Here is a 144,179-nt window from a genome sequence, read left to right on the forward strand (position 1 = left end):
TAAGAGATGGAAGCTTCTCCTTCTTGTCCCTTGAAATGTTGTCAGTAGACCATGTTGCCGGTCTAACTCCCCTCCCAGTGAATCTGAGTCCAGTGACTGCTCTACCAATGGAATATGGTGAAAATGATAATGTGGTAAATTCTGGGCCCAGGCCTTTAGAGATTAAAAGCATTCTCTTCCTATCTCTTGAAACCTTCTCCCTAGGAGCCCTGAAGCACCATACCAGGAATCTGACTACCCTGACATTGCCTATTTGAGGAGTCAGGGGCAGGCAGACTGGTGCAGAGTCTGAACTAAGCTCGACCCTCATCCTTGCCCACCAAGCTGTCAAGTTATATGATGATTCCTTGGCTCATTCATGCCATCCCTCAGGTGAGTTCCAGCAAATGATCTCTGTCAACGCCACAGAAATAAGAATTGTCTGCTAAGGCCTGCCTGAACTTCCAATCACCCAAATCATAAGATATGATCAAATTGCTGTTTTTGCCACTAAGTTTTGGCAAAATTTGTTATAGAGCAAAAGATAGCCAACTCAAGGGGTAAAATAAAAGGAAAGGACAATCCAGGGGTAAACATGTAAGAGTTCTGTGCTGCATGTTAACTAGCTAGAATTTAAATAAAATAAATGAATAAAATAGAAGTTAAAAAGAAAAAAATACAATAAAAAAGATTTGACTCCCTCTGATGGCAGGGATTAGTATGTGTGTGTTTGGACTTCACCTAAGTGTATAATAAAATAATAAACTGGGGATCCCTGGGTGGCTCAGCAGTTTAGCACCTGCCTTTGGCCCAGGTAATGATTCTGGAGTCTCAGGATCGAATTCTGCATTGGGATCCCAGCATGGAGTTTGCTTCTTCCTCTGCCTGTGTCTCTGCCTCTCTCTCTCTATGTCTCTCATGAATAAATAAATAAAATCTAAATAAGTAAGTAAGTAAATAAATAAATAAATAAATAAATAAATAAAATAATAAAAAATAAAATAAAATAATAAACCATAGGGCACCTGGGTGGCTCTGATAATTGGACATCAGACTCTTGGTTTTGGCTCAGATCCTGGTCTCTGGACCATGGGAATGAGCCCCACCTTGGGATTCCTGCTCAGCCCAAGTCCCCTTGTCCCTTTCCCACCTGTGTGTGTTCAAACATGCTCTCTCTCTCTCAAATAAATAAATGAATAAACTCTTTAAAATTGTTTTTAGGGATCCCTGGGTGGCGCAGCGGTTTGGCGCCTGCCTTTGGCCCAGGGCGCGATCCTGGAGACCCGGGATCGAATCCCACGTCAGGCTCCCGGTGCATGGAGCCTGCTTCTCCCTCTGCCTGTGTCTCTGCCTCTCTCTCTCTCTCTCACACTGTGTGCCTATCATAAATAAATAAAAATTAAAAAAAAATAATAAAAAAATAAAATTGTTTTTAAAATAATAAAAAATAAACCATTTTTTAAAAAATAAGAGTTCCAGAAGGGGACAATAGGAAAACAGATGGAAGGTAATCAGTGAAAAGTTTAATAAAATTTTCCCAGAACTGAAGAATACACATTTCCAGATTGGAAATGCCCACCAAGTGCCCAACATGATGAATAAAATTAGAATTACATTAAGGAACACCAGTGTGAAATTATTTCAGTACACTGAGGAAAAAAGATACCTCAATTTCTTGAAAAGGACAAAAACAAAAAATAAAAACAATAAAAATGTCACACACAAAGCATGAGTATTAACATGGTCCCTGATTTCTCAACAATGAAGAAATGCTTTAAAGATTCTAATGGAAAATTATTTTTAACCCAGATTACATGCCAGCCAAGTTATCAATCAAAAGTGAGAGCAGATTAAAGTCATTTTAACATGCAAGTTCTCAAAAATATGCATTTTGTCAGAAAATCTTTATTGAGGAAATATTCAAAGGTCCTTGGATATTTATGAGAAAGGGATGAGATGATGAGAGTTTGGTTAAAATTACACATTTTTCCTTGAAATAAAAAATGTATATTTTATAATGTTTGTATGCAAATTCCAGTTCTGCTACAAACCATTTGTGTGATATAGAACTTGAATAGAACTTGATTAGCTTCTCTGAGTTTCCATATTTTCATTAATAAAATGGAAATATCTATTTCAATTTTTATAAAGAAAAATGACAATGTATACAATGTACAGTTCAGTAACTATCATTTGATAGTCATTTGATACACCTTTAATAGGCATTTAATAGGAAAATTATTTTTTCTTTCCTTGATTCTTTTATTTATTCATCCTTTCTTATTAAGTGGAAACATTATTTATAACATTTATTGAAGACAATTCAGAAGCTTCTAAATTGGGGAAAATAAATAGAGAAGCAAAGCTGATCGTTGAAAATTAATGGCTAAGTGGACAATATATTTAAGAAGAAAATAAAAAATTCTTGAGAGAATTTCCTGCTTCGATATGAGTAGCAGAGCAATATTAATGATGAACTTAACAACTACAGTATCTGAAAATAAGCTAAAACATTCCTGTCTGTCACAAGTTATAAAGGAAGCCTGAGGCATCTCATGAGTGAGAAGAAGATAATAAGCCAATGTTTTCACACAAAAAAAACTGATAAAAGTTAAAGATGATAATACAGTAGACAGTTGTTTTTTGATTTTTATTTCTTATAAAATTTGCTTTAGCTATTGCCCTTTATGTTTAAAATGTGGCCTGAAAATTCAAGTCATATATAGGATATATATGTATATATATACACATCACATGTATATCTTTAAACAGTTAAATTTATTTCATTTTAAAAGAGAAGAGCGTGTACAGTATTAAGTTGTTTATCCTTATATCTGAGGTAATTCTAACTACAGAGCCTGTAGTACTTTAATGGAAAACACCAATCACTTGAAAGAAACTACCACTCAAAGAAAAGGCAGATGGAGCACAGTTTCTCTATGACTTGACCTGAAACATCCATCCTTTTTAAAATTACAAGAAAAATATCTTTAAGAAGAATTTTTTTAAAGATTTCATTTATTTATTTATTTATTTATTTATTTATTTATTTATTTATTTATGAGAGACACAGAGACAGAGGCAGAGACATAGGCAGAGGGAGAAGCCAGCTCCTCACAGGGAGCGCAATGCAGAACTCGATCCCAGGACCCTGGGATCGTACCCTGAGCCAAATGCAGAGGCTCAACCACTGAGTCACCCAGGCATCCCAAGAAGAAAGAATTATCAAAGGAAACTCATTGTAAAATGTATCTTCTAGAAGGTGGCCTGAGGACATAGCTATTGAGAAATGTATTACTAAGAAATCCCTGAAAGAGATTATAACATTTTGTTTGTTTTGAAGTCTTCCTCATTAAACAGAATCACAAAGGCTGAGAGAAATCTTAGTGGAAAAGGGACATAGTCAATCTTCCTGACTCCTGGAAAGTCAAAAGTAAACAACATAAACCCTAAAGTTCTAATGCAAACTCTTGAGGGAACTCTTCCCTTTGCTAAAACCTTCACTCAGGAAAAGTTACTTGAAAATTTGTAATTCATCTTGGGAATCTCTCTTTCTCCTCAGATACCACCAGCTTTCCTTCCAAAGACGTACTTCCATAATCAAATAGGCACACGAGCCAAAGTTGGAAAGAAGTTTATAGACTATAAAAAAACCTGTATTTTCTCTAGTATCACTAGATAGTAAACACATAAAGCTCACTCCCACCTCCAGAACTTCAAGTATGTCATTTCTTCTATAGAATCTCTTCCTTTCTCACTTGTTCTGGACAAATTTTTCTCAGGATTATGGGTCCTGGACAAGTTTCAAGTTCATTATCAAGCCTTGCATGAGTAATTGTTATATTCTCTTGTAATTTTCCTTAAAACATTTCAGTTGAGGCATTGATTGAAAGACATACACACACCCCACTTTAGGAACATAGAGTTTGTTTTTGTTTTAAAGATTCATTCATTTATTTGACAGAGAGAGAGAGAGAGTACAGAGTGAGGGGGCAGAGGAAGAGGGAGAGACAGTCTTAAGCAGATGCCATGTGGAGCACAGAGCCCAAAACAGGTCTTGACCTCATGACCCTGAGATCACAACCCAAGCCAAAACCGAGAATCAGACGTTTAACCAACTGTGGGATGCAGGGACCCTAGAAACATAGAATTTAAATGTGTAAGCCACTTTTATCTTGGCCCAAACCCAGAAATTTTGTCTTTTTTCATAAAAAAAATTCCAGGACATCATTTTCCATCGGAGATTGTGTGTGGGTTGGATAGAAGTATTGTTTCCAACCCTCCCACCCTTTTGTGAACAATGTGTAAAAATGAAGGAGACTCAGGAGCTATACCTTTGGGAATCATGCCCTATAGTTATAATATGAACAAGTCTCACATCAATCCACTAGTGGAAGGATATTTTCACCTGAAATAGAATAGAATTCTGGTTACCTTGAGTGAGCTTTACATCCCACTGTATTACATGCTAGTGGGATACCCAAAAAGGCAGAAAGCTGACACTCTACCTCGTTTAGAGGAAAATTTAAGAAATATATGTGTGTACTTGCTGATCAATGCCTGCACATATGGTACATTTCATTTTGAGACTTGTTTTTCTTTGTCTTTTTTTCCCTACATGGTAGTCAAGTTGAAGACAAGGAGATGTATAACCTTTTCCTACCTTTAATTATTGGAGGTCACCAAAATTTTACCAAAATCTACTAACCATAATACAGTAATTGTGAATGACCAGGTTTTACGAACATGCAACATGATTCCAGTCTTAATAGTCCCAATCATCATACATCATAGGTGTTGTTAGCCTATGAATTCATAATGTGGAATTTATTACAAGGGGACGTCTGTCCTCTTCCCTTTATCTATCTCCTCTCCAGACCTCCTGTGTGTGACTGTTACTTGCTTTATTTGTTTTATTCATTATTTTACTTGTTTTAGTTTTCTGACCACCCAACTGCAGGCAAATGCTGCCAGTGTACATAAAAATAAACTTTAGAGCCAAATAGTATAAATTTTAGAGCTTCAAATTCTGATGACACAATTTAAAAATATATATATATATATATATATTATTTATTTATTCATAAGAGACACAGAGAAAGAGAGAGAGGCAGAGACACAGGCAGAGGGAGATGCAGGCTCCATGCACGGAGTCCGACGTGGGACTCGATCCCTGGTCTCCAGGATCAGGCCCTGGGCTGAAGGCGGTGCTAAACCACTGAGCCACCTGGGCTGCCACTAACTACACAATTATCTAGCAGTTTGACCTTAGGCAAGTAACTTACAGTAATTGTGGTTATGTTCTATGTAACAGGCATATAATTATACTCAACTGATTTGAGGTTTCTGAGAAATAAATGTGATGAGGTATACAAAGTGGCTAGCATTAATGATTGACAAGTGGTACGCTCTCTAAAATTATTGATTACCTTCCCTTTTACTTAGCATAGCGGTAAGTACGAAGAACTCAGTAAACACTTGTTGACTTACTTGTAGATGCAAATGAGACTCTATTCATTGTGGGTCAAGTACTATTTTTTTTCTGGTTAAACACATTTTATTACTACTTCCAATATCATATCACAATTTTCACATCAAGTGAAGAGCAAATAAGAGCAAATATATATCACTGATTACTTATTATCCAATTAGTATTTTCAGAAGAAAATATTGCCATGAATTCAAAATGAGTAATCAAGCAAAGAACAGATACAAATGACTGGTATCTTTTTAAGCACTTCACATTTTTAAGAAGAATGTGTTCAGGGTCATAATCACTAATAACAGTCCATATGTTCTTTCTTTAAGGGAATATTCTTTCGTTGCTTATTGTCATTATATTTTTCTACTAATGTCAAAAATGCAACAAAACTCCAGATATAAAAATTAAACAATGAGTCTATCTAAATTATACTAAGAGCTACTAAGAGAAAAATAAATAATTCACTTAGAATCAAGTAGTTTAAATTAACTACCATTTATGAGGAGACAAAAGAAACAAAATATGCATAAGTTTTATGTTTACATTAAACTCACCTTCAAGTGCATACCTATAAATCAAATGTCAAAAGAGCAAAAAGCATCTAAACATAGATAAACAAAGTATGGCACATTTCCATTTCCATGACTTTTTTAGTGGAACACAAGTCAATTAGAAACTCTCCCTTTTCTGCGGAAAATGCCTTTGGTAGCATCTGGGCAAAGGTTGATATCTTCAGAACTAAGAAAGTCTTTGGCATTGACTGCTTCATCATTCCCTATCTCAATTTTCTGTTTGTCATTCAGGCCCAAATAATGTAATCAAGCAAGGAAATTGTAGCTGAGCATCACACAAGGTATAATGAGCTTGTGTCACTCTGGTGTGCTATTTCATCGGTTTGTCACTATCTTTGGAACTGACATCTTGGGGTAACAATATCTATGCATGCACGCTGGATTGAAATACTCATACGGCTTTTTTCTTCTTTTTTCATGTATGTGTTCAGCCAGTTTAATAATTTTTAAAATTTTGCATACATTCAATACACATCAGAAATAATTTAAAAGATTAGTGTTTTATCTGTAAAAATGTATTATTTCTTTATTGATATCAATTCAAGAACTGTATTCAAATTATCAAACATAGGACACATTGATCCTGGTCTGAGAATCTTCACTGCAGTTGAAGTTTCTTGCAATGTTTGCATTCTAGGATACAGAATGCTATTACAATCAGTGTACTGGGAAAAAAAAAAAAAAGAATGATAATGCTGCACTCAACACACAAAAAGTTTCAAAACAAGCTGGCCAAGACCTAGTGTACAGTTGTGGAAAATACCAATTTTTATTGTCAGTAGTCTAAGAATAGACTCTGTGTGTGTATGTTGGTTTTTGTGCTATGTATAAAAAAAGATACTTGTATTGGTATCCTAAAATCTAAAGGAATTCCCTAATCTTTGTCTACACATTAGTAAACATGTCAATGAAGAAATAAACATATTTAAAGCACTGGAGATTAGGATTTCTCTATCCCAGTATAAAATGATGCTAAATCTGTTTGCTTAGCTGTTCTTGACAATGGATCAGGGGTCAAAATTCCCTAGGTTCAAATCCCAGCTCCTCCCTTATTAGCTAGGCGATTAACAAAAAACTCTTTCTTACATATGAGATGGGCATAATCGGAGTCCATCTCATGGAGGTTTTGTGAAGATTAAATGAGTCATTACATGTGAAATGTTTATAATAGAAAGTATAACATGGCAAGTGCTCAATAATTCTCAATAATTATTGGCTATTATAACTATGGACTTACTGTTTTTTTTTTTTTTTAACCAATAATAGACATTTCTCTTAATGTTAATTTCTTCCATTTTGGTTTCCAGAAGAGTTGCAAAACACTTCTTTATAGACCCATAGAATGTAATATTGCATATGATCTTCTTCCAATATAATTGGAATATAATTTCTATAATATAAAAAAATGCATTTTATTAAATATCTGATATGTGCCAATCAAGATAGAAGCACTATGTATATAGACATATATTAAATACATACTCATTTAATCCATTAAATTAGAAGCCTGTCATATTTCCACTTTATAGAGAAAACCAAATGAAAACTCATGATATTTACCCAAATTCTTATGATAAGTATATTTAAGAGCTGAGTTGTGAAGCAGATCTAAGACTAGCAGTTGTGCTGTTAAGTATAGCCTACCAATGAAACAGTATTCCAATAAAAAGATATGGTGAATAGTGGACCTGCAAAAATTTATCTTTCTAAATCCTAAAGTTGCTTGCACTGTGCATAACTCATTTTATAAATTCTCTCTTATATGAGATATAATCATGAAGAGTGGAGAGCCACGCTTGATATGTATTTGTGGAATTAAATTATTTACATTAAGCGATATAACACCTTCAACTTTTTATCCAACTTCCTGATTTACAATTCTTTAATTACTTTTGTGACTTTTCTTGACCCTTTCTTATTTCTCTAACTCTCCTTTAAGGTGTGAAAACCAAAAGTAGATATAGTATTCTAGTTAAGGCATGACTAATGCAAATCTTAATAGATGCTTCCATCTTGAGAATTTTTTTTCCTATTATTACATTGCTTCTCAGTTTTCCCTGTCGTCCAGACAAAGCTTAGCTTTCCTTTAACATAGGATAAACTGATTTCCTACTTTCACCATCTTGCCCATATTTATCCCAGTTTGCAGGAAGCCAATTTCTAAGATCTGGGGGAAGATTTAATGTCTAGGCAAGCTTTTCATGAAGTGTGTTTGAGCCCACTAGTCCTTCAAGTTATCTTTCAAAAATGGATTCCATGCACAAAGAAATTAAATTAACTTTAGATTCATCTTGTAGATCCCAACACAGATTTCAAAATATGCACTCCTTATTATTGTTTGATACACTATATCATCCCAGTTTGAAAGTCAGAGAGACTTTTTTTCTTATGGCATTTATAAACATCCACTACCATCTCTAGTAGGAGGCACAGCTATCTAATTGGTCTCCATCTTCCACCCTCTGATTTTTTTTATTCTCTTTGCCCTGCCAACTTTACTTTGCTAAATTTGGTCACTTTCCAGAGAAATGGAAGTCTCAGGGAAAGAGAATGATATCTAATGACATGAGATGAAATACAGTTTAATTTGTGACCATACTTATAAAAACCAACATGGAATTAGGATCTGGAACCACAGAAGAAGATGAACTTAAAGTATGCTCTGGAAAGAAGCTTCTGAGTTGTGATTTGAAGTTCAGTCTTGATTTGGTCATCTAAGACTGGAATCCCAGCTAGAGTTCATTAAGGTTCAGTCTCTTGACATGTGGGATATAGTGTTAAATCTGAGTAAGTATATTTGATTAATTGTGAAACACTGAATTAAGTTCTGGAATGTTAATAAAAAATTAATCACAAAGAAGATATGCTTTTTAAAAAAAATGACTATTGGGAGAGAGAGAGAGAGAGGACATGGACACACAAGCAGGGGAGAGGCAGAGAGAGAGAGAGAGAGAGAGAGAGGCTCAAGCTGACTCCCTGCTGAGTGTGGAGTCCACCTCAGTGCTGGATCCCATGTCCGTAATCATGACCTACGCTGAAATCAAGAGTCAGATGCTTAACTGACTGAACCACCCAGATTCCTCAGAAGATATGTTTTTTATAACCTACTTAGTGATTTACTTATACATAAATAACAGAGGCATTTTTTTTTAACTGACAAGGGCCCTAAGAATAGTGCGAATAAAGTGTTGAGAGAGTTTGAGAGGAAAAGTATACTTTTGCTATTTTGTGGAAGAGATGCTATTTACTGGGTTATAAAGGATGAGTGGAATTAGACACATCAAATTAAAAACTACTTAGATCAGCTAGAGAAGCATTCCAGCAAGTTAGGAAAAAATGAAAGCAAAACAAAAATGGTGTTAATGGGGACTACTGAGTAATAATGCATTAGTTCAGAGCATTGATATGAAGATTAAAGTGGATAATAGTGGCAATTTCTGCTTAGATGGAAAAAACTGGAAACATTTTTTTTAATGTGTGAATTATTACATTGACTTCCTATTTCTAGTCTCACATGTAAAGAGCTTAGACATCATCAACAAGAAGAATAAAGCTAAACAAACTGAAAATCAATAACTACTTTTAGATCTTATAGAGAATTTAGGTCACAGGGCAAACTTATGTCCCTAAAATTGGAGAGATCAGCAAATACAGAAAACCACAGCTCACTTGCAGAAGTCCACGAGCAGAAGCCTGTTGCTGGAACCAGGAGTGGGTAAAACATAAACTGTAACTGAGGAATTGCTGGAGGCTTAATGTGGATAAGTTTGAGAGTTAAAAATCTCTTCAGTTTTATCTCTAGGAACCCCTCCAGGTTCTCAGAGTGAAGCCAGAAGAAAAATCCTCTTGCTTCTGACAGGAGGGGTAGGTGGTTGGGGTGAGCAGTAGAATCCCTTTGAAATACCCTAGAGCTCTCTGTTACCTTAACAAAAGCCTTGACCTCAAGGAAAAGTATTTTTGCACTAGTTTTTGGCACTCTGGGTTTTACCAGAGCCTAAGCATCCTTGGAGAAGGTAAATACTCAACTCCAGTCCCCTTTAGCCTCCCACGTAGAAGAAAGGAAAAGCTTTCTAAAAGACTAAGACATTCTGGAAAAGGCAAAGCTATATATAGAAACAGTAAAAAGATTGTATTTTTGAGATATTCAGGTGAAAGGAGGGGCGATGAATAGGTAACAGCAAAGCAGATTTTTAGGATAGTGAAATTATTTCTGTAATATACTGTAATGGCAGATATATATGTGTGTATATAACACTAAATATATATTTTCTATAAATATAAAATTTTTCTAAAGTTTAAAATTTATTAATTAAAAAAATAACTTACATGGTAAAATCTCATGAAGCTCTATCTTTAAAATAGATGCAATTTGTTATATGTAATTTACACTTATATGTTGATTTTTAAAATTAGTATTATAAAATACTAAAAGCACACTTAACCAAAAAACAACAACAAAAAGCCGGGACGCCTGGGTGGCTCAGCAGTTGTGTGACTGCCTTCAGCCCAGGGCATGATCCTGGAGTTCTGGGATCAAGTCCCACGTCAGGCTCCCTGCATGGAGCCTGCTTCTCCCTCTGCCTGTGTCTCTGCCTCTCTCTTTCTGTGTCTCTCATGAGTAAATAAATAACATCTTTAAAAAAAAAGAGCTGTAACATAACATTGGAAATGTGAAAATGTTGATGAAAATAATTGAAGAAAATGTAGCTCTATGGAGAAATATATTATGTTTATAGATAAGATAACTCAATATTGTTAACATATAAGTTATCCTTGGGTTGATCTCTTGTTTCAGTGCAATTGTATTGTAACCATCCCAGGATATTTTTTTGTTTTAGAAATAGACAAGCTGATTCAAAAATCTGTGTGCAAATGCAAAAGAATTGCAAATGTTTGTGTTATAATATCCAAACAACACTGAGTAATTAAAAAAGCACACACACATACACAGAGAACTTCAAGACTTAGTATAATGTAACTGCAATCAGGACAGAAGGATAATGACCTAAAGATAAACAAATAAGATCAATAGAACAGAAGAGAGAACTAAGAAATAATTTCTCAACTGTATGTTCAATTAATTCTCAATAAAGTTGTTAAAGCAGTCCATTGGAAGAATGAAAACCTTTTGAGTAAATCATGTTGAAATACTTAGAGCTGTAAATAAAAAATAGATAAACTTCAACCCTACAATACACAAAAATTAATTTTAGGTGGATCATAGACCTTAGCACTAAAAATAAATCTCTAAGCTCCTAAAATAGAAGAAGACAATATCATCACAACTTGGAAGTATGCGATGGTTCTGTAAAGAACACAAAAATAAGATAATAAATAAGCACCCATAGATGAGAGAAAATATTGACAAGTGTATGTCTTTTTTTTTTAAGATTTTATTTATTTATTCATGAGAGATACAGAGAGAGAGAGGCAGAGAGACACAGGCAGAGGGAGAAGCAGGCTCCGTGCAGGGAGCTGGACGTGGGACTCGATACCGGGTCTCCAGGATCACGCCCTGGGCCGAAGGCAGGCGCTAAACTGCTGAGCCACCCAGGGATCCCCGACAAGTGTATGTCTTATGTAGGAGTAGAATTCAGAACAGATAGATGATATAGATAGATGATAGATAGATGATGATACAAAGATATATCTCCTAGAACTCAGATAAAAAAAAAGTAACAACCTAAATTTCAAAAATGCATAAAAAATTGAATAGTATTTCGCAAAAGAAGATAAACAAAGTCGTGAAATGGTCTAAATATTATTAGTCATTATAGAAACTACGACATTCATCAGAGTTTCAAACACAAACAAAATTCTGACAACACTAAATGTTGACAAAGATGCATAATAACCAGACCACTTCTTCATTGTTTAGGGGACTATAAAACATTCTGGAAAAACTCTGTCAATTTGTTTTTATAAACCTAAACTTACCTACCCTATGAGATAGCAGTTTCACTTATAGATATTTACCTAAAAGACGGAGAAGCATATGGCCATTAGAAGACTTTTACAAAAATGCTTATAACAGCTTTATGTCTGAAGAGCTGAAAACCGGAAACAGCCCAGGTACTTAGTATAGGAGAAGAGAGAAATGCACTGCTATACATTAATGCACTTGAATATCACTCAGCAAGAAAAAAGAAACAAAGCATGCATTCACAAAACAATATAGACGAATCTCAAAAATATTATACTAGTGAAAAAAGTTTTAGTTAAACAAGTACTGTATGATTTTATTTGTATGAATTTGGAGAATAGGGTGAAGTATCATGAATTCTAGTTAATGATAGGGATGTTGGAGTGCTTACGAATAAAGGGCACAGATAGCGGTAACTTTGAAATGTTTATAAAAGATGAATTTACGGAGGACTGGACAGTTGGATAAGCATCTGAGGAAGCAACCATAACAAAATGTTAACAGTAGAATCTAGGAGGTGGATGCCTGGGTGTTTAATGAATAATACTTTCAACTTTTCAGTATGCTTGAGAATTTTCATAATGAAATAATGGGAAAAATATAGGGAGCCAAGAAGCTAACCCATGCAAATATGGACACTTGACTTATAGCAACGGTTACATTGCAGAGCAATCTTTTTTTCAAAAAATGGTACTGGGTCAATTGGATGTCATAAAGAGGAAATGACCCACAATTCATACCGTATGCAGAAAATCAACTCGATGAGTATTGTGGATCTAAATTTGAAATTTAAAATAATGAACCTAGAAGATAACATAGAAGAATATCAACATGATCTCAGCGGCAGTAAAGGTAAAGATCTCATCGTGGTTACCTTAGTAGCCAGATATCCAACTTGATAACCATCAAAAACAGAAACATGCAACCACTTGGATGAATCTCACAAATAAAATATTGAGTGAAAGCCCAGCACAGAAGAATCCACACAGTATGTTTGAATAGGTATAGATACATATTGATGTATTGATGTAGACATTGGCTTAAGAAGGCTTCAAAACTTTTTACTTTTTTAGAGATTTTATTTATTTACTCATGAGAGAGAGAGAGAGCCAGAGACAGGCTCCATGCAGGGAGCCCAACATGGGACTGATCCCGGGACTCCAGGATCAGGCTCTGGGCTGAAGGCAGATGCTAAATCCCTGAGCCACCCAGGGATCCCCACTTCAAAACTTTCTTATGGTGATTAGGACTCATGTTGAACTGGTAAGATTATAATAAAACCTCAGATATGTTTCCCACAAAATAGGAAACTAAGAAACTACTTACATTTGTGGCCAGAAGGGGTAGCGTTGGGAGGGCAGAGGGTGGCTAGGGGAATTTTAGCAATGTTCTGTATTTGACCTGGATGCTGTTTGGTTATGACTCAATGAACTCTGAATATTTGTTCACTTCTCTGTCTGTTGCTGATTTTTGTGATTTAAAAAAAAAAACGTTTTGAAAGAATAACGTTGAAAAAAAAAAGGCATAGTTGATACGAAGTATTTAGCATACTGCTTAACTGCACAATCTCTGAGAGACATTGTTTGGGTTCAAATCTTAGTTTCTGCACTTTTGCTGTGAGGTTTGGAGCAAGTTACTTTAACCGCTTTCGACTTTAATTTCCTATTTGAACAAAGGGGACTGTAATTCTACCTACATTCTAGTTTGAGGTTTAAATGAGCTAATCCACGTAGAAGTGATTAAAATCATTCTGGCACATGGGGGTTATTCGATGTTAACATTGCCATCTTCCGATCACCATCGCAGCATCGGAAGTGCAGACGAAGGAAAACAGCTGGGAAATAAATTTGACTAAATAGGAAATTTGAAAGCTTGTAAGAGGAGGCTCAGAGCTTTGTGCTTTATTCTGTGACAATGTAGCACTTAAAAAATAATGACACTATTTTGAGATATTATGCTGATAATTTTATAGATAAGCTGAAATTTAAAGGAATTCATTGCCATGCCCCTAATAGTCGCACAAGTAACTAAAGAACAGAAATTGAAATGCCTCAGAAAGCCTAATCTGGCAGGAAGGTATAAAATGGATTCAAAGGGGAAAAATCAGCAGGCAAGAGGGCAAATTAGGGCACTTTCAATAGTCCATCTAAACAAATAAGGATTGTGGTAGTCGGAAGAGAAAATTGAGGATGGATGAAAATCAACAGGATTTGCAAAGAGATTGAGTGTGTCAGCAAGGGATGAATCAGAGGAGTCACTGCTTCTTAGGGCTGGGAGCCTGCAAGAATGGTGGTGCCATAAACAAAAATAGGGATCACAGAAGGAGTGGCAGGTTTGCACTGGGAGATGAAAAATCTAACGCAGGCAAAGTATAATCATGGGGTCTGTTAGTGCACTCACCGTAAGAATAAGGAAAGTTTATTGAAGATTGCACTACACAAGGCTGTGCTTAACAACGTAAGCTCAAAGGATCTGCTACGCAACTCCCAGGGCAGGAGGAGAGGGAGGGAGATGCTGCGGGTTGGAGTGCAGCGGATGACAGAGGAAAGCTGCAACCAAAGGTTTGACCTGAGCATTTGGTGAACTTGCTCAAGGTGAGCCCTTTGGCAACTTAGACTCTCCTTGAAACCCATGCAAAAGAAAAGGAAGAAATGGTTCCTGGCAGGTTGGAAAGAAATCCATGGCAATTGTTGCCTGTGATGTATCCTGTCAGAACTCGCTGAGCCCAGGCCAGGCTTTCTAGAGCCTGGATTCTGTATAGGGTGGTATGGACCTGGCTCCCAACCTGCAAGACGGAAGCTGAAAGATTTGTCCAGGAACAAAGCTGGAGTCAAGCTAAGCTGTGAGGCGAGACCAGGTGCAAGGCAATGAGAACGCTAAATCACCCAGGCAAGAGCAGGCAGGTTGGAAGCAGGGACAGAAGTGAAAGAAGCAGCATGGGGAGACATTCCATGATGGTCTAGGGTTTCAGACAGTGTCTTTTTATAGGGAGCCTCAGGACTTGGCTATGGCTGATAAAGTAGTTTGTTACAGGAATGGAGCCTATTCAGACACAGCAAAAACGGGCAGAGAATTCCAGAGTGGTAGAGCACAGATGAAGGTGAGCAGAAAACCAAAACCAGACAAAACAAAAAAGGAAAAAGGAGGGCGGCTTACATTGTTCTCGAACCAAACAGGAACACAAAAAGCACCTTAGTAAATCTTTTCCCCAACTCTCAACTTGCTATTTTCCTTCTAACCACTTTATAAATCCCAATGCTTTTTTAAATTTTTTTTAAAAGAAGGCCTATCTGAAAATCCTATCTCTTACAAATGACATACTTTCCCACAGAGCTCTTTCTCCAAGATTTGAAAGCTGGCATACGCCTGTGAAGAGGGAAGTTTGGGCTGCCTCTGCCCATATCATGTGTATCTCATAGATAACAGAGGACTTTTGACTCCCTGGCTGCCAATCTTCCATCTTCATCTGCACCAAATTCACAATGATAAGAAGAAAGGAAAGCAATTTAATTCTCGATGGTACTTCATATAGAGGCTGTAAAACATCATTTCTGCTTTATACCAAGTAAGCTGTAATAACATAGGAACACTGCAAATTGTCAGTTGGATGGTAAAAATGGTGGAAGGAAAGCTTTACAGAATAAATCTGGGTAATAAGGGAAAAAATGTATATGCTACAGTGGGTTTTCATCAAGGATTCCAAAAACACCCACTTATCCTCTGCAAAGAACTTGTTACAGCTCATTTTCTATCTGTGTATGTAACTCCGTCCTAAGATGAGCATCTGTCAAGCCTGGAAAGCATAACATTTATAATATTGTTTTCATTCTTGACTGAACACATAAAAAGCACAAAATCTAGTTAGAAGAATGGCATATGTGCTTGTGGTTTTCTCAAAGTCTTTGTCGCAGGCTCCCACACACCCCCCTATTTACAGGCTACTGGTGGCTTTTGCTTACAGGGTTATGACAGAAGTAAAACGAATCATCGGAATATTTTTCCAGGTGGTTCCAAGAGGGCCTGCAAATGAAAGGTGTCATCTAGCTCTGTATAATCTTCATATTTTCACTTTTAAGAGGCTCATCATCATCTTATCAGAAGCTGCTGTTTTAGGGTCGTTTTTTTTTTTTTTTTTTTCCAATCCGGAGCTGGGAATTCCAAAGACTGATGAGATAAATTTCCCAGTATCCTTGCCAAATTTCTACTCTGTGGTGGTTTGACTCCAATTTGGGGAGGGTGCCACCCGCTAAGCTGTTCACCTTCTCTGGCCCTAGCTGAGATCATCCACTCCATGACCCATCACCATTCCTTAACTCCATGCCAAGACCCCATAACCATTATGATCCCCGTATTTGGCTTCGAGAGAAATGTATTCCTCTTCTAAGGCAGGTTATTCATCCTTGTGTTATAATCCTCAAGAAAGATATATTTCTAGACAATCTGTTGATTTAGTTGGAAGCAGATGGAGAGAAGAGAGAAAGAACACTGGTAGCCTTCAGGAACATTTTCTCACTCCCGAAATGTTACTTGAAGTCTTTATCAGTTACAACTTCCCCTCTTTGAGTGTCCTTCCCTAGCACCTGACCAAACATTTGACCCATCAGAGTTAGTACTGTGGAGTATTGCTGTCAAAGTGCACAGATTTGTAGTCCAAAAAACTTGACTCCGGATACCCCATCACTTTTCAGTGGTGTGATTTTGAACACATTGTCTCATTTTTCTCAGCCTATTCCTTCATTTGAAAAATAGTGATTAAAAATACCTATCCGGAAGAATTGTATGAGAATAAAATGTGCTAAAATATGTGAAGTACTTCCTTCAATGTTGCGTGAAATAATGGTCCCTAAAGACATATTTACGGTATGATGATAGTTATTTAACAATACTTTGCTGATGTACTAAATAATTACGGCCTGAGATCAGAAATGTTGGAAGTATAGCAGCAGTCAGGTACAGGAATGATTCTGTAACTCCCACCTATTCAGCATACACTTATAAAATGTGGTATTTTTCTCACATGGATTTCCTGCAGGGGCTCCTCCAGGGTTCCATTTTATTTTCCTTTGCCATAATTCAGGGCCATGAGGAAAAGATACCAGGAGAGAAAAGCATTATTCTCCTGCAGAGAAGCAGCTCAAAATCTGTCTCATCCTATTAGGATATGTAAAGCTGTTTCCTGATAGTGATACTCATATGCTTTCCTATAATATGCCCTGTACATTCTATATGCTATTCTGATTTTATCGAGGTAATTTAAAAAGAGTTGTATGTAATCCTCAAAGCTCTTTTCAGAGCAGTGCTTTGTATAAATAGTCAGTTATCGCTTTTCTTATTTTGTCACTTCATTTTGGGTGGGCTGCTTTTTCCTAGAGCAGTGTTTCTCAGTCTTGGTTATACATTAAAATCACTGGAGATTTTTTAAATACCATGGCCTAGCTGTATCCTAACCAGAGTAAGCCATGACCTCTGGAGGTGAGGTACATGCTTAGATATGCTATAAAATACCTCCCCTCCCTGGAGATTCTACTGTGAAGGCAGGGTAGAAAATCACTATTCTAAAGGGAATCAACATATTTTTCCTGGGCTAACAGCTAACCTAACTAGCCACATTAGCTTAACCAATCACTTTAAGTGACACTTTATTTATTTATTTTTTTAAATAATACCATTTCTTTTTTTTTTAATTTTTATTTATTTATGATAGTCACACAGAGAGAGAGAGAGGCAGAGACACAGGCAGAGGGAGAAGCAGGCTCCATGCACCGGGAGCCTGACGTGGGATTCGATCCCGGGTCTCCAGGATCGCGCCCTGGGCCAAAGGCAGGCGCCAAACCGCTGCGCCACCCAGGGATCCCCTTAAGTGACACTTTAAATGAACAACCTAAAGGTGGTGAGAGAGGCATTTTACCTAATGAAAAAGCAAAAAGAGCCAAAGAAAATACAGTTATGAGATATTGGACAACCTATAATAAATAAGCAATTGACTACTTTGGTTCAGTGGAAAAATCACGGAGTCTGAAAATCTGGGTTCAAGTCCAGTCTTATATTAAAAAAAAAAAGATCAGATTATAGACACTATTTTATGCTCTGGGTACACAGCAGTGAATAAGGCTATTAAGGTATTGCACTCACAGAAATAGCTAGACCAAAAAGAATAACAATAACCTTCCTCTACCCAAAAGCAAAATATTTTAGATTGTGATAAATAAAGCTAAAAATTAATAATGGGACATTGGTAAGTTGGCTAGACAGTGAAAGTAATAGGAGGTACAGAGGTAGTTGGCGTCCCCAGAGAGTGGCTACTTGAGGATGTGTTTGGTTGAAATCCAAATGATGACCTGAACACAGGCAAACTTCAGGTGAGAACTCCAAGCAAAGAGAAAATTGAGTACAAAGATACAAGGGCAGGAATAAGCTAGAAGTGTTAAAGTTACAGAAAAAGGTTACTATATATCTGTAAGATAGGGACAGTGTGTGAGTGATAAAGGATTTCAGTATATCTCACTCCAGACAGTCCCCACCTGATCTCATTTAAGTATTTCCCTAATGTCACCCCATCAGGGACAGACGCAGAAAGGCTTTTCTTGACCATCCTATTTTAAACAAACATCCAACTGTACACACACACACACACACACACACACACACACACACAGTCTTTCCTTTTAGTTGTTCCTTTCCAACCAATACGTCAGTTCCACATGAGCAAATACATGATGGATCTTTTGGAGCATATGAAAGGTGAAAAATATTTTTTGAGTGAATGAGTGGGTAAAAGAGAGAGGCAGAAATCAGATTATACATGGATATTCAGCTCATGGCAAGGGATTTGGATGTCACTGGAGCATCCTAAACAAGGAAGTGCTGTGGTCTAAGGCATAATTTTAAAAGACCCTTCTGGTTTCTGTGGAGAGAAATGGTCAATACGGAGATAGGAGTAGAAGCTGAGCATTAAGACCTCCCTATTGTTGTCCGGATGAGAACAATGATGTCCTGGGAAGTAGCATAGCAGATCTGAGGATGAAGTCAGGTAGACTGTTTAGGTATTGGTGAAGTTCCAAATGTGTAGTAGATATGCAACAGGAAAAGTTGTGTAAATAGATGAAGGTCAGTGGAGAAGTTGGGGCTTGAAATATAAATGTGGGCTGTATTATATTTTAGATGGTATGTAAGTTATGTGACTTGTGAAATCATCCAGGGATGTAAGTTATGTGACTTGTGAAATCATCCAGGGAGAGAATTTAGATAAAGTACAAAGAGAGGGCCTAGTGTCATGACCTGGTGGAAATCCTTCATTTGGAGGCAGGTGAAGAAGGACCAGCCACACTGAGGAGTCATTGTTGGGATAGGAGAAAAATCAGAAGATTCTGGAATTATTAGAATTATTAAAGAAATATTTCAAGAAGACGGGCATGCTCAGCTGTGTTGAGTAATGCTAGACGAAGAAATAAGATGAGGATGGAGACCTGACCCATGGCTTCGCAAGATGTTGATATGAGGCCATCATAATCAAATCCAATTGAGTAGAAACACCTGAATCAAGTATACTGAAGAAGAATGAGGAGGTCGGTAATCTTGGGAAAGATTTTGAGCCTCTGTTTCCTATTTTCTGAACTGGAAGTAGCAACATAGCAGATGCTTTACTGACTTTACACAGTTATGTATGTTAAAGTCTCTCTCCACAGTCTTAACATATATGCAAAATATTTACTATTATTGTTGTTATTATTCTGTGGCAGAAGAATACTGTCATTCAGATGACATAATAAGTTGAGACAAACCAGAGTAAAACAGATGTTATACTTGACATTGTATTAATCTCTAAAAAATAGCTTTTAGTCATTATAAAATAAATATCCAATGGTTTAGATATTTCCTTCTTTCTTTTATATCTATCTTTTTATTTTTATTTAAGTTTATTTTAGTTTATTTTATTTATTTATGATAGACACACAGTGAGAGAGAGAGAGAGAGGCAGAGACATAGGCAGAGGGAGAAGCAGGCTCCATGCACCGGCAGCCCGACGTGGGATTTGATCCTGGGTCTCCAGGATCGCGCCCTGGGCCAAAGGCAGGCGCTAAACTGCTGTACCACCCAGGGATCCCCTATATCTATCTTTTTAAATCATTATTTGCCCATGTCATCCAAAGTGTCTAAGAGCATAGTAGTAGGTTCCAATGAGTTAGTTTCTCCACCTCTAAAATGTCATGTGAGATGAAGTGCTTCTGAGTCACAACAACAACAAAAAGAAAATATCATCCCCCAAAGCTCCCCAACTTCTGGAGTGAGAAGTATGACATGATTACTAATGAACAGGAACTGGTTGTGGGAAATGGCCGCCTAAATGTGTTTTTCCAGGGAATTAGAAGAGATTTTCCAGAGCAACGGTTCCCTACCTTGGCTACACATTGATATTACCTGGGAGTTTTGACAAATACTGATGCCTGGGTCTCACTCCCAGAGATTCTGATTTAATTGGACTGTGGTGCAGCCTGGACACTAGAATTTTTAAAAGGTCTTCACTTGATTCTAATGTACAGTCAAGACCAAGAATCACTGGAGTAGAGGCAAAGAATTACAAGCACAACGCAGCCCAAAGAGGACATTCTCCTATCAAGGCAATGCAATAAATCCTCAGGTACAGCTCAGGCTCTTTTCACCTTGACTTTGTTGCCCTACATTGTGTCATTTCTTTTTTAGAGAGCACTAAATTCTGTTACTCCTTAAAGGGAATAGTAACTGAAAAAGAATGATTAAAGGAATGATCAATGCATAGCATTTATAGGAAAAAAAAGGAAAGAAAAATCCAAAGTTGGCTTTTAATATAACCATTCCCTTTGCTGGGCGAGTAATAACAGCTCAAGGGAGAATGGACAAAACTCTACACTGATAGCTTTAACTTATTAATGTGAAAGTTATTTCCTTAAATTCCCCAGTGGTGATTTTTAAAGCGCCTTTTTCATTCACTTTACCAGAGGCTGCTCGTATTTAATCTGAGGTTACAGTGCTTTCAACATTTAATTCAAAAAGGAAGTACATTTTTAAAATTTTTCTCTAATTATATTCCCTTCACTAAACATGGAAAGGTATGTCTGGCGCACTAATTTCCATGAGTAATGGAACATTTTTTTCAACTCCAATAGGGTTAAGGTTTTACAGCTAAGTTTTCCACTGTGCTTGAATTTTTAATTAATATAATGGATCAAAAAAAATCAATGTGTTTTCAATTTATATTTATATGCATCATTTGAATATTTGGTTTAAAATGTGAAGAAAGAAGACATTGGAAAGTATATAAAAGGCTCAATATTTTGAACCATTGGAGGATGGGATAGCCTAAATTAATAAAGTGTCTAAAGTACAGACTGATTTAAAGGAAATGCAGTCAGACATTCACAATCATTCAGTATCTGGCTAAAATGAATAGATACAGTAGCCCTAGCTAATATTTACATACTGCTAATTATATTCTCTCCACATATAATGACTATACAAGCACTAATACATAAAACCCTTGTATGAATCCTCTGAGATAGGTGCTTGTGTATCCATTTCACAAATGAGAAAACAGAGGGACAGAGAGGTTAATAATATATCCAAATCCCACAGCTATTAAGATTCAGAGCTAAGATTCCTACTCAGGCTGTGGGGCTAGAAAGTCTACATCTTAGCCACTCTTATTTTGTGTTAAAGAGTACACAGTGCATAGAAGCAGTCACATACCAACTCACCAACTAAGGTTCACTCTGTTCAAAATGCAGTCTTCTGTACTATAAAAGATGGAGATTACCTGAGCCACAAACATTTTGATCTCATTGTATATTTGACAAAAGTTCACAATAATAAAGCAGATGTGTCATACAGGGAGACTGGCTGCCAACTCTAAGCGGAGTCCTATATTACGGCAGTATTGTGAAGTTGTCACCACATAGGCTTGGGTTCTTAATTTTACACATTAGAGTAAATCTGTATTAGAGTTGATCAAGCTATTGGGGACTGATTTATTAAACAAAGTTCCAGCAGGACAATGTATTCATTGTGTATTAGGGGCTATATTTACCTTTTGAAAGATTGCAATATTCGTGTCTTCCGCTTAGGGAATCTTCAATACTCCTTGGAAACTAAATCCAGCTTATGGGTTTCTTGTTGAACATGGACTCAGTGCAAAGGAAACTGAATGATACTTTCCAAAATAAGAATCTTTTTAAATATAACACAAGCCATTTTTACTATAGAGAAATGAAATACACTAAAATATACCTCACCAAAAAAACCCTACTATCCAAAATATCTTTGGTAAACATTTGAAGGTAAACATTTTTTTTTCTATACTAAAGAAAAACAGCTGATACCACATATTTTAAGGATGGCTATAAATTGATTTTTACCTGAAAATATAATTAAACATGCTCACTAGTAGTAATTAGAAGTAAATTAGATAATTTATATATATATATAATTATATAGCTATGTATAATTATAGTTACATATTATAATTACATAACTTTGTCTATAAAAGTAATGCAAAAGTAACACATACTCATTATTAAAATATAGGAACTACAGAGAAATATAAAGAAGACAAAAATTCCTTATAACCCTAAAACTGATTCCACAAATATTGACTGTGCACCTACTATGCTTTTAGCACTGGGCCACCAGCAGTGCAGAAGGCACTCACAGAGACGTCAGAAAAAGTGAATGTTCAGTTAGCATATGGTATGATATGCCATCATGATGTAATCATAGAATACATGTGAACACCGAAAAAGAGAGCCTAACTCAGAATGCTTTCTGATTCAGCAACATCCAAGCTCAGACCCAAGGGCAAAACAGAAACTGATAGAGGCAAACCTAACTTACTTAAACACACTTAGGCAGGTACCTTGAAAACAATCTGGCAGTTTCTCAAAAGGTTAAGGATGGAGTTATTATGTGAGTTATCAGTTCCACTCCTAGGTATATTCCCAAGGGGGAAAAAAAATATATATATATATATATACCTGTAAAAAGTTGCACAAGAATGTTCATCAGCAGTATTATTCATAGACGCCAAAGAGTGGAAACACAAAAATGTTGATCAACTGGAGAATGGAAATATAGAATGTGGTCTATCTACACAATAGAATATTATTTGCCTGTAGAAATCAATGAAGTACTGATATGTGCTACAATACAGATGCACATTGAAAGCATTGTAATAAGTGAAAGAAGCTAGTTACAAATGATCACATATCAGATGACACCATTTATATAATAAAATCTCCATAATCTATAGAGACAGAGAGTAGATTGATTAGTCACTGCATGGGCTGGCAGAGGTGGGTGAGGGGAAATAAGAGGATTGGAAAGTGAGCTAAAATGTGTGGGGTTTCTTTCTAGGGTAATGAAAATATCCTAAGGTTGATTGTAGTGACTGTTCAACTCTGTTAATATATCAAAAACACTTGAATGGCAAACTTTTTTTTTTTTGAATGGCAAACTTTAAATGGGTGAATTAAAGGTATGCAAATTATATCTCAAAAAAAAAAAGCTGAAAGAAAACATACTTAGGAGGAGCTATCATTGTTAAATGCACCTCCTCTAATATAGGATCTCCATTTTCTAGATTTTGACCTCCAAGAAATCCTATGAGAAGTGCATAGGTAAAAAGAAAAAGTGTGGAGAGGTAAACTACATTTCTGTGGCCCATAGTTTATAACTAATAGTGAGTAGTTGGGACTGATACTCAGAGCTTTTGATTTCACAGAGTTTTCTCTTGAATTCTTTGTAGCTGACCTAAAGTGCATCATTATTTAGTACAAGGAATATAGTGATGTGATGTTTTACGGACAATTTATGATGTTTATATTACTTTAATATTTGCTTTAGAAAGTGGAGCTGAGACAAGAAAGATCGTGATTGCATTAATACTGGGCACAGGGAGGATAGTGGAATACTATTTGCGCTGTACTGGCATGTGGAGAGGAGGCCAACTGGCCAGGGAAGGGAGTTTGTTTCACCCAGAGGAACTGACTATGCTTGGCTATGCTTGTCATCAAAGGGAAGAGGTCAGGGCGCAAAGGGAAGTTGCTTTATACCAAGAGTTCTACTTGTGGCTCATTTCCTTTTCAGTTGTGTATCCTTAGTCTTTCCTGAGAAGCTACTGTAGGAGAGAAAACAAAATTGTCCTATACTCTTCCAGGTTCTTGGCTGAAATCTTCCTGTAACAAAAAGATCACAGGAGAAAAATAACATGTAATCCTGTAGAAACCTACAAGAACCCAGATTCAAAGAAGTGATCAGAGCAAGAATCTTTTACACCAGTTAGACAAAGAAGCAATAAATTTGTGAGGAATTGACAAGGCAGATGGATGTGGGCTAAGGGTGGTAAAATGATGGAGTAACAAGGTTTGGTAAATTCTTCATCCCCAGTGAAAAGCTTGCCTTCTTCCCTCCAGCTAGCCAGAGGGTGCCTTTCACATGGAACATTTATCTCCTGCTTTCAGGGGAACCAAGAAGGTCAGACTATCTTTCTTGCACCGGCTGTTTTTCAAGTACCTTTAGTTCAAAATAATTAATATGTCAAAGTGGCATATTTTTGGGTGACACAGACTGAATCACCACACTATAAACTCAAATCTTCCCCATTAAAAAAATAAAAGCCATACCTAAACTACTTTCCTTTCCTGTTGCCTTATCATTTATTTTCATAACATCATCCTCAAAATAACTACTCACTCCCTCACCTCCCATGTGTGAAAATAAAGGAAACTTGATTTCAAATGGAGTTAGGAAGTCCTGGAGGAGGTGGGGGGTGGGGGGGGGGAAGGTGGGGGGGAGCTCTCCTGCATAACCAGCAGGAAGAAGGAAGATCAGAATTATTTCCACAAGGAAGGACCCTTTTCACATAGGAACTTATCTTTTGCTTTTAAGAAAAGGAGGGAAGATCCCTCGCTGACCCAGCAACAATACACCAACCATTGTTTGCAGCCAGTGAGAAACTGCCCCGACTTCGAACTCTTGTTCTTTTCCAATAAACTTTTGTTCAAAACAGCCTCCCTAATTTCCTCCTAAAACCTAATAAAAGCTGACCTTCCCTTTATCTCTTCAGATTTGACTATGGTTCACCGTAGTCTGTCCTGAATTGTAATTCCCCTGCTATTCCTGAAGAAACTCATTTTTTTACCTAAGTAAAATTGCCTTTTGCTCTGTTTAAAGTTAACCCATGTATCAATACCGTGAAGCCTCTGGCAGTTAGCACCACTCCACTGAATCGCAGAGAGCACTGCCAACAGCTGCCTAATTGCCAAATCCATTGTTGTTGCCTCAGTCCACCTCTTAATTGAATTCTGGCAATAAACTGCTGACCACTCCATTCATCTCCCACCACTCTCTGCTTGACTCTCAAGAACCGTCTCCTTGTTTCATTCCACAGAGCCAGCAGGCCCTCTCAGTCTTTTTCTCTGTCTTTACTTCTTAAATGCTCACATTTCCTAGGCCACTATCTTCAGCCTTATCTTACAGCTTGAATAGGCTAGTATGTCTCAAACTTAGCTCAATGGAGCATCTGGAATATTAGGGTCACTGCTGGGGTTGTGGGGTGAAGAGTGGGCAAGTAGTATAGCTTCTGGAGCCTCACTCCAAACCTGCTCAGTGGCCATTACCTTGTAAATACCAACTTTTTTTTTAAAGACTTAAATGGTGTCATAATTTGCCTTTTCTATGAAGGCTTTTCAGACCACTCTTCTCTCTCTAGGGCTGCATTACTATTGGAGATAGTAGCCACTAGCCACTTAAATTTTAATTAATTAAAATTGAATTTAAAGTTCAGTTTCTCATTTCAAGTGCACCAACCATATTTCAAATGTTTCATAACCATGAATGGCTCTTAGCCACCATATTACATAGTGTAGACACTGAATATTTCCCCATCACTGCAGAAATTCCTATTGAACAGTGTGGTGCTCTAGTGTTTGAATTGACCATTTCTTTTGGGGCTTTTTTCTGTTTTTTTTTTTTCACCAGTACATACTTCTATTATATTGCATACAACACTTTATGCTCTTTTTATTTGTGAACTCATCAAAATATGTGTATCCTGATTCTACTCTATGCCAAGTACCATGGTAATTGTTGGAGAAAGAAAGACAAATAAGGCCTATCCAAACATATCAAGGTATTTTTGTCAACTGGAATATGGTTTAAAACAAGAAAACTTCCTAATGAATATACTTTAATCAGCATAGAACAGGAATATGGTTTAAAACAAGAAAACTTCCTAATGAATATACTTTAATCAGCATAGAACAGATAAGCATGTATAAACATGACTTATGTTTTCCATTATTATTCTAAAACTCAGTCCTTAAATTCATAGCTCTAAATTCAAAATGGAAATGGCCATTAATGATTTGAAAGTTACCAATTTTGTCAATGAGAAATATACTTTTAATGTATTGGTGACCAAAATACTTGCTTCTAACATTCAAAACTAGATCCATTAGCAATGTTATATCTTCTTATATAATAATGTGAGTCTAAGTGATGTAATAACTGAGGTGCTACTGCTGTTTATATTGGAATTCCAAATTTTAAATATCAATTAGAAATCAAAGTTTGACCAAATCCAGTAGGTTTCCCTACTCTAAAACCAAATTAATCATGTTTCTTCATTATTCTTATTGTAAAGAATCATTTTCCCCCAACAGTCCCTCAACTGTTTTAAATCATTATGATGTCATAATTTAAACCTATTACTATAATTAGATCCCCAAAACTTCTTTGAACCCACATAAAATATATAGAAATGCGTATAAAATATGAAGAAAAACTATATTTTTTCAAAAACTAAAGTTTCCAGATTATATAACTTTTTAAAAAACAATTAGATTTAGAGATAATGGTTTGTATAATCCCATAAATCAGTGCTCCTTAAAGTTTGGCCCGCAGCTCAGCAGCATCAGCAGCATCATCTAGGAATTTGTTTGAAACACCAATTTTTGCCCTCTCCTCCAGACTGACCAAATAGGAAACTCTGCAGTGAGGCCCAGACAAATGTACTTTAGCAGACTCTCCAAGTGATTGAATGCATCCTAAAGTTTGAAAAGCATTCTCTAAAAGAAGTCACAACAACTAATCTGATTGAAATGTCACAAATAAAAAGGTAAAAACACGAGGAAAACCTAAGTGGGGATTTGGAGTAGTATAGCATATGCTATATGTACCAGATTGAAACTTGAAGTGTTAAGTCAATTTTGTCATATTATAGATCAAATTGAAAGCACAGTTATATCAAGCAGGTTGGGCATACATTCAAAACTCAGAAGCCACCATAGAACAGCTATATACCGTAGACATTTCACTCTATAAAGGAAATTTCAGTTGAAAGAAATACAGCTAAAGAAAGACTGTGCCATGTTTTCTAATTTAGTCCTGATCCAAAGCAAATCTTACCGATTTCAATCCAGGATTTTAGTGCTCTCTTAGCATGTTTTAAAAAATATGTCGCTGATATTTTATAGAATTTTTATGGTTAAGTGCAAGAGACAGAGGAAAGAATGCCAGAATGTCATTCCCTGCCCTCTTATGTGGCTTCCTAGGCCTGATTGTTTCCTTAGACCAAAGGCTAGAATTATTTCTTTTTTTTTTTCATTTTAAAGATTTTACTTATTTATTCAGGAGAGACAAAGAGAGAGAGCGAGTGAGAGAGAGAGAGAGAGAGAGAGGCAGAGACACAGGTAGAGGAAGAAGCAGGCTCCATGCAGGGAAGCTCGATGTGGGAATCAATCCTGGGACTCCAGGATCACACCCTGGGCCCAAGGCAGGTGCTAAACACTGAGCCACCCAGGGATTCCCTAAAGGCTAGAATTATTTCAACACAGCCTCCCCACATGACTCTCTTTGACAAGGTTCCAATTACCTACTCCTCACTTACATATGTTAACAGTGTTACTTGCCCCAGAATATTACACTGTCTTATGTTTTTGTTTTGTTTTGTTTTTTTTCTAAATCCTGCTTATACTTTTGTAAATATTATTTTATTAAACCCTAAATTAAGTTATGCTATTTAAGTGTGGCAGCTAGTTCCTGCGTAGAGCCTAGTTGGTATAGTTACTCTTGATCACAGTAATAGTGATATACAGATAACTATTACAAGGGCAGGAAAATACTATCTTTCTTTACTAGAAATGAAAAAGGGAGAAGAGCTGGAAATAATTGCATGAGATATTTTCTGTTGGGTGTTGTAAGTTATGAAGGAAGATTCAAGACACTGTCATAAAATTTGATTGGAGAAGGGCTTAAAAAGTGAAAGTGGTTGATTAGAAGGAAAACAGAGTAGCATGAAGTTCTATTAGGAATAGATCAAAGGTTTCCTTCCATTATGTGCCATGCATGGTGCAGCTGTGGCATTGTGGATGTACAACAATGAAGCTGGAAACGATCCCTGTCCTGAAGGATGGAGAAATATGGAGGCAATGTCTCTGATGGAAGAGCATGTACAAAATCTCAGGGTTGGTGGGGTGGAGGTGGAAAAGAAAAGAAGAGCCCATTCCAGTAATTAAAATAAGTTTGATGTGCTTGATAAGTTTGATGGAATATAGAGTTAGAAAAGGTGAGAGACATAAAGCTGGCTTGCATCAATATTTATATCATTACTCACAGTAGAAAGAGTACAATATGAGAGTACATCCAGGGAGAAAGACTTTGATAAGCATGAGAAGCAAGGGATATTAGAATCTGTTTTCAACCTTGCTACCTGCCTTTCATCTTCAAATTTTGAAAGTTAAATTTTAAGTAGTCCATAGCTCCAACAGATGGACAGAGGTAATAATCTAACTTGGAACAGCTCTTATTTTTCTCTAATTTATTAAAAATTGCTTTAGACTCTGGAATTTTCTGGATGCATTCAGATAGCAGAATTGATTCCTTGAGTAATGAATTTGAATGTTTAAGTAGTATGCCACTTACTTGTATGTTTCATTTAGAAAAAGATATGGAAATACAATTTTGTGTATTTGACACAAACAAATCACAATTTTTTAAAAAAATAAGTTCATATTTTAGACCAAGAAAATATAGGAAATATTTATGATTGATATTTTCAAGACACTCGTAACTTTAACAATAATAAATTTAAAATTTACCTTTTAAAAACATTTGCAGTTTAACACAGAATTAAGATCATCCCTCAAGAATAGAGAAAATATATTAATATATTTGTGTAGAGTATCTCTATGACAGTTGTAAAACCCTAGTGAGTTTACACACTCCTGGTGAAATGTTGGTGCAAGGTCTAACATAATCTGTTTTATTTGGAGCTGAGGAAACTTCCAAAGAATGATGCAGCTATGACCACAGCAGGGGTTACAGGGGTGGTCTAAGCAGTCTCCAGGAAGACTGTCTCTAGTTTCTGACACTGGATAGGCAGTCAGGAAAGGATGACAAATAGGTCAGAATCAAATAGGTCAGAGCCTGGGCGGGAATTCCACACAGATGCACTAAAACTCTTGTCTTCTTTTGTAGTCTTCTTCTTCTTCTTCTTCTTCTTCTTCTTCTTCTTCTTCTTCTTCTTCTTCTCCTCCTCCTCCTCCTCCTCCTCCTCCTCCTCTTCCTCCTCCTTCTCCTCCTCCTCCTTCTTTAAAGATTTTATTTAGTACTTATTTATTTATTTAAAAAGGTGGATGGAGGGACAGAGGAGAGGGTGAAAGGATTCCCTTCTGAGTGCACAGCCTGATGTGGGGCTGATCTCACCACCCTGAGATCATGACCTGAGCTGAAATCGAGTCTGAAGATTAATCTATGGAGCCACTAGTTTGCCCCCACAAAACCTGTGTCTTTTTTTATTGCCTCTGTCATCAGTGACTGGGCATGTGCTGAGGATCCTTGTGCTGGGGGCCTTATCATGGAAGTAAGCACACCATCTATCCCAGTAGTTAGAGAAATGGAAGAAAAAATCCAGGGAAAACAAAACAGCCATAGTCTCAGCAGCTACTTCCCTCTAAACAGCAAAGAGTCTCTCCAGCAGCCTGCTATAACAGGTAATATTATATTTTTAAGTGGCTAGACAATAGGTATATAAAGATTATAATGTCCTTTCTACATTTTTGTATATTTGACCATATTAAAATAATATGTTTCCATGGGGATCCCTGGGTGGCTCATCAGTTTAGCACCTGCCTTCGGCCCAGGGTGTGATCCTGGAGTCCTGGGATCGAGTCCCACGTCGGGCTCCCTGCATGGAGTCTGCTTCTCCCTCTGCCTGTGTCTCTGCCTCTCTCTCTCTCTTTGTGTCTCTCATGAATAAATAAATAAATGAAATCTTTAAAAAAATAATATGATTCTGGTTTCAAAATGTCACTCAAAACAAGTGCTCCAGGATGGTCCCTAGCAATGTTCTGCAGTAAGGGTTTTGCCCTGGAAGAGCCCTGGAAGAGACAGAGCAGGGCAGCACAGTAAAGCTGTCCATCATTAATAACTCCGAGCAGCCCTGAGTGCTATAGCTCTATGACTGTGGGAAACAGGCTAACATTTTGGAGTATTTATGAAACTTTCCTAGAAATTCCCCCAAAATATTTGTAACGTACATGTGGGGATTTGCAGAAAACTGGACATTCTCTGTGAGTAAGTAGGTTTACCACATAGGACAGTTAAGGTTACATATAATTTCTTTCAGATTTATTCTCAGATACTTAGTAGTAGCCATGAAGAACCATGAACCTAGAATTTTAAATTTTGTTCATTATTAAATGACAACAAAATGCTGGTTGATAACAGGTTAATGGACGGGACAGTAAATATTTCCTTGGTATTCAACTTCCCAGGTTATTTTATTTATTTATTTATTTTTAATGTTTTTTTTTTTAAATTAATTTATTTATTTATGGTAGTCACAGAGAGAGAGAGAGAGGCAGAGACACAGGCAGAGGGAGAAGCAGGCTCCATGCACCGGGAGCCCGACGTGGGGTTCGATCCCGGGTCTCCAGGATCGCGCCCTGGGCCAAAGGCAGACGCTAAACCGCTGTGCCACCCAGGGATCCCCGGTTATTTTAATTCCATAAGTATAATTAATGATACCTAAGATATCCACTTACTTTGAAATAGTCTGCCTTAGTGAAGATATGAAAAATAAATGTAATGAGACATTGAATTCAAATGGAATGTACTTATCATCTAGTCTGCGTACAAAATAGTAGTCATTCAGTATAGAAAATGGAATGAAGTGTTTATAAAAAGAATTTGTGGACAGTATTTTAAAAGTAGAAAGATAAAGGAATTTAAGGTCCTCTCATTTGAACATCAAAGGATTTACCCCTAAGGTTTACAGGACAGAATGCAGGCAATGTCTTCATCCTTTTTATCTTTAAATATCACAGTTGCTTTCAGAAGCCTTTTGAAGGACTGACAGTTTTACTCAGGTGCAATGCCCCCCCATCCAGAAGCAAAGGTTTGCGCCAGGGATAAAATAACTTTTGAGCTCTCATAACAAAGCAAAACCTTTCCTACCCCAAGTTGCTCATTAAAGACAAAATGCATAGACATACTGTACTTAATAAGAGATACTAGGGGAGATTTGAGAACATTTTTTTAATAGACAAATTTAGATGTGTGTCATTTTTTTTCTAAAGCCAAATGAATAAGAGCATTTATTTAATATTATCTCTTATTTATTACATTTTATTTTGCTGACTTTGGAAATTTTATAATATTCTCCTTCATTTCCTCAAAAGCCCTGAGTCTATGGAAACCCCTCCTCCCCCACAGCACACACGCACGTAGATATACACATAGGCACAGAGGTATACGCACATATTCTTGAGGAGAAAAGCTTTGCATAGATCAAGTATAGTTTCTCTTGGTACTTGAAATAGATTGCTGTCATTTATTAAGGACTATTATGGAAAAGGTGATAAACTCTTCCGAGTTCTGCTTTATATATTTTTTATATGGCATATACATTTTCTCTAAATTTTGTTACTATGCACAAGTTTTCTACAAAGACTTGTGTTATCCTGAGTTGGCAGACAATACAAACGTCATTTCTTAAGCCCTACCCGGGAAATTGGGAGATATTAAATGAGCTTGTAAAACAGTATCTAAAAATCCAGTAAATCAACTGAAGGAAGTTTGTGTGTGTGTGTGTGAGTGTGTGAGTGTGTGTGTGGGGGTTAAGATTAACTTGACTGGATGAAAGTGTATCTCTGTGGAAATTTTGTCAACTATCTGTACTGTGCAAACCTGGCACTTCATCCGTTATTTTTGTTTAAAAAATTATTTCAAAATGAGGAAATGTATTTAGGTACAAAAGAAATAGAAATCACTCTAGGCCTTTTGATGAGATCATGATTTATGTATCCTCTCTTTACTTCTCTTACCCTCACCTGCCCACAGCATCCATGGAATTTTCCAGAAAGCGGTGAAACTGTAGCAATTGTACTTTTCCAAAGAGGTACCAGAAACTCTCAAAATGTTGCTATAACAGTTTAGTAGTCTGCCTCTGAGATTAATGGACAACTAGTTTTCAGAGACTATCAGAGACGGGAAAACTATCCCTTCTCTAAAGAAGAAACTATACAGAGAGACTGTGAAATGCTTTGATAATCTTATGCCATGTTCCCAATCATGAGGAAGTAGGCTTGAGGGTAGAATTTTATCTTACATTCCTCTTTCATATCCAATTCCCTGCTTGTTATTCATCTAACAAACGTATGGAGCAAGAATTGTGGATTTAACACTGGTCCTATAGAGGTGAATGACTCATGGGAGAGAGTATGTTAAGGAAAGCACACACATTTAGAAGCCAATGAACCTGGGGCACCTGGGTGGCTCAGTCAGCTAAGCGACTGCCTTCAGTTCAGGTCATGATTCTGGAGTCCAGGGATTGAGGCCCGCATCAGGCTTCCTACTGAGCAAGGAGTCTGCTCCTCCTTCTGCCCCACCTCTTTTCATGCTCACTTTCTTTCAAATAAATAAAATCTAAAAGAAGGAAGAAGCAGATGAGCCTAAGTTTATAGAACAGCCTCTCATCTGCTGGGGCACGACCATACTGAACCTTTGTTTTCTCATATGAATAATGGAAATTAGAAATAGACATCTCAAGAGAGGTATGGTTGTGGTATCATGTATAAGATGGCAATTAAAAAAAAATAGAACAGAGACTGGGAAATGGAGTCACAATGGGAATGTGCTCAGCTAAAAAGTTTGGGTTTTGTTCTTTAGGCAATAGCGGAGGCTGAAGGATTTGAAAAGACATTGGCATCCATGTTTACTTTGAAATGCAAGGCAGGTTGGTAGGTTAGGAAGTAAATCAACATGCTCCCAAAGCACCACATGATGCATTACAAAAACAAGCATATGCATATAAGTTAGGGTACCCAGTATTGTTTTTAAAAAATCTTTGCCACTGTTCCGCTTCATTATGGGAATGGTGACTTTCAAACTTTTTTTTTTTCCCATACAGAACCCTCTCTTTAGATGAAATCTTAGCCAGGAGCATAAACAAATAAAACAGATAAAAGCAGGGTGATGCTGTAGAAGATGAGTAAATCAAAGGGCTCTTCACCAGCAAAGTACTAAACATTCTCTTCATCCTATGAATTTACATAGTACTCATTGTCTACATCTCTCACCTCCTGCCAAATGATACACTCCCTTGAATTTTATTTTTATGTGATTCTATAGTATTCCTTTAACAAAATCAGGAGCTCTCTGTAACAAGGATCACAATTCCTAAGGCATTATATTTCTTCAACACATCCAACGATGTCTTCCACATAGTAGGTGTTTCCTACTATCTATGTGTTTCTGAGTTAATTGAATATGATGTGTAGGTTTACACATGAAAATTCATTTTCATTTTTCTCTACATTTTCATTTTTCTCATCTCAACATTTCTACAAGATGTCTTCACTTAGGTTTCTTAGATACACACAGTTTAAAAAAACAGTTGTATGTATGCGTCAAAAATATATATCAGAAAAATGACATGTATAAATTTATCAAATTAATTTCTCAGAAAACTAATGCATAACATCATTCTTGATAATGTTTTAGATAAAATATGGGTAACTAAGAAATATGAGAATTGTTCCTTTTAGACTGTTGATCAGATGAAATTATTTTTACTTACTGAACTGCCTTAGCTTTCACTAGAGGAAAAGCTGACTTACTGTCAAATCCAACCAATTTGTAGTTCTCTCAAGAGAGAAGAGACTGGTATAACTAGCTTAGTACAAACAATCAGGACTTGAACTATAGGATGGCAATGAGCATTAAAAGAAAGAAGAGATGCAAGAGTTGTGTCTTCTCTGTTCTTAGCTCCATATTGAACTAAGCTTGTATTACATACACACACAAAAATAGACACATATTCAAATGGGAAATTTCCTGCAATTGTCACAAGGCTTTCTATGTGTTCAGTTTTGTTAAATATTATCTTAACACTTTCAGCAAAAAAAAAAAAAAAAAAAAAAAAAAAAGTATCTTTGTGTTTATTCTTTTTTTAAAGATTTTATTTATTTATTTATGAGGGACACAGAGAGAGAGAGAGAGAGGCAGAGACACAGGCAGAGGGAGAAGCAGGCTCCTTGCAGGGAGCCCAAAGTGGGACTTGATTCCAGGTCTCCAGGATCACGCCCTGGGCTGAAGGCAGCGCTAAAGTGCTGAGCTACCCGTGCTGCCCTCTTGTGCTTATTTGAATTAAAATAGATCTTACTAGTAATGAATAGCAGGAATATTGTAAGTCCATTCGGAATTTTAAACAATATGCTACAGAGGAACACACACTCATACACTCCTAGCTTGCCTATACAAAAGTGGGGGAAACAATCAAATATATGTAATCTGTATTTCATTTATTTTACATGCTCTTCATCAGTTGTACTTTGCAGTGCTTCCCAAATAACTGGACGATTTAAGTTGGTAAACCTCCTCAAGTGTCTTTTGAAAAGGTTCATTGGAAAAGCGATAGCAATTAAAATTATTGTAGCCACATTTCATACTTTGTTTACATAAGTTAGCATCTTAAAGGTAGTTAGCATCTTGAAGGTATTCCATTTTCAGTATTTATATGAGTATTCAGTAATCTCTGTAGTGACCTTTTTAAGGCATGTGTTCTTCAAGAAGGAATTATAGTGATTCCTGCTGCCTCCTTCAATGACCTAGAAACCATAAACGTCTGTCTTGACTTTAAAATATGTCTATTTCTTAGGCACCTGGGTGGCTCAGTTGGTTAAGCATCTAACTCTTGATTTTACCTCAGGTCATGATCTCAGGGTGGAGGGATTGAGTCCCACATCCGGCTCCATACTCAGTGAGGAACCTACTTGAGATTCTCTGTCTCCCTCTCCCTCAGCCCCCACTTCTAAAACAAATAAATAAATAAATAAATCTTTAAAAAAATCAATCAATAAAATAAAATATGGTTATTTCTTGAGTGATCTTTGGTCTTTAAGTTAATATATACTAAAAAAAAGTTAATATATACTATTTAAATTTAAATTTTTCTTCTAGTTTTACCTAAATATTTTGTGAAATACCATTAGGTCAGAGAGCACATTTATGGAAGTCTAGTAAACATTCCTGAGTTCTCTTTGCTCAGAATATTAGGCCAAACCTCCCAAAATATTTACTGATATGAATAGCTCATAATTTATTAGGAGTTTTTATAATCACTCTGAAATTTCAAGATCAAATGGACAAAACATTAGCATTATCTTTATTAAAATACACAGAATTTTGGAAACTCTCTTTTGGAATCAAATGGTTCAAACAATGATAGAATAGATTCGTAAACAGCCAAACTAAGCAAAATGGTTAAGGTATTGAGACAAATAGAATAAGTTTGTTTTGGATTTACAAAGGAGATGATGAATTTGTGAATTTTTAATAATAATTACCAAGCTAATATAAAATGAAATAGTGATGATAAAAACAAGGGCATAAGTGACCAACAAATATATATGTGAGATACCCTCTAAGGACTCAAAAGATAAAAGTATAATCTCTTAAAAGCATGAAATGGCAAGATATGTCAAACTTCAAAATGACCTGACTGGGGATGCCTGGGTGGCTCAGCATCTAACTCTTGGTTTTAGCTCAGGCCATGATCTCAGGGTCATGAGATCGAGTCTCATGTTGGGTTCCATGGTCAGCAGAGAGTCTGCTTGAGATTGCCTCCCTCTCTCTTTGCACCTCTCCTCACTCTCTGTCTCTCAAATAAATAATTAAATCTTTAAAATGAATTAAAATGGGGCACCTGGGTGGCTCAGTTGCTTAAGCATCTGCCTTTGGCTTAGGTTGTGATCCCAGGGTTCTGCAATTGAGCCCTGCATCTGGCTCCTTGCTCAGTGGGGGGTCTATTTCTTCTTCTCCCTCTGCTGCTTCTCACTCTGCTGTGTGCTCTCTCTGTCAAATAAATAGTCTTTAAAAAAATAAAATTACCTTCCTATTACAATTTTGAAAATTTATTATATAGGTATATTTTCAAAGAATACACCAAAGTATGAAGATTCCATTGAGACGTTGCTTGTAAAGTCTCATGATTTATAAAAATGGAAGGAGCTGAATATAGCAATAAGGAATTTGTTTAGTCAAATATAGTATATCCATGTGATGAGACACTATATGGTCATGAAAAGAAAAGAATAAGACAATGACAACAATAATAATGTTACTAAGGACATTAGTCATCATTGAGTCCATGCTATATGTGTTAAGAAAGTGGCATAGTGTAGTTCTGGGGAGAGCATTCTGGAACCTTATTGCCTTGGATAAAATCATATGCCTGTCACTTCTGAACTCTGTTGGCCTCAGCTTACTTATCAGTGGATTTAACTATAGTCTCTGTTTTATAGGTTGGAGAGACAAGTAAAGGAAAAGTTTGTTCAGTGCATAATAAGTATTAGCTGCCATTATAATTAGTCATTTATCTTTACATGTCATTTTACATATACCACATGCGCTGGATAATATTATTATCCCCATTTTTATATATGAAGGACAAGGTTGGTTATCAGAAAGTCATACCATTGATAATCATCAATTATTTGTGAGTGATAAATAATTGATACATTCATCTTTTTAACAATATTATCAAGAACCTACTTTATATTAGGGCTTGGAGAATATGGTGGTAATAAAGCCTTCAAAGTTCTTATTCTACTGGAGCTCATCTTTCCATAAGAAAGGTAGATAAAAAAAAAAAAAGATAAATGCATAATGTCAAGGTGAGTAATGCTATCAAGAAAATGGAAGCCGGACCAGTTGTTACAGAGTGATGGACAAAAAAGTGGGGCAGAGAAGAACAGGAACTATATTAAAGGCGGTCTTGGTGATATGCAAGTAGAAATATGTTTCTAAGAATGCTACAAACCATATAGATGGAGAAAGGGCTTTCCACACTAAAGAAGCCATAAGTTCAAAGCCCAAAGTGAGGGTGTTCTCACTACTAAAGCTCTGTTGAGTCTACAGTCTGAGGAGGCAGAGATACTGATTTTGAAAGGTATCTAAGATACATCTAAGAAGTGAAAGAGTTAGTTGTATACAAGAAGGATTGTGGCATTTGTGTTGTAAAAAGTTATTTGATGTCAAAATCTATATCTATGTTTATATGGCAATGCATGCAAATTTTTCTGGATAGGCAGGTCAAATTACATTATTGCCCTTGAAATTTTTGACATCACTAGCTTGAACTACTGGCATTCTGTTATTGAATGCAGCCCAGATGCTTGCCGCCTCAACTGCTCCTGGACTGCTCCAGATGATGGCTCAGAGCTCACTTGTACTTCTTCACATCTTGTTCCTGATGTCTTTCAGTCTGCTGTTCTCACAAATGTCCCCTGTCTCAGGCTTTTGACAAATGCCTCTAATACTTTGGACAAACCATACATAATTTTCTAGTGTTGGAAGAAAACTTTCATCTATCACTTTATGATTCATTCTTTTTATAGGGTCAGAGTTACGTTGGGGGCCAAGGGTGGGCTGACCCAAGATAGGCCTCTTTGGCATGAAGATTATTTTGATTTAAAAAGCAATCAACACCGAGTAGATTCAGGAAAAGTTCTTTTTTTTTTTAAGATTTATTTATTTACTTATTTATGATAGACATAGAGAAAGAGAGAGAGAGGCAGAGACACAGGAGGAAGGAGAAGCAGGCTCCATGCTGGGAGCCCGACGTGGGACTCAATCCCGGGACTCCAGGATCACATCCTGGGCCAAAGGCAGGCACTAAACCATTGAGCCACACAGGGATCCCCAGGAAAAGTTCTTTACCTCCCCTTCAAACACCTAAAAAAAATGTTGGATAGAGGGCCTGCTCCAGAAGGAGCTATCATCATAGGTCACTACGTTATGTGTAAACTAGGTATGGTAGTCAGGGAGGAACCTAATAAGACCTGTTTGATCAAAGTTTTCTATGTCCCATCATTTCTGAGTGGTCCAACTAACATTCATTTACCAAACATTTACTCTTTTTCATCTTCCTGTGAATTGCATTCTTTCCCTTTAAAGTCCCAGACCCCTACCCCTTTCTCCTCAGTTCAGAATGACATCTGTATTTATTATATTGCCTTATTTTGCCTCATTGTCTTTGGAATTTCCTTGTTTCTATGGATTCCCCATAGGTTCACTATTAACTGATTCCTTCCTTTTAATCTGTTTCGTGTCAATTTTATCCTTTGTCTAGCTCAAAGGACCCTGAAGGGGACAGGACATTTTTGTTCCCTCATAGTTACTAGGGCCTCAAAGCTTAAGTAAAACTATTTTTTGTTTGTTTGTTTTATATAAGTTTTTGTCCACCCTGCTGCCAAATTGGCTGAGTCAGGGAAGTATTCAAATCATATCCCCATAATATCCTTCTTCCTAAATTCATCCCTGGAGCTGAGTCCTGATATCCATACTTGTCTCCTTTTCTAATGGTGGACCATGCCAGAAGGACTCTGCAGTCTTGTCCACCACTTAGTTTCTGCTACCCTCCTCCAAGTTCACCCTACTTGTTTATATATCTTTGAACCCTAAAAGCTCACACATTTTTTAGCAGGCTCATAAACATGAAAATCAGAGAATGCATATATATTATAATGGTGATTGAGATACGTGTTTGATCTCTTTACAATCAACACCTCTAATAAAGCTATGTCCCTTTTGCATCATCAACTGTATTTCCTTAGCACTGATCAAAAATTCCATAGCATCCTATGACATAAGGTTGAGAAATAGGAATAGGTTTTATCGAGGAACTCAGCAACCAAGGTTCATCAAGAATAGAAGGCACGGGTCCTCTTATCCTCTTTATAGCATCACACAGACTGGCATCGTGTCAGGGCTCTCTACAGCTTGGGCAACGTATACCCGTGTTCCAGGAAAAGCACACCATCAGCCCTATGCTCTCCTTCCTTATGTGGTAATTGGAAAATAATCAACCTACTGGCATGATGGACAGATAGGGTAAAGGTACCAATGATTCTCAGCAGTTGTCTGCTAAGGGTCAATTCGGGTCCTCCTACTTGGGAAATAAACCATCAGTCCTCTGAGAAATGCAATTATGATGCCCCCAGTTTTGCTGAAATGAGGTATAGGTAGAGGGAAGATCAAGGTTCTCCAAAATAGCTCACTGTCCAGACAACCCAGTGTGAGCCCCCAGAGTGATTTTCAGATATATCTGTTTGTCGTGCCAGCATATTTGAGTGTCTGTGATGTTCTAGCTGTCTTTCCTGCTATAAATAGTCCAAAAGATTGAATGAAATAATATTGAACAGACAAGTAGGTCAGAATAATTTTGTTCTGGAGTAAAAGCTTTTAACCTTTTAGAAATTGTGGAGTCCCATTAAGAATCTGATGAAAGCTTTAATTACCTCTGAAATTTGCATTTAGGCAAATAAACCAAGTCTACCACACTGCAAAATTTCAGGGGGACATTTATATGATTAGCTAACATATAAACTCAACAATGTATAAACCACATCACAAATCATAAAATAAATTTGTTCATACACTTGTAGATTCTTATGCTTTATCATGTTAATGACCCTTAATTTATTTTACCCCTAACACAACTCGCAGTGTTTTCTCATATTACACAAAGGAAGATCAAACACCTACACAAGTGCTCATGTGAAATGGGATATAAGTGTTAGAGGGTTGCAGGATTCTTGTCTCATGGAGTCAAAGAATGAATCTCGTGGACACAAAAGGGTGAAGGAATAGCTTATTAAGTGAAGGTGAGAACAGAAAGAAATCTCTCCAGAGTGAGAGGAGACTCAAATGAGTTGTCAAATGATGTAGTTTTGAAATGTTGGTGAGGTCCGGAGCTGAGGGCCAAGAAAGAATTCTTGAGCTGTTTTTGGTGCAAAAAGATGATATTATTAAGGCACAGAGACAGGACCTGTGGGCAGTAAGAGCTGCATTGGGGTCATGAGTGGCCCATTATATACTTTCAAGTTGGAGAGGGTTAGGGATAGCATAAGTGTCTAAGAAATTTTGGAAGCAAGGTATCCAGGACCTTGAGGGGCTAGCTATTGCTAGGAATATATCATTTATTATTATCTAATAAAACTTTAGTTATGAGACCCTTCAGATATATATAGATGGGTCATATGCTTAGAGGGTGATTGCCAACATGTAGCTTGAGAGGTAGAGATAAAAGTTTCCAAAGGAATTTTTATATGTTAAAATAGACTTATAGGATCCTGAGAGTCAGGCTAAGATTGACTCTTGTCCTTAGCAAAGTGCAGGCAGTTGAGGCCCGAGAGAAATTTCACTGCCTCATTCAAGGACTAGTCAATGGTAAGGAAATTTAACAATTTTTCTTCTGCCTTTGTTTCCCATGTCATCAGGTTAAAGTTATCCTTGTTAAAAACTAATTGCAGTTACTGATTGTATTGTAGGAGCCAAGAACAGGACACGCCAAGATGGTCCCGTTTGGTATGAAGAGTCTTCTGAGTTGAAAGCAATAAGACCCTGCAGGCTCAAGAGACACTTTTGCCTTCCTTTAACTACACAGAAGAATCCAAATTAGGGGTTTTTCTATTAGCAGAGATAAATTTTATCTGAGTGACCCATCTGTATAACAAGACAAACATCTAATTGCCAAACATCTGTTCTTCCTCTTATTGTCCTGCGAACTACATTCCTTTCCCCTGAAGTTCTGACTCCTACTCCATTCTCTTTAGTTCAGGATGACATATTTACCCCATTTTGATTGACTGTCTTCGGAATTTCCATGTCTGGGTGGATTCCCTGTATGTACACCATTATATTTGATTCTTTTCTATTAATCTGTCTCATGTCATTGACATCATTCTGTCTCATTGATTCTTAGTCCAGCTAGAAGGACCTGTGAAAGAACAGGAATTCTTGCTCCCCTACATATAAATAAGTACAAAGTATTCAAATTTGATAAGTCAAGAAAAACTGTAAAGGACTTTAAAATGGGCAAAATTGTTTGGTGGTATCTTGTCCAGAACACTCAGATTACTTTAGCCTTTAATGATATTTAATGATAATATAATCTGTAATTGTGAAAAACTAATAGTAACATAAAAAATTATTTTCATTAGAAATGCAAATGAGTTTTGTTCAGTAGAGTTGTAATTGGTCATTGCCCTGTGACTATTGGCTAAATTTGCACTTATTTCCACCTTCACTTCAATATCTCTATTTGTTTACAAATGTGTTCATCAAATTCTTTGAACCAATTTTTATGTTACCTGTTCCCTCGTTAATTATTATGCTAAATAAGATTTGTAAAATGTATTCATTTTATATTTCTATGTCATAATTTAATGTTTAAAAAATTCTGTACATTTTGTAAGTACTCATCAGAAATAAAGATGAAAAAAATATTATTTCATGGACACATGCTGTTAGATTTTTGTGTACAAAAAATTTGTGTGTAATTCTATAGCTACTATTTAGTGCCATGGACAAGGGAGATAGAAAAGATCAATAATTTCAATTATTTACTTTTTTTAATTTAAAATGTGGAAAACTCCCTTTCTAAAGTGATATGATTTACCTAGACTACTGTCCTGAAGTTTTCTACATTTAACCAATTAAAATGTTCTTTGCTATTACATGTTTTGTTTGTATGTAAGAGAGTTTAATAACACAATTTGCATTCTTCCAAATTCAATAAGACAAGATTATTCTGGGCACACTTGGCTTTGAATATTGCCAGGTGGCATTGTAGACTGAAAAAAAAAAAGTAAAAGTAAAAATTATATTCACAATATATGTTCTTATTGAATGAAATATACATTTATTACAAGATACTTTTTATTTGTATTTTCACTGTTTTCATTACAATCACATTAATATTTGTTAGGTATTGTTCAATCTGATCATTTGGCTAAAAATCAAATGAGGTAACGGTTCTATTGTCTGATTTCTGTGGAGCAACTGCATCTTCTGGGAAATGAATTATGACAAAGTACAAATTCATTTCTGTTCTTTCAAAAAAAACAAGCTTCAATTAAATGTTAACACCCCAGGTGTTTTACATCTCTTCAATGGAAACATTATCACTTCAGCTTTTGAGACAGAGGTATGTCAAAAATCCAGATGCTTCATGCATTTTTTTTTTTTAATTCAATGAGGAAAGTTAAGAAAACTATCTGCATGTGAATTACTTTCTACAATGGAAGGCATCCTGACACTGATTAATTGCTAAGCAAAGCCCATATTCACTGGAATGGCAGTTATATGCAAATATCAGAGGCCAACTGGAGAAGGCCTGGAATGACATTCTCCTTCAAGAAATTTAATTTTTGAGAAATAAATGCAGCACACTGAGATAGTAAGGCTTAGAGAAAAATAAACCAATATAGCTTAGAGGTATAATTTTATTTTCTTCTTTTTGAATTATTTCTCACTTTATACGTCCATGAAAATGACTTAAAAAAATTTTTTTTCCCAGTATAAAGCATATTTATTGAGCCACAGAACTTCTCCAGAATAGACTTTAGGAAGAGCTAATATCTATTATTTTCCCTTGGATTATGGAGACCAAGTATAAAAAAGCGTGCCAAAGAGATAAATGAGAGATTTTTGGAAGCTAAAATATAATATCTCTGTAATTATAATTTCTTTTGAAGGATGTGGGACTGACACCAATCTAGTGCAAATATAACATTAGCAAATGCTAGAATGTTCACAAAAGGGAATTTTAAATGAGAGGTAGAATAACCCACTCCAAAATGATGCTACTTTGATATAGTAATTATTTTGAGGTGAAGGCAATTGAGAAATAGTACACAGAGGAAGAATCCTTTGCCCTATCAATTTCTGCCTAAAAGTAGAGCCTACATTTCCCATTGTGGCTGTGGCATAAATTTCCATTTGTAAAGATGTTTCCCCTTTCATACACTAAGGCTTGAGATGACTCTGAGATGAGTCTTCATTACAAACCTTAGTAAGAAACACTTATTTACTTACTATATATTTCCTAGTTACCTTACCACAATTTATATCCCTTTGTTAAAATGGTATACAAATCATCTAGTGTAGGCACTTCTTTGGGTTTTTAATTTCTTTTCTAGGAATCCCTCTATACATAGAAAATATTAACATCAAATAATGTTTGCATATTTTTTTCTTCTGTTAATCTGTCTTTTGTCAAATTAATTCATGTACCACTGACAAAAAAGAAAAGAAAAATGTAAGAGGGTAGAGGAAAAACCTTTGCCTTCCTCACATTTCCATGCAACTCAATGTATATTAAATAATTATCTTCTATTACATTCTTTTATCAGCTCTAGGTATACATAAAGGAAAAAATGTGAATGTGTATGATTCATTTTGAGAAACATGTAACTGCCAAGGCTAATTTGGCCTGACTGAAATATAGTACATACGGATTGTGGCAAATTCAGGCTTTGGATCATGGCAAGCCTTAGACTACAGTGTTTGATCTTAAGCAGATTTTAAGAAGTTCCCAGCTGGAGCTCAGTCACTCATTTGCTCAACAAATGTTTACCTACTTAATTGTGTATTTAATATATATTTATTGAACACATTGTATATGCCTCTTACACTTTTTAGGTGCTAAGAATAAAACAAAATATTACAGACAAATTCTCTGTCCCTAAGGAGCTTACAATAAATCAAGAGAACTATAAACATTTATAGAAAGTTGATAGTATTGTTTATAACAGGAAGTGTTAAGGGAATATATAAATGTTTGACATTTATGTTAATTCTGGAAATAGAGATGTCAAGGAAAACTTTCAGTAGTTTACAACATATTTATGATTTGTCTTCTTATCTGTACCCAAGACTTATTATTAGTGTGTGGTATTAATACAAAGTGATATACATATAATTTTATATATTTTTAAAATTTTTATTATCATTATTTTTACAGACCCTGGAGAAAATAGTCTGCCTTCACTGGCCCAATAGCTGGAATCATGGGAATGTCAGCTCTGTCACAATCCTAACTTACAACTCAAAGTGATGAAGAAGGAAAATTATAGAATGTGATGTTTGCAGAAACATTGTCTCTTCCATAATCATGACTGACCAGGCCCACTCACCATTGGGATGATGTTCTGATGGAGTTCAAGGCACGCTTTCCCAAAATATGGGACCTGGGCATATTAAATATCTTAAGCTGAATAAATTTTAGAAAATAGTGGAAACAGAAAACTGATTCTGACCTTTTCTCCTCTCCCTTCTTTTCTGAGACAGGTCATAAAACCCTTATGTGAGAGATAACCTCCAGAGGAAAGAAGCATCCTTATTTGTGAAGACAGAATGGCATTGAGAAGAATCTGAACTAACAAGTCTTGCTAAGTTTCCTGGTTGACTCCACTTACCTCACACTGTCTTACCTATCATATATCTATAGGACAGCACACTCTTCCTCACATCTAATATAAAAAATCTCAGATCTGTTTCTTCAGGTTTTAATTTCCTTATGAAGGCTTTTGTATCACACAGAACTGTATTAATTAAATGTATATGCTCCTCTCTTGTGAATATATCTTTGTCAGATTAATTTTCTGACTCCACCAGGAATCCTAAGAATGTTGAGGAAAACTTTTTGCTTCCCTACAGTCTAATTGCTCCTAAAATAGCAAAGTCTGTGTGTGTTGTCCTGAAAGCCCATGAAATGAAATGTTTTCCACCTGCAACAGCTCTTTCAATGTAACAAGAAATCGAAAGACTTTCCTTTTAAGTATTTATAATTCTCCTATTTTGAAACTTATGTTGAGTACTTTGGACACCTTTATTTCATTAACCAGAGGTGATTTTTGACATATATTTCATTTTCAAAAATCCAAACTTTCATAAAACATGTGCTTTTTTTCCCCTAAAACACTTCTCACATGCTGAATTGAATCCTTAATGTAAGTGAATCAAATAATGAGCAAAAACATTAGCCTATCTGATGTCGATTCTTCGAGTCTGTGCAACTAATTGAGGACTTTATTATATTTCAGAATTCCTTTTTTATTACATGAAAATGTAAGAATAAAACAACCACAGATACTAATAAGAAAAAATATCATTCTCAAGATAAAACTGAAACAAAGTAGAATATAAAACAGGATATCTAGAAGTATTTCACTGAAATTGTAACTTTGGCACGGTTTTATTAGAGATTTATGATATTTCTGGTTCTTATGGAATAGAAACCTCTTTATTCTATGTAAGTCTGTTTTTCATCCTACTGACATTCAGAATACATACATATTTTCAAGAAGGCATTATACACAAAGGTAGGAACTGTCTTTATTATGAATAACACCACAGTGAACATCTTTATATATAAATGGTGGACTGCATCTCTGATTATTTCTACATTTCTAATGTCATACTATCTGTACTACGGATAACATTGCTGTGAATATTTTTATACATAACTGTTTGACAGCACCTATCTTTATGGTAAATTACTTCAAGTGAGATTACTGGATGAAATTGTATAAATAACATGAAAATTTGGGTTATTTATGCATATTATAGTCAGTTCTACTGGCAGCAACAGACAAAAATGGATGTTGGCAATCTTGAAGGGACTTTTATACCTTAAAATTATTTTACAATTGATTGGCAAATAAAATATATTCCTGTATTTGCCTTTCTTTTTTTAATCAAGCTAGACTACTATTTTCCATATTGATAGGCTATTTGTATATATTTTCATAATTTTTATGTTGTGGCATTTATCTAATTTTTATCAATCTGTATTTTTTACAAAAATGAAACTTTTTCATATTTATTACAATATTTAATCCAAATATTTATTTTTTAACAATTACACAAAATTAAAACTACGCTAATGTGATTTTTGTCTTTTGAATTTCCACATACATGGCATTTTTGTTAAACAGCCCCAGCTTTCTTCTGCCTTGAATCAGCTAGTGATTAAAATTATTAAAAAGTGGCTTCAAAAGGGAGAGTTGTTCAAATTTCATTATATACTTGGATTTTTTATTCTTCGATGAAACAGGTGATACTTTGCAGCAAGAAAGGCAATAATTGTAAAGAGAGAACTTTAGAGAATTCTTTATCTTATATTTGACCCCAGGTTATAAGCTTTACATAAGGAGCATGGTGTCTGAAAAAAAAAAAAAAGATAAAGAAGACTGCCCAGGGCCACCTATGTAATTGACAGGATGAAAATGCAGGGTCTCTTGATCGAAAATCACTAAAAATATCAAGACAGTGACAAGAGGGTATTAAACCAAGTGTGGGACCCTGTACAACTGCATAGGCCACATGCCAATGAAGCCAGTCTTGATTCTACCTTTTCTGATCTTGTTGGATTGTGGAGAGAAGGAATAAAAGAATATAGAGGTGGTAGTTGGTCAGAGATGTGCCACCATCATATTTCTACCTCAAAGTAAAGTGCTTGTTTTATAGGTTCAGGGAAATTCCTAGGGCGAGGGGATCATCCTCCCCCACATATACACTGACATTTGGAATTTGGGATAGAAATCCCAGTCTACCCTTTACCCGGTTCAGTAACAATCTGAAGGGAGGTCACATCAAGGGGAACTCAGCTCACAGCTCAGTCAGGCAGAGTAAGCCTTCAGTCAAACTTCTAGCTTCCCTGTTGGTGTCAACAGGACTCTGTGCCCTGAAGGTGAGCAAAGAAATTAGCTGAGTTGAGAGTCAGCATGATGCCCAAGGCATCTGGGGAAAGTAGTCCTAAGCAAAGGAATGAAGGAAGGAGGAGAAAGCCCGGCAAAGCTGCCCTGTCTCAGCGTTGTCTGGGTGGTGGAGAATCCAGCAGCTGTATTTTGCTGATGCCTATGGAGAGACTAACAGAAAAAAAAAAAAAAGATGAAAAATGCTGGTTACAATAATTTCTCACACAAATACTTTACAAAACATCCTGTTTAACAAATAAAGGAAAATAGAAAAAATTTAAAAATCAACATCTTCGCAAAAACTTTAGGATGTACCTTCTGAATAATACAATAGTTTCAACTCTTTTGGTCAAAAGTTCTCATTGCTATTAGTAATGTCAGCTGACAACTCTTCAAACAAAACACCACAGTAAAATGATCATAGAAAGCTCAATTGATCAACTTATGGTAAATAAGGGAGAGCATCACCTTCAGAGACATTTAGTTTCTTAAAAGGGGAAAATGGGAAATAGTTATTTCTAGGGTTTAAAGTTTCAGTGGCTGAAGCCAGGTGCTTAGTGCTGAATCTGCCTTGGATTGGGTGCAGTTTTTGGTATAATGGTTTAGGATCTGTGGACAATTCAAGATAAGCCTCTTAGAAAAGTGTTCCTGAGTTACCAGTTTTCTGATGAGTGACCTCTTTGCCCATTTGAGCAATTTATTGTCCTGAGAAGGCTGCCTACCTAAACATAACTGTTGTCCTAGGAAAAACTTGATCACATTCCTTTTATTTTTTTATTCAAAGATTTTAATTTACTTGGGAGAGAGAGAGCACGTGGAAATGCACAAAAGCAGGGGGGAGGGGCAGAGGGAGAAGCAGACTTCCTGCTGAGCATGGAGCCCACTCCTAGCTTGATCCCAGATCCCAGGACCCTAAGATGATGATCTGAGCCTAAGGCACATACTTAACCTACTGAGCCACCCAGGTATGTGCCCTGAGCACATTATTTTTAGATAACTGCATTTGGGAGAAGATCCTGAAGCAAACAATGAAGTTATTTACTGGTTTATATCTTTAGCTTCTTGGGAAAGAAGATTCCAGAATAAATAATAATGTTGATGGAGGTAGTCTTCATTTTTAATCCAGAGAGTTAAGTTTTAGGCCTGCAGTTCATCTTGGTCCTCACTAAACTCACAAACATAATGTCAAAGGCAGCTCCTCAAGAGAGTGTGATTTACCTCTTATGATTCGGTTAAGAGCATCATACACTTTTAAAGTAATTGTCAACTGTCATTAATATGGCCAGATGTGGGCAAAATTTAAAGAAAGTATAAAGTTCTACTACTTTCAGTAACTTTGTAATCTTATTTCTCCTCAACCTCTTGAATTTCCACCTCTGTTTTAGTTTGACCCTTCTCCTCATCCACCAAATTCTTAAATACTCTTTCCCCAAGGTTTTCCTGTGAGAAACTGAATAGAAATCAATAAACTTCCTTTGAAATTAGAATTCCTTGCTCTCAGAATATTTATTTGGTAGTTGCTGCACTGCTTTAATAAACACTTCTGAAAATATACACATACCTATCTATCGACTTGCTACAGTTTGTCCCATTAACCAGAATGTATAACGCAGAATTCGTATCTTTGGGGAAAATGAATTACTTAGTAATATGTATACTTTCCAGATATATTTATTAACTGCATAATGGATTGAATAGTTACTTCCTTCAATATTTTTAAGTTTGGATTTGCCCCCTTCAGTTTCAGTTGGCTTAAATAAAATATTGAATTGGTGTTTTCAAAGCAAGGGAGATTGGATTAAATAGTCATAGCTCATCAATCACTTTTCTTTCATTATTTAGTGTAATGTTGTAAGGAAGCATGGGATTGAGAGTGAGAAAATCTTGGTTTTAGTTTTGATTCTGCCATTGACTGTCTGCAGAACTACATATATCATTTAATTACTCTAAATTTCAGTTTATTTATTCATTAATTGAAGAATTATACTAACGGGTTTCTAAAATTAATGCCAGCTCAATCTTCTCTGATGAATGATCCCAAGTTGTACAGCATCTCCCATGTGAGCTGCTTAGAAAAGTCTGTTTTCTTACCTGCATTTGCCAGTCATTTGTGCTAAATCTGAAAGGTCATTCATCACACATTGCTGGTTTATCATAGCTTTTTCTGAATATCTGTTTAAAGTGTCTACAATAAACATTTCATAACAATTTGTAAGTTTTTAGAATATTCTAGAAAACATAGGAAGACTCATATGTCAAGAGCACATTGAGGAACTTATTGAAGTAATGAAGAGAATTGGGGAGCCAAGCGGGGGAAGGACTGTTGATTAACTCTCCAGATTTGCTACTTGGTTTCTTAGCTCCGATTCAGTAGAATATTATCTATTACAGAAAGATACCTGTTTTCTAAAGTAATAATTAGAGACTGGGGGAGCCGTTGATTAGTTCCAAATATTACTCTGACTTTCAGGCATGGCTTAGAGAAAATGACATTGTAAAATTTTAAGATAATCAATATTTAAATGGTAAAAGATACCTAACTTGTACATTGCTATAAATGGTAATAGGAAACATAATAAAATAAAAATCCTAAAATAGAAGCAAAATTAAGTTTGAGATCCTCTTTATTCTACTACAGCCTAGGTTCAAACCAGGAGCAATAAAAAGGGGAGTTTTATTGCTACCCACTGTTCTACCATTCTGGGCCATGTTTCATTTTTTCTGTTTTACACCTCATCTGTCTTTGCCCTATGTTGGGAGGAAGAGAGTTGAATAGAATTGAACTTCCTATGCTATTTAAGGAAGATAAACTCAGTAGGGCATATAGACCTAAAGTCTATGTATGTAATGTATAATAAACTAATTTTTAAAAAGGAGTTTCATGCATGTGTATCTAACTCAAACACTATACTTTCTGTGTCTAGACCCCATCATAGCTGCTGCCTGGACCACAGCGAGGTGGTGGTTAACGAGCCAGGCACACCCAACAAAGGAGTCTGGCTTTTGACCCTTTGGACTCCTGGCGACCACAAACACTTCCAGATATGGCCTGTTCCCTAGTGCTGATTCTATTGTTTTGCAGCAATATGCTCCCTCAGGCCTTCTCAGTAGTCACTTCCTTCTTTAATTCTCTTTTAACTATTTTGGACTTCCAAGGATTCTCACAATGTGTGAACCAATGAACTACATCTTTGTCTTTTTTTTTTTTTTTTTTTTGCTATAATTTTGGATTTATTGCCATTTGTTAAAACCATTTTTAGGGACCAGAAACATAAGGGAGACAGGCTGTAATATGTTCAACCCATTATCTGGCAAGTGTGGTAATCATATAGGTAGATATAAAGTGCAAGTGGCAAGCTGAAGAGCAAATAAGTATGCAGAGAAATTTTTTGTAATGTTAAAAACAGAAACCTTGAGGTAAGGCAACAGACTGAGCACAAGAATGACAGGAAAGGGTGCTGTGGAGCAGATGGGTATATGGGTATGTGCTGGGTATGGCACAGCCACCATCACCCTCACAACACTGTAAATTACAACTTCACCCAAATGAGAGGATAAAATCTTAATCAAACAGGCTTTTTTATTTTTTATTTATTTATTTATTTATTTTTAAATTTATGATAGTCACAGAGAGAGAGAGAGAGAGGCAGAGACACAGGCGGAGGGAGAAGCAGGCTCCATGCACCAGGAGCCTGATGTGGGATTCGATCCCGGGTCTCCAGGATCGCGCCCTGGGCCAAAGGCAGGCGCCAAACCGCTGCGCCACCCAGGGATCCCTTTTTTTTTTTTTTTTTTAATTTTTTTTTTTTTTATTTTCAAACAGGCTTAAGATAAAATAAATTTATACACAATGAACAATTTTATAAATTACATCAAGTATAAACCCCAAAATGTCCTCTTGCTCCCTGAATGTTTCTGGTTGAAATGAACATTCTCAACACTCTGTAGCAGCTGCCTCCCAAGCATTTCACCCCTTGTGTTTTTTTTTCCCCCTTTAAAGATGTTCTGATTTTACACTGGCATCTAAGTAAGTATAAAAACCAAGAATTTGGGAGGGATTGTATTAAAGGGGAAAGGGCTCTGTATTCTTTGTCTTATTTTATCTCAATTAGTTCAGATTATCTTGGAATTTATTGCCCTGCACAAAAATAACCCAAATAGGTTATTGGAGGTTTGTAAAACCAAGTATTCAGCTTGCTTAAATATGATAGATAGATAGATGGATAGATAGATAGATAGATAGATAATAGATAGACATTTGAATTTGTTACAAGGTTAATATTACACAATTTTTTTTTGCCAGAGTAATTATGGAAAATCTATACAACTTTTGAGAAAAGGACTTTTCGTTTTTGTTTTCAGAATTAATTTTTTTTTACATCCTCTTCCTCCAACATACTACATAGATGTTCTAAAGGAAATCATATATTGGGATGTTAGTTTCAAACAGAGATGAACTCACCAATTTACTCAACAGGACTTCTTTTTTTTTTTTAATACTTTTTTAAAAATTTTATTTATTTATTTATTTATGATAGTCACACAGAGAGAGAGAGAGAGAGAGAGAGAGAGAGAGAGGCAGAGACACAGGCAGAGGGAGAAGCAGGCTCCATGCACCGGGAGCCTGACATGGGATTCGATCCCGGGTCTCCAGGATCGCGCCCTGGGCCAAAGGCAGGCGCCAAACCGCTGCACCACCCAGGGATCCCTCAACAGGACTTCTATATAGAAAATATCATCAAGGATAAAATCGAACTTGGGCATTATGTTTGGATGAACAAAAAGCAAAAAATTTTGCTTTGAATTTTATGCCAAACAAAAGTGATGAAAAGTCAGTTTTCTTTTTAGAGTTCTTCAGTGCTACAAATATGACCTATTTCTACATATTTCAAGGAGTTCTAGTGTTTAGCATGTATGTTGCCCTATGCTTTTTTTCTGTTCTGTAACTTATTTCTGAGTGCAATTTAAGTGAACGATAAACATGCAGCCTCCCAAAATATAAATATGTATCATTAAAAGTCTCTTTCAATTATTTTCCATCAACCTTCATTCCATATTGTGAGTGTCATTACAGTACACTTTTCAAAAGGTAACAAACACACAAGTGTCAAAGATTTTATTCATTTCATTAATAAGGGAACCAGTAAGATGTTAAACCTAGTTCAAACAGATTTCAAGAAATGAAGATTTATATAGTCTGTGACAGTAACACTGAAAATAATTTGCAACTAGATGCAAAGCTGGTTAATATCATGTATGGCAATAAACCCACATTCGCAGTTACTTTTTCTTCTAGGTGGATGTAATTTCAACATTGCTGTTGAACAAGAACCAGCTGTAGTGCTCCCATTCCAGGAAGGATTTCATTAATACCAGCTTTCTACAAGTTAACCTCTATCCCTACAGAGCTATAAAGTATGCTAATCAATAGTAAAAAGACAGTTTAATGAAGACAACCACTCCTAGAAAATGAGCTAATCCTCAGTCACATTATGTGCACTGCTCAGTGCTCAGCATTACATGGATGGGACACCCAGCAATCTCTAAAGCCTATGCCCATGTCTTGGATAATCCTTAAAAGTATCCATGCTCATGTGGATATACAGGTTGGGGCAGATGAAGGCAAGGCAGTCGTAGGATTATTCCACCAAAAGGCAGAAAGAGTTAATATCCAAGTTTTGACACCTAATATAGTGATGGTAGCACGACAAACAGTTTAACAGTAAGACTGTTTCAAGAGAAATTCTATCTGTCCATTTAACATATCAAGGAGAGGTCTGGAGAATGTGATTGCTGATTTTTACCTAAGGAACATTTCAAGAAAGAGAAATGGAGTAATATCCACTACCACCCACGAACCTGGTAGATTAATGGAATCACAGGAGACAGAGCAGAAGAGGCAGGCAGTTGGGTATATGGAGTGAGGGATAAATTTCTTTCATTTAGAGAAATGCCAAGACCCCAGAAACTTCTGCCAATTTTTCTTCGGGAGTCCTGGCAGGGTCAGCATGGTGGGATACTTCAAATGTCCCCAAGGACAGCCGTGTAGAAAAGCTTTGGTTGTACAGTTTACCTAGGCACGGAGAGGGCCTGCATTCTCATTCAGTGCTGCCTTGCAATTTTCACAGACAGTGGGGGGATCCAGAAGTTCTCGCCTGCAACTAAGGAATTTCTGTAACTGTACTTTGGCTTGGGGCAATGGGACTCACACTCAGATCCCAGCAGGCTCCGCAATGAGGGCCAAGATGAGCTCAATTTTTCAGGGATGGCTGCCAGAACCTTGACTAAGGTGAGAAAGGACTTTTCCTAGCCAAGGATTTCAGCAGAAGCTAACGATGGGTGGCTGAGAGGGCAACGGCTATGAAGACTCTCGCAACAGCAGCCAAAATTTCAAAGGGAAAGCCAGGGATGGAGGGGCTGAGATGAAGGTAGGGAGGATACTATGGGACTCAGAGACTTTTGTCTCTTTCCCCAAAGACCAAGCCCTTAAAGCGATACCCCTCCTCCTTGTACCCAAGTACCATCCAGGAGAGAGTAGGTGAGCAGAGTAAATCCTGAAATTCTATCCAATATTGCCTTCTGGGGTTACCTCAAAAGATTTCAAGACATTTCAAACTAATCTTATCGGATTAGAGGTTTTTGCTTGTTTGTTTTGTTTGTTTTTTGTTGTTTCTGTCCTGGCTTATTGGGGTAGAAACCTGTGATAAAAATCAGATAGCTATGGAAATTATTCTGTATTTCCCTATGTAGCTGACCGTACTGACATAGATATGCAATCCTGCTGCTAATCTATTCTCCTTTCTGTGTCCTAAACTTTTCACTTTTCTTGAAAGCAAAGGAAGAAAGGGAGAATGGGAAAGGAAAGAAGGAAAGAAAGTTCTGAGCGCTTTTATTTAGCTGGGCCTGGGTGCAGAATGGTCATCCCATTTGCGAACCTTTGCACAACATACCCAGGTCCTTCATACGGAGTCATCCACGTGTCCTCTTCATTTGAGTGCTGTAAAAGCTTGGAACCATACCAGAGTTCCCTCTGAAGTGTGAGGAGAGATAAGAGAAGGGAATGCTCTACCTGGGTTCTTGTCTGGGAATCCAAACGGGGCACACATGCAGAAGGCCCCAGGAGAATGTGAGTGAGCAGTAGAGGGACCTCAGACGTACTGGCAAGGGGAGATGGCCCTCTAAATGTCGAGCTCTTGTGGAATGCTGAAGTTTTCACTTATTCAGTTGTGGCTCAACTAGGCAAATACTTTGTTAAGAACTATAGGCTGGAATATAAAAAATAGTCACCCCCACCCCCCACCCACCTCCCTTTCTACCACCCCTTGTTCATTTCCCAGAGTTAGGGGTCTCTCATGTTCTGTCTCCCTCTCTGATATTTCCCACTCATTTTTTCTCCTTTCTCCTTTATTCCCTTTCACTATTATTTATATTCCCCAAATGAATGAGACCATAGAATGTTTGTTCTTCTCCGATTGACTTACTTCACTCAGCATAATACCCTCCAGTTCCATCCACTTCGAAGCAAATGGTGGGTATTTGTCGTTTCTAATGGCTGAGGAATATTCCATTGTATACATAGACCACAGCTTCTTTATCCATTCATCTTTTGATGGACACCGAGGCTCCTTCCACAGTTTGGCTATTGTGGACATTGCTGCTATAAACATTGGGGTGCAGGTGTCCCGGAGTTTCACTGCATCTGTATCTTTGGGGTCAATCCCCAGCAGTGCAATTGCTGGGTCGTAGGGCAGGTCTATTTTTAACTCTTTGAGGAACCTCCACACAGTTTTCCAGAGTGGCTGCACCAGTTCACATTCCCACCAACAGTGTAAGAGGGTTCCCCTTTCTCCGCATCCTCTCCAACATTTGTTGTTTCCTGCCTTGTTAATTTTCCCCATTCTCACTGGGGTGAGGTGGGATCTCATTGTGGTTTTGATTTGTGTTTCCCTGATGGCAAGTGATGCGGAGCATTTTCTCATGTGCATGTTGGCCATGTCTATGTCTTCCTCTGTGAGATTTCTCTTCATGTCTTTTACCCATTTCCTGATTGGATTGTTTATTTCTTTGCTGTTGAGTTTAGTAAGTTCTTTATAGATCTTGGATACTAGGCCTTTATCTGATAGGTCATTTACAAATACCTTCTTCCATTCTGTAGGTTGTCTTTTAGTTAAATTGACCACAATAAGCAAGCAAGTAGCTCTGGATCAGAGTTTAAGAAATAAAGAATAGCACTTTTTTTTTTCTTTCATACCCAAGTTTACCACCAGGGTTGTAACTATTTAAATATCTATACATGTCACTTATTTTTTTAAAATAAATTTATTTTTTATTTGTGTTCAATTTACCAACATACAGAATAACACCCAGTGCTCATCCCGTCAAGTGCCTCCCTCAGTACCTGTCACCCATTCCCCCCACCCCCCGCCCTCCTCCCCTTCCACCACCCCTAATCCGTTTCCCAGAGTTAGGAGTCTTCATGTTCTGTCTCCCTTTCTGATATACATGTCACTTATTAAAGTGGAAGAAATAAAACCCAAATTCTAGTTTGGCTGCTCACATCATTACAGCCAGCCCTGTAGGTATGATAATTTTCACAAACATGAGAATGTGGTAAGGGATACAAAACCCATTATTGTGTCACTGTCAAATATTTTAATTTAGAGGTTTGTTTGTTTGTTTTTATTCTGATGCACAGGAGTTTACAACAAACATTGGCTACGAACGAAACGACAATCACAAAAACCCCACTATAACTGAGAGATAATTGTGTTGTACTAAACTATAAGAAAGCCCAGCATATACCTTAGAACAGAGATGATGTTAACAAAAGAGAAAAAGAAAGAAACAAGGTAATCTAGCAATTAGAACAAAGCAGCATGGAGCTAAGAGGTAAAAATTTGATTGGCTGAAGATCATGCCTAACACTTTGAAAATTAATACCCCGGAGTGTTATTTTTTATTATGCCTTGAAATGCTGCTTCTTTAAATCTCAAAACTATATAAACAAAAAATTCCCTTTTCAACTGCTGCAAGTAGCTGATAAGAATGGAATGTCTCTTCCAACATGGGGTAGGCCGTCTTGCTTTAGTAGAAATGTAAATTTCTACTTTGTGTAAATTGAATCATAATTTGTTGTATTGTGTTAACATACAAGTAACATAAAAATTATCACTTTGAAGTGTACAATTCAGTGACATCAAATACATTTGTGATGTTGTACGTGCAACATCCTTATCAGGTTCTGCAACTTTTTCACCACTGCAAAGGGAAACCTCATGCTCCTTAAGTAATTATTCCTCATTCTCTTGCCTCCAGCTCATGGCAACTATGCACCTACTTCCTGTCCTTATGGGCTTATCTGTTCAGGATATTTCAGATAAATTGAATCTTGCAATATATTTGCCTTTGTGTCTGGCTTCTTTTACTTAGCATAATGTTTTTAATGTTCACCTATGTGGTAGTATAAATCAATACTCCATTCTTTTTTTTTTTTTTGGCTGAATAATATTGCATTGTGTGACTATACACATTTTGTTTATCATTCATCCATTGACCAATATTTGGATTATTTCCATCCTATGGTTATTGTGAATAGAGCCATTATGAATATTTGTGTACCAGTTTTTCTTTGAGTACCTGTTTAGAATTCTCTTGAATAAAACCTAGGAGGAGAATTGCTTACTAATATGATTATTCTATGTTCAGTGTATTCAGAAACTGCTAAACTGTGTTCTACATTTTACATTCCTACCAGCAATGCATAAGGATTCTAATTTCTCCATATTTTTACCAATATTTTATTTTTTTATCATGATCATCTAACTGGACTTTACAGTGTTATCTCAATGTGGTTTTGCATCATCTTAGTAACTAATGAGGCTGAAAATCTTTTAATGTGCTTATTATCATATTTCCTTGGGACAAGTGTTTATTTAAGTCCTTTGCCTATATTTTCAGTTGCAACATTTGTATTTTTGTTCTTACATCATTCAAATTTTATACAATGACAGTAAATTTGAAATCATCTTGACAAACACTCCAGTATTTTTAGTGGAAACCCCACATGCTAGCCAAGAACAGGTCACTCCAAACTCAGGTCTTTTAAGACAAGATAAACAGGGGGCCAAGAAATGGGAGCTATTGAGACACCACGACTCTGTATCTACACACTAAATGGAGAAAGAGTACTTCCCAGTTCAAGTCCCTTGCCATAGAAGACTGACAAATCCTGGTTCTCTGCTCACAATCCCCTCAAGTCTAAATGTGATCTGTATGTCATGAAAAAAACCTCCTGCCTTCAGCAGCTGGTGGCAGGGAGGAGCATGGTTCCTTCCACACAGGAGCCATGGGAGCTCTAGTCTTGTAAATGAGGAAACCAAGGCAATGGCAAGTTATAGGACATGATCTAAATTCCCCCAGTTATTACTGAATCTGGGACTCAGAGGCAGTGTCCTGTTCCCTATGCCTTCATGCCTTCCCTAGCTACATCATAAAACTAACAAAGATTTTTAAGATAGCTGACTGAGATTAGTAGGATAATTTTGAAAGAATGATGACTACTTGAGGCAATCTTAAAAACTTGAGAATTACACACATTATTTCAACTTAGAAACCAAATTTCAGGTTTAATTAAGGAATTAAAGGAATACATACAAAACATAACATCCAGATCCATCAAATATATAAAATACATAGTTTGAGTACCATTTTGGGATGTAGATAAAAGCCAAAGAAAATGCAAATCATGAATTGATTTTAATGAATGTAACCTAAATATAGTTTAAAATGTCTAACAACATAAAATAAACGGAGAGATCAATTTATGCTATAACATATGTAATATGAAATATTAAAAATTAGTTCATTCTTGTGACCTGTAATACACTCTCAAGCCTTTTTGGTTAGGTTTTTTTTTTATTTTAATTAGTGATAAGGCATGAAAGAAAGACACAAAATAAATGAAAAGCTTAAATTTGCAGTTTAAAAATGGTTGATCATTCTCCAGGGACTAGACTTCTTTTGGCAAGATATTAAGTAGAGTGCAGGGAGGCCAGGCCTGTCCTGTTTAGGGCTCTAAAGCCAACTTCGCAGTTCTGTATCAATCAGAGTGTGTAGGGAACATCAGAAACCAGAGGCCAAAGGTCTAAAGCCACCGAGATGGGAGATAAAAGATGGAGCTAATCAGATGCTTAGATGGTTCTGGGACCAAAGCATGAATTTAGGATAAAAGCACACAGCCATTTCAGACACAGCAAATAGAACAGAGCATGACCTTCAGGCTGGGGAGAGGATGCACAAGCCCAAAATTTCTCAGAGGTCAGGGATTATAGACGAAGGACCGTTGATAAAAATATGGACAGAAGTAAATTGCCTTAGTGCTTTGTGACCTGAGAAGTATATTTGCCCTGCTATTCTTTCCTGTGTAAGAGAGGACATCCTTTATCTCAGCCACCAAAAAGCATTCTAACATTTTCTCCTGGAATCTCCATTCAATTTTTTTTCCCATTCATTTTTTCTTTTTTTTGTGACTGTGACATAACGAACATTTGTTGTTCCATTTATTTTAGAAAGTCCTTAATGATTATCGAGCCATTATTCTTCTGAGTCTTTTTAAAGATTTTATTTATTTATTTATTTTAGAAAGAAAGAGTGTGTGCACGCTATTGCATATGTGAGTAGGGGGAGGGGCAGAGGGAGTGAGAATTTCAAGCAGGCTTTATGCCCCAGCCCCACTGTGGCTCAATCTCATGACCCTGAGATCATAACCAGACCCCAAATCAACAAGTTGGAGATTCAACTGACTGAGCTACTGAGGCGCCCCTATTTTGTACTTTTTAATAACATGAACGGTTAAGTGGAATTTGGGGACTATCTGGGGACTATTCCAACATTCCTAATAGGCTTCTCCCCCTTCCCTTTGGTAGAGAGGGGCATAGTGGAGCAGCAAGAGAAGCTATTGAGATGGCTACACATGAACTGGAATGCATTGGGAATCACATTTCTTTTTTTTTTTTAAGATTTTATTTATTTATTCATGAGAGACACACGTACATAGAGAGGGGGGGCGGGCAGAGACACAGGCAGAGGGAGAAGCAGGCTCCATGCAGGGATCCCGATTTGGGACTCGATCCCAGGTACCCAGGACCAAGCCCTGGACTGAAGGCAGCGCTAAACCGCTGAGCCACCCAGGCTGCCCATATTTCCTAAGATTAGATAGGTAATTTGCCTTGAAGACAAGGGAGTAAACTATGTAGGAACTCAATTTTCCATTGGACTCTTATAAATTTCTCCCTATAGATAATGCAGACCATTAGTTTTAAACAATAGGCTATACTTCCTAAATAAAATATGTTTTCATTTGATATCTGGCAAACTGAAAGCAAAGCCATGCAGCTGGTTGCAGAAATTAAAATATGGACGCAATTATTTTGCTATGGAGAGCGATATAATTCATTCATATTTTTCTATGCCACCTTCTCAGGCATTTTGCTTTTAATTTTTAGTTTTAAGTAGTTGTCTTATGTCCAATTTATAGAGCCAACTCTAATTCACAGATATTATTATGTAAACCTCCCTGCCTCTTCTCCATTTGCCAGCTAAAATATAGTGCAAGGGAGAGGTATATGGAATATGCAATGCTGGGAGGAAGGTTTGTAGGATGTGGCAATCTTTGATCCTCAGAAAATGATGTCACAGATATAGCATACAATACGTAAAATCTTTATATATTCCTTGGTAGAGAGAAACACAATCTATTCAGATATCCAGCTTTCAAACATGATCCTTGTGCTAGCTCAGAGGTAAATCCTGATTTATCTAAAGTTCCCACACTGTCCATTAGGAATTTCTGTTATGACAGAAATATTCCATTTCTACACTGCCCAGTATAGTAGCCATTAACCTCATGGGGCTATTAAGTTTTTGAAATGTGGCCAGTAAGAAAGCAAAATGGAGTTTTATATTTTATTTAATTTTAATACTATTAATTCATTAACTTAAAAAACTCTTCATTTAATTTTAATAGACACATGTGGCTACCAGCTATTGTATTGGGCAACCCAGCATAACTAATTATGATAATCCCATTGCCATTGCCAATAACTAGATTGACATAAACTATATGACAAAACGTTTGCCAACAGATGGGAAGAGAATGTTGTTGGCAAATGAAATTGTTACTTCCCCCATTAGACAATGCCTTCTAGCATTGTTGCATAAAACTCTGACACTAAACTTATCACACCATGAATTGTAACACCATGGCCGAGCAAGGATGCTTCCACATTGCTGTGAGACTTTCTGTAAATGAGATAATGAATTTTTCATATAGCCTAAGCCATTTTGATTTGTGTGTCTTGTTATTTGCAGAGGAAGCACCATCACTCACATGAAGTGTCTTCTAGATTATATAATGAAATTTTAGAGGAAGTATTTTTTTAATCTTTTAAATTAGAATGGGCTATTGTTTGAACTTTAATAAAGATAATTTTTGTATATAGTATATATATTTGGTATGATAAGGGTAGAGTACTTATGTAGTCACCAAAATAATAGTGAGGATGAGACTTGTGAATGTTTCATATTTGTTGTCTAAATTGAAATTCATCTTCAAATCTTATGAAAAGATAACACAAGTGAAACATATATGCTATTTTGAGGGCAAATAAATTAAAATTAGAAGATGCTAATGAGGTAAGACAGCTCATAAGTTGTAGGGATATATCTTAATTTTGGGTCTTTTTTTATTTTTCCCAACAAAATATTTCTTTTTAATTTAGATTGCTTGTCTCTGTCATTATCCTTTTTGTTAGTAGATTCCAAGGAGAAAATAAAACTGACCTTTTAGATATTTGTATGTGTAACAGTCTAGTTGTTTTTGTTTCTAATGTATCTCTAGCCATATCAAAAGCAGTGCATTTTTGAGTCATGTAGGACAGAAAATGCCACATTCAAAAGAAGAATAATCTGCTTTAATTATATTAAATATAATTCAGAAAAAAGTAATTTAAGTTGGTTTTCAGAAAATCTATAGAATAAAGTATGTAAACATATGAAGTTACATGCACTGAGTGACTCACAAAATTTTGCGGGTAAGAAATTGAAAAGACCTATTCAAACCATAGGTCTTAAAATATCTGCTATTAGTTGCAAATGTTTAGGTAAAATTTAGAAAATGTGCTTAATGATGGGAACAACACGTTTTGCTTTCATATCTTCTTGCATTCAGAGCAAGAACTATTTCCCTTTGCTTTCCAGGAGGAAAGAAAACAACTTTTTAACAATAACAGAGGCTCCCTAGTTTAGGCATTTTGTTCTTAGGCCCTAAAATAGCTTGATGAGGCCGACTTTGCATCTTCTTTTCTAAAGGCATTTAAGTAAAAATTTGATCACTTTTTGTCTGCAAAGTGTTTTCATGTGAGCCCCTACATGAGGATAACACAACAGATTAATATTAATAATAATAATAATAATAATAATAATAATAAACTACTCAAAGTTCTTCCAAGCTTTATAACTTTTTAAAGTAATCACTGTGCCCAACGTGGGGCTCGAACTCACAACCTAGACATCAATAGTTGCATGCTCCACTAGCTGGAGCCAGCCAGCCAGGTGCTCTTCAAGTTTTATGATTTTATCATTTAACTGTATCATTATGAATGTAATGATCAACATATTCATATGATGGTGGAATTAAATATTTTAACCCTTCTGGTTTGCCACTAAGAAGCTTTACTAATAAATGTTCATAAATAATGTTCATAAAACATAATTCCAAAATGCAAATGTGATAATGACCCATGTGAGGGTGGATGGAAGAAGAACTGTTATTATTAAGAAACATATTGCTAGATATCAGGAAGATACAGGAATGCCTAACAAACATCTGTAAAAATAAAAAGTAATTATAATAATTACCAAATTTTTTATGCCAAAATATTATATGTATGTATATTTATACTACAAGGGTGAAAATGGTATAATAGAAGACATCCATTAAGCCTTTATTTTGTGTTAGACACCAAACTTAAGTTTTTGTTGTTTTTTTTTTTTTTAATGTGCTGGGTACCAAACTAAGGTCTTTAGTAATCTTATTAAATCCTTATAGCAATCTGATGTGGTAGGTTCTAATCTTATTCCTATTTTACAAGTAAATAAGCTGAAGGTTAGAGCCAAACAACTCATTTACTAACATAATAGTGGAAAAGTTGAAGTGAGTATTGGGCTGGCTTTATTTGTTTTCCTTCTCTTGAACATCGTCATCCTGGTCTGCCATTGCCGAGTATTAGAAAACCATGATTTTCATTTTTTCTTTCATTTTGCTAATCATACATATTGGAAAAGTAAGTCGGGACCCTGGGTAGAAAATAAAGGAATATTAGGGGGTGACATGGAGGGAGTAGTTGAAATATTAAAATAGATTTGAAGATTCCAAGATCAGTGGGAAATTTTGTTCCCCTTCCCATTCACAGTCAAGAGAAAATGGCCTTGGTAGGCACACATGGCTGATAGGACCAAAGATAACTTCCCAAAGATTTCTGTGCTCTAGATTGGCATGAAAGCTGGGATATCATTTCTGTGTCCTAAAACATGGCACATAACTCATGAAAGAATGGGTGAAATTGGACAAGTGAAGGGGTATTTTAGCCAACACACTCTATCTACTCCAGTTGACTTCTCATCTAATCAATGTTTTGGTACCATGTAAGCCTCCATCATTTCGAATTTAGACAAGGTCATAGGGAGAAAAAACCCAAGACTACCTACATTTCAGAATCTGCTTTCCTAAAGCTTAAATTATTAATTTTCATAAAACAACAATTTTATTTTTGCACTGAGTTGTGGGTTCCCTAATAACTAATTATTCAACTAATGTAATGTCTCAAACTTGTAAGTTAATTCATAATTTCTACAACATAATGACCGTGTATGTCTGATACGTGGATACTGGCAGTCAATGTATGTATCATTTCTGGATTTGAGACTTAACATGTGATGGTTAATGTAACTATACAGCTTGAAATGACTGAGTCAGAATCGTGATATTTTGGTTATGACATACAATAATGTATGATTACATCGTTTACCACCCAGTATAAGCTCCATAAAAGTAATGAAAATGACTGTATCCTGAGTACTTAAGAATGTCCCTGGCTCTCAATTAATATTGAGTGAATCAATGCAATATATATATATATGTGTGTGTATATATATATATATATATATATATATATATATATATATATGCATATGCCAAAGATCTGGTCCAATAAGGAAAAAAAATGTAATGGTATAAACCAAGTTTTCCTTTCCTTCTTATTTTACTTTCCTCTTGAAGTGCCCTTAGGGCTCAAAGAACTCACTCTGAATCTTTGTTTAGGTAAAAGAGCGTGCTTGACTCATCTAGAATTTTGCTGGATGAAATGGACAAATAAATTAATTTCAGTGTGGTTAATTAGTAGGTTTACATATTATAATTCTCTAGCGATTTCTGAAGATGGTTCCTAACAAAGCAATGTCTTTAATATATGAAAAATATGAGTAGTGACAAAAATAATTGGGGCCAAAAAGACTTTCAAGAGACCTTACAATCACTGCATATGGCAGTGCCCCACAATCAGACACTTGGCTCAAACTAATAAAATAAAACATACATAAACTATTCTTATTGACATTTCAGCTAACGGTCATGGTCTGTTAACCAAAGTCCACTGACAAATTGTTTCTCCAATAACTCCTGAGGTTCGTAGACAGGATTGTCCAAACATACCTCTTGCATTTCCCAAACTTTTTCAGTCTGCTTTTCACTGAGGAACAGATGAGATTATTTGTAGATAGGAAAGACTTCCTAACCGGCTTTCATTTCTATTAATGTAGGTCCACATTTTAGTAATTAAAATATTGGGCAAAGAATTGATAATATTTCAAATTTGGAAAAGATTTATGGAAAATATGTCTTTCATGTTATCCAGAAGTTGCACAATTATATATCTTGCTTTATTTTAAGATGTAAGCATTTAACCCAACGAGCCTGCATCTACTGGTATGAATTAAACCTACACCGAAAGGTATATAAAAGTGGCAGAATAGAAATGAATATAGACAAAGAAAAACCCTTCAAGTTTCTCACTATAACAAAATATCTCCACTGTGATCCAGGACAAAAGGAGAGCTGTTTCAAGTGCCAAATAGGGAAAAAGTTCAAAAGAGTAAGCGTAATTATTTAATAGAGTTCTGTCGGCGACATTGATTAAATCTGTCTCCCCAGTAAAATCATTGTGACATCTCATAACTATAAAGGATGGGGCTCCTGTTTTAAGCAGTTATACTTACAACAGGTAAATTACTTTTCAAGCTGTCTTCACATTTGCTTCCAAATCCAGTGCGGACAGAACAGAAGGAAATGGGGCTATAATACCATCTCAGTGATTTACGGTGGGCATAAGAAAAGGCACTACTCCCTGAAAGTTTATACACTCACAGATAAAGGGGTTGCATGACCAGGGTGATATACATCTGGCCCTGCCCAGAAGTTGAGTGACGCAGTACATCATGATTCTGGGTGTCACCAAATGAATGAATTGGCAGCTAGAATTAATACTGTGCCTTTGAGCAGAGATTTGAAGGGAAAGGGGAAGAGCAAACATACTGGTCCTATTCTTATCAAATTGATGCATAAATGCTGGATTTGGGTATCTTAACTCAGGACCCAAAAGCAACTATGGATGAGCTTCAGGAAATTTATGAACACCTTGAAATTAAGTATGCGCCATTTTATATGCATTTTACAGGGGAAGAAGATCTGTATATTTCACTGGGTTCTCTGTATAGGCTACAGTCACAAACACAAGAAAAAGATTAAGCATCACTCTTTGTAAATAACTTGAAAATTTGAGAAAGGAAGATTTGCATGCTTTAAATTTGTTGTAAACTATTAATTAAAAAAATCTACCACAACTTCTGACGCTCATGTTCCAACATTTTTTTCCTCCAAGCATATTCCCTATTCCACTTAAGAAATTGTTGAGTCTGAAAAACAATTAAATAAGTACAATTGCACTCTTCCCTGCCTTTAGCTCCAGACTCCATCTCACACAGCTTGCCTTCCTCAGGCTCTCCATCCCAGGGCTATCGATCCCATGTAAGTTCCACTGTGTCTTGTGTCCTCCTGACCTCCTCACCTTTGCAGACGCAGCTTTTTCCGCCTGAAATATTACCTCCACCTCCAGTCTCCAACTGATTAACCCTACTTGTCCTCCAGGATTTCTCTCTGGTGACCTTTGATCAGGACCCTGGGCAAATCTCTGTCAATGCACATATCAAGCTGCATTGAAATAATGTGCTTTCACAGTTTCTTTTTTCCATTACTAAATTGCAGTGTTCCTTGAAATCATTTAGAAATTCATTCACTTCAGTGAGCTCACAACATCACACAGCATCTGGTACATAGAGTAAATAGTCTTTACTGAATATACATGGTTTAGAAAAAAATGAGTTGTAGTGACCAAAAAGGTTTAAAGAGTTTTCCTTTTTAGAATGCATATATTTTTAAACAAAAGAAAATTATAAGCTAAAGGAATGAATGGAATTGATTTCATGCAGAAAGAAACAACATAGAAAGATATCAGGCAATAAAGGAATCTTCCTGAAGCCTCTGAGTGATTAAATTCCTGTCACATAGTTGACACCTTGAGGCCCACTGTCTCTTGAATCATTATTCACATGGTCCAGTTGAAAGTACCTTACAATTCACAATTGTTGTAAACAACACATATTGAAGTTCATAAGGAAGAGATGGAATTCATATTTTGTCAGATAGCTAACCTAGCAATATTTTATTTTCAAATTTGAACTTAGCCAAATTCCACCTACTTACTCTCCTAATTGTTTTCTTAAGAGCAGTGATTTTCCACTGGTTGTGCAGTAGACACAGTGATACACCAACCTATGTCTCTTCGGAACTGGAGGATTTATTATACGCTTACTGATTGTGCTGCTGCTTCATAGCTTCCAACTGTGACACGTAACTCTGCTTGCTGCAGGGAGCCTGCTCACCCAAGTCTCACTCTGTCTCTGAGAGCAGTCTATATTCAATGAGTGGTTCATGGGGAACTAAAGGCTCTACCACTCTTTATGTCAAGACCACTCAGAGGACTATTGCAGTTTCAGAGATTCTTGTGGGATTGAGTGACCTCTTCTGAGACTCTCTGGTAGCGGATCTTTTCCCTTTGCCCAAAGATGCTCCTTTGCTTCCCCTCTCACCATTCCTTGACCCAACAGGTGCTAATTCTGAGTGTGTTTCCCAACCAACTCTGGCTCTTGTGTCAAGAATAGACTCTAATGGACAAAAATACAAATATATGAATTAGCTTGGAGACTATTGTAGTCCTGGGAATCAATCTTGATCATAGGGGGTGCAAAATATTTGGATTTGGAATATATTTTGAAGTTAGAGACAACAAATTTCCTGACATGTTAGATATACGTTGTAAGAGAAAAATGGGGACTCAAGGATGACTCAACTTATGATGGCATAGTACTGAAAAAAATAGTGAGGCATGGCCTATATTTGGGGCAGATACAGGGAGGGGTAATTGAGAATCCATTCTGAAGTACGTTCAGTTTGAAATGTCAGCTAGACATCCAGTAGAGATGTCAAATAAACAATGAGATTTACGGGTCTGCAATCTGATGGAGCACTATGTGTGGGAGATGCAACTTTAGAAGTTTTCATATACTAATTTTTAAAGCCATGAGACTAGATGTGACCTCCAACAGGATGAACAACAAAAAAAGAGAAAACCAAAGTCTGAGACTGGAAATGCTCTAATTTAGAGACTAAAGAGAAGAGAAGGAACCTGCAAAGGAGATGAAGATGGAATGATCATTGAGGTAGGATAAATCCCAGAAATAGTAAAGACTTGGAAGAAATGTGGGGAAGTATGAAAAAGAGAAGGGTATGGTGAACTACTTCAAAGGCTACCTATAGGTCAAGTAAATTGGCTTTAATTACTTTGGTAGTGATCTTGATGATAACATTTTTAACAGGTGATGAGAAAGAAAACTGGATGAAGTAAGAACATGTGAGGAAGGGGGGAAAAAAACACCTGTTTTAGGCATTTTACTCCAAAGGGGGGCAGAGTAAGAGTAGTTGGCAGAGAAAGTGGAAACTGAAAAACTTTTTCTCTTAAGAAGTACCAGTATACGGGTATGTTGATGGGAATGATCCAGTAGAGAGTGAAAAAGTGATGATATAAGATAAAGAAGGAATTATATCTTGAGCAATGAGCTTGGGCTAAGCAAGAGACAGTAGGGTCTCTATACAAATGAAAACAGTGGCATGAGATGTAAGCATGAAAATATTGTAAAGATAATAAATATTGTAATATGTTGGAAAAAAGCAATATATACATATAAAGTGTTACTTATGGTGATGGGCTTACAAATTATCGGTTGAAGTGGTTTCTATAATTTTGTTAGCCAGAAAAAAATACAACCTATTCAGGTAAGCCTGCTGATATTTTAAAGCATAAAGTAAAGACTTTTAAAGATTGAATATTTGAAACCTTTTGTCAGTATTATAATTTTAACAGTTAAATGATAACCTACTTTCTTAATATGCAATAGGTCCAAAACCAAATATTATATGCGTCATTAGAAATATAACTGTGGGGTCTCCTAGGTGGCTCAGTTGGTTAAGCATCTGCCTTCAACTCAGGTCATGATCCCAGGGTCCTGGGATAGAGTCTCACATTGGGGTCCCTGCTCAGTGGGGAGTCTGCTTCTCTCTCTCCCTCTGTGCCACTCTCCCTGCTCATGCTTTCTCTCTCACTGTCAAAAAAATAAATAAAATCTTAAAAAAAAAAAAAGAAATACAGCTGTGACCAAAGTGTGTTTTTTCCTATATATTAATATAGGGCAAACACTTCAAAGCACATGTTAATGGAGAAAAAGCTGGAAAATATGCTTAGGAAAAATAAATATTGTTAAGGATTTTTAAAATTAATAATCAAAAACAAAACACCAAAATGTTTTGTTTAAAGCTAGGCTTTAATCATATATTACACAAAAGTAGTCAAATTACTGTTATTTCCAAGGGCATTTGGGAGGTAATATATTGCCAAGAATGGAAATTTAATATCAAAACAGATTAGAAAAGGTGGTTAGCATTGTCCATATATCCTGATTTGACTAATTAGTTTTATGTAATCCATTAAATCATCAGCCAGATTTACAGTAGCAAATCTGGTAGCATTGGATCATACTACTTAAAAATAGGAGCATCTGGCAACAATTAACCTAAGAGGAAATTTCCTTTTCCATTTTTATTATTATCACATAAGTTTAAACTCCATTTATGCTATCATTTATGTTTATTCAGAGAAGGCTACTTGTAAACACATCCTTTTCTTCTAACTCCTGCTCATCTTTTAAAAATTTTTATTTCAGTTATGATCTTTGCCCCATTTCCTCTTTGGGTTAAATTTTCTCCATTATGGGTTTGCTGGAAAAAAAAAAATCTCAACTACTATCATTTGCACCAGAGGTGAATTACTACGATTAAGTGAAGGGATATTTGTTGCAGTATAAATGCCCTATTTGTTAGACAAAGCAATCTAGTCGTCCCAAGATCTTCTGTTACCACAGAAAAGCTGGAGCTCTGAGAATAGAAATCTGGAGCTAATGCTTTACAGGTGACTTAAAATTTGCAGTTGGTCTTGACCCTTGCAATGTCAATCCATTTCCTTGTATAGATCAACTCCAATCAATCTGTTTGTGTGAGTTTCTGTAAGAATAACTTCCCTTTAAACTGCCTCCCGGTCATTTACTCTTTGTCAAGCAGGTGGTACAATTGTTTCCGTAATTGCTAGTAAGCAAGGAAGAGTGGTCAACATTACGGTAAACTGAGATGTCTAAAGTCTGAGAACTTTTGCTTCCTATAAGGTCTTGGTGAGTAGCAGTTACACTTATCACTGCAGAAACAGAGATGAAGCGATTGATCTATCATCTGTCTATCTATCTATCTATCATCTATCTATCTATCTATCTATCTATCTATCTATCTATCTATCATCATCATCATCTCCCATTTCTCCCCATATATATGATCCCCCTGCTGAGGTACTTCCTCCAATCCCTTATTTTTAAGAATCCCTGGTTACAAAGGTCCACCATACTAAGCACAAAGAGAAATGGATCCTTGCATTCTGGCCAGGCATTTTTAAAAAGTAAATAAATAAATAATCAAATCTATTTTTTGAGTGTTTGTGTGATAAATATTCAAAACACATCTTTCATGATGAATGAATTTTGTACTAAGTCTTTAAGACATTGATTTGTTTTTGTTTTTGTTTTTAATTCCCTTGGTCATGTTTCTGCTAATTGAGAAGTTTCATTACAATTGAAAAGTCCTTTGAAAATGCCATACTTTTCTTGCTGTTGCTGCGTGGTCAAGCATTATCAGGTTTCTGGTCTCAGGGCATGGAATCAAGAAAAGAAACAGAGAAGATGGTATTCTATAGGCCCTCTTCTTCATTTTACCTTTTTTTTGGTAGACTCCTCATTCAAACTAGAGCTTCTTACTCATTGAATAATCTACATAAGCTATTAATCTCATTTGCTTCTTCAGCATATAGAAAGCAAGAAGATGATGAAGTTAGGTATCTGTAGCTGTTTCTTAAGCAACTAGGCAAAGTTTAAATTACTTGTTGCCATTAATATTGAAGACAAATATGGGAAATTGAATTGAAATTGTATCCTTTAAGAGCCGCCTGGGTGGCTCAGTGATTGAGCCTCTGCCTTTGGCTCAGGAAGTGATCCCTGGGGTCCTGGGTTTGAGTCCTGCATTGGTCTCCCCATTGGGGAACCTGCTTCTCTCTCTGCCCATGTCTCTGTCTCTCTCTGTGTCTCTCATGAATAAATAGGTAAAATCTAAAAAAAAAGAAAGAAATTGTATCCTTTAAATAAAAAAGCCTAGGAAAAATAATTCTATATTTTGCTAAAACATCTCTCCAATACCTATTTAGGCTGACAGCCAGGGCTGTTTTCTTGGTCTCAAAGACTCATGCTAAGCTTTAAAGCCTGTGTGAGTTTGTGGGCATGTGTGTGTGTGTGTGTGTGTGTGTGTGTGTGTGTGTATACATGACTACATCCAGTAACATTTGAAATAAAAACTTCTATCACTCAACCATGCAACTCAAATACAATGTATAATAGAAAATCACCATATGGAAGATTCACACACTGTGGGGTGTAAACATCAAACCCAATGTCTTGAAATATTTAAAGCCATATGTGGTAACAAATGTTTGCATCAGTAATCTGGGTGTAAACTGAATTTTTGGTGCAGTATTTGTATCCCCTGGCTTAATTAACCTGTTTCATTTTTCTCTATATTTGACAATATGAAAATTTACAAGTGCATTTTAATAACTTCTCATCTATTTTCCTATGTTTCCTGTATCTCAGTAACAATTGGAACTCAAATTCTTTGGCAGATCACATTTGTTCCAATTGAAAATAAAAATGTGTTCTGGGATGGGAAAGGCAAGCTGGGCTAGGGACAGAGATGTAGTCAGATGCTTTTGGACCACGGTTCATGAAAACTTCATTCCTTCTGGTGAAAACCCAGCCTGATAAATTGAATCCTGTGACGTGGAAAGTCATGTCATATTATGAATTCTGTTGACAGAATGCTGATGACAAAAAGTTTACAGATTATTTAAGTAGCAGAATGAGAGCTTTTCAGATTATAAATTTATGTTAATATTTTAAATTAAACCTGATTTTATAAAATATATTGTTTCTTCAAAAATTGGAATAGGAAGAATTGAAGCTCTTAAAAAGAAGCTCTTAATAGAAGCTCTTAAAAAGCCGCAGGCAGCCCAGCAGAGAGCTGTAGGGCAAACACTGCCTATAGAGGAGTATTGTATAGAGCAATTAGCAGGAGGCCCTAATATGCCTATCATGCTCAGTCATTGGCTGGGAGCTGCCTAGGGAGACTGTGCTTTTGACTCAGATATAGTAACCGAACCCAGAGGTATGGTAACTCAAGGCTGTTATCCGACTGAACCCTGTGCAACAGGTTGATTCTTGAAGATATATCTGAGTGGTACACATTTATTGCCTCCGCATTAGCAAATACCAGATTTTTAAAATACCACTCATAATAACAACAAACATTAAATAGTGCTAGGTATTAATGTAATAACAACAACAACAAAGTACTGTAAGAATTAAAGGGAAAAAAAGAGTAAAGCTAGGGAAATCATAATAGAATAATTACATTTAGAAGTATGCGATGATCAGGGATAGCGATAATCCATATAAATAATTACTCTACAAAAAGTAATAATTTACAAATTCAATAAGTTTCCAGTTGATAGCTTAGAAAAATTTATAAAAATATTTATGAAGTATTATATCTTAAAATATCCAAGACATTCGTGAGAAGATTAAAAAAAAATGAGGAGGTCTGTCCTACCAAATATCAAGGCTAATCATAAAGCCATAATAAATAAAAAAGTTAGAGAAAGTAATAGATCTGTCAGATGGTGGGGTCAGTGCTGCGAGAGAACACCCCTGTAGGGAGAAGCCCCAGAAAAGGCTGGCTGGGGCTGCTGAGCCTGCTGCTGGGCCAACAAGGGGCCAGCAGGAAAACATATCAAGACTAAGAAACCAGCAGCCCCAACAACTAAAGTGAGTAACTCCAGCCCTAGGAAGACAGGCCTCTAAAAAATGTGGGAAGAATCTAAAGAGTTACTGGTTGATAAAAGTCAGAGCCAGAAAGCGACTAGAGAAAGGTGTACATGGGAAGTTTGCACTGAGTATCCTAAAGCCAGCCCAACCAGACAGCATGCTGGGATGGTGTTCCCAACTGGCAGGACAGGCTGGCAACTTCCTTCCAACCATGAAGCTAGAGGAAGAAGCCTTCTTCTACCATCACAACTGCAAAGAGCCAGGCATCACAGAACTTGTGAAGCTTGTCAAGGAGGCTTACTCAGACATCCCATAGTTTGAGAAAAACAATCCCCATTATGACCCATCCAGCAAAGAAGACAACCTCAAATGGTCCGTGTTGGATGTACAATTTGTTCCCATGATGAAGTGTTTCATTACTCTAGCTGAGCTTAAAACCCATCACTGAGCCCTTAAAAAATATGGCTCTCTTAGAGAAGCAGACCGTAAAAAGGGCTCTTAACTTTAGAGAACAAACTAAAGTTTGCTGGAGGGGAAATGGATGGGGGATGGACTAAAAGGTGATGGGGATTAAGGAGGGCACTTGTGATGAGTACTGGGTATTGTATTTAAACTAACGAATAATGAATCACTAAATTCTACTTCTGACACTGATATTACGCTGTATGTTAACTAACAGGAATTTAAATAAAAAACTGAAACATTAAAGAATATATATTTGTCTCTATTCACTTGCCAGAGACTTTCAATTCAGTCCCTGACCCTAGAAGAATTTGATTTTATTGAACCTGGAAAAAAGGGAACCAAGTTAACTAGAGACACTGTTGCTGGAATGTGTAAGAAGTTAGCTACTCCAAAGAAGTCAAGCTTTTATAAGACAAAAGAAGGTGAAGAGGCTTGCTTGTTATGTTCACCAGAGGTTGTGTACATAGGTGGTTTTCAGGTACTTTTTTCAATAAAATACTAATATGAACAAAAAAGAAGGTAATAGAATTAACAACTAAGGACTTAAAAAGAAGCCTATCAATCTATCATATTTTAATAAACAATGAAAAGGAAATATAAATAAATATGTAAAGGACAGGTTCATCATTCAGTGTTACAGGACAAGTGATTTCATCAAATGGAGTGTTAGAAAAGAAATGGAGCCATATTTCATGCCATACTTAAAAGTTAAATACAAGTGACATCACCAAGATGATCACATCTTGGCTGTTTCTGACTTTGATCTTTCTCACAAGAGCGATTAAACGTCTAATAAAGAACAAGACACCACTGAAATGATCTTAGAACACAGGGGTGAGGCTGACTCACCCTTACACCTTGAGACCAAGACAGATTGCATTAGAGGGATAAAAGAAGAGGCTACATTTTAACCACATTGCCCTTCCCCCAGACGATGCAGACCATGAAGAGAGAACTCCTCTGAGACTTTAGTTCTTCCAGTAGGAAATGACAACCCAGGGGGAACAACCAGCCTCCGCCAGTATAGGGGTCATTCTATGAGACCCCTACTCTGATCTTGCCCCACAGGAATTACAGAAAATCTGTAGCCCCAAGCAGAGGTTATATTTACATGAGATAAAATAGACTTTAAACTAAAAATGGAAAAAAAGAGACAAAGAAGGCCAAAATATAATGATAGAGAGGTCAATACATCAAGAAGTTATAAGAGTTTTAAATATTTATATGTCCAGTACTAAAGCACCTAAATACACAAAGCAAAATTAACAGAGCTGAGGGGGGAAATAACCAAAAATACAATAATAGTTGAGAACTTTAGTACCCTGCTCATAACAATGGATAGACCGTCCAGTCAGTGAAAATATAAGGAAACTATGGATTTGAACAACACTATAGACCAAGGGGACATAACAAACATACACAGCGCATTCTAACCAGCAACAAGCAGAATATACATTCTTCTCAAGTGCCCCAGGAACATTTTCTAGGATAGATATATTAAGCCATAAAATGTGTCTTAGCAAATTCAAAATTGAAATTATACCAAATATCATTTCCGACAACAAGGGTGTAGAAATCTAGAAATTGATAAAAGAGAAAAACTCAAAAATTCATGAACACATAGATATTAAACACCACTCCCCTGAACAACTAATGAATCAAAGAAATTATAGAGAAAATTAAAAAAAGAAGTTTTTTGAGACAAAAATGGAAACACAGCATATCAGAACTTATGCAATATGCATAGCAAAAGCATTTTTTTTAAGATTTTATTTATTTATTCATGAGAGACACAAAGAGAGAGAGAGAGGCACAGGCAGAGGAAGAAGCAGTCTCCATGCAGGGAGCCTGACAAGGGACTCCATCCCAGGTCTCCAGGATCACACCCTAAACTGAAGGTGGCACTAAACCGCTGAGCCACCAGGGCTGCCCAGCAAAAGCAGTTTTTAAGAGAGAAATTCATAGCAATGAACACCTACATTAAGGAGCAAGAAAGATCCCAAATAAACAACCTAACTTTGTGTCTGAAGGAACTAGAAAAAGAAGAACAAATTGAGGCCAAAGTTAGCAGAAGATGAGGGTGTTGAAAGGGGAATTGGAGAAAGGTGGTCAAAAATTATACAGTTATACAACAGTAAATACTAGCAATGAAGGTACAACATGATGACTATAGCTAATGCTGCTGTATGACACATAGTGAAGTTGTAAGAGAGTAAATATTAACATCACAAGGATATTTTTCCCTTTTTTATTTCTTCTTTATTGTAATTAGATGAGAAGATGGATGTTAGCTGAATCATTTTAATGATTTCACAACAATGTAAATCAAACTATTATGCTGTGTGCCTTAAATTTATATAGTGATGCCAGCTATTTCTGAATAAAATTGAAAAAAAAAATCAAATACAGGAGGATGAGAATCTGAATAGGAAAGCTACTACTTTAAAATTTAGGAAAAAATGCAAAAGAATATCTTATGATGGGAAAGAGGAACTAATATTCTTACAGGAGAGACAAAAACATAGCCATAAGAAGTAGACAAATTTGACAGTATTAAAATTAAAAACTGTTAAACAATCAATAAAACTAAAAGCAGATAACAGAATTAGAGAAACCATTTATAACCTACCAAATTAAAAATTAGTATTTATATTTTTAAAGCCCCACGATTTAGTAAGTTTAATAAAAAGTAAGTAACTGACAAATGAAGAGACCAAACAATTCTTAGAAGCAGAACTATGAGTTATCAATACATAAAAAGAGTGGCTGAAACCTGTTAGTAATTAAAGAAATAACTATTTTTAAAGCCAGAAGTCACTTGCAATTCTTCAGATTTGGAAAAACAAAAACAAAAACAAAAACAAAAACAAAAAAAAACACAAAAGAACAAAACAAAAAAACCCCCTACAAATATCAAGTGTATTTGCTTATATATTGATGAGATTTTAAAATGCACGCAACTATTTTGGAGACACATTTGTTGGTACCTAATGAAATTGGATGGCACATTTGTTGATATCTAATGAAACTGAAGATGAGTATACTTTATAGCTCAGCAATTTCACAACAATATACATAGAGAACTTTTCACAGTAGCATAAGAAGACCTGTTCCAAAATGTTTGCTATACCATTGTCTGTAATAGCAAATATCATAATCAAGTTAAATTCCCACTAACAGCAGAACAAATATTTACATTGTGCTTAAATCGGGCAGTTTTGGCATAGTGATTTGCAATGATTCTTTTGGAGCTACACTGCCAATGTACGAAATCCAGCTCTATCAACTTTGGGCAATTATAGTTCTATTATAGCTCTATGCTTCAATTTCTTCATTTGTAAAATGGAGGTAAAAACTGTGTCTGCTTCTTGTTTTTTTTGTGTGTGTGTATAAAAATTAAATGATTCATATAAATAGAATTCAGATATAATCAGATACATAGTGAGCTTATAATAATTATGAGCTACTATTAATATCAGTCATATGACAATAGACAATACAATAGATAAAATGAATAAACCCAAACTATATCTATTAATGTGAATGGACTTCAAAAAGTTGCATTTAAGACATTTTTAAAGAAAAATATATAAAACATGATACAATTTACATACATTTAAAACTTGAAAATGATACTATATATAATCAGTGAATATGTTCATTTATTTTAAAAGTTTAAATCATACATGGGAATTCATCTGTCACTGGAATATTTCATTTGAAAAAAATAGACCTAAAAGACATGATGTCCATGTGTATATGAGCATTGCTTGGCTCTTCTCTATCTTTTTATTAATGCTTGAAATATTTGGTAATTAAATATATCATAGTGTTAATTTATTTTTTCACCTAGAGATCTGCATTTCCCAGGCTCTTAAGTTTAGTTCCCTGTATTATCCAATTTTTAGAAAGCTTCAATAGCTCTTAAAACTACAGTTTCATTTAATTATGTAAGTATTCTTTGGTAATAATTAGACCTAATCCATATGTGATATGAATTGATAATGTAAATATGTAAAAATCCCATTACTGAAATTATGCAAGTTAACTAATATAATATTTTGATAAGTACAGAACATTGGCTACAGAATTATTCCATCAAAAACAGAAACAAAAAAGCAAGTAGTACAGGACATTCAAAACAAGAATTGAAAACTGGGGCATCCTGCACATCTGGTAAAAGAATTATTTCCTTCAGAGCTTCCAATGATGCCTGACTGTGCCTATGCTCCATCTCTTCTATATGTTCTCATTTTGGTAGCCTTTCTGATAGACAAAATAGTCCCCATAAATCCTTCTCAGAGCCTGTGATGAGGGCCTTGCATCATTCAGACAAGGGGTTGGCAAACATTTTGTATGATGAGCAAGATAGTAAATATTTTAGACTATATGATTCATATGACCTCAACTCTGTAGTTGTAGTGCAGAAGACATAGCATAAATGATTTGCACTTGAAAGGGCATTGTACAAGTAGGTGATTGACTACAATTTGCAGCTCTAAGTCTCTACAGTGACATAGTCAGTCTCTCACACCTTATCAGAGCCCAGTGAGAGGCTATTACTTTCCTCTTAAAAGATACAAGATTGTGTACTTGGTTTTACTCCAGAAACCCAACAACACTGTGTTGTTTTTCCACTTTGGGAAATGCTCAAGTAAATCCATATTCGCTATTGACAATTGTTAACTAATGAATAAGGACCAAGAAGAAAGGCCAACTGTTCCTAACTGTGCCAGGAGGATAGTAGCCTTTCTGGTCCCTGAGTAATCTCTAGAACAAATTTCTGACAGATTTATTACTTGCTGCTACAGTTGAGAATATACCAAACTATGATCCTTATCAAGTAGTTGAAGTAGTCATTTTTTATTATTCTTTGTGGCTTAGTGGAATAACCTAAGATTATCTTTGACCTTGGGAATGACTCCAAACAGCCCCATTCATTCATTGATCTCTAAGGACTTCATTGTTGGTTGTCCCACCAATGGTTTTAGTTAAGTTAGTGGTCCATGAGTTCATCTACATCCTTTTATATGATCACAAAGGCTAGAAGCCTGTACTTTCAATTGTTTCCTTCTCAACCATGTTCATCCTATCACTGGTGTAATGTAATGTATTCAGTGCAATGAACATTGCCAAGACAAAAATGTCGGGAAATGCACACACTTGTATAGAATAAAAGACAAACTGCTAACACTTCCAGATAAAAACAAATTGCATCAATGGGTCTAAGTATATAAGGACCCAGATTATTGCTTAACTGAGTTCATTACTGCAAATTATAAACACGATAATGTCTTTTAATACAGTTACTACATAATGATTACAGCAATGGTTGAGATATTGGTAGTCTATATCAGTCTTTAGATTATATCTGTTCTTTGATTTGGTGTTGAGGGAAGTAAAGGGATTTTAACAAACCACTTTTCTAGGTTTCTTTGTTTAGTACAGTGTCCTCCTTACTTTCACCAACATAGCTAGATTTAGAGTTTACAAGTTGATTGAGGATACGTAGGCTTAATTTGACTACTGATTGATAGGTTTCCCATACTCCAAGTCAAAAAATTGTTGAGTATTGGCTATCCTTGTCTTCTCATATATGAATATTACTCAATAAAAAATACTATTGCCCATAAAATAACAGCTATTATTTGTTCTGCATTTACCACGAGTCAGATATGCACCTAAACAATTTATATTAAACAATTCTTATAACTCTTTTGGGATATGGTCCTTTCTAGTTCTATTTTATAGCTACTAAGTCTGGAAATTAAAGATATTTAGAGAAATATTTAGAATTAGTTCTTCTTACAATCCTATGGTTCTTACCACATTTTTTCATATCATTGCAATTAGTCTTTTAGATGAAATAAAATCTATTTTCTCCACTATTCAGACATGTGTGGAATATTGAATATAACATAGATGTGTTAATGAGAAATAAAACATTCCTCTAAAAGAACTAAACATTTGTCAGTCACCAGTCCAGCTCTTGGGACAGTGAGTTCTCAGACATTTAGTCTGCATAATACCGGTTGAAATGTCAGTTGTAAGTTTATGAATAGAAAAACAGATACGACAGAAAGAAGGGTCAATTAAAACTAGTAAAACCTGATGTAGCAGCCAGATGGCTGACCTTTCTCTCAATATCATCTCAGGGTACCCAGGATTCTAATGTCCTGGTTTATTGTCCCAATGGCAATGCATTAGCATTGTTGGATCAGCCCACACCAAGCTGATGCACTTTCAAACTTTAAGCCAGCTGGAAAGAGACACTCATGGTTCTGGACCTCAACTCTGTGCTCTGAGTCAAGCTGTCAGGATAAGCTAAGAAGCTCTTCTTGCATTTTAACCTCTTGGTCAAAAAAGGAATACATTTCCTCTTTCAGCATTGCTAAGCTGTTTTCTTGCTCACAGGTATATGTAATGTTGGGCATGGACAGGAGGTCTATTAATTGAATATGTCATTGGACAGAAAGAAATGGTTGAATCAGGCTTATGATTCAACTTGTAGGTTTCCCATTTCTTCTATTTCTGCTCTTTTTTGAATGCTATTTTTGACAGGTAATTCAATGTTTCTCCATCACTATTATAATGAAAAATTATAGCTTACATGGGTCCAGAATCCATTAAGGAGGAAGGAAGGAAGGAAGAAAGGAAGGAAGGAAGGAAGGACAGAAGGAAGGAAGGAAGGAAAAAAGAAAGAAGAAAGAAAAAAAGAAAGAGAAGAAAATAAGAAAAAAGAAAAGAAAAAAAGAAAAGAAAGGAAAATTTTTAGGCAAATGTGTAGTGAAGAATTAACTTCACCCAGAAAGGTTCACTTGGCCTTAGTCCTGGCTCCTGGGAGTTAACTTCTAAATGCTTGAAATAATCTGAGTGAATGGAATGCCTTTATTCATGGAAGCTTCTGGGGCCACAGCTGATAGGTTATGCTAACAAGATGATTGGTGGTAGGTTAGGGTCCTCAGATCCCAAATGATCATTTTGCTAAATAGATGACTCATTGTGGGGACTGGTCAGGTCCAGAAATACCAACCATGTGATCAGAGAGTTAGAACTATTGGCTATATGAAATCAGTCTGATCCCCAATGGTTGGGACTAGAGATTGCATTCAACCATGTGGGCAGTAAATTATCCATGTTAACCTGATGAAGCCTCAATAAAATCTCTGGACAGTAGAGCTAGTGTGAGCATCCAGATTTGGCAATATTTCATGCACACATTGTTACACTTCAGTGCCAGGAAGGTAAACATATCCCTTGGGACAAAGAAGCTTTGTATTTGAAATACTCTTCCCAGTCTGAAATTCTGCCTCCTGTGTTCATAATAAAGTCATTTTGCCACAATAAAACTAATAGTAAATATAGTGCTTTCCTGAGTATTGTGAGGGAAATTATTAAATGTGAGGATGGTCATGGGAACCCCCACATTTTTAGCCAGCTGGTCTGAATTAAGGATGGTCCTCAAAACCCCCAAACTTGTGAATAGTGTCTAAATTCTTGGGCAGACTTGTAGTGTGGAGGCTGTGCCCTTAATCATGCAGGTATATCTCAGAGATATTGCAGGTTTGGTTCCAGACCATTGCAATAAAGTGAGTATCATGATAAAGCCAGTCAAACTAACTTTTTAGTTTTCCAGTGCATGTAAAAATGTTTACGATAACCTATAGTCTATTAAGTGCTCAATAGTATATGTCTAAAAAAAATACATCTTACTTAAAAAGCACTTTATTGCTAATAAAATGCTGTCATCTGAGCTTTAAGTGAACTGTAATCACTGATCACAGATCATTACAAATAAAATAATGAAGAAATTCGAAATATTGCAAAAATCACCGAAGTGATGGCATAGAGACATGAAGTGAACAAATGTTGTTGGAAAAATGGTGCTGATAGACTTGTTCAAGGTATGATTGTCACAAAACTTGTTTGTAAAAAAAAAAAAAAGGAATATCTGAAATGTACAATAAAGCAAAGCACAATAAAATGAGGTATGCTATATTTATGGATAAGATAAGGAAATAAAACAAATATATGTGCCTTGGTAGAAAGCATACATAATAAGTATGGTAAGTATTTAACATACAAAACAGATATAATTGTGAGAAGATACTAGGATTATGGATGCTATATATTCAATTGTTTTATATGTTAAAAATTTAGTGATTGACTAAAGTAAAATGCTAGTTTCCCAGCAGCACAATGTGTGGCCTTACTGCCAACTTACAAAATAGAATTGTCAAGTAAAATTTTGTTGTCTTCAAAGTTCAAGCTGCCACATGAGGTTGTATAGATCGTGCACTGCACAAGGCCACACAGGAGTCAAGTGGTAGCTCTGTTTGCTCTGCCACTTGTCTTGGCGCAGGTTTGTACCTGGAGAGGTTCCGTTTCTAATTCCCATAAAATTATCACATGCACTAGCTATAGCATTTGCCCACCGTGGAAGAAGACTTCAGTTTCCGAAAAGAGATTTGAAGAAACAATAACACATTGTAAGGGTGTTTTTTAAAGATTTATTTATCTTTTTTATTTTAGAGAAGGAGAGAGAAAGTGAGTGGGTGTGGGGCAGAGGGAGAGAATCTCAAGCAGACTGAGTGTGGAGCCCACTGCAGGGTTTGATCCTATGACCCATTAGATCATGGCCTGAGCCAAAACTAAGAGTTGGATGCTCAACCGACTGAGCCACCCAGGCACCCCAACACATTATAAGTTTCTATTGATTCCCTTTGTTTTTATAAAGATGGGTCACAGTATACAAATGATTATTTAGTTTTATATTTTTTTACCTAAGATATATCTATTTTAATTATGTATGTATGCATTGTATATACATATATAATCTCCTCATGTACATTTATTGACATTTCAATGTGAGATCTCAGATTAAAGAAAAGCAATTTGCACAATATGTTTGTGTGTGACACACATTATTGTTTTTATAGCTGAATAGATTTTCATTACATTTTATGTAATCATCTACTGTAGGGTAAAGGATGGGGAACACCTAAATCAAGCTATTTAGAGAGCAGTATATCCATTTTGTCACTTAAAATATTTCTCTCAGAATTCAGGAAATAAATTTTTTAAGGCAGAAAATCAAGGGGAATATCTTTACAAATGAATTCACCTTAGAGCTTAGATAAGCTACTTATCACGAATATATGTGAAGTAGTATTTATGTGACACATAAGACAGGACAAAACTACAATTTGCTTATTAATTCTCCACTTAAAATTTCCATTGACTTTCTGACACAACTTGAAAAAATGCAAACGTCTTATAGATTTTTCAGAATTGAATCTGGCATAAGTTTCCATCTAAGTTTGTGCAATTCTAGAACCATAGCCCTACTGCACCAGTGATATTCCCCTGGGTGCATCATGGCTCTGTGACTCTGCATAGTTTTCTCCCCCCACTGATTGGAATGCCTGTTGGAAAAGTTTCCTCTTGACACATTCCTATAAACCTTTCAAGTGACCCCTGTAAAATCACCTGCATTGACTCTGATGTGTCCTCAAAAGACTTTTATGTTTTTTTTTTCCAAGATTTTATTTATTTAAGAGGCAAGGAGAGCCAGAGAGATCACAGAGGAAGAGGGAGAAGCAAACTTACCACTGTGCAGAGATCCAGACATGGGGCTCTATCCTAGGACCCTGATATTTCCCTGAGCTGAAGGAAGATGCTTAACTGACCGCTTGGTCAGGTGCCCCAATTTTTTTTTTATTTGTTCCATCCGAGACCTCCATTGTTATTTCTTTATTATTTACATGGCTATATCTTAGTATTATCACTATTATAGTGTAAACTTTAAACCTGTCCTTCTCCCTTGATGCTGAATCCTTCCTTACAGCATGGGAATTGCCTCTTGTTAATCTTTGTATCTGTATTGCCTAGCACAGTGCCTCTCTAAAACATTGGCAAGACATATGGAATTGGAATGAATAATTGAACACATTTACACTTCTGGTGTAATATTTCATGCTCCCTGATGTTCTGCTCTTTCCTCAACCAGTATTGATTGGGTGGTCTCATTAACAATCCTGTAAAAAAAAAAATCTCATTTCTTAAAAATGCGTCTTAAACTTCATACTTCAATCATATTAGAAACTCTAAACACTTCTGCAATATCCTCTTTTATTCTAAGAACAATCTTCAATAATTTCCTTCCTTAAAATGCTAATTGGTTTTCACATCCTATAAATCAGAGTTGCTTTTCTCACCTTACCATCAAAATTCCTCACAGTTTCTTCGATAAGGAATACATTTCCAGCCTAAAAGCATTTGCCACTCTCCAATGTGCATATTCCCTCTCTGCTCCTTCCATTCGGTCTACAGTGCCTTCTGATACAAGAAGTATCTTGCGTTTCTCCATTCAGTGAGATTCTTTTTCCTCCACAAAGCTTTTTTTTTTTAAATATATATAAGTCCAAACATTCATTTTGCAATGCCGATAAACAAAATGCTATGAGCAATGTATATCGTTCAATAATATAAAAGAATGAAAACATCATTTTGATTATTTTATAGAATGTCACTGCCACTTGGCAATACTTAGTAAGAGTCAAAAATACTACCTTAGGGCGATAGTCTAGTTCAGGAAACAAACAGGATATATGGATAAAGATGTGTATTTAGATGTTCGGTGCAGTGCTCATTATCATAGTGAAGAATTTAGATACAGCTCAAACATCCAAAATAGGAACAGTTCAATACCATTGTGGTTGTATATGTGTTTGCGTATGTCGCATAGACATTAAAAAGCAGGCTTTTAAAACCATGCATCATATATCAGACACACACAGTATGATGCAAATTTTGACATATTAATATATTCTTAGGAATAAAATCAGAAGTGAACAAACCAAAACATTGTTCATTCTTGAAATATTTACTTGTAGCTTCCCCCCACTTTTATTTATTTTTAAAATATTCTCTAGTAAAGATGTAATTTTTTATAACTAAAAGAAAATCCAATTGTAATTTTAAAATAACATGAGAAAAAATATGTCATTAGTAAAAACACACAAAAACAATCTTGCTCATAATTTTTTGGGCTTTGACAGATGCATGATGCTTATTTATTCGTGGTGTATGAAGTATATTTTTATAGACACATGCGTGTCATCTGGGCTATTTTATTCAGAAATTGCTTCATCTCTCACTTTCATTATGACCTCTTGGGTGTGTAGGGCCAATGACAAAACATCTTTGTAGTGAATTCACTTTACATTAAAAATCCAAACTGGTCACTATCACCAAAATGACCAAACAAGCGTTTCCCAGTTTTCTTTCTTTTATTTATCCTTCAAATATTGCTCAGTTATTTTGTGACAGTCTTTGTCAAATCTGTTTTATTTTAGAATATTCCAAATGTTTAGAGATAATCAATTTGTGGGTTGTCTGTATTTGAAAGATACAAAGGCAGCAAAGGAAAGCCCAGTTTGGTGTCTAAACATGGGTGTTCAAAGTTGAAGCCCCACAGTTTTTGAGATTTCAGAAATCTATTCCTGTGACTTTAAGAAATCTACTTTAAAAAACGTTAAGTGCCTATGCAGAGCTTGCAAGCAAGGTATTTCTCTAGCAAATAAAACTCTTATCTTTAGAAATACTATTACTTAGTGATAGCTGAGAGTTAATGGAGGTTAATGAATTATTAAGAGTTATTATTTACTAAAATAAAACCAATCCCATGATGCTCAATTATAAAAGCCATTGATACTTTTTTTGCATACTTATTAGGAAGGAGGATAATATGTTTCTTCTCATTAAACATAAGCTCATTTATATTTGTGTACTCTTCTCATTCTAAAATAGGTTAACTTCTGCCGATATTATGTTCCAGCTATGAATTTCTTTGTTAGGATTTTATTGTTTGCTGTAAAATTCTGTAAGATACAAAATTGCCAGGCTGGGATTTGGCCTCCTTGAAGCGGTAGAATCCAGATGGCATAGAGGAATTGATACTCAATTATCGAGGAAAAGAAGAAATTTGGTACTCACTGAATATCCTTACAACTAGATTGGAGCCATGTTATTACTCCTGGCCATTGAACTGTGAGCAGAATTAATGTGTCACTTCTTGGCAGGTGTAGTTAAGAACTTCCAACATCTCTCTTTCTTCCCTGCTGCCATAACCTTGGAGGTGGCCTGCTTCAGATGGCAAAGTTAAAAAATGGGGAAAGACTGGTTCATCTATTTGAGATTTGAGAGGTTTATTTGAATCCATAGCAGACCAAACCTGACCTGATATACCCTTCACTTTAGAATGAATATGATCTCAGGTATTCCTTACCGTAAGTGGTACATATTCAGGTAGTGACAGTCATTAAATTTAACCAAGGCTCTGCCCAGATATTTGACTAGAAAAACACATGTTAAGGTAAGATGGGACCATTTCTCAAAATTGGATGCAAATATACATATCCCACCAAAAAAACTATTCAACTATTTTTTTTCATTTTCAACACCTTAAGTCAGTAAGAGTCCCAAATGAAGGAAATATAAGAAAGCAATCCAGTGCATGGATAAGGGTACCAATGGAAATAGAGGAAAACAATAATGTGTCTCTAATTTGAAGTGAAACTAAAGGAAAATACCGAGAAAGGACACTGTCACAACCCAGAGGGAAGGAAAAGCTTTTCAAAGTAAATTGACATAAACCCCTGCAAAACAGAGACGATTGTTCCCTTTTCACAGATGAAGACCTTCACAATCAGAGGAGTCTAGAAATTGGCAAAGATCATACAATTATAAATATATCAGTTTGTCCTATGTATTTAAGCTAATTATACCCAGTGCAGATAAGGATCTAGTTGAATCAGAGCAACCAAGCTCCCTCCAAATAGCAGGTAAAACCTCTGGCAAAGTGATAATATGAAACTCAGAGGGAGAACAGATGTGCTGCGGGAGAACATGCTGTTTTTATAGGCACTAAAGTTTTTCTTAAAATAAATACAGTCATTTAAAGTCTTTGAGTCATGGCTGGAGAAGCACCACATGGAGGTGCTAGAACAATTAAGAGTCCTGTGGGAAAAGAAAAGAACCAGGAGAGATTCTCTGTGGAGCAAATCTTGAATACACAAATTAAATTGTCTGTGAATAGTAGATGGAAACTTCTCTGAAAATGGCTCCTTAATAATGCAGGTTTTATAATATAGAAATCCCGATATGTGAGCAAGCTTGATCAAAGGAATGAGGAAAGTAAAAGTCATGTTTTAACTCCCACTCAATAACCATCAGTCTTTCTCAATTTAGTATTAATGGTTGGCTTATTTCTAACTCTGCATGGCTAGTTTCATCACTCTGTGGGCAGCTAAATGGGAAAAGTTTTAGTAGCCTAGTTTCAAAAATTATAAGGGCCCTTGGATTTGAATCTTATCTCTTTTTGTTATTTGGGTATCTTTGGGTAGGCCACTTAATTAGGGAAAGGCTGTTTCCTTATCTTTCAAACAGAAATAATAATTTCTTACAGAGTATGTATGAAAATTAAAAGCAGTTGGCTTCATAAACTATCAGCCACACAGTAGGAGCTCAACATTCGTTGTCTTTTTTCTCATATGCAAAAAAAGCAGATTGTATGGTCAAGGTAAATGGCCCCTGGAGTTAAGTTCTGATGTCATTTTACAAATTGAATATTTAGGTCCTATAAATATATATATTGGATGGGTTGTAGAGTTCCTAGTAAGAGATGCTTTGGGGATTGCAATTCTCTTTAGATACTTCAATATTTTATTGAAAATTTAAAACTGTATTTAATGTCAACCATGCTGTTTTTAGAGGTTATTACAATATTTACTTCTTAAATGGATATGTAACCTTTTCAGGATAAAGTCAATGCACTCTTGTATCTTCACTTACATGTCTAATATCATAAATCTGAAATGTTCCCATACTCAAAAACCTACCCCCCTCCAGTCTTTGTAAATGTGAACTTCATTCTACTAGTTACTACGAAGAAAATTTACTGTTTTTTTAAATCTCATATTCCAAAACCAAACTAAAAGCTTATTCTTTTAGTTACCTTCAAAATATGTTTGAATCTTACTACTTTGAGTAGTGACTCATGACTTTGAGTCATGAGATCTGCTGCTCCCATTAAAGTACAAGCCATCACTGATTTTCATAATTGTTACCTGAGTGGTCTTGCTTCTACTTAGACTCCTTTTACAGTCTATGTGCAAAAGGAAAATCAGGGAGATAGTTTAAAACAGGCCACTGCCCTGTGGAGAGCACTTCTTAGCCTCCCACCTTGTTCTGAATAAAAACTGTTGTCATTGCAATGGGCCTAGGGGACCTCTACTGATCTGATTCCTCATTAATTCTAGACCTCATTTACCAAATTCCTTTCCTTACTGGGTCCAGCCATTCTGGCCTTCCTGATGAACCTCAAAACAAAACAAAACAAACAAACAAACAAACAACAACAAAACCAGTCTCTTCATCTGTAAATTCCAGAATGTTCTTTCTCGGGTTTTCCTACAGTTTACCTTCTAACTCACCTACTCAAATACTGTCTTCTCTGTGAATATTTACCAACTACACTTTACAAAACAGCAGCAAAAGCAACCTCATCTCAGGAATCCCTATCCTCCTGACTCTATTTTTCTCCACAGCATTTATTACCATTTGAAATTCTAATTACTTATTTCTTGATTCTACTATATCATTCCCCATATATTTTGTGTCTTACTATATCCTCAGTGTCTAGAACAGTGTTGAGTACATATGTTTTCAAAAAAATATTTGTTGAAAGAAGGAAGGAAGGAAGGAATAGAAGAAAGGAAAAAAAGATTTTTTCCTTTTCTGTGTCTTTGGATTTCAGAAGAAGAACATGCTTCAGAGATCATGAACACTTTCTAGCATAGTCTTTCCAAGATTTCTTTTATCTTGCAGAAAGAATATATTCACTGTTCTAAAAGCCTCAAGCCTTTTCTCCCCAAAACATTTAGAGCAACATGAGCCTTGAAGGAATAATATAATCTTAGCAGTTTGCCAAGCTATTTTGCTGATTCTGCAAAACACAACTCCTCCCATGAAGGGAACACTGAAGGTTATAAGTCCGGATTACCTCATTGGGCAATAAATAACATGTCAAGTACACTAGGAGTCTTGTGTCTCTAGAAACATGAGGACCAGTAGTTATTTTCTGTCCTGTGGAAATTTTACAGAGTCCTGGGGGACTTATTTATCTTGTCAACAGTAATCAATATTTGTAGCAAATTAGTGGACACACAGATATAAATGTGATATTCAGCAAAACAATATTGGGAAGAAGGAGGATTGAAAAGTAACAAGTTTATCTGTCTTCCATGGCCTAAGAGGAGAACTAGCATTGTTGAGTGCCTACTCATATTATAAATAATTTGCGGGGTATTAATTTTACAATGAACCTGTGAGGTAAGTATTAGCTTTCCTACTTAACAGGTAAGGAAACAAGCTGGATAAAGCGAATGTTTGATTCCTTTTTTTTTAAAAAAAAGATTTTATTTATTTATGATTTTATTTATTCATGAGAGACTCAGAGAGAGAGAGAGAGGCAGAGACATGGGCAGAGGGAGAAGCAGGCTCCTCGAGGGGAGCCCCATATGGGACTCAATCTTGGGACTCCAGAACCAGGCCCCGAGCTGAAGACAGATGCTCAACCACTGAGCCACCCAGGTGTCCCAAAAAAGATTTTATTTATTTATTCATGAGAGACACAGAGAGGCAGAGACATAGGCAGAGAGAGAGGTAGAGACATAGGCAGAGATCCCAGGACCCCGGGATCATGCCCTGACCCGAAGGCAGACACTCAACAACTGAACCATCCAGGTGCCCCAAAGGGTTTGATTCCTGATGGTACATAAAGTATACATTAGGGCTGGGAATGAGTCCAGATTCACTCTGAGTTCACAGCCTGCAAATGTTCTGGAACATGCTCTCTTGTTTTGGAAGTCTTGCCTGTAGCATCCCTTTAAACCCAGTGAAATAGGGGTGCCTGGGTGGCTCAGTGGTTGAGCATCGGTCTTTGGCTCAGGGTGTGATCCTGGTCTGGGGATGGAGTCCTGCATTGGACTCCCCACTGGGGGCCTGCTTCTCCCTCTGTCTATGTCTCTGCATCCCTGTGTGTGTCTCTCATGAAAAAATAAAATCTTAAAAAAAAAAAAAACAGTGAAATAATCAGCCTCACTTTGCAGGAGACACTCTGAAAGTATAACAGAAAATCCACTGTTGTGTTGGTAAAATGAGGGATCCTTACACTGGTATAAAACAAAATAATCCAGAATAAGATTTCCTTATGTGGTAAATTAGGTTTGGAAGAGTTCAATCTGCTGTCAGAGTGATATTTAAACCATCACTTCCATCACTCCTGAATGTAAGATTATGTAAATAAGCTAGGAATTACCTCTCATCATTTTATAGCAGGAGGTTCTGCAGAGTTCATGCTGAATCAAAGAATGAACTCTACATAGCACTCATTAATTTTAAGGGTTATTGCAATCATTAGTTTCTGTCAATTCACAATTGCTTTAAGTGAGTCTAAGGTATTTGAGTTTTTCAGGTGGTGTTAGATTTACATTTGTCTTAAAAATGTAATGCTTTATCATTCTACGTGGCACTTACTTGGCTTTGTCCATACGCAGCCTTTGGCAGTACTCATGACTTAGTAAGTCTCTCCTTTCAAAACAGTAGATTAGCTCTTGATCTTTTCAGTAAGATACTTGTTTCCCTGTGGAAACTTAACAAACCTTTTTAACTAATATGGCTAAAAAGAATAATAAAATAAAATAAAAATTATAGCAGACAACAGATTGTGATTTGCTCAGAGTCACATTGCAAACTGATCGAATTCGTATTCAAATCCATGCCTGGCTGCTCTAAACTTGGATTCGCTCTCCATGCAGTCCTTTCGTGACTCAGTTTTATTTTTTACCCAACAAAATAAAAATAATGTCTGCTTTGTTTAATACCCAAGACTGTAGTGAGGCTCCAGGAAAAGGAAATGGATCTCCAAGCATTCTTGTTCATTAGTGTTTGACAAAATAAAAGATGCTTTTGGTCACAAGGAAACTACCAGTAGATTAAAAGAGGAAGTACCAAATTGATTAGGCTGCTTCTAGAACTGCATGAAATGGAGAGAAAAGGCTGTCTGGCTCTGTGCAACACCTTTCAACATTCCCAAAACTGTATGATTGCACTGCAGAGTCTTAACAGAGGATTCCAAGGGGAATCCATATTTGGCAAATGAAACTCCTAGTTAAAATTCTTACTTTTAGAGAACAAACTCTCATTACCTAATAATGCCCCCAGAGCAAGCCTCTTCCCCAAACTTACTAAGTCTTGCTTTTTTTTTTTTTCAAATTACCATTTTTATGGTTTTCATATAACAGCAGAAGGAAGGCTTCAGGTGATGGAATCCAGTCTGATCCATGTGGCTCTGAATGGTAATTGGACCTGGTCAATGAATATCCATTACTAGCATATTGCTACTTCATTTCCCTAGGAAAGTGGGAAAGCTAAATCCAGGCAGTGTCACATATCGAAAGCTGCATAAATAAACTTCTTAGCATCGTAGAAGTTTGAAGAGAAAATAACTTGAGTAGAGCACATTCAAGCTTCTAACCTGAGCTAGTCCATAATTCAGGGCCAAATATAAGGAAGTTCTATGCATAATTTATCATGTCTTTCTAGTGTTGAGGCTGGGTAAAAGCATGGAAAGAAAAGCAAAAGTGCAAGAGGTAGAAACCCTCCACAGGAGAAAATTCCCAGGGAAAACTAAATTCTGAATGAACTTCAATGAGGTAGGATTTCTGTGAAATGTACTTCATTCATTTAGAGGGCACAGTTTAATGAGTTCTAAAGATGTGTTTACTCAGGGAACAATCAAAATGTATAATAGTTTATATGATCCCAAAGCTTTCAGGACGCCAGGGTGGCTCAGTGCTTGCGCGTCTGCCTTTGGCACAGGGCATGATCCTGGAGTCCCAGGATCGAGTCCCACATCAGCCTTCCTGCATGGAGCCCACTTCTCCCTCTATGTCTCTGCCTCCCTCTCTCTGTGTCTCTTGTGAATAAGTAAATAAAATCTTTAAAAACAAAAAAAACCCAAAAGTTTCCTCACACTCTTTTGAATCCATCTATCCTTCTGCTCCCAGATACACACACACACATGCACACACACAATCTGTCAATCTGTTTCTTGTCACTCTAGATTATAGTTTTCATCATTTTAAGTAAGTGGAGTAATACAATATTCATTCTTTTGTGTCTGGCTTTTTTCCCTCAGCATAGTAAGTTTGAGATGATGTATTCATATTGTTGTATCAGTTGTTTCTTTTTATTGTTGAGTAAAATTCCACCATGTAGATTCTATACATTTTTCCACTGATCCCTTAATAGATACCATTTGATGAGTTATTTCCAGTTTTTAGCTGTCATGAGCAAAGTTTTGAGGAACATTTATATACAAGTCTTCATATGAATATATGTTTTAATTTACTGGGAGAAATGCCTACATATCGACTAGCTTTCAACTTTAAGAAACTGCCAGTTAATTTTCAAAAGCTTTTGACAATCTTCAATTGCTTCCAGCATTGAATAAGAATTCCAATTGTTCTATATCTGTATCACTACTTGGTACACTCAGTGTTTATCATTTCAGCCATTCTAATGGCTATATGGTGGTGTCTCACTGTGTTTTTCCTTTATCTTTAAAACAATTTATTGCTGCATAACATACATATAGAAAATGTGAAAATGATAAGTGCATAGCTGGATGAATTTTCATAAAGTGCACACATAGTGTAACCACCAGCCAGGTCAAAAAATATAGAAGGGGGAATGTCAACTTACATACAAGATAATTTGTTGAAGTGATAGTGTATAAAGTAAAAAAAAAAAAAAAAAAAAAAGAGTAAAGATTTGAAGATTATAGGGAGTGTTATTTTGATTCAGATAGGAGAAGTCTCCCTAAGGCAATAATGAAGGAATAAAGGGTATTTGCATGGAGGGATGGAGCAAGTCATTCTTAAGTCTGAGGTAAGAGAGTTCCGAGCAGGGGGTATGGCACGTGCAAAGGCACAGAGGCTGGAGTGTGCTGGGCATATTCCAAAAGCATAAAAGTTACTGATTCTCTGTGAAGAATCTTTTTATTGTTTCATCCAATTTCAGGACTGTAGTGGATTATGCAGTTACCATTTCTTGCACTCATCCTTCCTGTGGTATGTCCATAGTTCCATGTAGTAACATTTTTCTTCTGCCTGAAAGAATTCTTGTAATAGCTTTTGTTGTGTGGGTCTGCTGCTGATGAATTCTTCCAGTTTTTATGTCAGGAAATGTCTTTATTCTTCTTTTACTTTTCAAAGATATTTTTGTTGGGTTAGGAATTACAGGTTGTTAATTTTCATTTGCTGGGTGCCTTTAAGATCTTGCTCATCACTTTCTACTTGCAGTGTTTTCCACAAGGAATCTGATGTACACTTGTTTTTCTGTAACTAATGAGGCTTTTTTATTTAGCCATTTAAAAAATATAGTTTTTCTTTATCACTGATTTTGAACAACTTGATTATGGTATGCCTTACTGTCATTTTCTTTGGGGACATTCATTACAAGCCTATTAAGTCACTTATATCACTATTCACTGATGCTCTGTTTATTATTATTATTATTATTATTATTATTATTATTTATTTTACTTTCGTACTTCATTTTATTTTAGATCATTTCTATTGCTATGTCTTCAAGTTCAATAATCTTTTCTTCTTTAATATTGAATCAGTTATTAATCCCATCCAGTGTATTTTTCATCTCACATTTTTTAGTTTTCATTTGTAGAGTTGGATTTGTTTTTGATATTTTCTTTGTGTTATTTAATTTTTTGAGTGCACAGAATCAATTATAATAACTGTCTCAATGTTCTTGCCTATTAATTCTACCATCTGTGGCAGTTATGGGCTGGTTTGAATTGTTTGATTTTTCTCCTCATTATGACTCATATTTTCCTGCTTCCATGTATGTCTGGTAATCTTTGAATGAATGACAGATATTGTGTATTTCACCTTGTGAGGTACTGGGTATGGGTGCATCCCTATAAATAGTTTGAATTTTGTTCTGATACATAGTTAACTTACTTGGAAACAGTTTAATTCTGCTAGATTTTACTTTTAAGGTTTGTTAGGTAGGACTGAAATATTGCTCCAGCCAGAATCAATTATTCTTTACTCCAGAGGGAAGTCTCTTCCATTTCCTTGCTTAGTGCCCCCTAAGTCAGGAGGATTGCCAGTCTGGATGATGAAAATGAACAGTATTCTCAGCTCTTTTATTAAGCACTGAGCACTGTTAACTTCCCTTGCTGGTTCTTTGCCCAAACTTGATTAAGTTTCCTCAAACACATGTGCTACTCTGTACCCAGCTGAATGCTCAAGGTTAGCTGAATGCTAACCTAGAATGAGATATTGTGGGAAATAAAGTTGCTTAACCCTCATTTTAAAAATATCCTTCTCAACTCACACCATGTAATACACAAACATCCCTATATTATATTAAACAAAATTTATAAATAGTTATATGGAGCGGATTTATTTTCTAATGTACTTTAAAATAACTCATTAAATATTTATTGATTTTTTAACATACAAGTTTTCTTTTATTAATTTGGAGCCATTTTTTTTTTCAAATTCTAAATAGTTTTAAGCCTTTAGAAGCATTTAGGTCCTATCTATGTGATTGGATAAAATAGACTTACTGGGTGATACAAGAGTTTAAGTCACTATCCTTATTATTAAGCAAAAAGACATCCAAGAAAATGCAAGGCATAATGTAATATCGTAACTAAATAACTGATAGAGACTACAAATCAAGTTTAAGTTGAGGATTTCAGATTTACGAGGTCATTTTAGACAAGTGGTTTCAAAAGAAAAGAAAAACATTGAGTGGAGTTTCTACGGAAAATTATCAATGGAAAACTGAGAAAGATAGAAGGAGGAGGTTTTGGTATGGGTTGTGGTAAATAAGATTGGGGATATGGTGATAAGCTAGAGTGGTCATAATAATGAGAAAACTCTGGTCTCATCTGAATGAATAAAATGGATGGCCTGCTTATCCTATTTTAATATGTTACATAATATAAAAATATGGCTATAAATAAAGCTCGGGGTAGTATGGTCTGATATGATTTAACAGCTTAAGAGGACAGGATAGTACAGGACAGCTAGAGACAATGATGGGTAGGAATTTGCAATCTCTGGGAGTCATTTGGTCCAACTTCACATTCTATGCAAAATATCCCCACCACAACACCCCAGAAAATGAGTCGGCCTTAATCTCTGTCCAATAGTAGGGAGTTTACTACCTCACCAGTTAGACTATTCACCTCTCCGAATGTCCCATGACTTACAGAACACTTTTACGTTCCGACCCATCCTTATAGCCTCTCTCTCTTGGTTCTGTATCTGACACTTACTATGGGGTGTTTCTTCTCTCTCATAGTCCCTCTATGTTTGTTTTTTTAACAACTATCATAACTCAAATGTCTTCTACTTGTCAGATAACTAGTCATATAGCTGGTTTCCAAATCTTGATTGTCCTTTTAACTGTCTGCAATTTTACGTCTCTCTTAACATGTAACACAGGCTTTCCACATAACTCTAGGTATAGCCAGATCATCGCACGGTAGAATAATTGCCCCCATTAATGTAGTCACTAAAAGCCTATTAATGTGGCAGAAACCAGCAATATTTTTTATGATGATCACATTCTGCAGTTGATCTTTATTTTGAGATAGCATAATACGCTGGTAAGGCCATAAACTTTGGAATTATGCAAACCGATTTCGTTGTTCTGCTATGCTCAAGATATGGGGCAAATATTTTAACTGAACTTTATTTCCTTCCTGGTAAAATGGGGATAATACCCCATACCTTATAGAGCTGTTGTAAAAATAAAGTTAGATAAGGTATTTATCATCACAATCATACGCTGAATAAATGTTGGTGAATTTCTCTTCTGCATTAATGTGCTACAAACAGCTGCAGTGAGAGCTCAAGCAGATATTGATGAATAGGTTGAACAAAACAAGGCCAAGTACAGAGCATTGGAACATGGCACTCGATGGTTTCCACCTGCCTGACACTGATCTATAAATCACCACCCTGGGTATAGACACATAAGCAGGCTCACGTCCATCCAATGCACTATCAGCTGGCCCACATTGCTCTGGCTTGTCCTCAAAGACAGCTGAGGAAGTTGTCAAATGGTTTTCTAAAATCCAGATGCATTATGCCTAGGGCATTTTTCTCATCTAGCAGTCTGGTAGCTGTATCAAAAAAGAAAATAAATTTAGTTTGTCATGTTTCATTTACTGAGATCATGCTGAGCCCAAATGTTAACGTGCTTCCTTTTGCAAGTGTTCACAGACCATCTGTTTTGTAATCTGGACTAGACATTTTGGGGAGTTTACATTAGGTGCCATAATTTTGGCCATCCTCAGTGTTTACCTTTTTAGAAACCAAGGAATTCATCCATCTGTGGTTTCTTGGTTTCCTCTCTTGTTTTCTTTTCAGAGACTTCAGACATTCTTCTTTATAACCTCTGCAGTTAGTAAGAACTTTCAGATTAAAGGTTATTCTCCTTGCAAAGGAAAATGAGAACAAAACAGAAACTTGGTCCCTCTGCTTGATATTTGTTGGCTATTAACCTTACACTTCAAGCTCTGGTTACTCCTTTCTTGTTCATTTTATTCAAAACAGACTCCTAAACCTTTCTATTGTTCTTAGTGTTTTGTCTTCGTCCATTCTGGGATTTGGAACCCTCTTTGCCCAGTTTTACAGTTCTACCACATGATTTTGTGTTTTTTCCCTAGCTGTTTGATATCCCTTCCTTTTGAAGTCAAAGCTCAATGGAAAGCTTTTTTTTTTTTTTTTTTGTGGCCAAAATGATCCCCCGTAGCTCTACCTTTTCATACTGTGATCACTAGTGATTACAGCACCTGCTTTTTATTTTTTCTCCCCTAGAGTGCAATATATTTCCCCTGAGTCTTGTTCCTTTATAAAGCCTCTACGCAGGAGATTACACCTTCCTTTTCTCCAAGAATCTTGACATTTGTTTTTCTATACTCATAGATACTGCTCTTGAATAGGAGTAGTATTCCCTGCCTTGGATATTAAGAATTCTCAAATGGCATTGTTTTTTTTTAAACCAAGGTTACCTTGACTTCAACTATATAGGTGAATGCCTTTGTTCAAAATATCCATGTATCCATTTACACCTGAAACTAATATAACACTATATGTTAATTATACTTCAACAAGAAAAATAGTCAAGTATCCAGGTATAAATGCATTGCTTCATTAATATGCTGTAAGATAAGGGTAATAATTAATAATAATTATTTTTTATTATTCATGGAATGTTCCCTTTGTCATAGATATTTTAAGCATTTAACATGTATTTCTACATACCTCCCCACCAAAGAAAATCCCACCCTCTCTGAAGTATACTTTCGTTAGTTATGCTTTAGTCAACTGAAGCTTAGCAAGTTTAAATAATATACCTCAAGTCATGGGGCATCTGGGTGACTCAATGGTTGTCTGTCTTTGGCTCAGGTCGTGATCTTGGGGTCCTGGGATCACATCTCGCATCAGGCTCCTGGTTGGGAGCCTGCTTTTCCCTCTGCCTGTGTCTCTGCCTCTCTCTGTGTCTCTCATGAATAAATAAATAAAATATTTAAAAATATATATATATACCTCAAGCCATAATCAAATAAATGGTGCTACTGGGACTCAAGGTGACATAGCCAGACTTCAGAGTCCACTGGTTACATCCCTGTTCAAGAGTTGATCATTTTTTTAGCCCTCTTTTAATTCTACTGAATGAAATATAGATATTTGAAGTTCTCACATAACTCCTTATTTTGTCTCTTCTCCAGTTGTAAGTTTGGGAAATTTTGCCCATATTTTTTTTCACCTAACTCTGTGTGTGTGTGTGTGTGTGTGTGTGTGTGTGTGTGTACGACAACACTTTCTAAGTTTTAACACATACAAATAAAGTACATTAGATATATATCCATGTATCACTTTGGTTCTAGTTGTCTGATATAAGTTGTCTTATGTAGGCAATTGTATTTAACTGGTTTCCAAACTTGGTTCTAGATATCTCCTGCCCAATATGCTTCCCATGGAGTTTTATGATGCCTAATGTAGCAGGAGAAAATATCTTTACCTATTGCTTTAGAAAATTAAAAAAAAATTTCTCATATTTTTCCGTATCTCTTACTAGATAGTTATACATGGATGGTATCTTTATTAAATTTTAAAATCATCCTTTCGAGGAAAAAACAGGCTAAACTAAGGGCCAATTTTGGGATTAACCCATGAAACTGGAAAATAAATGTGTATCATATCAACTTATTGTAATGATAATTCAGTTAGGTAAAATGATCTAAGTTATAATTAATTTTATACTATTATATAGTGACCACATTATTTCTAATATTGCTTCTGTTTTAATGTGCCTTTTGTCTGATATTAATATAACTAAATTAATTTTATTTTGGTATGTATTTTCCTATTTATATTCTCAATATATTATGTATATCTCTTAAACATATTAACAGGAGAATTTTGCAAAGTATACCCTCATTTCTCCACAATTTTGCAAAATTCTGTGTTAAAAGACTGAAAATATAAATAAGAAAATATATGTCGAACAAAGTTGGCATATTTATTATATTAATATCAGACATTTAAATAATTTAAGGAAATTTTAGATTTATAGAAGAATTGAAAAATATTATAGAGATGTCCTTTATGCCCTTAAGAATCCCTTAATTGAAATCTTATATAAACATAGTATAATTATCAAAACTATAAAATTAACATTAAAACAGTAAAATAATTAAAACAATATGACAACTTCTCAATCTCTCCTTATGTTTCATGACTTTATACTTTTGAGGAGTACTGGTCAGGCATTTCGTAAAATGTACCTCAATATAAGTTTATCTGATGTTGTCTCATGATTAAATCCAAGTTTAGTATTTCTGGGACAAGTACCACCAAGGTGAATACCATACTTTCTCAGAGTGTCGTACCTGGAAGTACATGATTTTGTTATGTCTTATTACTGATGATGTTCCCCTTGATTGCTTAGAGTGATATTTGCCTGTTTTTTTTCTGCTGTAAATTTATTTATATTATGGTTCCATTGATGCTCAAATTCCTTCATGCTGCCTTTCTGTGGTCAAATCCTACTCCCATCTCTTCTCAAATTCTTCTCAATCACAGGCCTTTTTTCTTTCTCTAGAGTTGTACCTTTTCCAGAATGTTGCATAAATATAATAGTACAATTTTGGAAAATTTTTGGCCATTCTTTATTTTTTTTTATTCCTTCAATTTTTTATTTTATTTTACTTCAATGCTTTTCTTTTACTCTTTTTCTCCGATTCCAATTATGTGTATATTAGACTACTGACTATTACTTAACAGGGCTTGATTACTCTGTTCTCTATCCTCACCTCTTGTCTTTTTTCTTGGCACTTAGTTTGGGTAATTTCTATTGATCTATCTTTTCAAGTACACTGTTTCTTTTCTCAGTCGTATTGGGTTTACTGATGAACCCATTAAAAGTTTTCTTGAATTCTTTTTTCTTTCTTTCTTTCTTTCTTTCTTTCTTTCTTTCTTTCTTTCTTTCTTTTTCTTTCTTTTCTTTCTTTCTTTCTTTCTTTCTTTCTTTCTTTCTTTCTTTCTTTCTTTCTTTCTTCTTTTCTTTCTTCTCTTTGTTCTTTCTTTCATTTAAATTCAACTAACCAATATATAGTAAGTACACTGTTAGTTTCAGATGTAGAGTTCAGTTAATCATTTACATATAACACCTGGGGCTCATCACATCATGTGCCATGCCCTACTTAATGTCCATCTCCCGGTTACCCCATCCTCCCACCTACCTCCCCTCCAGCAACCCTCGATTTGTTTCCTATAGTTAAAAGTCTTTCATGGTTTGTCTCCCTCTATTATTAATTTCCATTCAATTTTCCCTCCCTTCTTCCCTATGATCCTCTATGCTGTTTCTTATATTCCACATATATGTAAAACCATATGATAATTGTCTGTCCCTAATTGACTTATTTTGCTTATCATAATGCACTCCAGTTCCATCCTTGTTGATGTAAATGGTAAGATTTTATCATTTTTCATGCCTAAATAATATTCCATTATATATCCAATATAGGATATATATAGATTTTATCATCTTTCATGCCTAAATAATATTCCATTATATATATCCAATATATATATATATATATTATGTATATATATATATGTGTGTGTGTGTGTGTGTGTGTGTGTATATATATATATATATATATATCTCACATACATAGGACATGTTTTTCTCTATCCATTCATTTGTGATGGACATCTGGGTTCTTTCCACAGTTTGGTTATTGTGGACATTGCTGCTATAAACATTGGTGTGTAGGTGCCTCTTAGGATCACTGCATTGCATCTTTGAGGTAAATACCTAGTAGTACAATTGCTGAGTGGTAGCATAGCTCTATTTTTAACTTCTTGAGGATCCTCCATACTGTTTTCCAGCTTAGCTATACCAGCTTGCTTTCTTCATTTCTAACACTGTTTTTAATTTCTAGCATTTTCATTTGATTCTATCCTATAGTTTCCATCTCTCTGTTGAAATTACCTGTTTGGTCTTACATATTTTCCACTACAGCTTTTAATATATCATTTATAGTAACTTTAGCTTCCATATTAGAAATATCCAATATCCATGTCATTTCTAAATCTTGTCAAATTTTGTTCTGATGATTACCAATAAGGAGTAGATTTTGTGTTTGGTTTGTTTGTGTGTGAATGCATATATAAACTAGATATTATATATATATTATATATTATATATATATATAATATATATATATAATTTCTGGAAGTCAAACATCTTGTACAGAACAGTAGAGACTGAGATAAACAATTTTTATTCCTAAACATGGGAATGATCTTTGTTCTAAGCTTCAGGTATAGCCTGTTGAATTAATTAGGAGTTGTGCTCTGTTTGAGGTTACTGTTGCTTATTTACTCAGTTTACCACAAACTTCAAGTGTTTCCAATGATACCTAGTGTTTAGGCTGATGGCTAGTTACAGTTTTTCCTTAGCATCTGCTTCACCTTCAGCTTTATGAACTATAATTCAGAGGGAGTCCCTTTCCATGCTCCTTTCTCCACTTTATTCCATGGTTATTTGTTATTTTAGCACTTGTAAGCCTGAAGGTGTGTGTGCGGCTGATTAGGTAGGCCCATAGGTCATGGGGTGTGGCCTGCCTAGTTTTCTTGCCTCTCTCCTAGGGATTTCTCCATGCTCACACTTATTTCATTTCCACTAATAGGGAGTAAACTCGTCCCCCTACCCCAGGCCACTTTTCCCCCTTCCCACTGTCCTTAGGATGATTGTGTTCACTGCCTGTCCCCCCAGAGATGAAAGATTTTGCTTTATAAAAGAGATAGCAGGGAAGGCTCTGGGTGTAGTCTGTTCCCTCCTTCAGTGGCTGTCATTTCCCTCCCCCAGGACAATATGGCCATATAATACCATATGGCACATTTTCTTACAACTTTCTGCAGTCCTCCTTGTGAGTTTCCAGTGGAGTTTGTGAAGAAAAACTCTGAAAAATACTCAAGTTATGTGGCCCTCAGGGGCTCATATCCTCTTACTAATACATGGAGAACCTCTATCAAATTCCCCAATCTTTCCAGTTGAACTCTGATTATCAGCATTGATAATTGTGCCTACCCCAAATAAGTCAGTGTACATGTTCTATGTCCCTAGATTGAATGTCTGCCTCTCCTTGGATTTTAGATCAACTACCTGCCAATAGAATCAGTTTCAAGAAAATTAATGGCTTTGCATTGGTCCAGCTTTTCTTTCTCCTTTTATGGGTGAAGTGATATTCTTTCTTGCTCTCCAGTTCCCTGAGAAGAAACCGGAAATCTTCCCAAATCCCTCGTGTTTGTTTTTTTGTTTTTGTTTTTGTGTTTTCCTATCTCAACAAACTGCTTTGAAGTGTCTTTAAGTTATTCTCTCTGAAGGACTTATGTGCTGTTTTGATCACTTGTGCTCTTAAGAGATGCACTTGGGGAATTATAATTAGTATTTGTCTATCTTAGAACATTTTTTTCTAGGCTATATATGGTTAAGAATTAGGGACAGATAGATAGGTGATAGATATTTAAAGAATACACATTTAGTTGAATCAATGCATGGACTTGAAAAAGGAGACAGGGATGGTACTTACCTTTGTTAATTAACCATTAACTTAGTGTTTGCGCCAAATGATGCAATGAATGAACATTTCAGTGAAAGGTAAAATATTTTCCAGCTTTTCCTGATTTTGCTGGTGTTCACACTTGTTACTGTGTCCATGTTTCTTTAGTTTTTGAGCTTCTGCTTATTCAGCTGTCAAAAGATTGTTCATTGATTTTAGAAAAAAATGTTTTGTTGTTTGGAAATCTGGCTTTAGCAATGATATGACTATAAACCATGCATTGGAGAGCATTTGGCAATATCATTATAATAAAAAGTTTGTTCATTTATTCAGTTATTTAATGAATGTATAATGAATATTAAACTCCTCCTTTGTAGCAGATAACATTCTTGGTAAAGAGTTCAGAAGTGATAAAGACAGGGAAGGCCACTGGGCTGATAGAGCTGCCATTTCAATTATGCAGAATGATTAAAGAAAAAAGCAAATAGAGGGGTACCTGGGTGGCTCAGTGGGATAAGCGTCTGCCTTCAACTCAGATCATGATTTCAGGGTCCTGGGATTGAGCTCACTTTGGGCTCCCTGATCAGCGGAGAGTCTGTTTCTCCCTCTCCTTCTGTCCCTCCCCACCCCTGCTTGTGCTCTCTTTCTCTTTCTCTCTCAAATAAATAAGAATCTTTTGTAAAAAAAAGAAAAGAAGCAAATACATAAAGTTTTATTTAAAAAGGGTTTAGTACAATTAATAAAATAAATGTGTAATAATTAATCTTTGGGATTATTATTTCAGTTAGTCACAGAAGGACTCTTGGATAGGATATTTGGATATGTACATTATATATATATATACATATATTTATGTGTATATATATATACATATATTTATGTGTATATATACATACATATATTTATGTGTGTGTGTGTATATATATATATATATATATATATATATATATATACACAGTGATAAGTTATAAATCATGACTGATCAGTAAATGGCTTGAAATAAGGGAATTGTTTCTCCATTTCTACTCTAAGTCATTTAAAACTTTAAATTAATCATTCATCCTAATTCTGGAACATATTATAAATTTGTGTTATCTATAAGATGCAGTGTTATCTTCACATAATTTTAATGTGACTTCCATAGAGTAAGGTAAATTAGACTCAACTTCTTTGTGCAATTAAGAAACACAGAAAATGTTCCAATCAATCAAGGCACTTGATTACTCTTATTGCAAGAGGAGAAAGAGATGTAACTTCATGGTCCATTGCTAATGGGTTGTTCCACTGTTGTGGTTAATAGCATAGGTTTCTTCTACATCTAATTTAAGGTTTCTGAATTAAATAGATTAAAAGATTAGTGGGATCTCAATGATGTATTAGTGTGTGTGCAACCAATTATGTCTCCTTTTAACTTCATTTTATCACAATCTGAGTTTATATTAAAAAAAACTTTTTGACTTGGCTTAGGAAGGTCAATATTCAATCACATTGTTCAGAACACAACAAAATTAATTCATGAGATAAGTGTCCTCTGGCACCTTTGATTTTCTGAGTAGGCTGTCAAGAGCAGTAAAGATAGTTAAAACAAGTAAACATACAAATGCATAAGCATTATTTGTGGAGATTAGAGTTTTAAATTCTAGTCTTCTATATTCCCAATGAACTATCTCCAGTCACGTTATTTGATATTTCCTATTTAATTTCCACATTACTTATTAAAATTACCAGAACTCATTCCCCCAGGAGCCTGCTATAATTTAAAAGATTCTAGGGTTCTAAGGCCTTTTGCTAGTCAAACATTGGGAGTATTTGTCTGCCACATGGAAGACCATAGGTCTTGGGAGATAGTATATTCTTGTCCATACCTGACTTTACACAAATTTTTATAAATTTCCAACTTATAATAAGGTCTCCTTGTTTTTTCCATCTCATCACAATAATTAGAACAACATAAAGGTGGGTGAGTGGTAAAAGATATTAGCAGATAACTCACTTATAGAAACTTTTTGTGGGAAATTTGGTATTCCACAGAAGCATGGTCAGATTCCTTGGCACCCTGAGCCATAAACATCCATCTTTAATCTTTCCCAATTCATAGTCAATTAGCTCTAAGTGAAACATAGAAACATAGAAAGGCCATTATGCAGATATATCCATTAAGAGTCATCTTTCTTTAAAGACCAGTGTGCATGTGTATTGGGGGTGGAGTGTTCAAAATGTCTGTTCAAATTGCCTCATCTTAAGTTATGTTTATAATTAATGTCAGAAATCTCATTTTTATTCATATTATAACTCAACATCTCAAGATTTGAGATTCTGTGCTAGTACAGTTCTGCCTTTATCATGATCTTTTCAGAGCAGCTATTATATACAAGCCCCTATATTTATAAAACTTGTGCTTGCAATACTCAAATCATAAACAGCAATTCTAGGGTATAAATATCTTAATTTATCCAAATACTTATGAAAGAAATCCAGGTGTGTAATGGTCCTGACGCAGTTACTTATTTTGTAAACCTCAGTCAGGTATTTGGATCTCAGAAATTTTAGGCAATTTTAGGTTACAATATCTCAAGAAGTCTTTTAACTCAGGAAACTAGGAAATTCCCATTTAAGAAAGGATTATTTGAGAAGATAAAACAATTTTAAGAAGAATGACATATAAACTTGCTTAACTGATAACTTGTTTCATATTCCTATAAACTGATGGCATAAACCTGACAAACAGGTTTGGTTTGTGAAGTTAACAGTTCTGCCTTTCAAAATATTAGCTATTATTCAGCCATAGAATTCATAGAGTTAGGTATTTAGTTAACCTAGATCACGAACTACTTTTTTCCTATAACTTAGTTTTCTCTTTTGAGCTTATTGCTATTCTCAGAGATTCTGAACTTATTTTGAAGGCTTTTCCTTTTTCTACCATCCTGCAATACTAAATATTTTACCAGTTTTCTTTTTTCTCATTCAGTATTCCTCTTCAGATATTAAACCACTCACATGATTTGACTATCACATATGTTTTAATGACAGCCCTTATGTGTTATTTCTCTCAAAACTGCATCTGCAGACTAGACCTCTTTTTTGAGATCCAAGTCTTTAATACTCTCTGTATATCCTTACAGGAATATCCCACAGACATCTCAAAAGGACTATGCACAAAACTATGCTCATGATCTTTCCCCATGCTCATGATCAAACCTCCTTTTCTCCTCTATTTCTTCCTTAGTGATTTCCTTCCAACAGCCATCCTCAACTATTATGCTTCACATCCACTCATTGCCTAAGACTTAAAAATAGATTTCCTTAGGGACTTCGATATTTCAACTGTTATTCTGTTTTGAGACCCTAATTTACTCTTGTTTGGACCATTGCAATAATCACCAAATTGATCTTTTTACTCTTAATAGCTCAAGATACCACAATGCTGCTAAATTGACCTTTAAGAAAGAAAACCTATCTTGTTATTCATCCACTTTAAATCCTTCAGTGGTTTCTCGTTTTCTCTTGGATAAATTCCAAACTTTTTCTATAATACCTTGGCTTATTAATTCATTTCTAATAAAAGCAGACATTTACTATGTTTAGGCACTGTGCTAGATTGTAGGGACATAAAAGTGAACAAAGCACAAATCTGCCCCCTGTTCATACCTCTTGACTTCCTGTTCCCATAGTTCTTTCCCTCCTGAGTCTTAACACTCTAGTGTTTAAAGAATATAAAGGCAAGGTTGGAAGTTTGTACAAGAGAAGCTTTGCTGCTATTACTATTTCAGAATCTTGTGTGAATTGTCCTATGATCATCCTTAGAAAAATTTGTTTTTATTACTTTATTTATTTATTTATTTATTTATTTATTTATTTATTTATTTTATTACTTTAATCTGGGATGGTTTTTGCTTATTTACATTCTACTCCATTTGTGATCTTCCTATTGTTATTTTCTCATTAATAAGCCTCTTGAGGTGGTGGGGGCACCTGGATGTCTCAGTTGGTTAAGGTCGCCTTGGGCTCAGGTCATGATCCCAAAGTCCTGGGATTGAGTCCTATGAAGGATTCTCTGCTCTCTGCCTCCCCCCTCCCTTGTGCTCTCCCTCTCTCTCTCAAATAAATAAAATCTTTTTAAAAAAGAAGAACTCTTTTGGTTCTTCATAAATATGGCCACTGCGTAGTACTTCAGATTCACAAAAACTGTTATGTGATAGGTACACTTGAAGCTATTCAGATCAACAGTTAAGCTCACTAACTTGACAGACTATCAGAATCACCAGGAGAACTTCAAATTACAGATCTCTTGATCTTATCTCTTAAGAATCTGATTTGAGTCTGGAATATAGCCTGATATGTGATATGTTTTAAAGCCATCCCCCTAAAAACATAAATAAATAATAAATAAATAAAGCCATCACCCCTCCTCTCTATCACTTCAATCCCTCCATCCCTCATCTCACGATTTGGGTGATCCACTATGTCTGGAAACTGCTACTTTAAACGGTTGATGGTTGGCTTTATGGGGACTCCCATGAAGATCATTGTAACAATTCTGGCTATATTGTGTGATGCTCACTCTATTTCAAACCTAAAATGCCTCTAGTGTGAATTTAAATTAGTTTTACTCTCCATACATCTACCCAAGATAGTCTACTCAAAATCAACTTTAACACATTTTTATGCCCCAGTCTCCATATTTAGTCATGAAGCCATTGATTTGGCCACCATCATGAATTTCAAATTTCTCTTTTTATCTCATTTCTCATAGCCCCTGCCCTAGTTAATTCTGAATTGTGTCTTTTCAGAGCATTTCCAATTATCTCTTAACAGTCCTCTCTGTTCTATTCCCAGGGCCTCTCTAATCCAATTCCTGTATTTCCTCATGAGTAATTTATCTAAAAAAGCAAACCTCATCACCACTCCCAAGCTTTAAAATATTGATTGGCTCCCCATTGTCCATAGCATTAAGTCTAAAGTCTCAGACATGAGTTTAAGGTCAGTCTCAATCTAGTTGAAACCATTTTTCTATTATGTCTCTAAATATCATACTTACCTTGTATTTTCTCTACTGTAAGCTACTAGCTGTTTCCTAAACACATTATGTATTCCCCTCATTCTTTGTTTATATTATTTCCTCTGCCTGAATGCCACTTTCTGTTTTACATTTTTCCCCCATCTATCAAGGAACAATTAAAATGTTACTTCCACTTCTCTGATCCAATGTGCCTTTTCTTGGATTTTTTTTTTGGGGGGGGGTAGTAGATTCATGTAGAACTTGATGGCATGGGAAAATGCTCATAATTTAAGTATTAAAATAAAGATATATAAAAAGCTAAAATTACCTTACTAATCTAATTTTATAATAATTTTATACACACAGACACAAATATAGATACCTAGTGTGGTGGACTATGCTGTGACAATTTGGCTAATCTGGGAACTATGTGGTTCTAGTTCAGTATTTAACAAAGGAAGAACTTAAGCGAATTAGGAAAGCAAAAATGAAGTAGCAGTCATTCTTCTCTGAAATTCTTTTTGAGGGGTATCTGAGTGGCTCAGTGGTTGAGTGCCTTTGGCTCAGATTGTGATTCTGGGGTCCTGGGATCGACCTGCTTCTCCCTCTGCCTATATCTCTGCTTCTCTCTCTGTGTCTCTCATGAATGAATAAATAAGTAAAATCTTAAAAAAAAATAAATTCTTGAGATCATATTCAGTGATTGACAGGCACAGATTACTTGGCAGTTTCAAGTTTGACTTCATTCTCCTCTGCTTTTCATCTAGCTCTTCTGACAGCAGATGTTTGTGAACCTACTACCAACAGGTGATGAATTTATTGCCTCACATTCTAGACCGTTAATTCTGTACCTACCTCCCTGTTCTATTCCACTCATACTGACTCCTTTCCAAAACTGATCCAAACTAACTATACATACATGAGGAGAGAAGGAAAAGAGAAGTGCTAAACAGTATATATACAAAAATACTAAATTACATCTCTCAGAAAAAGGCAACAGACACATTAGTTCAAAAGGTGATTATGTGAGCCAGGTTGATCTAATCTCTGTAAATTCAAAAAACCTGTTTTCCAGTAGGCTGTCTATGTTCCACTCTTTGTTTCTGATTACTGAAAGGACAATACTTCCATCAGAGGACCACCAATGATTCCACTCAGTGGCAGTTCAGTCAGTTGGCTGGCCGGTTTGGAATCTTCCAGAGACATCATATATAGGCATAAAGGAGATTACTGTGGGTTGATTGAGGTGACTGATTGTGATCATCAAAAAATTGTACAGTGAGAGCAGACAGGAGAAATAAGACGTGAGCCAAGGTGACCTTCTTGTGCCACACTCACCTCATGCAGTCAAGGCTATTCAGCGTCTGCAACCCTCGTCAATTAAAATTTGAGTCACTCACTGGGAAGAGCCCCCAACCCACTTAGACGCTGAAGAGAAGGGAACAGATACATGGAAAACTATGTGGTGGAGTCGAGATACACACAGACTCTTAAGACCAGTTGCAGGAGTAACAACTTTTGCTACCACCCATTTTCATTTTATTTTCAATGCATTTTACCCCTTGCTTCCCAGTCTTATATCAGGTGCATGATTGATTACTTCTACAATGTGGCCAATCAGCTGCAAAATTTGAGGTAGTATCATAAGCTCCAAAAAGAAATGGACACCTAGCTGGGAGCTTCTGAGCACTCAGTTTTACAAAGGATCTGATTAGATTTCAGTTTTTGTTTGCAGAGATATGAAATATTAAAACATCTAGAGGCTCCCATCAAAGTAAAACTGTTTCCCCAAATTAAATGTTTATAATTACAATAGGAAAAAAGGCATTTCATAGAATAAAAAAAGAAATGTTTCAACTTAAAAAAATAACATCTCATTATGCAATTACAGTTCCATTTAGGTTTCTTTTAATGTAATCTTTGAAGAATATTTTTATACTCTTCTAGTATTTGTGACTGTTAACAAAACTGCCATTTTCAGCTCTCTCCCTTACCACATAAGTATTGTCTTGGGATTTTAAATTATTTTTCTAGTCTACTGATACTTAAAACTCTCTCCTTTCACGGGCAGCAGAGACTGGATTAAAATTCTTTGGGTTGTAAAGCTGCTTTTATTTGTCTCATTCCCCAGGGCTGAAGACTCTTAAGATTTTTCCTAGTCTTGTTGGAGAGATGGTTGGGAATGTTTTAGCAGCTTCAGTCCTGGGGTAGATGACACACCCTTCAGCAGAGAGGCCAAGCCCTGGCCCTATAAAGGAAGGGACCAGCAGACAGGTAAATTAAAATAAGTCTTTTGAAAGCTGTATTGCTGAGCAAATAATTGTTTTGAAAGAGGTAGCAGTTGAAGACCCTTGAGAGTAGGACCCTATCTGACCTAAAGAGAGGAAGAAGATGTGGCCCACTAAGAAATGGAAGACCACAATCTCAAAAATAAATCTGACCATGTTTTATTTCTTTGAATTGAAACATCATTAATATGTAATGAATCCTAAAAGTACGTGTGCTCCAAAATGATGAGATCCTACCTAAGCTTTTGTGTAACACGTGTGTTTCACAGTCCCTACAGAAGGCACTGCCCTGGCTTGGAAGTCTGAGGCTGGGAAAATATGCAGTCATTTGATACCATCACCTTTTCTGAGTTTGCCAAGACATTTCTTGTTAAAGGTAAGTGCATCATATATATGGAAACAGAGGTTTGGTTTTTTTTTGTTTTTTTGTTTTTTTTTTTTAAGTGAACTTAGGACAAGAGTCAATTGGAGGCTTCTGCTTTTTATTTTTATTTGATCTTATTCCTATTTCTGACCCTTATTCTTTACTTATTTACTCAGCTCCAGGGAAAACAAGTTTGGGAGCTAAAGTTGAAATTGCACTAGTCAAGTCACTGGGACCTTAGGGCTCAGACAGGGATACTGACGGTGAGTGGCATTGGCTTTGGATTTACCTGTGTTCCCTTCTGTGCATTTTTGGAAGTGCTTGATTTTTTTTTTTTTTTGAGGCTTTCCCTTCAAAAATGCTTTCCTGCTTCTCCTATTCTCTTATCCCATCCTCAAGTATAATTACACAACTCCACCATAATAGAAAAATATGGCCATGAAAATTGGCCATGAAAATTACTTTTGAATCATTTTGCCAATCCTAAGTATTATAGAGGTTTACTTGAGCACTGGGAAGTGGCATTTGCTGTGGCTGCTCTCAAGCATAGGTCTGATTATTTTCAGTTATTTAAAAGAAAAAAAATTCCTTCCAGACAAGGGCAGATTCTCTTTCAAATCCTACCTGCTGTGCAAGCATGACAAAAGATTGAATGGATGGGAATGCACTGAAGCAGTCCAAATTCATCCTTTGACCTCTGAGCTCAACTGGCTGTCACGCACAAATTTGATTTTTGCGAGAAAGATCCATTTTTCCATCCCTCAAAGGAGAAAACTAATGAGACTGAATGAGTTGAGGAATTATTTCTTGAAAAATTTTTCACAAGTGATGTATAGCAAATCTAGAAGTTTTCTTCTCAATACATATTTTTGGTGGACAATTTGGGGACGGAGGACAAACCAGAGAACTTTCCTGATTTAAAAAAATAAAATAAATGTTATAGAACCCAACCATGTGAGCAACACAGTAGAGTGGAAAGCATCTTAAACTCTGAGTTTGAAGATGTTGGCTAAAATCCTAGCATGCTGCCTGTACCACTTCATAGACAGGTGCCATCTTTTCCTCAGTTTGTTTCCATTTTTTACCTAAGCGAATGTAAGCATTCATCTTGCACAATCTCTCTCTTTCCTGTAAAGTGATTTAGTGAGCCACAAAGGAGTAAGCACAAACAAGCAAGCCTCTTGCTTTATTCTAATGAACCTTAAATTGAGTTAAGTATTGACAACATGCACATATGAAATTTGTTGAGGTTGTCATATAGTGTTTACTTAAATTCCATAATGAAGAAATTTATTTGCAAGGTACAACTGTAGGAAAGGGACAAGCTTGGTCTCAATATATGAGGGAAGATTTTACAAAGGAACAGGACTTGGTCTGCTTTTTGAGTTCTTGGTAGAATTTTCTGAGGTGAGAGAAGAGGCCACTGTGATAGGCTGAAAATTACACTGACATTGAGGTAAAAACTGGTTTGAAGCCAACTTCACCATTTGCTAGCTACAAAGAAAAATCATTTAAAACTATGTGATATTCAGTTTCCTCATTTATTAACAGACATAAAGATAGCTACCTCACAAAATAATCAAGAGTGTTCAACAAGATGATGTATATGGAAGAGACTAGTGCTGAGCCTGGCACTTATCAGGTACTCACTTGATGCTTGGTTCAGGTCAAGGGGAGGCAAAACATAGAACCAAAGACATGACAGTGACAACAAGCACATCATGCTCAGAAAAGGGTACAGAAACCAGGCTGGCTAAAGAAGAATCATCACTTTAGACACTGAGCAGTAAATAGCGAGAAGAAATCATTTTCCCTTGTGTCTTAAAAAACCCAGTGTGATCTGTTTAAGCTGATGCTCACATCTTAGTGGAGTTGCCAATGGAATCCGGGTTTCTAGATCTTTCTATTTAATTAATTTTGATTCCTTAGTTTCTCACCTGTTGAGTTCACATGAGTTGGTTGTGGTGATGCTGGCACAATGCCAGACCAACCGATCAGTCTAGACAAAATATTGATAAAGACAAAGAAGAAAAAATACAAATAGCAATTGATTATGGCTGGTTGAATGAATAGATGGGTGAGTTCAGTAAGATTACTTGATACATTAAAGGCATATGTTGATTCATTACACATTTGTTTTCATTTTGAGATCACATATTAATTAGCTTTTGCTAAATCATGCTGTGGTGACAAATGACCTCCAAATCTCTGGATCTGCAACAGTATTTATTTCCCACTCACATCTACCTACTGCAGATTGATTTTAGTTCACTTTACTTGTGTTCTAATTCTAGGACACAAGTTGAAGGAGCAGTCAGGTGACAGAGGTAAGGCCATTCAGTACAACTGTTCTTAATGTTCTTCTAGCAGGGGTGATTTTTTGGCACTTCTACTTATATTGCACAGGCCAAAGAAAGTCATATGGAGCAGGGACATGTACTCCTGCCACAAGGAGATACTTCAAGTCAATGGAGTGTGAAGTCTGATCCTCCTACAGAGGAGAAAATGAACAATCAGGAGTAAAAATAAAATCTAGAAAGACCACAGATTTCTGAATTAAAGTTCTCTAATATGATTATTTTGCCCCAATTCTCTAATCGAAAACAGCCAAAAGCCAACATGTCATTTTCAGTTTGCTCAGGCCATCTTTCTTTCACAGATGTACAAAATTACAATTACCTTTCTTACCTGCTTTCTCTTCCATGAGGCACACCAGAGGCTAATGCCCATTCCTAGTCCATCTCTCAGTCAGACAAGGGGGCAGGTATGTCCTCATTCCCTGATACCACACTCATGGACATGCATATTGCTGCTCAGAAAATTGAATGGGCTTCACAGAATCCAGATTTATTAGGAAAATTCTAGATGGTTCACCTAATATATGTTAAAAGGCATTGTGGCTTGCATTGTAGTGGCCTTGCATTTAAAGAATTGACTCAAGTAAGATGCAAAATGTGTAATGGATAAATCAGTAAGTGTCTAGGGTCTTTGGAAAGTGTGACTCTCATTACTGCCTGAGCAATGAGCGAGCTGGGTTTGTTTTTATTTTCACATATCCTTTCAAGCAGTCTCCATCTGTAGCTAATGTTATAAAGCCAGTGTCTGAGACATCTTTGTTTTTATTGTGGCAATATATCTAAGCCCTCTCTTTATCGTAAGTAATCCAGTACCCCTGAAAGATGATGCTGGGACTCAGAAAGAAAAAAAAATCTGATAAGATAACAGCTTACAGTGACATTTATATAATTGCCCCAGTCAGAACTCATTTCCAGCTGCCTATGTGGGAGCTTACTTCAGTGTTGTAGCTAGGAAACAGGGAAAGCAAACACTGCTTCCTTTTGGCTCCCACCTTCTGAACTCTTCATGCTTAAAGGGAAGCTTTTCATCCAGGAATCCTGTACTTAAGGTCATACATAGATCTGCCTCCTAAGATCCCAATTTTCTTTGAAACATAATTAGAGGGACTTGTGACTGGAGACTAAATTGTCTCTTTTTAGACCCAAGAAAGTTTCGTTATCCAATACAATCTCCCATATGTTTTTCCCCCAATTTGTGTAGCACAGAAGTCCTCAAACACTCTATTTTGACTGCATTTTAAAATTTTATGTCAGTTGAGTTCATCTAGAATGGTAGCTGGCATGTTCCCTCACTAGAGCCAGCAGGTATTTTCTACAATTAGCAGGACTCATCTAGAAACATTTGCCATGAATACCCATCCACAGATTTGAGGCAGCCTGTCCTTGTCCCATTCTCCAATCCATACTCCCTCGGTTCATATTCCAAGGACCTCAAGAGTCTATAGAAATTGAGAGTCTGCCTCAGTGCTGTACCTTTGAGCTGGAAAGATCCATCTATGCATTGTATGGGAGCTAACCAATAAGGAGAAAAAAGATCTGCTCAAAACTGTTCCTGATATTTTATCTACTTAATTCTGATTTTATTCAGTATAAAGTTCAACTTCATCCCAAAGTTTTGTTTACCTTCTTATCCCCTTATTGTTTGTTTCCATGGATCTTGCTGGAATCAAGGTCTACTTACCTCTGGCTTTCTGTTCTTAGAAGCCTTGGAGAAAGCTGTCATATTTATCCTAGACTCTGAGATACAAATCCCAGCACCAATCCACATAGCATTGGACCAGTAACTTAGGCCAACTGAGAGCAAGGCTGGACAATATCTCCTCTTTAAAAAGTTGGAGTCTTGAAGAAAAAAAAACTCACTTGCTTTCATTCATTTGATCATCACTTCGTCACATCAAGGTCAGCCAAGTAGTGAATTACTCAGGACAATCTTGCAACCTCTGTAAGTGACTTAGACTAACTTAGCTTTAAGAACTTTCACTGCACTTTGGAAGAATATATTTTGGAGGTCATCTAACATGGCCAAAGAATGCATATTGGTAATGTAGTACACCCCATGAAGCATTTTCCACTGTGATGAGATCTCAGAGAACAAAGACTCTATCTTACTCATCTTTATATTCACAATCTATAGAATACTTTCTGAACCAAGCAAATACTCATTAAATATCTGTGGTATGAATAATGGATAAGTGAATAAATTCAAAAAGAATACATTAAACATTACTATAATACTATTAATATTTATCATTTATTATTTACTAAGTTAACAAACTGAAAATAGTGCACAAAGCCTAAAATCCATTATTCCTCATTGCATTGAATATTTTCAACCGCCTTACAGGATGAGAACTATTTTACCTTCATTTTGTCATTGATAAAAATTTAGGCTATGAGATTTTTGACTTGCTTGAGTAAAACAGTACAGATGTACAAAATTACATATATTTGAAGAGATTTTTCTTACTATATTCTAATGGGATTTTTTGTTACATATAAGTACTTTTTTCTTCTCCTCCAATGCCTGTTGGCATTCAGTGAAGCAAATATTTCTACATGGAAAAAAAAAAAGGGAAGCAAGGAAGCAGGGAAAAAAGGACAGAAGGAAGTAGTAAGTAGTAGCAAGGCCAGTGTACCACCCCAATCTATGTTTCCAAAGGCTTCTCTTCTCCTCCCCCAAGGATGTATATTGACTCAATAAAGAGCTTTAGATGCATATTATTTGCATAGAATCTAGGAATTGTGATTGTAATGGTGTAGAAAACAGAACTTCTACCTTCGAGGAACTTCTAATCTACTAGGAAAGACCATCAATGAGCAAGACAAATAAAATATATTCAAAATATATTCTTGTATTTTGGAATACATGTCCATAAGAGTATATAATAACATTGTGGTGATGATATAGACATAAATATTTAATGTTAACACCATTTTTATGGTTATGGATATTTGGTAATATGAGCGTATGTTAATTTATTTATCTGGTCCTCAACTGATGTTCTGTTAAGTGATTTTCTCAATTTTGCTCATAAATAACACTGAAATGAACATCCTTACTTGTGAATCTGCACACATGTGACTTATCATTTCTTTGACATAAATCCCTAGAAGCAATTCTCTGCAACACTTTGGTTAAAACTAAAAATTATTTCAAAATAAAAATTAAAGAATTTATGTCAACTTATATGTATGTACATATGTATGTATGTACACTTAGATATTATTACTTAGATATTATCTTACACTTTTCTGATGATTTAAGTGTCAATAGGTATGTATCCCTATTTTTTGTGGCATAATATAAAATAACTGAATTTCATGACAAGGTCTATTACACCAGGGACACTTCAGCTTTGAAACCAAATCTGTATATTCAATACTAACCAGTCTGTTGGATGTTGGTTTTAAAAAATGTTTGCTAAACTCCTCAGGTAGGATTCATTGTATTAAATGGCCTTTGGATCTGAAAAGCTTTATTAACCTCTTAAAATGGGTTTCCTTTTAATAAGATGCTTCCAACGGACTCCAAAAGTGTAGATCTGATCATTTAAATGAACCTGTATGTATACTAAAAAATTGTACTTCAATAAATGCACTTAAAAAATAAATGCACCTAATGTCCCACAAGAACAATCTTAAAATAAATAAATAATGTTGCATTTGGCTCACAGGATATATTCAGAAATATGTGAAGAACACTGAATGGATATACAAATGAAAGAGTTTTGTTCACAGTAACATGGCCAGAAATTCATACTATCTCATGTTTCTTCTTTCTGTCTCCTTCTACATCCACCTGTACTGATGTAAACCTCCTTTGTTTCCCCACCTGAATAGCATTTAAGGTTAATAACCCGAGGAATTTTTCCTTTCTTTTGGCAACCCAGCTCCCTGTATAGTTCTACTAATCAAAAACTAGTGACACAAAATTCCTCCTACTGAAGCAATACATCAAAGCTATTTGGCTCCTCTGTTCGGACAAAATCCTGTGTCACATGTTAGATTTTCTCTGTTCTGCTTCAAGTTCCTATCTGAGAATTTCTTATGTTCATTTTATATTAAAGACGATTTAAAATAGAACCTCTGGCCTATTCTATAAGAAAAAAAATCATGTATTATAACAACCTCTGTAATACGTTCCAAACTTCTCTGGGACTCCAACATGTGAGTAGCCTGCAAAACACTTAAAAATCTTTCCGAGAGTATCAGATGAAAAACAAAACAAAACAAAACAAAACAAAACAAAAACCACCTAAGCAGTAGCTCTAGAAGCCAAAGGACAAGCCTCATGATTTCAAAGTCTGTCTCACTGGCTCTTGAATGGAAGCCCTTGAACTCTGAGAAATATTTCATTTTTCCTCCTTGCTCCTCTCTGAATTGACACTGTTGAATTTGCAGCCATCACACAACTATCTTTCCTTCTTTCTTTTTCCTTTTGTTGCTAAAGAACCAGTTACTTTTCATGGGAAGGAGGTTCAATGAAATGTGACTCTTTACCATAGAAAAGAATAGGCCATATACATATTCCCTGTCCTTTTCTTGCCTTTTTAGAAGAGTCAGAATTTCAGATGCTCTCAAACCAGATACAAGTCATTGACTTATTTAATTTTTCTTGTGAAGAAACTGTTCTTGTAGGATCAGAGCAGCTTCTTTCATTTTTGATGACTATCAGGCAGCAGCAGCACAAATCCAAACAATAAGGGTGCCTGAGTGGCTCAGTTGGTTAAATCTCTGACTTTTGATTTCTTCTCAGGTCTTGATCTCAGGGTCCTGGGATCAAGCCCCACATCTGCTCAGTGCGGAGTCTGCTTGTCCTTCTCCCTCTGTTCTTCTTCTGAACTACCCCCCACCACCCCCTGCTACTCTCTCTCTCTCTCTCTCATATCACAGAGATGTGCTGTGATATATTTGAAGAGATTTTTCTTCCTAGATTCTAGTGGGGTTTTTTTTGTTACACATATGTACTTATTTTTTTCCTCCTCCAAGATCCAAAGAGCAAAAAGTTACCCCTCTCTCAGTGAGGTTAATAGTCCCAGAGTGATACTACATAAGAAACCTGACTGAAAAACTTACCTATTTTTTCTTTCTGACATATCACTGCCTTCTCATATTTAAAGGCAGTGCTTGACTAGAAGTCCTGAATTCTAGTCCCAGTTGATCTGTAATTCACTGAATATATGATCTTGGAAAAATCACTTAATTCCTTCAACCTTGATTTTCAAGGTTGAAGATACCATTAATCATCTTTAGTGTTTATTTCTATTTTATGGTGGTTTAATTTAATGTAATGGTACCTTTAGTAGTTTTTTGTTTTTTGTTTTTCCCCTGCCCAGAATTCAGCCACTCTTCTGATCACCATATCTAGTTTTCCTCTGGAGAACCACTCCTTTTCTTTCCCTTAGTTTATACTTATCATGGTCTGCCAGGGAAGTTTCCTCTACCCTTTGCCTCAGAGTTAGCCAGTTGACTATCTGAGCAGCATATTTTCCTATTTGCACTGATTGTACAGTGATAGGTACAAGATGCAATCAGAGTAGAAGAGAAACAATGAGGTATTGCTTAGGAATTCTGGGCAATGTCCCATGACATTGTCTTTTCCATGGGACTTGAGACTAAGAACTTATAAAATCAATAGCAATCTGCTGAGTTTCCAGGGTCTACTCATGAAACCAGAAAATGAACCCAACTAAATAAAAGACTCAACAGAGATAAAATAAATCCTAATGTGATCATTTGAGTTCCTGTATCCAGTCATGCCTAAAGATACAATACTTGGAAAAATCTTGGTTGTGTAAGCCAAAAAAAATTTTTTTTTATGCTGAAACCAGGGTATCAGTTGCAATGTTTTTGGATGGGAGTAAAAAAAAATATTGCTACGAATTGCTTAAATAATAAATATGACCTATTGACTTGTGTATCTTAAGAGTATAAAGGTAGGAAGAGTATTTGGTTTATTTCACTTTGGTAGTCAATGCTGTCATCAAGACCCACTTGCTTTTGATTTCTCTTATCTAATTTCCATAATAACAGCTTTATATGAAGACTGTCTTTTTAAAAGTAATAAGATGGCCAGTGAAATCTAATTTACATGTTTTCTTGTCCAAGACAAAAGTGACCCATCTTTCTAGTAAATCTATAAGAGAAACATTTTTTTTAAGATAAACTTTTTTTAATCAAATTCTACTTCTATGCCCTATTGATCAAGTTTCATGCAATACTCATTCTTACATGACCCCTGTGGCCAGAGGAATACCAAGTCTGGCATGCTTAGAAATAGATTTTCTAAAGCATTAACTGGTTTTGTGGTTTAAACAAATCTGAGTTCATCCACCAAGATGCTGGAGCAGATCAATGTACCTTCCCTGCGTGGGTATACACGATGAGATGGGAGGGAGGTGAAAGAAGTGTCAGAAAGACAACCACAATGCCCGCAACAGCCAGGTTCTGAGTTCTGTCACTTGCAGTTCCAGAACACCTTTTCAAAAGCTGTAGACAAAGTCTAGGGGGTACACTGGACACCCACACTTGCTCTATATTCGTATTCTCCTTCTTCTGACAAGAAGCCTCAGGGAACTGAGATAATTTAGATGAGACAAAGGGGGATGATTGTATACAGAAGGAGGCTTTCTGGATAGTGGACTGGAAGACAAGCAGGCAGGAAAAGTTCCTGGAATCTGAAACCTGAGGTCAGCCTTGAGGTCTACTCTTTACCCTATCTCTTGGCCAGAATCTGATAGATCTTGATGCTTCATCAGGGTTTCAGACAGTTTCAATCCTAGTAAGAGTTGAAAGTGAATTATTTCATGGAGATATTAGCTTTTTCCTTTGGAACTAAATCATCTTCTATGGCACTGCCATTGAGATGTAGATTGCCCATCTGGGGCCGTATTATAGCAGTTTACCTTGACTTCCCTGAACAAAGAAGGCCAGCACACGAATACTTTCTCCAGCTAATAAGAATTGGAACTAAGGGATGAAGGTACTCTTATTCTATGCCATTAGAAACCAGATTTGTAAGTTATACCAATTAGAGATGTAGAGGAGCTAAAGTCATGGTAGAACAGAAATTACAAGCTGCGTGGAAGAAATTTGCCTATCAAGAAAATAAGGAAGAGACACATAGAAAAACAAGAAGAAGGGATCTTGTTATCTTGGAAGGAAAAAATGAGGAAAGGGCCAGGAATATAGTCTCTAAATTCTGAAAAATAACTCCACTCTTACTTTATACATATTTGCTAAGACTCTTAAGCTAAATTGGAGGATTTTTCTTTTATTAATGAATAATCTGAATCTAGACAAACCTCCTGATGATAAATTCTGAAAGTAAATATATAGGGGATTGATGCCTCCTGGTGACAGTTCTTGGACAATCCTAAAGAAAAAAAAGTAACACTGACAGAATCCTAAGAGTCTTAGTGGGGAAGAAAGTCACAAAGCCATATAATTGATGGTCTGAAATGAACACAAAAACTAGTATTTTCTTTGTTTATAACATCTCATATGACCTTATCTTATCCTTGTAACAAGCATATGACACACATATTATTATCTTTCTTTTACAGATGAAAGACTAGGCTTGAGAGGCCTAATAGCATGCACTGAGGAAAGAGGTGAAGTAACAATTCTCCATAACATAGGAGGGAGCTGACTCTGTACCTTTTCTTTTTCTCTTTCTGCTTTTCAGATAAAGAGTAGGAATCTTCTTAATTCTAAGTCTCTTTGTTAAAGTAGACACATTTTGTGATTTTATTATTCATACAGAAAGTATGAAGTTTCCCAGGCAGAGGGAATAGCAAGTGGAAAAGCATATTGGTGTGTGATGGCCAAGCATTTGAGAGAACTATGTAAAATTCAATTTCCAAAATACACAGTTCAAAAAAAGAGTGGTTGCTGATGAAGCTGGAGAGGTGAGGAGGAGATTCAGTTCCCTTTTATGGGATTCTAATGTTCTTAGATCTGTCTGTAGATGATAAAAAAAAACCCAGTTTTTTTGAACCCAAAGTTCAAAGTTTTTAGAAAGGTGTAATTCTGGAAATCACCATTAAGAGCACGTGTGTTGTTTTTGAGCTACAATCTCACATAAAACAACCGTACATACATATGGAGAGACAGACAAGCAAACCTATGTGTTGGAAATTTGAGGTAAGACAAAAGAAAGCTAAAATGATACAACACTATTTCGGTGCACTGAACTTTATTTCGATACACAGCTTTTGGGATGGAAGCCCATACACGTGTGGTAACTGTAATCTTTACAAGTGAATCCAGGCCTTTCTTGGGACAAATGCTTTGTATAATTCCAATAAATTTCCCAGTAATTTTACAAAATGAAATTGCTTACAGAACAAGCATCCGCTTGATGAGCACATGTGAAAATATCTTGCTCCAAAGACCCAGGTAACCTGGGCATTCAATTCCCCTTTAGTCAGCAAGTTGGTTCCTTGGGCTCTGTCTCTCTAGACACTTGCCAGTATGTAGATGGATGGCATTAATTTCAGATGGGGAAATCCAGTAATGTTGTCCTGAACTCTGCAAACAAGGTCAGACATTTATAAGAGCTGTAGCCCTCCAGGAAAACATGTGCCTCTTTATTCTGTCTAGGGTATTCTCCTTTTGTATTCTGTCCAGAGATTTCTTTAAAGAAATTTTATATGTCTCAGGGAATGTAGTAAATATTCCCATGTCTAAATTTTCTATGATTCTCAGCAACTGGAAAAGCAGAAAGCTTCCTTGGTTTGATGAGAGAACAGATTGTCATCGGGCTGGAAAGTGTCAGCCGTCTTCAGTAGAGATGAAATCGGTCTTTCAGGACAGTTGGTCAGAGTGGCAAGTAGGATCTTTAAGAAGACCTCATTTCGATAAAAAATTGCAAAATGGTTGACACACCTTTGAACACCTCCTAATTGCTTTTCACTCATCCATCCCCCATGATGCTGCTGTCCCCTTCGTGTTTTTATTCTCTTACATAACCGAAGGATGCCTGCCCTCACATTATCATCATCTAGTCAAAATCAACCAGTGTTTCTTAAGCAGTAGTTATGCACAAAACTGTCCTAGTTACTGTGGGAAAATAACATAGCTTCCCTTAAAGAACTGTCAGTTTAGATGAGGAGACAAGATATATACAAAGGAAAACAGGAGATATAACACTACTCTCAGGTAGCAGGGTGGCAGCTTGGTTCTTGCCCAGAGTTTGGATGATGTCCAGGGAGAAATGACAATTTAAAACAATCAAAATTTCTAGCTAGCATTACATGCCCTAATCCCACTCTCACCGACATGGAAATAGAGAGAGACAAGATTGAGAAAGGACCCCAGGGTACTGGGCTCAGATGAGAGTCAATTATTGCATTCTTCACAAAGGCAGGGAAGTAAACAAGGGAGCTATTTTTGAAAGGAAAATGAATCACTAAAAAAAATCCTGCTTGAACTGTGTTTCTCACTCGTCTACTCAAAAAATGCCCATGATGTTTGCTGCCTGCTTATTGACTTTGGTAGGGCAAAACTATTACCAGTATCCGCCATTATGCTAAGGAATGGAGACACAAGATTTAATAAATCATTTTTGGCCCTTGAACCCAGCGGAGAGGAAAGTCATGAGGGCAGATGAATTCCTTGAGGAAAGAAATGTTGTGGATCAGGCAAACGTGAATTATCAAGAAGCCAACACAGCAACCTTCTGGAACAGCATCAGTGGAGAGAAAACTCACTGAAATGAGCGTAGAAGCTAGTGTGCAGGCCTCTGTGGCATTTTGCATTCTGCAGCAGCACACACAGGTCTGAACAGGCTGGGCACTAGAGTCCTGGAGAGGGAGTTGGCTGTTGGTCTAGAGGGCTTCTAAACTCCTTGACGGGGAAGGTGCCAGCATTTCTGTGGTGTGATCTGGACTGAGGTTCAACAACCATCTGACATAGCAGAACCCTGGCTCCAAGCCTCATCTAACATCTGGGTCCTGGTTGGCTGAGAAAGTCCTCGAGCTCCCTTCTTCTGGGGTGATCAGGAAAGAGAGGATCCGAACCTTGAGGATATAGCTGTATGACTAGTAGAACTCTGTTCTATCACTCCAGTGTTTGTGTTCGCAGGGATTTTAGCCTTTCCCCCAGTATGATCAGGGACTGAAGTTCAAGCCAGTGAGCATGTATATGGTCATAGGTCTTCACTTTGGCAGAACCGTTGCCGTGAACTTACCTGGAATCTCTCTTTCAAGATTGATTGCCAGTGTAGACAGTTTCTGTGAAGTTTGTAGCAGCCAGCCTAGAGAGAATCCACCCAGTAAAGGTGAACCCTAACCTTCAAATTTCAAGGGGATAGAAATCTGATTGGGGGAAATGCTAAGTTTAGAGGTCAGGAGAAGGCAAAACTACCCAAAGACACAGAAAAATGATCCAGAGTAGGAGAATGGCAGTGTTGGGAGCCACAGAGGCAAAAAGGTTAATTTCAAGCAAAGAGATATTTAAAATGCTAAGTGCTACTGAGCTGGTAGGGAGAATGAAATATAAATGGAAAAATGGAAGACTTAGAAAGGGAGATATTAGTGACTGTATTTCAGTAGAATTGTATAATCTGAAACCAGATTAAAAGTTACTGAGAAATGAAGGCATGATTAGAAGAGTGGACAAAAGAAGAGGAATGAGGGGGGCCGAATGGCTCGGTGGGTTAAGCGTCTTTGGCTCAGTTCTTGATCTCAGGGTCCTGAGATTGAGCCCTGCGTGGGGCTCCGTGCTCCTGATCTCCGCTCCGTCTGTTTCTCCCTCGGCACCCCCATCACCTGTGCTCTCACACTTTCTCTCAAATACATAAATAAATAAAATGTTTTTAAAAAGCAGGGGATTGAGAAGACAATGGCTTGAGATATGAAAAGGTTGCAGCAAAGATTTTTCCCTTCTAACACAGCAGGATCCGGAGTATTACGAAAGGAGCTTCTGAAGATGGAGAAAGTTAAGATGGTTGGAAACAATTTGGGTTCTCTGCCAAATGATTTCTAGTTCTTCTTATGAATTACTATATGCTGACTGAAGTTCAAGGATACCAATAAGGACCTGTACCAGGTGATTGTTTTCATTTGATGAAAGCTAATTTTATGATTCTGTTCTCTAACTCCTGGGAGTATCTCTAGTGGAGGCTTTTCCATCAGTAGGCCAGGCTATGAGGCTGCATTCTGGCAAAGGCACTTTTCCATGTCCCCTGACATTTCAGCTTCCTCTCCTTACACATCAAACAGTTCTGTGTTTCAAAAGCAGCACTTGCATGCATCTTCCTTCTCCTCAAAGTCTCAGTCAGAACACTTGTGGCCAAAATTAGTGCTAAATAAACTAGGTGGTAATTTCCCTCTCTTTCCAGAAAATTACAGATCTAACTTCTATTAGTTACAATGGGAAGACCCAGGAGAACAAAAATTCACTTTTTTTTTTTCTTGCTAGAGGAAGGAAATACAGATGTATTTTGCCTTAGTAGTACTTTTTGAGGTGTAACATTCAGGTACCAAATGAGGAAACCAAAGTACAGAAAATGTGAGAACATTTTCAAGATCACAGGAAAGGTGACTGACTATACCCACACTAAAGAGCCAGGTGTGATTGATCTTTTTTCTTTCTTTCTTTCTTTTTTTTTTTTTTTAATTCTAAACCTCTATGTTGATATAATGTAGCTCAGAGTGGCTCATTTGCAGGATGCAACCATCTTATCCCAATGTTTGGACATGCTATATTTGGTGAATTTTATTTTCCATTCTCTATATTTCTATTTTGACTCTCAAAGGCCATCTTTAGGATATGTCTAGACAATGTGATAAACAACTAGTCAGCCCAGGTAACTGAGTGCCAGTGTCACTCCAAATAATAGCCTAGTCTCATGTACAGACTTTAATCAGTTGAATGACTGCTTTTTCTTTCTTTTCCTTTGCAAGTCATCGTTCAGTAACACAAGTACACCCCAACAGATCATCTCAAAAGTAAGATATTTATTCAATTGCATCATACTGAACAGAGAGAGAGAGTTAAGGCTCTTTCCTGCTTCCTGATTCAGATCCTTGGTTACATCATTGGGAAGGTTCTCAGCACATGCTGAGGCTGTAGATCTTCATTATTTTGTATCTAGGACCAGGCGAAATTAGCTAGAGCCAGTAATAACTGTATTGAGAGAACAGGCATATGGTCTAATTCACACCATCATTTTTTTCCCTCAAGATTGAAAGATGCTGGGTTTTTAAAATACATGACCATTCATCTTATTGTGGTTTGTCTTGACAGTTTGAAGGTGACAGGCTCTTAGCATGCTAAAGTTGGAACTCATGAATACATTGTGGGACATCCTTTTGGTGGTTAAGATGAGGGTGCTGGGGCCAGATGGGCTTTTATCATCATGAAAGACTGGACCAGGAAAACCATCCACACTCTCTCTCCCATCCTATGACTCTAAGGAGCTTTTCCCTGTTAACATGAAGTGCTAAAAATAAAGAAATTCTGTCCTAAAGAGCCCATTTGATGAGTTGTTTTTTTTCTTTTTAAAGAAAAATGTTTATATTGCAAGGAAAATTATGATTTGAAAAATTCAAACATCTGTTCTCTTCAAATGATTGCTGTATCACACTGATTCTACCTCAAAAATATCTTTCCAGTTGGACTGCTAGTATAGACCGTCAACACTTCCTGCATGGATTATTGTGATCCTGCGCTCCCTGTGCCCTCCCAGTCTTGCCTCTGCACAAGTGTGTCAAGGTGTCACTCAAGTGGGCACCCTGCCTGGGGCAGGAAAACATCTTTCTTGGGTTCAGATTTTGTGTATGACTAAAATGTTCATTTTCCCTCTTTCAACAGAGAAGTTTTCTATTAACTCTTTAGAAATCAGTTTGAATATTGGGAAGACAGTTGTAAGATTTTATTTATAAAAGTATATATAATACCAACTCCATTTTAGCATTTGGTCCCAGAAGAATTTTTTTTTTCCTATTTTATTTTGTGATTTGGGTAACTACTCAGATAATGTAATACAAACTAATTCTTGGATCTAGAGAAAATGGTTTTGATACCTATGTCCTTATCAAGTGATTGGACACCTGCATCTCTGCTTTAGGCCATAGAAAATCACATTCTTGGAGAACACCATTTTCTGCAATGCCATTCCTTCCTCCTGTGCACCCAATAAAACTACTCCTGGGTATATTGTCTGAGAGCCGAGGCAGAGTCAGTTACCTGTATTCTAGGCACATAGGGTATATTTTTCATGCCATAATTATAATAAAGTAAATAATCTTCCTGAATTTTATTTTTTATTTTTTTAAGATTCAAAAAATTATTTATTTATTTATTTATTTATTTATTTATTTATTTATTTAACAGAGAGAGAGAGAGAGAGAGAGAGAGAGATAACAGAGAGCGCACAAGCAGGAGGAGCAGCAGAAGGAGAGGGAGAAGCAGGCTCCCCACTGGGCAGGGAGCCCAATGTGGGATTCAATCCCAGGACCCTGAGATTATGACCTGAGCTGAAGACAGATGCTTAACTAAGCCACACAGACATCCCTTTCTGAATTTTTAAAATCAATATTTGTCACTCACTTCCCTCACCGTTGCCTACAACTGTTATCTTATGATTCTCATATTGTGTCAGTACACATTTGTTTTGTAATAAAATGTCAGTCATTGTATTAAATAAATCTACAAACTGATGTTATGGTACAAATTTGTAGCAGTTCAAACACTTTAGAGAGGTCATTAGCACTGAATAAAAGTTTAAAACACTGCATATATGACAATATAATTAAGATTTAGACCCATCTTTATTAGGAAGGCCAATGAGAACCTGGAAACTGAAAACAAATTATGAAGTTAAATCTATTGAGGCTGATGAGGCAATGCTTATTTTCTTGATAATACCAAAGGCTTTTGTCCTGAATTTGCAAATGTGTGTATACATACATACATACACCCACACAGACACACCCATACCCACACACTCACTGCATTTAAAGACCGTCTCCTTCACTGTTTTTAAGTCTTTTGTGTTCATACACAACCCCTATATCATATTGTTCAGATGCAGGGAGACAGATCTGCATAATGGTTAAAAGTATGGATTTTGGAGTCACAATATCAACGTCCAAATTTGGTATATAATTTCTTTGCTTTAGATACCTTATATGTAAAATGGAACAGCAGTAACAATTATACCAGGGGGATCCCTGGGTGGCGCAGTGGTTTGGCGCCTGCCTTTGGTCCAGGGCGTGATACTGGAGACCCGGAATCGAATCCCACGCCGGGCTCCTGGTGCATGGAGCCTGCTTCTCCCTCTGCCTGTGTCTCTGTCTCTCTCTCACTGTGTGCCTATCATAAAAAAAAAAAAAAAATTATCAACAATTACACCAGGGCATGTTGTTAGGATTAAATAAAATAACATATAAAACTAGCCATTCTTGAAAATGAAGGACAGGATTGGAGGACTTACACTACTTGATTCCAAAATTTACTATAAGCTACATTATGATATTCACATAATGACAGACACCGAAACCAATGGAACAAAATGGAGTGACCAGAAATAGATTCATGCTTAACATAATCAAATGTATTTTGACGAAGGTGACAAGGCACCTTCGTGGACATAATGGGGCACAATGGGGAATGTATATTCTTTGCATTAATAACCAAATATCTGTAAGGAGAAAGAATAATGAACCTTGACCCATACCTCAAACCATACACAAAAAGTACCTGAAATTGATCATAGACCTAAAGAAAAGAGGTAAGGCCATTATGCACTTAGAAGAAAGCATAGAAGAAAATCCTTATGGGGTTGGGAAAAAAAATTAAACAGTACACACAATGTAAAACATAAAGAAAAAAATGATTAAATGGGATTTATCATAGCTATCCAGATTAAAACCCTTTGAAAGACAGTTAAAAAATAAATAAAAAGGCAAGGCACAGACTTGGAGAAGATGCTTGCAAAACCTGTAAGTAAGTGATGGGCCTGTATCCAAAATATTAAAAGAACCTTTACAATGTAATGTTAAAAAAATAGCCCAATGAAATAATAATAAAAGAACAGGCAAAAGATGAACAGATAATTCACAAAGAAGACATATGAATAACGGGCTGTCAAATATAAAAACAAATTGTTTTATATCCATACTATGAAATGCTATTTAATGATAAGAAGAGCAAAATATTAATACACATAATCTGGATAAATTTTAAATTCATTATGCCAAGTGGATAAAGTCAAATATAATAAACAATATGCCATATGATTACATTTGTATGAAGTTCTAGAAAAGGCAAGATTATAGTAACAAAAGCAGAGTAGTGGTCATCTAGTACTTTGCATTGGGAGTGAGGAATAAATGCAAATATACCCAAGGGAACTTTTAATAGCGGTGGAACTATTCCATATCTTGACTTTGGCAGTAATGACAACCAAATTGTATGCTTAAATTTTAAAATGTACACTAGAACTTTATTAATATAAGTTAAACCTCAATAATGCTGGGGGTGGATGGGAAATGAAGTGTACGTGACAGTGCTTGGCACATAATAGGCATGCAGAGTGAGTTCCATTTACCAGCACAATATGCTAGTTCAGAATTAAAAGTCACAATGTCTTGTAAATTTCTAATGCCAGGAAAGTAGATGTAGCAACAGCTTTGAGAAGAGAGCTGAGCAGTCTATTATGGTCACACAACCACAAACATACATGCAGTAAGAAACGTATACATACCACTCACTTTTAAAACTAAAGTCCACATATTGGTAGAATGGCTCCTTTCTTCAATAGTAATTTAAAAGTATTATGTATTAGTGGATTTTTTTCATCAAATCAACAAATGGATCTTGATTTTTTGCAGTTGGCAAATTTTGAGTTAAAAAATTAAATCTTGGCATATACCTTGTGTGGGGAATACACATATAGGAGAACAGCCATTCTTAATTAAGGAAATATCATGTCAAAACCAGAGCTGATCCCTTTGAAATATTCCTTTACGTGCCAGCATAATATAAAACCATCACCAAGTTTTCTGCATTCTGCATAATGTGCTGATAATTAACCTTATAAACTTATTTTCTGAGCAACTCTCATAGTTGATAAATGTAGTTAAGGGCAAAATCCAACAAGGTTATTGAATAACAATCAGTGCATCCAGAATGAAAAATAACTCACCTTCTTCTGAAATAAGATATGAATAGACTTTACTCTTATAATTAATGTTGCTGCATTTTGCATGGAGATGGGGTATTTTTCATTTAAAGCCCATGTGTTAATTTCCCTTCACATATAAGCCAAAAACCTTGACTCTGTCATCAGACCTTTGGCATCTCCTTCTGTTTCAGTCTTGGGCCTTTGCCAATGCACAGCTATTCTGTATCTGGACTTCCATGCTGGGGTTGAGTGATAGATATTCAGAGACACTAAATTTGTTTTCAATCAGATCCAGATTTTAGAAAACCGTATCAAAACCAAATGCTACTACTATTAATAAAACAAGTGCCAAATATTCATCTGAAAGACGAGAACCTTAAAAGCCTGCGTTAATGAAACCTAAATAAGAGCTATTATATAAGCACGATGGTTGGGAGCAATCAGTACCAAAGTTTGCTGTTTTGCAAAAATCTTCCCAAATCACAGTGATTTTTGAATCTCCAGGTAACTCTGGGCAATTAATTGAGGAACCTGTGTTCTGGTTCAGATCTGTATCTGGCCAGTGCTAAGAACTTAAAAATTTCATTTAGCTTGAAAGAAGCTTAATTTCTTTAACTACACAAAGCAGAAGTTGGCCTTGAAAATCCCTATGGATTTCCAAAACTAAAATTTATATGTCTTTGGGAAGATTTAGTTGTTTTCTTCTACTCTTTTGAAAATCTAAATTAAATCATGTGGTTTTTTTAAGTGTGTGTGAGGTCTGTAACTTATGTGACTGGTTTTGCCTCCATTTCTAGCTTTAACTATTTCTCAGTGGTTTGCCATCAGCCACATGATGATAGTATTAACATGGGCCACATGATTCAGTAGAATCAGATCATGTCTACATTCCAGACTCATCTTCCCCTTTCTGCTGTAAATCTGTATTTTGCATTCCAGGTTGTTGAACTACATATGGTTTCCTGAATGGCTATTCTACTTGTCTCTGTTGTCAACACCTATTTTTCAACACTCGCATTTACCTGAAAATTTTCTACTTATAATCAAAAGCCCAGTTGAAATAAATTTTGTTCACAAAGACTGTCTTGTCTCAAGAACAATTAATCACTCCCTCATCTGTCTTATTTCTTTGTTTCATTACTCTTTTCTGTCATTTGTATTTATCATACTTATCATATTTTATTCTCTATGAACAAGGCTTATATTATGTTCTCCTTTACATTACCTAATACCATGCCTTATACATTGAAAATATTCAGTAAAGGTGACTGAATTTAAATCCTTAATTTTTTTTAATGGCCACACTTTAAACATACTAATTGTTGTTCTATCTAACTTAATAAACTGGCTTGAGAATGTGCATAGGATTTGCATTGGTCAACTTAGTAAAAAAATGTATTAAACAATCAATTACTGTTTGACTTATTTATCAGCGATTAGAGTAAAAATTGCAACACTGGTAAGTACACTTCTGTACTGTAATAGGATGACATAATATATTTTCTCAGTAACCTTAAAGTGTAAATAAACAACCCGAATTCTCAATTAATGGTCAACAATTTACAAATTTTGTAAGCTACTCATAAATATCAGGTCAGCTGTTTTAGATCCCATAATTTATGGAAATCCAAAGTGTTGGCTCATGACCAATGTGCCCAATTAAATTTCTAGGTTCCTTTTGTTTTATCCTATAATCACTGAGTACAAATTTCATATCTCAAAAAAAAACAAATTCCATTCCATCATGTTTCCCAAAAATAATAGACAGGTAAGTAGATACAGAGATAAGTAGATCTATAAGACATACATATACATACACACGCACATACATATTATAAAGATTAATACTCCATTGTTAAATATCAATGTGCCTTTTTGGTGAAAGTACTATGAAATACCTTTAAAGCTTTTCTTGATTTATATGAGAAACTATAGTTGTTTCTAAATTGACATCATAGAATCTGAACCTATAATTTTTTTTATTTAGAATGAGTATGTCTTCCAATAATTTAAATTTTAACATGAAAACTTCAAAGGTTTATTCAAAGTCAATAGTCTACAACATATTCTTTAAAAAGAGTCAAAATTTCACAAAATTCAGTGACTAAAAGTGTGCCTTGTAGATCATTGGTGTTCAGCATATACTTATGAAATGAACTGTATTGTGGAATGAAGTACTGTATTGTGGTGCAACTTTTAAAATTTTAGTTATTTTTTCATTTGATCTTTACTTGTGTACATATTTTCCCATTTTAAAAATATGCCCAGAATCAATTCATACCCTCTTATAACCATAGGTATAATTTCGAGAAAGCAAAAGAAAGTAATGATTTTGAAAGAGTTACAAATTTTTGTTTCCTTTCTCTTTTTTTGTACTACAAGGTAAACTAAGTGGAACTGATCATCCTCCCTTCAGTGATTTTACTGAATACCAATTTTTTTTATATTTGTTCTTAAAACACATGATTGTGCTTACATATTTTAAGAATCTACCTTCTCCATAAAGAAGGATAGTAGGAGAAAATTATTTGTCTTTTATTACTACCAACTAGCAGAGAGCTAGATATAGGGGAGATACTCAATAAATGCTGGTTTTCAGTGAAGAGATATATGGATGGATGGATGGATGGATGGATAGATGGATGGATGGATGGATTATTAAATTTATAATGGAAGAAATAAATGACTGCTTAGATAATTAAGGCACAGGAGTCATTTAGGGGTGGTTGACTAGGAGGTAATATGTATAGCATTCCAAAGTCTATGTGTTTACAATATCTCAGATTTCATTTTTCAGTTTCTCAGTCTTTTCCAGATGCTCTCATTTAGTCAAGGTCATAAAAACTGATGCAAAACTGAATGCTAATTTAATAACTTACAAAAAGAAATATAACTGCCAAACAGAAAAAAATTATGGTTTCCTTGACCAACTTATTTTCTTTGCAGGAAATCACATAGGAAGCCAAAATATATAGACAACCTTACTTACTAAATATAAAGAATTAGTACAAAGAGTATAAGGTGAATGATTATACTGTCAGATCATTTATCATGTTCAGAGTTGGCACTGCCAGATTTGCTTTGTGTTAAAAACTCATTTTTAGGCTAACCAATGTTATTCTGATCAACTCACTTCCCTATTTCTCAGTTAGTATCATATGTCACTTAAGCATTCATTTTCTTCAATATGTTGCTCAGAAAAAAAATGTTGCTCATATATTTATTATTTTTTGTCTGAAAAATGACATGGCAACACAAGAATCATTTTTAAAATGGAAAAGAAGATAAATAAATTTAATTATTTGATATCTCCAAAACTTGGATACATTGATTTCATAAGTGTTTGGAAAAGAAGAGTTTGAAATAATAATAATAAGGATGGTAAGTTTTGCTTATTTTTATTCTCTAGAAGCATGAAAGAAAATCATGAAGATTACATTTGAAGGAATAATCGAAATGCTATCTTTTAAATTGTTATTTAGAATTGTTCTGACAATATGGCATCCTTGATGTTATAAAAAATATGCACTATTAAACATCTACAAATGAGGAATAAATTGAGAAACAATGTGTTAGAGCTCTCAATAGACTAAAGTGATATTTAAAGAAAGCAAAAATGAAAAGAAACCTTAAATCAAAGTGATAAATTAAAAAAAATGAAGCCACAATTATCTTACAGACATATGATACTTGGAATCTAAGAGTGCGGATTGATCATCATGTTGGGAAATGAAAAAATGCCTTGGCAAACAGAAATGAGATCTGAGATCTTACATATGTCTATAATCCTTAAGTCCCTATATTTTCAATGAAAGAGCGGACTAAAACAAAACAAAACAAAAACAAAAACAACAAAGTAAGATAATAGAGAATTTTTTCTTTAAATAATACATTTGAGGGGCACCTAGGTGGCTCAGACAGTTAAGCATCTGACTCGTGATTTTGGCTCAGGTCATGATCTTATAGGTCTTGTGATTGACTCCTGCTTGGAATTCTTTCTCTCCCTCTCCCTCTGCTCCTTCCCCAACTCATGCTTACTTTCTCTCTCTCTAAAATAAATAAATCTTAAAAATACTTGTAGGAAAGTATATACAATTATTGGCCTAAATTAAGAGTTGGGGATTGAGGGACATCTGGGTGGCTCAGTGGTTGAGCATTGGCCTTTGGCTCAAGTCATGATCCCGGGGTCTTGGGATCAAATTCTGCATCAGACTCCCCACAGGGAACCTGCTTCTTCTTCTGCCTATGTCTCTGCCATAGACATCTCTGTGTGTCTCTCAGGAATAAATAAATAAATAAAATCTTAAGAAAAAGAGTTAGGGTTTGAATTAAAAATGAATAGACTAGAAAACCTAGAAAACCCAGGCCAAAAAAATCACTCAGAAAGATAGAGAAACAGAGACACAGAGAGAGGAGGGAGGGAAAGAAAACAAATGTGGAAAATGTTAGTATTTTAACATTTAGGGAATTGTGGTAAAAAGGAAGTGAAATTCTCTTTTCTATTTGTATAAGTTGTCCCAAGGTCTGAAATTATTAACAGTATAACAACAACAACAATAACAACAAAGTTTAGATCTTAGGGAACCTAGCAGAAAGAAAAGAAAATCAAGAGCATGGCTCTAGAGGGACTTGTCTCCAGCCCAGGCATCTCAGGATAATGCTTCCTTAGTACTATGAAATCATGAACTAAAATATTTTAAAAGTACAAAGTAGATTGGATCTCAGAGTTAGACCCCTCAAATATATAAAATATATGAATTATCAGATATGCTACAAAGTAAATTTCTAACATTTTAAATTCAAGAATGGAAACTTTTATTATTGCCTAATGTAGAGTAAAAAAAAATTAGATTTTTGCTTCCATCTTAAGCAACTAGAAAGGCAAGATAAATCTATGAAACTATGGTTCTCATAGCATCAGATATCAGGCAGCGAACAACAGTGATCCCTGATCAACAAGAAACAACGTGACCACATGATTTCCCTAGCTTACTGCCCAGAATGAATTTTTAGTTAGCTATGTGGAGAAAGAAAATAGAAGAGAAGTTCAGCAATCTCCCTGAGTGAGTTGGGAGTCTAGAGACGTTAAACGATAAGGAGGTCAAAAAAAGATAAAGAGCTCAAAGGGGGAAAAAAATGGAGACATAAGAGTTATCTTACGAGAGAACTCTGGATATATTCAGATTCTCCTACACAAGTCCCCAAAGAAGTTCTGATCAGTGCATGAATCAACAAAGAAGGATTAGGAGAAACAGTTGTTGGAATTCAGACATGGCCAGAGATAGTTCCCTTTTTTCAGTAGGTAGAGTGGAAAGCCTAGCAATTTATAGGGCATTAGGTAGAGTACACAAAAGGGTATTGACTCAGTAGTAAGAAAAAAGTAAGACCTGAAAGAGTCAGCTTAGTCTCACCTAACAAATCTTAAGAGCAAAACTTGAAGAAAAAATAAAATACATTAATACCTGTTTCCGAGGAAGATATTTATAAGAATAGAAAAATGTGCAGGACCCAACAAGGTAAAATTCATAATCACTGGAACCCAATAAAAATATACAGGAATGTAAAGCAGCAAGAAAATACTTCAGAGAGAAGGAAAAAGACATCAGATGGGATCCACAAAAAGAACTTAAGAGCACTGTCAGCGGTAGTTACGTGAGTAAATATAAAAGATTTTCTTTTTCTTTTTAGTTATATAAGTGCCTTTAAAAGAACTGGGAGTTTATTTACTTATTTTTTTAAAGATTTATTTATTTGAGAGAGACAGTGTGCACCTATAAGTAGGAGGAGGGGCGGAGGGAGAGGGGATCCTCAAGCTAACTCTTCACTAAGTGTGGAGCTAGATCTGGGGCTTGATGTCACGACTCAAGTGATCATGTCCTGAGATGAAAGCATGAGTCAGATGCTTAATCAACTGAACCACCCAGGCACCCTAGAGTTGGCAGTTTAAATAAAATTTATATCAATATAATTTGGGGCTTACAACATATGCAGAAATAAATTATAGGGCAACAATAGCACAAAGTTTAGGAGAGAAGAAACACAAGTGTATACTTGTTAAGTTCTTATACCATACATATAATATTAAAATATAGCTCGAAAGTAGATGATGAGAAGTTAAAGATGTATACTATAAATCCCAGAGTAACATTAAAGTAACAAAAAGAAAACAGTTTTAGGTAGTAAACTAACAAAGAAGAAAATAGAATCATAAAAAATTTTAATAATTCCAAAATATGGATGATAAAATGCAAAAGATTTAAAACAGAACTAATAGAAAATAAATACTAATAGGTAGTTTTAAAAGCAGCTAAATCAATAACCACATGAGATATAATACATCTTAATACTTCAATTAAGAGGTAGATATTGGGATCCCTGGGTGGCGCAGCAGTTTAGCGCCTGCCTTTGGCCCAGGGCACGATCCTGGAGACTCGGGATCGAATCCCACGTCGGGCTCCCAGTGCATGGAGCCTGCTTCTCCCTCTGCCTATGTCTCTGCCTCTTTCTCTTTCTCTCTCTGTGTGACTATCATAAATAAATAAAAATTAAAAAAAAAAAGAGGTAGATATTGTCAGGTGCACCTGGGTGGCTCAGTTGGTTAAGCATCCAACTCTTGATTTCGATTCAGGTGGTGATCTCAGAGTGGTGAGATTAGGCCCCACATTGGGCTCTGAATAGGCTTGAGATTTTCTCCCCTCTCTGCCTCTGACCCTCCCCTCTTTATACTCTTTCTCTTTCTAATATATATATATTGATCAACAGAGATCAATAGAATAAAATGAATATATACATACATATATATATATATATATTCTTTTAAAAACAGGTAGACATTGCAAATTAGATAAATAAGGGAGGCCAACTCAATGTTACCTACCCAAGATTTATTTTAAAGGTGAAAACAAAATACATTAAAGTAAAAGGATTGATAAAGATCTAGCATACTAGCACTAAGTAAAGGAAAGCTGGAGTGACTATGTTAAAATCAGACAAATTAGATCTCAGAACAAAGCAAAGAATGAGGAATATTGAAGGAATGGAAATATTGAGGAATGGAAATAAGAGGAATTATTTCATAATTTGATAAAACTCATGTATATTCCTAATTATAAAGTCACAAAGAACTAAGAATAAAAAGGAACTTCCTCAAGCCAATAAATTACAGCTACAAAAATAAAACAAGCATAGAAAACAAAACCCCAAATTATTTATAATATCACACTTAATGGTGAAAGACTAAGTGATTTTTTCTATGAAATTAGTTTAGGAAAGGCAAAAATGTTCTCTCTCACCAGTTTTTTTTTTTTTTAATTTTTTTATTGGAGTTCAATTTGCCAACATATAGCATAACACCCAGCGCTCATCCCGTCAAGTGCCCCGCTCAGTGCCGGTCACCCAGTCACCCCCACCCCCCACCCACCTCCCCTTCCACCACCTCTTGTTCGTTTCCCAGAGTTAGGAGTCTCTCATGTTCTGTCTCCCTCTCTGATATTTCCCACTCATTTTCTCTCCTTTCCCCTTTATTCCCTTTCACTATTTTTTATATTCCCCATATGAATGAGACCATAAAATGTTTGTCCTTCTCCGATTGACTTATTTCACTCAGTATAATACCCTCCAGGTCCATCCACGTTGAAGCCAATGGTGGGTATGTGTCATTTCTGATGGCTGAGTAATATTCCATTGTATACATAAACCACATCTTCTTTATCCATTCATCTGTCGATGGACACCAAGGCTCCTTCCACAGTTTGGCTATTGTGGACACTGCTGCTAGAAACATCAGGGTGCAGGGGTCCCGGCATTTCACTGCATCTGTATCTTTGGGGTAAATCCCCAGCAGTGCAATTCCTGGGTCATGGGGCAGGTCTATTTTTAATTCTTTGAGGAACCTCCACACAGTTTTCCAGAGTAGCTGCACCAGTTCACATTCCCACCGACAGTGCAGGAGGGTTCCCCTTTCTCCACATCCTCTCCAACATTTGTTTCCTGCCTTGTTAAATTTCCCCATTCTCACTGGTGTGAGGTGGTATCTGCTGAGCTCACTCCATATGAGAGGTACCAGCCAGTCAAGCCCAGACCAAATTGCTAAGGTACAGAAACTTGAGCTAAGTACAGTATCATTCCAAGCTCAGGCTATTTTGATCAATAGTAAAAGCAAACTAATATTCATGTAAACAAATTACACAGAATATAGCACAGAGAGACGTGAAGACATAGGGAGAATATGGGATATATATATATATATATATATATATATATATATATATATTATATATGTATCTTAGAAAGAGAAAGAGTGTGAAGAGGGGAGAGTCAGAGGCAGAGAGGGGAGAAAATCTCAAGCCCACTCAGAGCCCAATGTGGGGCTTGATCTCACCCCTCTGAGATCACCACCTGAATCGAAATCAAGAGTTGGATGGGATTGATTGTAAGACTTCAGAGATGGTATAAAAAGATTCAGAACTCATTTAATTGAAAGTTCAGAGGGAAAGGATAGAATAAGGAAGAGATAATATTTGAAGATATAATGCTTTTTTAAAAAATATTTTATTTATTCATGAGAGACGCAGAGAGAGACGGAGACATAGGCAGAGGGAGAAGCAGGTTCCCCATGGGGAGCTCAATAAGGGACCCAATTCCAGGACCCCGGGATCATGACCTGAGCCAAAGGCAGATGCCCAACCACTGGGCCACCCAGATGACCCAAAGAGATAAGACTTGTACTGGGTTGAATGATGTCCCCTGCCCCTGAAGGTAAGTCCACTCAATCTCAATATGTGACTTTCTTTGGAATGAGGATCTTTGCAGATGTAATGAAGATAAAGCTCTTGAGAAAAGACATTTTAGAGCAGGATAAATCCAATGATGGCTGCCCTTATAAGAGACAGAAAGCAAGAAGCCACAGAAGGAAAGGACATGTGATGCGACAAACAGAAACTGAAGTGATGTGTCTACAAGCCACAGATCAAAAATTCCTGGGTTCTACCAGAAACTAGGAGAGGCATTCAACAGATTTTCCCTCAGAGCCTCCAAAAAAAAAAAAAAAATCTGTTGATATGTTGATTTTAGACTTGCAGTTTCCAGAACTGTACGAGAATATATTTCTGTCATTTTAAACCACCCGCCTTGTGGCAAAACCACCCTAAGAAACTAGTACAACAGTTAAGAAGTTTTCAATCAATGAAGGCTATGAATTCTCAGATTTCAAAAGCATGAAAAATATTAGAAACAATAAAAAGAAAAAGGAAACTTTACCTAGACAACTAGACAAACCTGTATCTAGAGAAACAGAATGGTTAAACTCATTATCCAAAATAATGGATAATGTATTATCCAATACAACAAAAAGTGTGTCTCCTAGCTGCCCACCTCTTCTCCTGGAGACAATTACTTTTATTATGTTGTGCGCACCTGTATGTATCTTCACCTGTATGTATCTTCTCATTGATTTCATACTTTGTACTATGTTTTCAAAGGTGCATTTCAGTACTAATTATTCAACTTTGAAAAATGTAAATTTCCAATAGGCTAAAAACAGTTTTAGTTCTTAGGAAATGCTCATCTATTTTGCCTCTTATTTAGGGTAAAGTAGGGGAATCTAGGCATTCTGTACCTGATTAATGTTGTTCAGCAGTCTTTTATCAATCTAAATTTCCAGAATTAGTTCATTAGGTCACCTTATTGGGTGACAGAGTAACAGTCCTTTGGCAACATTCAACCAGAGATAAGCTTAGTTCGGCTGGCACTGTGATTTTTGTTTCTGTTTTAATTTTAAATTAAAGCTAAAATCCAATAGACTACATTTGTGTTCTTTGTTTCCCAGGCCCCTACTGACTTATTCAGAGATTTAAGTTGCCCTCTTGGCCCTTCCTGGGCATTTAGATTTCTCTCTCTTATTTTAACAATTAAATAACTCATTATTAATTCACAGAATAATAAAACACTATTACAGGTGATAGTGGAGGGTACTTCTGTAATATGAAAACATGTTCTTGATATATGGTTTAGTGGAAAAAATAATCTTTCCTGATCTTATAAAAATATATATTTAATTGATAATATATCATTTAAAAATTTGGGAGAAACTTTGTTAAATGATAAAGATAGTTATCTTTAGGAAAGGAATATTAATATCCCAATCCTTTTTAGCTTATGTAAATTTTCCAATTTTTATATAATGAAAATGTATTACTAACACAATTAGCTATTAGAGGAGTTAGAGGAAAACTGAGATAGCCATCTTTTCTTTCTCCAGTGAACTCTGAAAGGTATTTATTTTTATTTAATTACTTTCCATTTTCTACTAGGTATGACACATTGATAATTAAAACAACCAATTAAAAAAGAACTGCACACTGAAATATAATACTACTTGTATCATAGAGGACAGATACATTGACTGACTCAATTTTTTATTCCTGATTGATATCAAATGAAGGAAATCTTAGTGTTATAAGATACTTCAGTTTTCCTGGATTTTTAAAAAGTAATTATAATTCTGGGTGATAGATGAAGGCAGTTCTTAAATGATCACAATGACATTAGTATATATTGCGGTTTTATTTACTTTTTTAATGTATTTTCGTATTTCCAAAGATTCCAAAGACCATGTTTCTCTTTTTTCTGCTCTCCTATGCACTTTTTGCACATAAACATAAGGGAAATCTTTACCCATACAGTAGGCATTCTATTGACATAGCATGTAGGTAGCTCTTTAGGGTAGGACTTGGAGAATTTTTGTCTCCTTTTATTCTTTGTATACATAAGAGATTATATACTCAATAAAGCAAAACCCTTTTAACCATGCAAACATTTATTCACCTTCTTCTTAGCTCTATCTGCCTGGACTTTTCTTCCCTTCTTGAATTTAAAAATGGCATATTTGGGGCATCTGCATGGCTCAGTGGATTAAGCCTCCAACTCTTGGTTTTCAGCTCAGGTCATGATCTCATGGGATGAGAGATCGAGCTTCACATGGGACTCTGTGCTCAGTGTGGTGTCTGCTCCAGATCCTCTCTCTCTTTCTCCTTCTGCCCCTCCCTCTACTAGTTCTCTATCAAATAAATAAATAATAAATAAATAAATAAATAAATAAATAAATAAAATCTTTAAAAAATATCTCATATTCATTGCAAGGCATCAATATTTTGAGTCATACTCAGAGAAAAATCAAGAAGCTCATATTCATTTATATGCACACGCTGGTTATTGGAATTCATAAACACCCATTCATTAATGATTAAATTGAATTATCTCTCTGGCATAATAAGAAATATGTGTTTGGGCTCTGTTCCTGGTTCCTGGCATAAAAGTCCTACAATCCTTAGAATTTCCTGAGTGATAGGGGTGAGAAGAATATTTTTTTCTTACTCATAAGGAACCCCTTCCAACAACATCTGAGTTTATGTTAGCAAGGTGACTGTTGGAAAATGGGGACTGGTTTCCAGAGGAATCAACCATGTGATTAGAGGGTTAGAACTTCCAGCCCATTCCCTGACCTCTGAGGAGTGGGAAGGGAAGAAGGGCTGAGATCGAGTTAATCACTGATGCCCAAAGATTTAATCAAGTATACCTATATAGTGGAATCTCCATAAAAACCCTAAACAAGGAAGCTTGAGAACTCCAGGGTTGGTGAGCCTATCTAGCTGCTGCTGGGAGGAGAGCTGCCTGGAGAAGGCAGCAAAGTGCCATATTTCTTCCCCCATGCTTTGCCCTATACATCTTTTCCATTCAGCTCTTTCTGAGTTGTGTCCTTTACAATAAATCAGTCATATTAAATAAAGTGCTTTCCTGAGTTCTGTGAACCACTCCAGCAAACTACTGAATCTTAGAAAAGGGTTGTGGGAACCCCTTATTTATAATTAATCATTCAGAGGTATAGGAGTCTCAGACTTGAGATTAGCATCTGAAGTGGGGGGCAGTTCTATGGAACTAAGCCTTTAAGACGGGGGGTTTGTGCTAAGTCTGAGTAGTTAGTGTCAGACATGTGAGCACAGAAAAACGTTTTCCTTTTAGTCCCTCACAGCTGGAAATAAAGAACTGTGCTAATATATAGTTCTTAAATTTTCACCTTCCCTATTATACTAATTTGATTCATGCTGTGTTTGACCTTCTATGATTTGTTCATAGCTTGGGCATTTTATTGTACAAAGGGCTAAGCTATAAGTTCCTATTAAACGCTTGACAAATTCATCATTTGATGAAGGCAAAGATGCCTTAAACAAAACCCTTGAAATAATTGATAACCTACATAGTTTTCATTCTACATCTACCCTACTAGGTAAGTACCAGAACCAAGAGAGGAACCATCAATATGTTTTCTCAAATAAATGAAACTACATAATAGTTTTAATGGTACCACAAAGAGTAATTGAGATTTAGTAGCACATTATGGTTTGAACTTTTATTGATTTTCCCCCAACATAAAATGGCAGAGATATTTCTTCATAATGTTCAAATATGATGGGTTTTTTTTTCCAATTTTACTTGGGACACTGATTTTGGTATACAGACAGTATGTTGGTAGCATTTATGTTATTCAAACTATTTTAGCTTTAATAAATAAATCTGTAATCTGTCACTCTTAGTGCATAACCCTGAAAGAATTTCATTCCTTTGATTTGAAAATCCTAGCATCCTTATGTCTTATTTATATAGTATTGACAGAGGTCATTCCATTCCTGGAACCATGGACATCTATAAATGATAGTAAGCACACAGCGTGCAATGAGTTATGCTGAAAATGGGATGTTTAATAGGAAACTGAGAAGAGTTTGCTGAGAAAATCAAGTCAAGCATTTATATTAAAAGAAATAATAAATACTTTCTGAAAACTATAAATGTATTTATATTTTCTCTTGAATTCTCACTTTCACTGCTTTGTTTTCTTCCATTTTGTGTTTGTAATCCAAAGTTGAATGGCAAGATGCTAGTCAGGACAGCATTTCAGCATCTTCTCTTTTCCTTTTGATTTAAAAGGTTTATTATAAATGAAAGCAGTCAGGACCAGAACTTTGCAATCTCAGTTTGAATCCTTACTAAACCATATACTTGCAGTGTGATTTTTGGCATAATTTCATATTCATTAACTTAGCTTCCTCATCTGCAAAATAAAGTGTACAGTCACTTCAAGAAGGGTTAAAAAGACAGTGTTGAGAAAATGTCAGGCATATTGCAGATGCTCACTATGACTCATATGTTAAACTAACTTTCCTCCGGGTTGATTCATCTCAGGTCAATTAGGTTTTGTTGAGGACATGGAAAAGATTGATTTCCAATCATATCAATCAGTAGTCATTCATTTGTATCCCCTGAGGCTTACCACTCTTTGCCTGACTTAGGCGAACCAATTTTTTAGATCAACCAGAGTGTAAGTTTTGCCCTTTAAATGAGGAAGTCTGCAAGGCTAGCAACTGTGCCTTTTTTAATTCACTATTGCTACTCTGAGATCTATCAATAGTGCCTGATACATAGCAGGCACTCTTTATTTAATTATTTATTCATTCTCTATCTCTCCTCTCTGTCTCTCTCATTCATTCTTTTTTTTCATTCATTCTTTTTTACCCTCTTCTCTTACCATATTAGGGATTCATGATAAGTACTTTGATAGCACTTAGACTTCAGTGGCACAATGCCATGTCTTTATTAGATTATAATCCTAGAGCAGCAATTGAACTTTTGTGGTATTGCTGTGTTGAGCCCATTTGCTCTGTTGAGCACATGGTAGACATTCAAAACATAGCTACTGAGTGAATGGAGAAGTAAATTAAAGAATGATCTATTCATTAGTAGGATATCAGAATTCAAGGAAGCTCAGGCACTAAAGAAAACACGTAACAAGTTTGGCAATAAACTAGAGATGGGGAAATGATTGTTCTTGCCATCCAACCATCCACCCATCCACCCATCCTTCCAAGAATCAACCAGAAGGCAGTCATTGAGAATCTGTTTATGATTACCATTGGCTCTGGAAGATACAAATAACATCTATGAAATACATGAAAAATAATTCCTTACAGAAAATTGTTCATAATACAAACAAATATAAATAACATTGCATCACTTATATGGACTTTTGAGGATTGCAGACCATTCTTCTTTTAATTCTTAAGTAAGCATTAAGAAGTCACATCAGATTTGTGCTTCAGCCCTTGGGTTTTATTGTAACAAAATGCTCCTGATTATACTTATTTGAAGTGATAACAGAACTGTCCATAAACTGAGATCAATTTTAACACCAATGAGAATTCCAGTATTCATCGCTTATAAAAAGATAACATATTTATGAATAAATAATATGACTAAGTCAATGTGATTTGAGATAAATAATTTACTAAATTTACTAATTAATGAATAATTGCTACCCATTTTCTTCAGAGATATCATCCCTCAGAAATGTGCCAGGTCAGTTCTGACTTCAATTCCAAATGTCACTCTGCTGTCAGAATATGACAGTCACCAGTGTTAGATGTTCCTTCCAAGAACAAATTATTTCCGGCAATAAAAGCCCATCTGTTTATCTAATTTGTGGATGTGCTCTGCCTACATTATCATTTGCCCAACTAGCCTTGAAATGATCCCTCTCATATGACAAAGCATTACAGGCACTGCATGACACCATTTCTCTACAGAGCCATTGGAAGGGACTAATATCTTCAGTTTAGAGAATAAACTACCTTCTGAGACTAACAAACAATTCACTCTTCAAATATTAGGTGTCAACTTTGTCTGAAATACTATGCTAAGTAACCTGGATGATTTCAAAGGTGAAAGATATCATCTGAGCCCTTAAGAAAAATGCAGTTTTCTGAATAATAGTAACAATAGTAATAATGACATGTAAACCCTTCAAGTAATTCAACCCTAAGAAAATGGTCCCATGGGGATTAAAAAACGCTAAATATAGCAAATATTTATGTACATTATACATAATAGTAAACAACTAGAAATACACTACTAAATGACCAATAATAGTGGTAAGTGGTTAAGTCCACAAAATGGAGCCTTTTGAATCATGGCTATAAAGGCTAAATTACAACAGACAAATGTTTTCTTTGTTTATAATACAAACTAATATATACACTCTACCTATCATCTATCTATCTTTATCTATTATCTATCTATATTTGAAAAATCCAAAAAATAGCAAATGGGAAGGAAGATTTTAAAAAGCCACATTATCTTTAAGTTTTAAGTCTATAGATCTATGAATTATTTTTAAATTTCCTTTCTTCTGTGTTCTCTAAAATATTTAAAGTGTTCTATATAATCTATATAAAGTGTTCTATATAATCTATATAATCTATATAAAATCAGAATATTATGCCTCACATGACTTTGGGCTTGACCAGTTTTCATTGACTTCTCTATAATCTGGGACCAAATGCCTCCACACTAGCAGAAATGTATGAAAACAAAATGATTTATATAATCATAGATGGAAATTTTCTTACAGGGCTCCTTAAATTAAAAAAAAAACTCACAATATCTAAGAGTGCTTTATGTTATACCATATTCTTTGAGAAATATTACACCATTTTCTTCACACAATCTTCTTGAACTATAGGCCTTATCCTTGTTTCACAATAAGGAAATTCTGATTCAGAGAGTTTAAACCACTTGCCCCAAACCAAAGATTTAGTAAATGTCAGATCTGAGCCTCAAATCTCCACTTTATAACTCAGGGCCCAAAATGTTTTTTCTGCACATATTGTCTTGCACTACAAGAATAGTCTCTGACTTTACTTGAATGTTGAGACAAGTATTTTGGGGAAAAAAATAATATTAGTTAGCAAGCATGCTTTTCATCACCAGTTGTATGCAAACAATTTGCTTTCCTTTAAATAAAATTTTAAAAAATGCTTTATTTAAAGTAATACATCATAAAAAATAATATGAATATTATAAAGAGGCTGAAAGGCAAAAAGCAAAAGTGAGTGAATGTTTTCATAACTGACAAAGCACAGTCTTATAAAAGGGTATGTATAATAAAACCATATACACTCACTTCCAAGCCAAACAGAAATCATCTTCAAACAAATTCATATAAGGTGTGTATTTTAGGTCCTAATAATTAATTACTTCTGTATCTACATCACCTTATGCCTGTACCACAGAGAATAAAAACAGCCAATTAATTTTACATTATTTAAATGATATAGCTTTAATCTAAAGAGGTTGCCCAGTGACCAATATACAGCTAATTTTCTGACTTTGATTTTCCAGAGCTGTCTCTGGGCCAATGATTAGCAAACTCTTCCAAACAAAAGACCCGAATGTCACATATAGCTATAAAAAGAATTAATAGGATCATTTATTCAAGTTTTAAGAAAATATTAATGATGCTGAGTACCACTGGAAGAAATGGTACAAAAGCTGACTGACATCACTGTGTGTTTCTGATCTCCACCCAGGGTGTGTCTTCTGGGCCATAGTCCAGCCATTTATTTGTCTTTGGCCAGTTTTCTCCAGTATCCCTTCATCACAGTTCTTTTTTTTTAATTTTTAATATTTATTTATTTATTCATGAGAGAGAGAAAGAGAGAGAGAGGCAGAAACACAGGCAGGGGGAGAAGCAGGCTCCATGCAGGGAGCCTGACGTGGGACTCGATCCCGGGTCTCCAGGATCATCCCCTGGGCTGAGGGCAGCGCTAAACTGCTGAGGCACCCGGGCTGCCCTCTTCATCACTGTTCTTAAACTCTATCTCCCCACCCTCCTTCTACACAGCAGAGAGAAAACTGAGTCAAAGATATCGTATTTCTTAAATACAAAGCCTCTCACAGATAGTTTTCTATATATGTTTCTCTTAGTAACACTTTTCTCCATTCCCAGATGTTATTCGAAGGAAGTCTGGCCTTCTCTATCTAGAGTACCTGACTCCACTTCCTAAGTCTTGCTTTAGATCACTCTCTCTCATTCCAGGTTGTAAACATCCTATAAAATTGTCCTTCCTGGGGCGCCTGAGTGGCTCAGTTGGTTAAGTATCCGACTCTTGGTTTTGGCTCAGTTCATGATCTCAGGGTCATGGGATCAAGCCCCATATTGGGTTCCGTGCTCTGCACAGAGTCTGCTTGGGACTCGTATCCTCTTTCTCTGTCTTTCCCTCCACCCTCTCTCTCAAATACATTAATAACTAACTGTTTTTTAAAAAATACTCCTTCCCTGAGCCAAAGTCCTGCTCCTGTAAGTAAATCTCTATTCTGTGCTCTTCATCTAAACTTGTCAGACTTGTCTATTCTCATTGTTACCCCCTTTCCACCTCCTATTTACTCTGCAATCCATTGAATTCCAGCTTCTTCTTATGACTTCATTAAAGTTATCTCTCTGAAAGCACAAATTTCCAAATGAAATGGGCAATTAAAAATATTTTAAGGATTACTTGAGAGAGAGAGAGAGAGAGAGAGAGAGAGAGCATGAGCAGGAGGGGAAAGCAGTGGAAAAGGGAGCGAATCTTCAAGCTTTATCCCAGGATCCCAAGATCATGACCTGAGCCAAAAATCAAGAACCAGGCACTTAACTGACCGAACCACCCAGTCACCTCCTTCTTTGTCCTCTTTATGTTACTTAGGTATTATTTTCTCCTAGAATGTCGAAGCCTT

The 144,179-nt window shown here is 35.9% G+C and overlaps 1 pseudogene; it reads left to right on the forward strand.

The window, feature by feature from the left end:
• The first annotated feature begins 12,678 nt into the window (after positions 1-12,678).
• LOC112912774 (thymocyte nuclear protein 1 pseudogene) lies at positions 12,679-72,539 on the forward strand (annotated as a pseudogene).
• Positions 72,540-144,179: the final 71,640 nt, after the last annotated feature.

This window comes from Vulpes vulpes, unplaced genomic scaffold (assembly GCF_048418805.1).
Source record: "Vulpes vulpes isolate BD-2025 unplaced genomic scaffold, VulVul3 Bu000000627, whole genome shotgun sequence".
Lineage (NCBI taxonomy): Eukaryota > Metazoa > Chordata > Mammalia > Carnivora > Canidae > Vulpes > Vulpes vulpes.